The 144,179-nt window shown below is 42.5% G+C and overlaps 1 protein-coding gene across 2 annotated transcripts; it reads right to left on the bottom strand.

Moving 5' to 3' along the window:
- Nucleotides 1–48,127: 48,127 nt before the first annotated feature.
- Nucleotides 48,128–81,742, bottom strand: ZNF217 (zinc finger protein 217). 2 transcript variants are annotated; one of them, XM_033153571.1, is made up of 6 exons: nucleotides 81,638–81,742; nucleotides 60,955–62,721; nucleotides 57,485–57,610; nucleotides 55,023–56,564; nucleotides 52,024–52,150; nucleotides 48,128–50,814 (listed from the first exon to the last, which is right to left on the bottom strand). In XM_033153571.1, exons 2-5 carry the CDS (start codon nucleotides 62,354–62,356, stop codon nucleotides 52,041–52,043), a joined length of 3,180 nt encoding a protein of 1,059 aa, XP_033009462.1. In that variant the 5' UTR covers nucleotides 62,357–62,721; nucleotides 81,638–81,742; the 3' UTR covers nucleotides 48,128–50,814; nucleotides 52,024–52,040. The 2 variants fall into 2 exon arrangements, with proteins under 2 accessions (XP_033009462.1, XP_033009463.1); XM_033153572.1 differs by lacking the exon at nucleotides 81,638–81,742 and adding an exon at nucleotides 78,166–78,642.
- Between the last annotated feature and the right edge of the window lie 62,437 nt (nucleotides 81,743–144,179).

Here is a 144,179-nt window from a genome sequence, read left to right on the forward strand (position 1 = left end):
TCTATTATTGTTGTTATTTTATGCCCTGGAAAAGGAAAGTGTATTTGGGGTTTGCGTATACACACACACACACACACACACAACCTCCAGGAAACCGCATCTTTGTCTTTTGTCTTTCTCTTTGTGGTCCAGAGACAGTGTGCTGACTGACTCCTTCAGAAAAGAGATCAGTGAAATTGTCAGTTGATTACTTCTCCTTGATTAGCATTTATAAGAGCCCTGTGATACATTATTTGCATTCCTATTTAGCCGTGATTTTGTGGGGCAGCAATGATTAAACTTGTCACGGGGTCTGATTGACAGGGTCAGATCTTCACTTTCTACTCTTTTGAAATTAAAAACAAATGTGTCAGCTCTCTTCATGGGCAGTAGCACTGTGAAGCTTGCTCGCCTTGTCATCAGAGATAGGTCAGGAATGTTTTAATTTTAGGGATGGATTCTGCTTGTCAGTGTAGGATGTGACGGCGTGTAGTTCTGGAGATGAGATGTGAAGGGTGTAAAACAAAGAATGGGAAGAACAAAGACAAAGACACTCACATTATTAGACAGATTTAATTAGTCTGAATGGATATTATGCTAGATGAAGCAGCGAGCTGTGAAATTAACCCTTGATTACGGATCGGCGGATCATGCTCGTAAAGGGAATCAAAAACCTTTGTGAATAAAAGGGAAGGTGTGGTTCTTTCCTGACACCCTCTTCCCCCCGTCATCCTCACAACTTCTGTTTGGATCCAAAGGGAGGGGGAGCTTTGACGAATCAACCCTGGATGTTAGCATTTTGAAAGCCATGGATGTATTTCTCTCAACCCATTTTGCTCCACAGAACTGGAGAGGCTCAGACCGCAGATCTGAAACTCAGCACTGCAGAAATGAGCAGGGATCGCCTTAGCAGCTGCTATATATAGTTCAACTCCGTCCATTCCTACCTAAATCTATGCGCATTCGCAATGCATAGGGAACGGGCAGGTCAGATTTAAGTTTATGATGCAGGGAGCGACCCAAGGCTATTAACTTCCTAAGAGCTGTGCTATTGACTGCGGGTAGGATGTGGAGCAGATTTCATGAGCGGCCCTCATTTCAGTAGCCCGGGTGCTCCCTCTCCTTTAAACCAGAAGCAGCTTGTAGAAGATAAAATTTCAGAATGTAAGTGGAGAATTAAGATGGTATTAAGCAATAAAAGGTTATGGCTTGGAGAAGGTCAATAAATGTCCAAGAGAGCCTAAAGTAGAGGACATTATCAGAAGGGAAAGTATCACTATTAAGAGGTTAATAAATAAGTATTGGGCAAGGAAGCAGTATAGAACAAGCATGGCACAGAGGACATATTGCACCTTGAGCTCCTTGCAAATGAAAGAAGCATCCATGTATCATCATATCATTTCCTTGATTTTATTGCTTTATCTTTTTGTAAACCGCTTTGAAGGTGTGTGTGGGTTTTTTATATATATAATCAAGTGGCATAAAAGTTTTATAAAGTATCTAAATAAATATAACTTGTCGCTTCCACATTTCAATGCAAGGTTGCTGCTACCTTCTAACCTTGGCCTACTTGCTAATAATGGATAAGAGACAACAAACTGAAGCTCAATCCAGATAAGACTAGGCACTGTTAGTGAGCAGTTCCCTAGTCCAGATGGATAGGAGGCTGCCTGCTCTTGATGGGAATGAAAGGTTCTCTTAACCCCCCCCCCCAATGTGTTCTTGCCCTCAGCAAGGAGTGTGCACCAGATGCTCCTCTGAGTAAGTGGCACCAATCTGCTGGCAGAGCAGCACTTATCAGGCAGCCTCTGGCTCACTGGCGGATGAAGGCGGGAGTGGGGGGAGCGGTCCACCCTGGGTGCCATCCCGGGGGTGCCATCGCGGCCACTGCCCTGGGACACGCGCCACTTGCCGCGCACCCCCAGGATGCACGACGCGCCCATGCCCCTGCCTGTTTGTCGCTCCGGGTGCCGGAGCCTGTCGCTCTGCCACTGCTCTGGCTAGCTGCCAAATTAAAGCCTCACGATGCATTCCTAACATGTCTACTATGAAGACCTATTGAATTCATTGGGGCTTACTCGTGGGTAAGTGGAGATCAGCATAGCAGCCTTAGGCTCACAATTGTTTTAAGTGGGATTTTTTTGTACCATTATCTGCTACAAAAAACAGTATGCAATATACATTTACCCAATTGACCTACATTCTAAGAATGATTTAGGTTTATTTTAATGTGTGGACATGGTGAATTAGGTTCAGTTTGGCCTAATCCGAGGTAGACACATTTTCCCATTAAGATCCAAATTTAAGCAGGACAAATACACTAACCTGTTACTTTTGATGAGCAATTGTTCAATCCGAAGCCAAATAAGATGTGATGCTGCTCTGGCATGGGACTTGGAAAATCAGTCAGGATGGGGTCTCTTTGGGATGCTTAACTTTAGGAAAGCCACTTCTGCTTTCCAGTGCCTTCCAATGTTACTATCGGGAAAAGAGCTAGCAGTTTAAATTAAATCCCCGTTAAAAATAAAATAAAAAAACCATCATGGGATTTTTAGAAGGACTGATCTTTGGATGCAAAACCTAATATAGTATGAACAGACTTACTTGCTTTGAAATAAATGGGTTGGAGAGAATTATAATCCAACTGAACGACAAAATGGCCTTTAGTCTGGGTCATCATTCAGTTATTGGAATAGCTCGATAACAACAAATGTCAGTCTTGCTGAAGTTAATGGGACTGTAATGTCTTAAATCACAACAATTTACCTTTTGTGTGTGTGTGTGTGTGTGTGTGTGTGTGTAAACTTACGTCGTTGAAAAGATGTAGATGGAAAGAACCAAATGCACAAAAATAGGCTAGGAGATAATGGACAACTCAGTTACATTCTCAAGGATTTAATAGGACCGAATGTAGTCCTCATGGGCTGCATAGTAAGAAAATGCTAACCCTGAGATGTGGATGCAGAAAGCTGAAGGTTATAATGGGTATTCATCCTGACTATGAACTACTAATGATGTATTATTATATTATATTATATTATATTATATTATATTATATTATAACCCCTCCCTTGCTCCTGAAGGAGCTCAGGTTGAACAGCAGTACAATCTCTGTAGGTGAAAAACACCCTAGCACTGCTCTTCTGATCTTTTTTTAAGGCATGGCTTTCTCGTTACCACCATGTGAAGGAAGACACTTTGTTCTTCACATGAACAGCAAAGTAAAAACAAAAACAAAACAGTGGTTCTTATTGAGTGAGTGAATAAGGTGAAAATGGAGAAGAGCTGTAGCTCAGCAGTGGAGCAGGTGCTTTGCATGCAGGAAGATCCCAGGTTCAATCCCCGGCATCGCCAGGTAGGGCTGGGAATATCCCATATCTGAAACCCTGGAGAGCTGCCTCCGCTCAGCATAAACAGCGGGTGGCGGTGCGGTCTAAACCACTGAGCCTCTTGGGCTTGCCGATCGGAAGGTCAGCAGTTCAAATCTGCGCGATGGGATGAACTCCCATTGCTCTGTCCCAGCTCCTGCCAACCTAGCAGTACGAAAGCATACCAGCGTGAGTAGATAAATAAGCACTGCTACGGCGGGAAGGTAAATAGCGTTTCTGTGCGCTCTGGGATCCGTCACAGTGTCCCGTTGCGCCAGAAGCAGTTTAGTCATGCTGGCCACATGACCCGGAAAGCTGTCTGCAGACAGGCACTCAGGCTGAAGCAAGACAAGCGCCGCACTCCATAGTCGAGTTTGACTGGACTTAACCATCCAGGGGTCCTTTTAACTAAACAATACTGAGCTAGATGAACCAGTGAAGTGACTTGGTATAAGGCAAAACTAAGGTAGATAGGACCATGGTCTGATACCATATAAAATCTCACCCATGCTTATCTGGGAGTCCCACTGAACCCAACAGGATTCACTTAGGCATAGACCTGTGTAGGATTATACTGTAAATGCAGCATGTATGTCCTGGTGAGGAAATGGTAATGGTATGATGACTTCTAGTGCTGGGCTAATGCTGGTGGGGTAGGCACTAAATAGTGAGGAGGGCAGGGCAGTGACAGTCAAAGTTTTCCACTTGGGTGCAAAGGAAGGCAGCCAGTCTTCAGCTGAGCTCATGGAAAGCAGCAGCCAGAGAATTAGTATTCCATGGTTGGTGGAGCTTCTACGGTTCACTGCTCACAGCTCAGCTCACTGATTTTCCTATGAGGTCATGGTGGATAGGCCTTATCCAGGGCTAGGGGAGAAATTCGATTCAGTTCACTTTTAAAGGTGAACCTACTTTGCAAAACAATGCGTGAACTGAAACATTGTCATCCTCCAAAAAATTCACAATTCCCCAAATTTTGCATTTCAGTCCTCCAGCCAGGTAATGACACACCAAAAAAAATGCATATACTGAGGTAGAATGTACATAAAAATGCATATATAAGTGAAACTAACATGCAAAAAAATGCATATATTGGGGAAAATATAAAATGTGTATATTAGGAGAAATTTGTGCTGCGTGCTTGTGAATTTTCATGAGTACCTTTTTAAAAAAGAAGAAAAGAAATGCAGACTGATGTGAAAATGTGGAGAACTGAACTTAAGTTTGGGGAAAAGGGGAAACAGGGAGAAAGCAAAACTCATTGATTCACACATTCCTAGCCTGATCTGCTCCTACCAGCAATCCTAGGGCTGTAGCCCCCTCCTCTGGTCCAACCACTGTTCTGAAAATCTCCCCTGTGTTTTTTCGACCGGTTGCTATCAATTAAAGAGAAAAGAAAAGACACTCAAAATTACCAACAGGGAGAGAAAATTTCAGTTGCTTTTTCATGGGTGGAGTTTCTAAGATTCTTGGGCAGGGAGAAATCATTTGCTTTAAATGTGTGGTGTAGACACAGCCGCTATTGAACTTTTTAGGTGGCAGTTTACCCCTTTTCACTGCTGTGCTTTAATGATGGCAGCGTTCCTTAATAGCAACTTTAGTAGCTACTGTTGCTGCAAGGAGTAAGCAGTCACCATATGCAATAAGTTGCTGCTTTTGCTATAATTAGCAGTAAGTAGAGATTGGCAGCTCCAGAACTGACCCAGAATGGATTGTATTTCAGGCATGCTTACATCAATGTTGATGCTCACATGGTTTGAGAAACTGCTGTGATGTGGAGGGTGGGGGGATCATCCAATCCCTGGAGTGTCCATCTACATATGAAAGAAAAAAATGTATCTACTTCCTGTCCTGAATATTCAGGAAATTCAGTTCCATCATGCAGGGTATCTTCCATCCTCAGATCCAAGTCAGACTCATTGCTTATGCTCAGAGTACTCAATCCTTGTTTTGTTTTTAACTCCTCTATCCCATCTTCTTCCCCCCTCCCACCCCCCACCCCAAATGAAATTCGTTCCTATGGTAGCTTAGCATGTCAGCTTGTAAGTCTATAAAACAGTTTTCTACCAGCTGGAGGTCTAACATGCTACATGAATACATAACAGTGCCTAACCAAGAAGGTTTGTAATTCAGTAATTAGCTGTAATTAATGAACACAAAGTGAAGACTCATTTACAGTTTAAATTATCACATTAGCTCCTGTCACCCTCTATGTACACAAAACAGCAGGAATTCAATTATTTTTATTCTTCGGAGCTAATTTAAAATTTAAGGAATGCCATTACATGAAATAATAGGTAGGAAATGTAATAGAAATCACTGGGAACAGTTGGCCGACCATAGAATAGGAGAGTGTGTGTGTGTGTGTTGGCAGGGAGGGGGGGTGCTATCAGTGACGATTTGGAAATGTTTGCATGGTCTCTGTGGGTTTTTTTCTGTCTTGTTTTTCAAGCATCTGAAGGGTTAGCATCCCGCCTTTCTTTGGCGTATTTAAAATGAAAACGAGCTTGGGGGCTGCTGACTCTTTGTAGCAAGACTAGTCGTTAAGCGTAATTGTAGAAGCGGTTGATACAGATAATGCTGTTGATAGTAACAAGATGACAGCGGGGAAATGCTCCCGACATTATATTTAATGGGGCTGAGCCGGTGGTATCTGCACAGCCTCTCCTTGTACGATTCGCCAATCTCGACTAGCAAAACTTCAGTCTTAGCAGAGCTTAAGTGACTGCCGTTTTACAATCTGCCTCTACTTTCTGTACACACATCTGGAGTGTATTGGGGGGGGATGCGTTTCCCTTTTTATTTTATTACTATTATTATTTGCTTTTAAGCACAACAGTTTGCATATGCCCCTGTTGCATATGCTGCCTATGTGAAAACCCAGTTTAGCAAATTATAAATAAATCCAGACACACTCGGTACTAGTTCAGAAGCTCCTACACTCGTCAGAATTACCACCCTGTTTTCCTCCATCTTGATTTCAGAGCCAAACGCTGCCTTATTTATTTATTTGTCCGCTTGTTTCAGCCTGAGCAGGCGGCCTCACGGCCCAGTTTCTCGTGGGTGATCAGCTACTGAGTTGTGCATTTTCTGTAGATAGAGGGGCAGTGGTGACAAGGTGGAGGGAGGGGGGTAGAATGGGGACTCTGTTGGTGAAATGTTGCCGTAATTAATGAAACCTGCCAGTAATTGGGAAGGTGTAAGGCTCTGCAATATTGTAATGATATTCATCTGTTCCGTATGGCATGCTCTCTCCCGCGACCCGCCACGCTGCCAAACTCCCCTCTCAAACAATCCCTCATCATCTCTGGGATCTCGGATACTTAGCCATGCAAATCTTCCTGACAAGCCTCTATGTCTTTGTCTCCCTAACTGGACAGTATAGAGTTGTTTGTGGATATTGAAGGCATTTGGGCATCAGTTGGAGGTTTTTCAGAAATCATTAGCAAAGTTGCCTTCACAGCATTGTCAAATATTTATCCCCAGTTTCAACAGCGGCCCTCCCACCCTCTTGTGACAAAATCAGCAATAGATTGTCTGATCTGGAGCTGACCATGCGATCAATTCTCTGAACACAGGGGCATGTGTACACATGTATTATCAGAATTCTATTTTACCATCAATCTTACATAGAAATAACTTGAACAGGACTGTTCAAACGAGATTTGAAGCTGGGCTTCCACTTCAGAACTGAACGTTGGCTTCTCTTATGGGCTGAGGGAGGTCCAGCTGGCCAACCACACTGCCTGGCCTCGGTGGTGGGCCTCAGTGGACTCTGATGCCTAGTAGGTGAAGGCCAAAGGGCAACACCAAGTGAGATCAATGATGCGGACAGGAAACGCCACCTAAAAAGAATCATGGTGTCACAGCTACACCATGTGATTTCTGTTCCAGATTTGAATAAGATTTTATTGTAACTATCTTTCATAATATGCACTGCGGCAGGAAGATTTTGGGCATCACAGGGCAGCACAGAGTCTCAAAGGAAGATGTGCTCTCTCATACCCACTTTCCCAGCATGTTCACACTTCTGTCTTAGCAACGTCTACACTGGCTCGGTCATGTCCACAGAATGGAAGGTGGCAGGATCCCCAAGGATGTGCTCTATGGGGAGCTGGCTTCAGGCACCAGGTCCATTGGCATACCAAGTCTGTAATGCAAAGATATCTGCAACAGTGACATGAAGGCTGCTGACATCAACCCCGCCAACGTGGGAATCCTTTGCAGACATCCACACAGTGCCTGGAGAAAGACATTAAGGTAGTGCATCCATAGCAGTGACCAGAGGAGGAATGACCACTGGGAGGAGCACAGGGAGAAGAGACGCCATGGTGCATCTGCAGCAGCACAACTGGTTGCCTTCATCTGCCCCAGCTGCAACAAAACATGTCTCTCCCATATCGGCCTCTACCACCTGGAACCTTCCAACGGTTTCACTTAACCCCTAATGGCACGCTCCTTCATTGTCTCCCAAAGCAGACAGAGGCCAAAAACAAACTTTTGTAAGTTGCTTTGAGAGTCTCTTGGGGCTATGAAACAGGATATAAGTACACTCATCATAAATAATAATACTTGATCTTCTTCTACCTTAGTAGCTTCACCCCACCCCCACCCCGGATAATCATCTGCTGGGGAAGGAATGGAAATTGGGTAAATGTGCCATAATTTTATTTTTAAAATTCATATTGTACAGAATGTCTGTGTTTAAACAAAATCAAATATTTTCCAAAAATTGGTTTGCTGTAGGATTCTAAAATAGAATCCCTGTCCTCCTGAGGCACGGAATAAACTAATGTCATACCTGCACCGTACATTTAAAGCAGTGTTTACCACATTAAACAGTCATGGCTTCCCCCAAACAAGAGTTATACTTGGAAGAATGTGTGTTTTCCACCAACACAAAGAATTACATGCTATAGAAATAACATAGTATGTGCAGGTTTGCAATTCTTCACTTGGGTGTGTGGGGGGGCTTTTGTTTTATTTTTAATGTAACGCCGCTATGGCTGACATTTGAAACAGAAGACCGCTACCAGAAGAACTGCTGCTGCTTTTACATACGCAAAGGATATGTTCACATGAGCAGCTTAAAATGTAACAAACCCTCACCTTGTTGGGTTGCAGAGAGGGAGCGGGATGTTTTCACCCGACGCACATGTCCTTTTTGGTTTCCCCGCCCCTGCAACACACAAAACCCAGAACTCCTATTCATGAATATGTTATCTGTGCATGTGTGCTCATCTACCTGAAATGTTCACACCATTTCCCAAGTACAGTGTAAATGTGGCTTAAGTCTTCTAGCAAGATTGAAGCTGACTTGTGCGGAGGAAGGCATATCCAGCAGTGGCATTTGCCAGGAAATTACAGGCTTGATATGGACTGTGGCTAATGTCATGTGAACGTGGCTTCAAAAACTAGCAGTGGGAGTGCACCCAACGCAGAGTAAGCAGCAATGTGAACTCTCTCCCCCCCCAAAAAAAAAAAATCTTCCTGGGCTGTTTTCCACTGCCATCATGCCTGAGAAGAAGAAGATACACTCATTTCCAGTGAAGGCAAAAGCAGGTTAGGGAAGTGAGAGCAATTTTCAGTAGGAAAACAGAACAAGAAAGAAGCCTCTTTCCTCCTGTGCTGGTCTTCACTTCAAACTGTAGCTGCAATAGCAGCTGTGTGCATGTGAGTTTGAACAGAGAGATACAATAGATATCAGGGAGGAAATTATGGGTAAATACATAAAATATTGTTCTGCTGTGGGAGAGGTACTTAGCAGGCACTCTCCCCTTCAAGGCGAGTGAGAGGCAGACTTTTATAAATGAATGAATGAATGAATGTCAGCCTTATAACACTGACACAAAACACACACCAGTCTCCTCACCAACTTCATGATTACACAAAGTTGGTGTGTCTGTGTTACGTTCACCAATTTTGTTTCAGGGCTTTCTTTTTGCTTAATGAAAGGAGATCTCCTTGTTTCTCCTGTGGTTCAGCAGGCAAATGGAAGCCTATAACTGAAGACAACCACTTAACTTGCTTCAATCCCAGATGTGATTGCCTGATCAAGGGGTTAATCAAAGGCCTGAAGCAAATTGAAAAGAAGGAAAAGGAACTCCGGAATAATTAGGGACTCCTCCTGACTAGCCATGCTTTTATCTCAGAGTTGCTGCAGACGTGGTGATAAGCAGAGAAGGCATGGCGTAAGGAGTGCAGTTGACTAGAACTTCCTGGAACACACTTCTCCATCACAGTGAGATCTTTCACATCTACCCCAGCTGGGAAGAAGAAGAAGAAGAAGAAGAAGAAGAAGAAGAAGAAGAAGAAGAAGAAGAAGAAGAAGAAGAGGAGGAGGAGTTTGGATTTGATATCCCGCTTTTCACTACCCAAAGGAGTCTCAAAGCAGCTAACATTCTCCTTTCCCTTCCTCCCCCACAACAAACACTCTGTGAGGTGAGTGGGGCTGAGAGACTTCAAAGAAGTGTGACTAGCCCAAGGTCACCCAGCAGCTGCATGTGGAGGAGTGGAGACGCGAACCCGGTTCCCCAGATAACGAGTCTACCACTCTTAACCACTACACCACACTGGCTCTGGGAAACACATTAGTGACATGGGGAATGCCATGCACATCCCTCCACAGGTGACAGCTCTCTAGACTTGTCCACACCAAAGGGGGGGGACTGTTTTCAGACTGAGAGCCACTTTCTGGCCCACCTTCCTGTAGTCACATGTCAGTGGTGGGCAGGGCCAGAGACAAAAGCAGGTGGAGCAAAAATGTATTGCTTCCCCCCGCCTTTGTACAGCTTCTGCATGATTTCAGGGAGAAGATCTCTCCCCCACCCTACCTGGAGATGCCAGGGATTGAAGCAGGTGCTCTGCAAAGGCCCTTCTCAAAAGGCCAAAAGCGCCCCCCCTCCAATGTAATGTATAAGGCACAAAATCAGGTTCACATCCATGCTATGCATTTAAAGCACTCTAACTCTTATAGCGCTTCAATAGTCATGGCTTCCCTTAAAGAACTGTGCGAACTGTAGTTTGTTAAGGGTGCTGACAATTGAATTAAAACAACAACTAAAGGAATGAGAGCTGATTTTTTTAAAAGCATACAAACAAACACGAGATCAGGGTCACATCATCTACACCACACATTTAAAGCATTCTCTCTTTTTTAAACCTGACTATAAGAGTCATGACTATAATAGTCATGGCTTCCCCAATGGATCCTGGGAGCTATAGTCTCTTGGGAATTACAGCTCTGTCAACTATCCTCATGCTTAAGAAACTACAGTTCCCAGGATTCCCTGAGGGAAGTTTTAACTGCTAAAGTGGTATAAGAGTGCTTTAAATGTATTGATGTGTTGGAGGGGGCAGAGGTGGACTTAGGACAGCATGTCCTGTTATCCCACACAGGGCCTTCCCACCTCCTTCCCTGCCAGAGCCTTGCACCTCCTTCCCAAAGCTCAGTGCCTCGCTTAGCTGGTTTTGCCCCAGGGCTGAGCAGTGGGTGTGGGTGTCAAATTTAGGTATTGCACAGGGTGCCATATTACCAACATCCACTCCTGGAGAGGGATTGGGAAGAGAGGAGCCCCATTGCCTACAGAAAGCATCCCTGATTTGCTTGGCCAGGAAAGGTCACAGTGTGTGGTGGACTTCTCAGTGCCCCTTCTTGAAAGTAGCAGCAGAAGGCCTTTTGGTGGGGCCAGGTGTGTGCAGCTGTGTTTAATGCTATTAACAGCCTTCCAGTATCAGATCTCTCTCTCTCTCTCTCTCTCTCTCTCTCTCTCTCTCTCTCTCTCTCTCTCTCTCTTTCTGATGCCAGATACAAACTGCTGTGCAGAGTAATTTCCAAATGCTTACATCAATGCATAAATAAGACAAATAAATTTATTTACATTATTCATATTTTCTGTGCTTTCCTGCTCTTTTATTTATGCCTTAAACAACAGTTACAGTAAATATAACAATAAAAAAGAGTGCCTGCAGCGGGCCGGATGATGATCAAAAAGCTCTGATATAGAGCAATTCATGTTTCTTCTTTACAATCGCTAACGAATCTTAACTTGAGCCGTGTTGCGTTCCCATGTGAGTGATAAGCAATGATTTATTAGGAAGTGTCACGAAATCGGAATGCCGTACAGTGAGAAATGAGTGAGTGGGAAATGCGTTCCCAGTTTCCCAGTCTCATTACTCAAAGATGCAGAGTCCCTTTTCCTAGCCTAATTTCACAGAGATTTTCATAAAGGCCCTTGCTTTAGAACAGGAGGAGGGGAAAAATCAACAACCAAGGCTTGAAATGCCTGACCCTGACATAGCCTTGCTGTCTGTTGTCTGTGCCATTATTATGGGGTGCGGGGAGCCCTCGCGAGGGCAACCCATGCTACTTACATGAACAATGTGATATGTGATCCAGGATGTTACAGATCTCAGCTTAGAATAACTTATTTTAAAGTTATTTATGTATGCATTTAGAGCTGTATCTGACTTTATTGGTCCACTAGTGCTAACAGGTGGGTGGGTTTTAAATTGTGCAACAGAGGAATCCAATGCAACAGCTGCATTAGCAGGAACTCACTGCACAACAAATTGTACAATCTATTGTGCAACCAAGTTGCCAGCAGCTGGCTAAATGCTGGCGCAAAACCTGTTGCCTGCAGAACAGCGTTCTCTATGAGACTTTAGCTTAGTGCTACATTGAATACAATTCATAGCATATTTTATATCTTGTTTTCATCCATAATGGAACTCAAGAAGTCATTTCCAGGTGGGTCTCCCATTCAGGTACTGACCAGACTGAACCGTGCTTAGCATCAAGCATGTTGGTTTGTCTTCAGCGTGCACACAGTTGCAATGGAATATTGAGGGGACCTGGCCCCCTCCTGGAAAATTGGGGGGGCCTCGGCCCCTGCCCCCACTAGATGGCACCCCTGCTTAACATCATATGACATGAGATCTGAAGATAAGAGAAACTAGGAGGACCTTGTCAGATTCTTTGTCCATCTGACCCCAAACTTGTCTACCCTAACAGCAGCAATCCAGGGTCTTCACCAGAAATCATTGTCATCAGCTGTTCCCTGGTCCTTCTAACTGGCAATGCCAAGGAATGGGGCAATTTGCATGCCAAGGATGTGCTCTGTCGCTGAGTTATGGTCCCTCTAGGCCAGGCATAGGCAAACTCAGCCCTCCAGATGTTTTGGGACTACAACTCCCACCATCCCTAGCTAACAGGACCAGTGGTCAGGGATGATGGGAGTTGTAGCCCAAAAACATCCGGAGGGCCGAGTTTGCCTATGCCTGCTCTAGGCAATTTATAGAGGGCATATCTATCAGTGACTATTAGCCATGATAGCTGAAGTGCATATGAGTGTGTGTCAGGGGTGGTCACCAACTTGCATGGCTTTAAAGGTAGATCAGACAGATTTACAGAGGATAAGGCTATCAAAAACTGATAGCCATGATGGCTTTGTTCTTGTCTCCATGGTGAGAGGCATGGCAATTCTGAATGGGAATTCCTGAGAACCGCAAGAGAGGAGAATGCATTTGTGCTCGGGTCCTGCTTGTGAGTTTCCTACATGCATCTGGTTGGCCACTGTGAGAACTGGGTGATGGACTGGATGGGTCTTTGGCCTGATCCAGCAAGACTCTTCTTACGCTCTTCTGTTGTGTGTCTCCATATGGAGGGGCTGTATGGCATATATAAAGAGAGAAGGGGGCACAGAGAGAGAGAGAGAGAGAGAGAGAGAGAGAGAGAGAGAGAGAGAGAGAGAGAGAGAGAGAGATACTGCTGTTGTTTGTCTGATGTCCTGGTGTGGGGTTCCTATGCCTTTAAGAGTTGCACAGAAGTGCAAATGTTCGCAGGAGAGGCTCATCTCATCATCATGAGGGTTGAAATCAAAACCACTGAATTTTTGCCCACAGATAGCTCTTAAAAGGGAAGTACAGCTGCTTTGTTTTGAACCTGGCAAACTTGTCTATCCTCAAGCTAAAGTGGGGACAGCCCCATGGCAGGAAGCTGGCAGGAGGGCATCTTTTCCTTCCATTTTCCTGATGAACTTCCATGTGCTGTTTTAGCCTTGCAAAATGCAGAGTTTCCCATTGCCAATGCCATCTTCTCCTTCTCCGGAGAAAAGTTGGCATGATGTTTCATTTAAGAAACTTGTCAGTGATGAGCAAAGAAAATTTCACAGCATCGTGAAAGAAGATCTTTTTTTAAAGGCTTGGTGGAGACTTATTGATTTTATATACTCCTGACCATGGGCATAGCCAGGGTTTATGGTGGGAGCAGACTTCATGTTGGGGGGGGGGCAGAACCTCAGTTGGTTAAGTATTTTAATAATAATAATAATAATAATAATAATAATAATAATAATAATAATAATAATTTATACCCCGCCCATCTGGCTGGGTCTCCCCAGCCACTCTTTTTATTGATTTACTTGATTTTGGGGGGCAGCTGTCCTCCCTTTCCCTCCCCCCCAGCTAAGTCCATGTTCCCAACCTATTTCTAACCCCTTGTATAACCCGGTAAGAGAAAGCTTTTGACAGAGAGATCTGAACTTACATAGATTACATAGATTCAATTTATTTAAATATGATTTACCTTAAATATACATCCAGGGCTGTCTCGTCATACCCACGGTAAGCAATTGCATTTTGTGAAGGGTCATAAAATCATAGAATTGTAGAGCTAGATGTGTCACCTCCAAGCTGGAGCTTTGTCAAGTTGATGGTGACTTTGGCCCAGTGATTCATGGCTGCAGATGTTTGTTGGGTTCAGATCTGGAGAATGCCCCTCTCCACAGTTTACACAGAAAGCTCCCACTGCCAGCTCCCACTGATGAAACGCTGAGTTATGGTAGCCAATCGGTGACAATCTGGGTCACAGTGATGAAACCAATGTTTTCACATGTTGGTTAGAACTTGCAAGGGTTCCAGTTGGAGAATAGCCTCTACCCAAGGCGTCATGGAATTTGAAGAATCACAAACTCAGGACGAAAGGGAGAAATGAGATAAGACAGGGGTTGGCAACCTAAGGCCCATGGGCCACAAGCAGCCCATGGGGGTCGTTTAACCAGCCCATGGACTCCCGCCACCCCCTTGGGCAGCTCCCATGCGCCGCGCTAAACCGCCATGGAGCAGAGTAGGGACTGCCTTCTGCGATGCTGGCTGGCTTCCCATTGGCTGCAGGAAGCTCCTACAACCAATGGGAAGCTGCACACGCCTCCTCCACGCCAGAAGGAGCACCAGAAATAGTGTTTGCGCATGCAAGTGTGCACACTCTGGCCCACCACGGCGTCTGTGGGACCGTGAACCAGCCCAAGCCGCAAATACTTTGCCGACCCCTGAGCTAAGAGGAAGGCACGTTTGGCAAACCCTCACCATGATCAACTCCTACCCAGAAACCTGTCCCCACTGTGGAAGGATTTGTAGATCCAGAATCGGCCTCCACAGTCACTTACGGACACACCATTAAGACCATATTCATGGAAGACAATCATACTAGCTACAAGTGATCGCCAAAGAAGAAGAAGGAACAGCTGTATGTGTGTGATTAGATGTTATTAAACTCATTAATAAAAGGAAGATGGATTGTGTTGTGAACAACCTAGGAGAGCTGGATGCAAACCGTTGTGGCTTCCATATGCAAGCATATTTAGTCAGACTCTCATTCTCTGAATGAGAAACAAATAACACTGAACTGAAATGCAAAGCCGACACAGAAAGGATCCCCATCTTTTTCTATATTCCAGTCGCTACTTACTAGCTAATTTGCATGATATGTTGAGATGGTGGTTCTTAAGTGCACAGCTCATTACTTAATTGTTGCGACTGACAGGTACTGTGATCGCCTGATAAGGAAGTTCAACAAAAGAGCTGAGCTGCAGTCATCGTTTCACCTAACCAAGCTATAATGTGATGGCTGCAATTATTCCATGTTAAACAGCACCATGTGAACCAGCGCTTAGCATCCTCACTGGTGAAAGAGGGGCTAACTGCCCCATAGAAAATATTTTCAGGATCAATCAGCAGGTGGCTTGGAAATGGCATTCAGAGTGAGAGTGGGGTTCACATTCAACGCCAGCACAGGCCAGCTGCTGGCGGGCCCCTTTGTGCCAGCAAAGCTCACTAATGATGCTCACTGTATGGCCCCTTACACTGACCATCTGTGTGACCTTTTGCAGCTAGTGAGAGGAGTAGGGAGCAGAGCTAGCCTACCAAGTGGACGCACATCCCTCTTCACCTGTTGTTTCAAGATGGTTGAGCAGAAAGATGGCGGCATGGTCAAAAAGACCTGCTTCCCATTACACCAAATGCAGCTGCGGGAACCCAGGGAAGGGCCTCATCTGACCTGCAAAAGCAGCAGTGCCCCAACTGGGTGTTAATGCTCCTGGGAGGGTGCAGTGGGATTACCTAAGGCAGTGTGGAGAGGTAAGGGAGAGGCAGAGGGGCGCCGGAGGGGTAAATGACCACCAGGCTTTGAAAAGCTGATACCACTGGGTCCAGTTAATTCATTTTGTTGATGCAATTAAACTAAAATTGGATTTTGAATAAATGGTGCAATTGGATTGTTACTGCTTTGAATTTCATTGTGATGTTATCTTCCTCAGTGTGTCGAGCAAACCACTACTCTGAATAGTGGGGTTTTTTTATTGGGTAGGGGGCACTGGGGATGAGTTTATGGAACCAAACAGCATCTGAAAAGTTTGGGAACCATTGTTCTAAAGCATGGGCACATTCATATGGGAGTAAGCAGTCCTTGAGGTTCTTTGATATTAAACCATATGGGGCAGCCTTCTTCAACCTGGTGCCCTCTTGATGTTTTGGACTACAAGTCCCATCAGCCCCAGCTATGCTGACTGGTGCTGATGGGAGGTGAGGTACAAACCATCAAGAGGGCACCAGGTTTGCTGAAGCTGCTAAACAACCTTGTAGATACATGTCTATTTGCACTTTTGCTTTCTTATTGAATCCCTCTGGAACAGATGCACCTGAAAACACACCAGCTCAAAGAAATGCAATATATTTTTTTTAAAAGAAAGAAGCGGTTCTGACATTGTCATTTGCATTGTCATTTTGTTTTGTTTTTAATTATCTCTGATTGCAGGACCAATGCCTTAACCCCCCACCCCCCAGCTCTCCCGCCCTGACTGCCCACACCATCTCCGCACGTCGCACCGCGGCTGACATTGAACTTCCAACAACCCGGACTGAGAAGACTGCCAAAAGAATAAAAAAAAAACCTCCAGCTATTCTTCTTCATCCTCACTAACAATTTGGTAATGAAGTATTGATTTCCACTCCCCTGCTTATGGACGATATTAGATTTTCATTGATAAACTGCAGCAAAGCTGTCTGGTCTCCACTGTCCCCTTCTGCTGTCACTGAAACAAAGTACCACTGAAGTAGGATAATGACTGAAAACATTGATGTACTTATTTTGTCAATTTGTAACACTCGACAGGAAAGGGGGGGGGTTGGGAAGTATAATTCTTCATCGTTTAATGTCCAAGCGTGCTCCACAAGATGCAGTCACACTGGAAGGTTTGCTTTTCATGGTAATCTCTGTTTCCTATTTATAACCCCTTTGGGATAGTTTGTCTAAAGGAAATGTTTCAACTCCGTGCAGCTATTAGTGGTGCACCTGGGTTGCCCAATCCAGTCATGGCACTAGGGATCAATACATCACCATAAGCAGAAGAATTATTAAGTTAAAACAGATCCCGAGCCAAAAAAAAACTCGGAACAGCGTTAATCTTCCCAGCAAGTTGTTCCGATAGTTGTGGTTAACCCTGTTGTTGCCAAAGATTTGTTGAAAATGGATTGTTCCTCCAGCTCTTTTATTCACATTGTCTTTGCTTTCCTTTTTTAATTTAAGCATCGTCATATTTCTGTATTTCAAGGTGTATGCAATGAAACTTTCCCCCTCCAAACAAACAAAAACGAGAAAAGGTGTGTTTTTAACATGTGTATCAACGGCTCGAACCTTTCCCCAGCTTTTATCAATGCAAGAACAAACTGCTCCCTTGTTGTCAAGACTATTATGGATACTTAGTAATGCAAAGACCCCGAGAATCACTATCTCCTGTTACCTATTTTTAAAATTCCAGCTCATTTTCCAAAGGAGCTAAATTGCCTTGAAAAAGAGGCAGAAGGAAACATTCTGTTTAAAAATGGGTCTTTTTAACTTTTTTCCCCCCATTAAAACTTTTGAGGTCCCGATTTTAATTTGTGGAATATTCACGTTAATAATGAGATCTAATTAAGACATCCATTAAAAGCCCGTTAAAGTTAATTTAACGTAAAAATTCCAATAGAACTGTATTAGATTTTCTCCATTAAATTAACGTTATGGATTTTTAACGGATGTCTTAATTATATGTTATTATTAACAGGAATACTGTATTACACAGATTAAAATTGGGTTCTATGTCAACTCACGGATAGCTTCCAAGACGTTTTAATGGTGAGCGCTCCCCATCACCCAGTACATTGTTTGCAGGGGTTAAATACAGGCACAAGCTCCTTTTCTCCAGCTAAGCATTTTCTATACAAAGCCAGCCTTTAAGAGACAATCTGTCTGTGCATTTAAAGAATGGGTTTTCATATCCTTAAAGGAGAAATAAGACTGCATTGAGTCATAAATTGCTGCTCAAAATATAAAGAGGGGCATACGCTAGGCATAAAACTGAAAGTGTTTCGGGGGAGAAAGACAGAATTCTTAGAGGAATAAAAGCAGTACAAGCTAAAGCTAAAATAAAATGGAATCCTGAACAAACATAGGTTGGAATCTGTTTAGTGTTTCCTCCAGTTTCTGAGAACAGAAAAACCTGGCATCGGAATTGTCTGAGAAATTTTGACATGATCCCTAAACTCAACATGGAAGCAAGGAGGGGAGGGGGGAATAGAGGGGAAAAAATCCCCTTCTTATTTACCTCCTAGGGAAAGTGTTGCCCTTATGCCACATATAATAGCAAATTGCTTTTTTTATGGCATGCATAACCTAGATGGGAAAAAATATGGCGCTTGAGGGAAGGAGGGGAAAAGTAAATGAAGTTCCAGGAATGTCATTCTGAAGTAATGAGGCATGGACAGAAAATATACCCCTCACATCATCGGATTGAGATGGCAGTCGAAATAGCTTCATTGAAGTGTCAGCACTCATCCATCAATCAATCATCCACAAGGAAAAATAGCGACAGTACAACGGGGCAGCTTTTATGGGATTTACTCATGGGCATAGGGAATAGCAGCTCAAATGTAGTTCTGACATGAAAAGCAAGGTGCTGATATTATTTTTTATGATGGGAGGATCATAAAGTGAATTGAGAACAGTGAGGTCTGTCTTTGCTTAACCTATTCAACTGGAAACAAACGGAGCTCAACTGGAAACGAACAGAGCCTTCGGATGGGTTAAGATTGAAGCATGCAGGCACTGTGGCAGGCCACCGGCCATTGACAACGAAATTCTATTAAAGCCCAAATCGATGCATTAGTGCTGGGCTCCTCTGAAGCTGTTAAATTGCACCAAGCCCAGCCTGGGATTATTAAATGAAGTTACGTAATGGGTAGCTCTGCAATGCCGTGAGGCCTGGAGGGTGGTGGGGGTGCAGGCGGGCAGGGAGAGTGGGAATGAGAAGCAGCACATTTCAGTTTTGGGGAGAAGTGGCCCCCATTTCCAAAGCAAAAGGCCTCCCCCCTCGTCCTCTCGGCAGAAGCTGATTTTGGTGCCACAAAAAGGCTTTGCAAGGAGCTCCAGCCTGGCTTTGAACGGCACACCGAAACCAAGCCCGTTCTGTTTGTTGCTCAGTATTCCATGAGCAGCTTATCGTGCAGAACGAGGGTTCAATTCAGCGGGGAGATGTTATGAGCAAGCGCCACCGAAACTAATGGGATTTGCACAAGAGCACTTGTATGCAGCCCTGGAGCACAGCAGCTGGCTGGAAGAATGAGCTACAAATCAGGATTCCCTGGCTCAGGTCTTGCCTTTGCCATGAAATCACTAGGTGGCCCCCCAAGCTGGTCTCCCTTGGCCTCAGTCTCTGCATCAACAAAATGGGGATAATGAGGCTGACCTGCTCTACAGGTTTCTTGTAAGGATTACAGCAAGTTAATGTAAGCTATGTGCTTTCAACACGCTAAGGCACTAGATAAATGCCAAGTATTATTGTTATTATTGAATGATTGGAGCATTCTCATGTGCAGCCCCTGCTCACTTCCAAAATAACTTCCTGCAGGATTGCACCATAGATTTGCAAATAGTGGATGTGTTTTAAGAGTTGATAAATTACATTCTGCTTAACATCATCAGCCATTTTTGACAGCTCGGACACCAGCTTCTGTCATTTGCAGAGCAATCACCAATGCAGAAAACCACTGACCTTGCGAGAAGCTCCCATATTGCTTTGGTGGGCATGAAGCTGTCCAGGTTAAAAAGACTGAAATGAATCGGTGGAAACCAGATACAAAATTCTCTGAAATCTTGGGGGAACCTTTTTTAAACTTCCATGGGCTCAGGAATTAGGGGCCTCAGTTCTGCTTATGCTGGTAAACAATGGCCAGATACTTTCAGGTACAGTACAGTATTATGTACACATTTCACATTGTACTCCAAATTGACATTCTGGGATTATAGCTACTAGGTATAATTCTCTTTGTGTGGTGCCCCATTTGGCAGCTGGATAAAGCCAACTTTTATTTTTTAATTAACTCTATAAAGTTTTTAGTCCTGGTGGTTGCATAAAATGTTAAGCAGTGTCTTAATAGTTGCTTAGAAATTAATAGAACCCCATTTGTGCATTCCACTGTAATGACAGTGGGGAGGGAACAACTGCATACTGCTCCTTCAGGGACAAGACACCATGATTTAATGATCTTGGAACTGGGAAGACCCAAGGTCAAAACCCAGGTAACCAAAAAAATCTTACTGGGACACCTTGGGCCAATTGCAACCTACCTACCTCATAGGATTGTTGAGAGGATATGAAAAGAAGGAACCCTGCGTGCTGCCCTGAGCTTCCTGGAGGAAGGATGAGGTATCAAAAATGCAATGCAGTAATACATAATGCTATTATAAGAAGATTTATAATATAAGAAGGCTGTATAGGAAGAGAACATGTGATTCCTCCAAGTACCAGCATTATCTAGGTGGTTGTTGTTGTTGTTGTTGTTGTTACTACTGCTTAATGCCAAAATAGGTGTTTAAGCAGCTTGCAAGACTAAAAACCAAATATGCAAGCATCGAAATATAAAATCCACAATTAAAGTACACAATAAAACAGTGCCCTTAAAATGTGAACACCCACCTATAAAATACACAAAGCAAACCCCATTAAAACTTTAAAAAAATATTTACACCCAGAATTAAAATGTGCAGCTCAGGTGGAGAATCACCACACCCACTGCTATTCACAGTGGAATCAAAGCCTTCATGGGTGCCACTGCAAATAGCAGCCACTAGGAGGAATGATTCTGCATTGGGACCATGGCAGCAGCAAAGGGTTAAAGCCCCCTCTCCTTATGTTGTGGTTGTGACTCAGCTTGCCCTCCACCCCTTTCCACCAACTATTCATTACTTAGAAACAAATGATCCAAAGGCAAAACTAAGGCTTTAGTTTTCGAGGCTTGTCTGGAGTCAGGGTTTGAAAATAACTTTGAAATCTGATGGCGGAGGGGGGGGGGCGTCTCTTGTATATGGGTGGAGCCAAAGCATTTGCACAAGCAGACACCATGCCAGTTACACACACACACACACACACACACACACACACACTTCCAGACCATCATGATTTGGTGGCTTTGGTTGTTTTGAATGCATCCTCAGCGAGGACACAAAGGTAGAACAGTGGGAGTCCTTATATGCGCCTTAAAAGAAGAGAGAACTCATTGAAAAGCTGTCTACAAATTACAATATTGCACTATTAAACTCTGATAATTTTGCCTATGTTGCTCTCCTTTGGGAACATTTTAGGTAAACATTTGAAGTGTGTGTGTGTGTGTGTGTGTGTGTGTGTGTGTGTGTGTACACACACACACACACACACACACACACACACACACACACGGTACCACTGTGTGTGTCTGTCTGTGTGTTTGTGTGTGTCTCCCCATCCCCCTCTTGGTATATAAATCTGGATGAGCTGATAGTTCATCCATCATATAAATCAGGTAACACACACACACACACACACACACACACAAAATCATTGCCTCTTTTCTCTGTTGCCTGGCCTCAATATTATCACCCTGACTTTTATTCTTATTGGATACCATCAAAACATTAATTAAAAAACCAGTGATCAAACAGCTGAATATTTATGATTTGCATCCCTGCTTATTAACAAGTGGCATATTGATACACCGTATATCCAAGCTGTTTACTCTCCCACACTGCAATAAAGCAGAAGGAATTGTCACCATCACCTACAGCCTGGAAAGATTTACTTGGAAATGTGAGCTCCGTTTTTTTTTTTTCCTGGCAGTGCATAAAAGAAAAAGGTGGGAAATGGAAGATTTAAGTTGTGCCTTTCCCCCTTTACCACGTATCTTTTCTATAAGTAAGATGGACTTGACCAGTTTGCTGTGGACAGGTTCCTATTGGGCCAAGCGGCTCAGGGCTCCTCCAAACGGTGTTTGGATAAGAGTGCAAAAGTCCAATGAGCTACCTAACCAGTGCTTACTAGTCAGTGCAATCTCATGTGCACATCTGTATATGCTTGTTGCAAAAGAAAAACTCCAAGATAACTCGAGGCGAAGATGGGTATACAGGTGAAACTCGAAAAATTAGAATATCCTGGAAAGGTTCATATCTTTCAGTAATTCAACTTAAGAGGTGAAACTAATATATGAGATAGACTCGTGACATGCAAAGCGAGATGTGTCAAGCCTTTATTTGTTATAATTGTGATGATTATGGCGTACGGCTGATGAGAACCCCAAATTAACAATCTCAACTTTGGGGTTTTCATCAGCTGGACGCCATAATCATCACAATTATAACAAAGGCTTGACATATCTCGCTTTGTATGTCATGAGTCTATCTCATATATTAAACTCCAGTAGCTAATGAAGACAATTGCTTACATAAATGGACTTTTCCACGATATTCTAATTTTTTGAGTTTCACCTGTAACATCTGCAGAGCAGCATCATATATCTACAAACACTTCCACTGCAGCCACATCATAGCACAAGCTCCCGGAGTCTGGGGTAGGAGCACACCTGCCGGAGGGGTGAGCATGCACGCACCGGGGAGTGGGGGGGGTGCACCAGGGGGTACGTGCGCACTGGGGAGGCAGGGTATGGAGCGTGAAGGATCCCATCACTGGAGCCCAGCCCTCACCACTGACACCGTTGGGGCGGGCCCTACCCCGCACCAGAGCCAAGCAGGGCAGCACTGCACCACCTGGGGGGAACCCAGTCAGGCAATGTAGCACATGGCAGGTCTGAACCAGGCACCCCCATGCCGGTGTCCCCAGCGTGGCCCAGCTTGCGGTGCCCAGAACTGGACACAGTATTCCAAGTGGTGAATTTGGTCAGACCTTGACCTGGACACTATACTTCTGTCAATATAGCCTAGAACAGCATTAGCCTTTTGTTGTTGTTGTTGTTCTGCTGCATCACACTGATGACTCGTGTTAACCAGTCTTTGGTTTTTCCTGCACAAATAGTCAAAGAAAATGAGGTCATAATAAGTTATCTAGTTCTTTTGCAATTTTCCCTACTTTCGCATGTCATAAGGAAGGGCACTAATGTCCCATCCTATGACTCCTGGGTACCTATGCTCAAAGGAACATACAAATCTGCCTTATACACATACCCTCCAACATTTCTCCAATGAAAATAGGGACGTCCTATTCCATAATGATAATTTTACTATTTATACCCCACACATCTTACTGGGTTGCCCCAGCCAATCTTGGCAGCTTTCAACATATATAAAAACAATATAAAACATTAAACTTTTTTTTTAAAAAAAAAACCTCCCTATACAGGATTGCCTTCAGATGGCTCGAGGGTCAGATAACTCCATATCCTCCAACATTTCTCCAATGAAAATAGGGACATCCTAAGGAAAAAGCAGGACATTCCAGAATCAAATCAGAAACTGGGACAGCTTCTCTAAATCAAGGGTGTCTCTGGAAAATAGGGGCACTTGGAGGGTCTGTATACGGAGTCAAATCACTGGTCTTACTAGCTTAGTATTGTCTACACTGACTGGCAGAGGCTTTCCAGGGTTTCAGGCAACAAGTGTCCCCTTGCCCTACCTGCAGATGCCAGAGATTATACCTGGAGACTTCTAAACTCAAGGCAGATGCTCTACCACAGAGCTACAGCCCCCTCCCCAAAGGGGATCTAATCCAACCTTATGCCAATGCAAGAATCTGCTGTTATGGCATTCCTGACAGGTGGCCACTCGGCCACTGCTTAAAAACTGCCAATGAAAGACAGTACACCACCACCTGAGACAGTCTGTCCCACTATCAAACAGATTGTACCATCAAGATGTTCTTTTTCAATTTCCAAAATGCCCTGGTTCTTGTCATTTGAACCTCGTTCGTTCAGGTCCTACCCACTGGAGTGGGGAGCGAGTGGTGCTGTGGTCTAAACCACTGAGCCTCTTGGGCTTGCCGATCGGAAGGTCGGCAGTTTGAATCCCCACAATGCATTGAGCTCCCGTTGCTTGGCCCCAGCTCCTGCCAACCTAGCAGTTCAAAAGCACACCAGTGCAAGTAGATAAATAGGTACCGCTTCGCCGGGAAGGTAAACGGCGTTTCCATGTGCTCTGGCTTCCGTCACGGTGTCCCGTTGCGCCAGGAGCGGTTTAGTCATGCTGGCCACATGACCCAGAAAGCTGTTTACAAATGCCAGCTCCCTCAGCCTGAAAGCAAGATGAGCACCGCAACCCCATAGTCGCCTTTGACTGGACTTAACTGTCCATGGGTCCTTTACCCTTTTTTTACCTTACCCACTGGAGAAACAGAAAACAAACTTGCTCCAGGCCTTCAGATATTTGAAGATGGCTGTCCTCAGTGCTTTTTTTTCTGGGGGACGCAGGGGTATTCATACCCCTAAACATTTTGTGAATCTAAGTTTGGCCTCATTGAGGGGCAGTATTTCAATATGAGTAGGAAAATGAGAGTGCCCCTATACATTTTTTGAAGGGGGGGGACTGACTGTCCTTATTGTCTCTTCTGCCCCATGGTCAACTCCTCCAACCTTTCTGCGTTGGTCTTGGCCGTCCCTACCATTAGGCCAAGTGAGGAAACCTTCTCAGGCAGCAGACTCATCATTCCCCACCGACTACCCGGCCACCCTCAAGTTCCATTGTCGGTGTGGAAGTGACATTCAACTGCCAACCTAGTCAGCTATGGTATGTGGAGTAGGAGATGCCTCAGGCAGCAAAATGACTTCAGCTGGCCCCGACTTACTTTCCAGGTGCCCTTCACCATCTAAGTGCAAAATAGTACAGTATCCCTGTTTTCGTTGTAAAATATTCAAAGGTATGTAGGTATTCTTTGCCAACCTCTCATAATAGCTCCAAAGATATGCCTAAACTCAATTCATGTACACACACTCAAACACACACATAGACAGTCCATTGTTGTTTAAAATTGTTAAAATCCATATCTGGTGCTAGTTTTTTGCACTTACTACTACTGCAGAATTTACGAAGCCCTGCTTATGTGACAATGTATTCATTATTTTAAAAGCGTGTTCAAGATTAACACATCTTGTTTCCTTTGAAATCTGAAAGGATATTAAAAGACGTTCTGAAAATCAATAAGTTAACATATTAATGCCTCCCCAAAAGCATTTACAGGAGAACACTGTTAGTCAAAGATATTTCCAGCAATATAAATGAAGGAGAGCTATCTTTTTTCTTTATTACTTAACAATAAATAAAGCACCATATGTACTGGGATATAAATACTCTAAGCAAAATTAGACTTTTACAGCAAATGTTAATTTCACCTTCCCACACAACTGGATAAAAAAAAAATCCATCAACAAGAAAAATGTATATATAAGTAAAGTCATTTTAAAAACTGCTTTTAAACTTATTTCCCTTTAGAATAGATGAGTGAAAATACATGTGATTCCTTGATGTAAGGGTATTTGCATAGACTGACCCATGATGTCGACAATTTGCATTTTAGCATACTAATGAACCTTTTACCTTTCTTAATTCCAACTTCTGTTGCCATTAAATAATTTTTGTCTGACCCCTTCGTTTCCCAGACTTCTGAAAGTTTCAGTAGATGAAAAGACTGGAGGGGAAACCTTCAAAGCTGTAATTTTCTGACAACAAGAGAACGGATATTAATTTTAAAAAAATGATTGCCAACAAACATTATATTTAGATTTTTAAAAAAATCTTCCAATCGCCCAATCAAACAAGAAATTAATATTTGCAAAAAGGAGGTTGAAATCTAGTGAGCCATAGCTTATTTTTCAAGAGAGCTTGGCTCTGGAAGTATATGTGCCTCAAGGTGTAAGTTTCTATATTGCAAAACATTATTTGTTATTGTCTATTACAACATAGGAAAAATGTACACCATATGTTTAAAGCACATCCAACTCACATTTAAAGCACATGACTTCCCCCAAAGAATCCTGGGAAATGTAGTTTCTTCAGGGCACTGGAGATCAGAGCTCGGTGAGGCGTAAAATACATTTCCCAGGATTTTTTGGGGGGAGCCCATGTGCTTTAAATGTGAGTTGGATGGGTGTTAAATGCATGGTGCAAATCTGCCCAGCAACAACAACAATTTAAGGACTAGAATCGGGAGGACGAGAACTCAAGAACAGAGCACATATTTTGAGGGCAGAAAGCGCCAAGTTCAGGTGGTAGCATCTCCAGTTAAAGAATCAGGTGGCAGACAATAGGTAGGAGGACTCTTGCATGAGAGACCCTCTCAGGAATTGCTGTCTGTAGTGGTTAGAGCGGGGGTAGGCAAACAAAGGGCCGCGGGCCAGATCAGGCCCAATTGTCTTCAGGATCCGGCCCAAGGACTGTCTGTGGATCAGCGTGGGGATTCTGTTCATTCGGGCTGCGCCATTTCCCTCCCTCCCATGCCATTCCATTCCCTCCCTCACACACACACACACACTGCGGCAGCGCCTCCTCCCTCCCTCCCTCCCTCCTCCTGGCTTCTCCCTGCCCTGCATAGAGGAGGAAGGGGCTGGGCTGAGCTAGCTGAGCGCCATTTTAAGCAGCCCCTCTCTGGAGCCGGCCCTTTTGCACCGCTCATCTTCCCGCCGCTGCCACCGCCCTGGTGCTCCTGTGGGCCAGAGAGTAGAGTGGACGAGCTCGCTCTGCCTACCCACGAGAAGTAGAAGCAGCGGTGATAGTGGCGGCAGCCCCAGGGAAGGTAAGCGCAGAGGCTGGGGTTGGGGGTGGGTGGGTGGGTGGGAAGAAAGACTACTTGCCCCCCTCGCCTATTCTTCCTGCTCCCCCCCCCGGTGCCGCTTCTCCGGCCCGCCACAAGGTCTGAGGGATAGTGGACCAGCCCGCGGCTAAAAAAATTTTGCCGACCCCTGGGTTAGAGTGTCAGACTAGGAGCTGGGAGACCTGGGTTCAAATCCCCCACTGGGTGACCCTTGGGCCAGTCAATGCCTCAGAGCCTAATTAACCTCACAGGGTTGTTGTGAGGATTAAATGAGATGGGGGAGAACAGCGTAAACCACCTTGAACTCCTTGGAGGGAAAGGTGCAATATCAATGCAATAAAACAACAACAACAACAACAACAAGGTTGTAAAGCAGGATGGTGTACCTATGACTCATTAATTCTAGTTACTATCTCAAGGCTTTGGTGTCTGGAACTCACTGAGCACTCAGGACTGCTAAATCCAGCGTAGGCATTCTTATTGATGCTCCTTGTTGCACAGGAAAGTCTCATAGTCAAGCTGTTCGAGTTGCATTCTGCAATGCCCCAAAGAACAGGAGTGAAAACTCAACGTCGGCAGAAGAATAAAAATAATTTTGATTCAGTAGAACTATTTGGAGGTTATGCTTTACCTTTTGCAATTAAAAATATATATTTAAATTCCCGAGAAGATGGTGTCGTAAGGGCAGGACTATCTTTACAGCAGAATTTTGAAAATGAACAGTCAAATGCTTTGAAGCGTTTTTCTTTTTTTAAACGCAGTTGGTTTTAATCCTTTTTTCCTTGCATCCCAGAAAAAAAGAGAGAAACTAGCAAAGGCAAAAGTTGAATGACTTCTGGTTCAAGCCCACTAAAGCATTTGGGAGCTTTGCACTACTTTTTCCGGTTCTTTTAAGGCAGCCGTGGGGAACCCATGGGCTGACAGATGTTGCTAGACTACAACTTCTATCATCCCTAACCATTAGTGGTGCTGGCTGGGTCTGATGGGAGCTGGAGTCCAACAACATCTGGAGAGACACAGGTTCCCTACCCCTTCTGTAGCATTCAATGTCATTTGTGGCAGTCGAATAAATGTTTGCTGATACATTCTGCAGCCGATGGGCTGATGTGGGCAGGAGAGGAATATGTAGGGGTATTCTCACATTGCCTTCAATAACTGTACAGTCCTTGTACCTGTGTACACAATAGCTGAGCTCTCCATACGAACAGGTGTGCACTTTTTCTTTCACACAAACACGTGCAGAAACAGCTTGTGCCTGTGTTCAGCGTAACCTGTGAGCAGCATTCACCTTCAACCATTGAATGACAGTGACTGAGGCCTCTTCCAGATGACTTGCTCATTGAGCATTCAATCTAATTTGTTCATACTATGTTGCATCAAGCAATTTTGATATCCCATACTTTCCAGTGCATTTCTCCATCACTTTCCTTCCTGCAGAAAGCTCAATTTCTACCTTTTTTTGGGGGGTGGGGAGAATGGCTTGGTTGCACAAGAGCACTAAATCCACTTTAATTGCCCAAACTGAATTTGCTTGTATGGCACTGAACCCCACCTGAAAAACAGCAGGAAGCACCCTCTGTCAGCATCACACAGCCCATACTGTACAGCCCATACTGACAGTTGCCATCCCACCAGCAACTCTTTGCATATGTGGTACTTACCACCCCCTCTCTCCCCTGCCACTGCCCAGGATTTGCTGCTAAGGATTCCCCCCCCCCCCTGTTCCCACTGATCATCTCTCCACAGTGGGAAGTTATGATCTACAACATACCACCTCACTTGTACCACTAGATCTCCCTGTATCCTGTTGCTCATATGGAATTGCTACTTTTATTGACAGCAGAAGCCAGCATGATCAAGTCCATGTGTGGGGCTATGAACTGGGACAGCTGCGCCGAACACCATCACTCCATAATACATAACAGATGATGTATCTTATCTCGACATATTGGCTGTGTACACATTACCACTTACTCTGGCTGCAGCACGCTCCCACCCCGGGTGCGCGAAGCTGAGTACACATGGGCTCAGCCGCAATTCATCAGTATCCTGCAGCTTCTTGATAAATACTCAAGAATGTGCAGATCTGCATGTGCAGATGACAGCTTCAGTGAATTGGAGTTTGGCTCAGGGGAAACCATCAGGTAATGGGCATCATGTGAAGACATCCCTGCCCCCTTTCTGGTGTGAACAGCATCATTATTATTTTTTAAAGTGACTTTTCACATGCATGAGAGATGAACTTGCTGTGTTTCAAGCCACTATACGAATCTTCACAGTTCTCTGTGGTGCAGTCTGTTGATCAAACGATTGATACTCTTAAAAGTTATTCAATTTAAAATGACTGAGAAGTCACTCTGGACTCAGCTACAATAGTCAAAAAACAACGTTTTGAATGCATTATAAACATGCAACACCAGATGGCACCGGAGAGCAAAAAAAAAAATCTTTGCAATTTTCATAGCGTTTTTCTTTTCCTTTGTTATAACGATTTAATTTCTGACTTATTGATAGCATCCCCCCCCCCCGCCTCCCGTTTGTAGATCTACCCTCTATCTCCAGGGCAGTTGAGGCTTGGTGGAAGCTTTATGCTTTTCACACCAGGCTCCTCTCCTGTACTTTCTCTTAGCGAAATAAGCTTTTCAGCTGGTTTTACTAGAGAATAAGACATCTAAGTCATAGGCTCTGTTTGAGTTGGCATATGGACCAGGCTTGGAAAAACAGATTTAGTGCTGCTCCCTACATGCACTTTTTATTGAGTCCTTAATTAAAATGAGCCAGCAACAACAACATCAACAAAAATGCTTCTTGAAAATCCCAATAAAGATCCATCCCAAACAGGAAATATATGTTTCACTATTCAGGGATGGGAAGGTATGTGTGGAATCCTTTCAAAATATCTCCACCTACCAAGCTACCAGGAAGGCACAGATTCCTCTTGACAGAGATCTGAACTGATCTCTTGAAGAGCACTTCTGAAATTAGACCAAGGTCCTGCCCAACCATTTTATAACACTGTGACTTAATTAACGAAGGGTGGGGCTCAAATTTGAGAACGGAGTCAGCTGAGAAACTGCCATTTAGTTTGCCTCTGCTGTTGAAAGTCCTACGTGGAAGTATTTTCAGTAGCTCAATGATCCATATTATAGGCTGGGAGTGACTTACGAATTGACATGCTCCTATGTTATCTGCAAATACATTATACAATGTTAGAGGAAGAAGAAATGCTTTGAGTCACATGAGGGATACCCAACTGTTGGCCCATGTGCTGAATCCAAATTCCCAGAAAGATCCTTGTGGTTTTCTTCTGGAGACTCAGAAAATTTAAACGGAGCTGTGATTTTTTAAAAATATGCAAAAAATTTACTTGTACAGAACCGATTCTTCCCACTATACAGTGAACAAACACCACGTTTCTTTTGGGGTTTGTATCTAACACTATGGGGCAGGTGTAGCCAACAAAGTTATGGGTCTCCAACTCCCATCTTCCCTGACCGTTGACCATAATGGTTGGGGTTGCTGGGAGTTATAGCCCAACATTTGGAGGGCACTACATTGATTACCCTAGTCCTAGGTAAAGGTAAAGGGACCCCTGACCGTTAGGTCCAGTCACTAACGACTCTGGGGTTGCGGTGCTCATCTCACGTTAATGGCCGAGGGAGCTGGCGTACAGCTTCCGGGTCATGTGGCCAGCATGACTAAGCACCTTCTGACGAACCAGTGCAGCACATGGAAACGCTGTTTACCTTCCCACCAGAGTGTTACTTATTTCTCTACTTGCACTTTGACGTGCTTTCGAACTGCTAGGTTGGCAGGAGCAGGGACCGAACAATGGGAGCTCACCCCGTCGCGGGGATTCGAACCGTTGCCCTTCTGATCGGCAAGCCCTAGGCTCTGTGGTTTAGAACATGGTGCCACCCGCATCCCTGGTTTTAGCCAGGCCTAATTTCATGGTCTTTACCACAAGGAGCAACAACTGTATTATCATAGAGCTGTGAAGCGGGCCCATTGTGAAGCAAAATTCCCTTCCAGCACACAGTATCTGGAGGCCTCTGAGAACACAGAAGTTTGCCATCCTTACCCAGCAACAGTCAAAGCTTCTTAATCCCTTTTAGGGTTTAAAGTTTAGTGTTTGGATTTATACTTCAGTATAGACACAAATGGCGGCAACTTGAGTTCAGGCTTCTTAACCCTTGCATAACCTCTCGTACCATGTGGCCTTTTGTCAAGCACATGGGTATATCGCACATAATTATTTTAAGGTCTTTTATTTCCCTCCGCCCTCCTCTCGTTCTTCATTCTTGTCTCGAACATCTCACAGTATGAATCATAAAATAAAAACCCTTTCTTGTTTAAAACAAACAGAGCCTCACTGGAGAAAGCCCAGTAAAAACAGCCAGTCCTTTCCAGTGCGGCACAAAACGCCTGCGGTCTTGTCAGCCAGCATGTTCTCTGCTGCACCTTCAGGATGCTTTCGACGACTTCTTCGGGCAGTGCTGGTAGAAGAGCGAGTTCTCAAAAGAGCACTCCTCTTTGATCAGGTGGACAAGTCTGGGCCGCTCTCCCTCTATCCACCCACCCCCCACCTACACAGCTGTACAACTGACCCATCCAAGACTCCTTCCGCACCCCACCCCACCCCACCCCACTGAGAAATTACAGCAACTGTATCTGTAAGAATGTTTTGGTGCGTCTGCACTAGTTTTGTTACAAACCGCATGCTGTATAGATTATATTGCTTGTATAATTGGGGCAATGTGTTCAGGGTGGAACGGGTGGGGTGGAGGGTTTTGCGGGGAGGGGAGGGGGGGCAAAAGGACCAGGAACAAGGAAAAGCAAGCTGCTTTCCTGTGTGCACTGCAGCTTGGCTGGATGGGAAACTGAAGCCTTTGATGCATTTTTTATACTGTACATATTTGTATATAATTAACTATATTGCCATGTTAATGAACACAGATCCGCCCCCCCGCCCCCCCCCGCCCCGGTCGCCTTATATTTGCTTGTTTCCATTTCCTACAAAACACAAAGTGGGGTGGAGATAGGGGAGAGAACACCCCACCCTACCCTTCAACAAACCCAGGGCCATTATGCCTGCTCTTTCCGTTTTCTCACAGTTGTGTTGTTTTCTTCGCTCATCATCTCTTAATTCCGCTGTGAGGAATTGAAATGGAGCTTGTAGAGGAAGGATGGAGAAAACAAGTCTGTATATGCATGAAACCTGCCCGGTTCTGGGGACAGGAGGGGAAATAATGATTTAAAAAAATAGAAACGGCGTCCAAGTTTCGCTTTGAAGGCATGCTAAACCCCCCATGAGAAAACTCGTACTCATGTACAATTACCCTCTTTGTGTTTTATCTAATAGTGCCTGAATTTATTTTATTTTTTCCTTAAAAAAAGAAGGGGGGGAGGGAGTCTTCTCCGAAGAACAATTCGTAATTGTCAAAATTTGAAACATTAGCTTAATTTTGTTTTCATGACCTCACAGTCCTCCTTCTTATTTATTTTGTTGCTGTTCTAATGGGCCCCAAGGCCAGAGCTGACATTGTAGTACTGTTCCTCCACATTAAGGATGTTTTTAAAATTACGAAGATTATTGAGCCAACAGGCTGTTTTAATCAAAACCATGTTTCACTTGGTTTTGATGATTATGAATGGTCCTTACAGTTAAAATAAAAAAGGGTTGGGGGGGGGGGGAGAGAGAGAAAGGAAGAAAGAAAATGAAACCATAGGGCTCTCACATTTAGGAATACAGCACCACCTAGTGCTTGCAAATAAAATCATCTGGGATCTGAATCTTCCCAACATAAAATCCTTTTTTTCATTTTCAAAACAAGGATTTTTTTTAAAGAGTAGTGCCGTATTCAGCTATTGTAGGTGGCAAATCTCTATAAAACCTGCACTACAGTCAGCTGAATGGGATTCAACAATATTTTCTAATAAGCCAGCAACTTTTGGAGAGGGCAGGATCGCTTGCTTGGCAGATTCCTTACGGATTCCCCTTTTTTTCTTTCTTTTTCTTTTTTGCTTCAATTGGTTTTTACAAAACAAAATCATTCTCAGTGCTGATAAATCAGACCCAAATTTATCTAGGCTGCCTATTTGCAAGAGGATCCCTTTTCCCAATTAAAAAAAGAAAAACCCTGACTATTGACAGAAGTATTTCTGCATATGATTTCAGCAGACTGTTACATCGAGGGTATACTATGCAATAACTTTGCAGCCTCAATTAACTCGGAGGTGGATCACCGAAGTTCTGGAGCTGGATCACCGAAAACACACTGGGGTTCCCCTCCCCACCCACAAACACTGAAAATAAAATTGTTCAAGTTCTATACCGGCAGTAGCAATTAAAGTCCACGGCAACCTGCAGATCACACATCTTTAACCATTGCGTTCAGAAAGAGGAGCAGTAATTCTCATACTATGCATATAATCCTGAATGCCTCATTTCCATTAGAAAAGGTTTCTATACATATATTATTTACATTAAAAAAAGAAAGAAACATAGCAATTCTTTGCTCTGTGGCAGGGGGTAGAGAAAATAAAACCCACATCTCTTTCTCACCGCAGTTATTGGAAAGCAACCATTCCCATCTGAAATGTTATCATAATTTGCATCAGGAAACCCAACTGCAGACATTAAGGGCTTGGGTGTGTTCAATTATGATTTTGCTGGAGGCTGTCCCTCATTTTAATGCCTTCCTCATTGAACTACCTTTCTGAAATCTAGCTGATACGGTTTGCCATAGACATGCTTTGCAACATCATTTGCTTTGCAAATAGCTTCATTTCAGTCAAGGCAGGCTTCAGTTTTGGCCAATTGTAAAATGGAAATTTGAAGAGGGAATAATAATTATTTAAAAAAAAAACAGATGCACTTAAAAACATGAAAAGAATTATTTATATGATAAAAATATATTTAGATTTTCAAAGCACAAGAATGAACAGAAGTGCTCTTTTTATGCTTTCTGGAGATGTTAAAAGTCTTTATACATCAGGCTTAATAAATCTGTAATGACATTTGATGGATTGATTTGTCCCTATGTGTGCGTGTGTATTTTCCCCCCCTCCGCATTAGAGACCAGGGAGGGGAAGGGAGGAAGTTCATCTGACCTCAAGAGGAAATAAGCCCCACAGACAGTAGCTCTTTCTACAAGAGGCTTACATTATTCTTTTCCCTGCGGTTCCCGTATTTGTGCAGTAACACCAGACATTTCACAGGCCTCCTCAGATATCAGCCTTTTTTTTTTTCCAAGTGCAGGAGAGGGTGCGCCATCAAAAGAGCAGAGGAGTTATTTTGCACTTTGGAAAGCCTTCACAAAAACTGTCTCCAAGGCCAATATCCCACTCCGGCGAGCGTTTACAGGTAGATGACTGAGCTCACTCAACATCCAGAGCACAAATGGAGAAACATCAGAATTTGTTTCTCAAAATTAGTTCATGCACATTGGGGAAGGGTCATCACTCCGGGGGTACAGCCGCTGTTTTGGGTGCAGAAGGTCCCAGGTCACGAAGCATCTCAAACTATTGCATATTGTTGAAGGTTTTGTCCAGCACTGCACAGGAGACTGTTCCATGGTGATTTAAAGGAGGTCAAGTCTTTTGGTTTAGTTTGTTCGCAATATCCTTGGGGAATAAACAAAATTACTGTCAACTCCAGCATCTGCAATATGTTACATGGCACCTTGGACTGGAAAGAGAAGTTGCTGAATTGCAACTTATTACCAAACTTAAAACCATGGAGAGACCTGGTCTGAGCAAAGACATTGGATTCTTATCTCATCATACACGATAAAGCTATTTTTAGCCATCTCACCCCTTGCTTTTTCCTGTAAGACCAATTGCAGTCGTTAACAGTCGTCAACAGGTTTTCCACACCTATCAGCCAATCACCCATTCCCACCACCCTTCTGAGTAATACCCCTCCCCACTCTCTCACTATATATAAGGGTCTGGTGGCTTCTGTTTCAGTGTATCTGAAGAAGTGTGCATGCACACGAAAGCTCATACCAAGAACAAACTTAGTTGGTCTCTAAGGTGCTACTGGAAGGATTTTTTATTTTATTTTGTTATGGCAGCTTGGTGTTCATAAGATAAGATAAGATAAGATTTCTTTATTGTCATTACAGGTGGGTAGCCGTGTTGGTCTGCCATAGTCGAAACAAAATAGAAAATTCTTTCCAGTAGCACCTTAGAGACCAACTGTGTTTGTTCTTGGTATGAGCTTTCGTGTGCATGCACACTTCTTCAGATACATTGTACAATGTTGTACAAGTGCAACGAAATTGGATGCCATCCCATAAAAACAAAACAAAAAACAGCACAAAAAACGCATTGTCAGCCACACATGCACATACGTACACACCCATCACAATGCTCCAATGTCATATTATCTGGTTACAGCATTTAAGATGGTTATAGCTCTTGGGTAGAAACTATTCTTCAATCTATTTGTTCTTGAGCTAATTGGTCTATATCTCTTGCCCGAAAGTAGTGGTGCATATCCCAGATGAGATGGATCCTGTAAAATATTGTTTACATTTTTTAAGGCAACGGGAACCACATGTGAATGAACCACACACATGTTCACACACACACACACACACACACACACGTTTAACTACTAGAGACTCTGGGGGGAGGAAGCTGGGCTTTGCAGAATGTCAGCTCCTACAGCTCCAAAGGTATCATTGGAAGGTGGGCAGAATAGCAAAAAATATCCTTAGGTGGGGGGACACAAAAAATACTGCTACACTTTGCCCTTCTGATATTCCAGGGGTTATAGTGCTTACCCAGGTTTGGTTTCCTTTGGATGGAGACCACTGGACACTTGGAGAAGTTTGTAATATTTGAGTTTATTTACAGTTATACGGGTTGAGAGTAAGTAGAGAGGGACAGCTAAATTATACCAACAAATAGCTGAATCCATAACCCAACACCAGATCTCCAGAGATGCCTAGCATCCCAGAAATGCTGTTAAGCTCGAAGAGTCCCAAACTCATCCCTTCCCTCTCTCTGACACTCCCTAACTCAAATAGTAAAAGGTAAAGGGACCCCTGACCGTTAAGTCCAGTCACGGACGACTCTGGGGTTGCGGCACTCATCTCGCGTTACTGGCCAAGGGAGTCGGGTCATGTGGCCAGCATGACTAAGCCGCTTCTGGTGAACCAGAGCAGCACACGGAAACGCCGTTTACCTTCCCGCTGGAGCAGTACCTATTTATCTACTTGCACTTTGACGTGCTTTTGAACTGCTAGGTGGGCAGGAGCTGGGACCGAGCAACGGGAGCTCACCCCGTCGTGGGGATTCGAACCGCCGACCTTCTGATCAGCAAGCCCTAGGCTCTGTGGTTTAACCCACAGCACCACCCGCATCCCTTAACTCAAATAGTAGGAGGGGGGAGGCTTCCTTGGGGGACCTTCCAAGTATTTCCTAGCCTTTTAGAAAGCACCCACAGGACACTCTGCCAAGGATCTCCTTAGCAAAAATGTGCCTGGCTGCTTTGCCAATGACTATTAAGGAGCATTAGCTGTTAGCATGGCCCAATAACCATATCCTGCCTTCCCCTCTTCCAATCTATAAGAACTGCAATTTACCAGGATCATTTCCCAGAAAATCAGGACTAGACTGCCCATGTGCCATACGTTGCAGAGGTCAGTCCTCCGTTTGAAGGACTGTCTAGTCCAGATCCAGTTTATAGATAAAGAAGCATCAGGCACAAGAGCGCAGCAAAAAACCTGAACTTTTCTATCAAGTGAGTCCTGGGAGAGCAGACTAAGGAGGCACCCTTGTGCCTTGTTTATATTCTTCCTCACTGGGGTAAGATGGAATGTATTTCTATTTAAATTATAGAAATTATTTCTATAGGTATGTATAAACCGGCACATACAAATTTCATCCAAATGAAAAGTGTCCTCTTGTAGGGTGATTGCCAAACCTGTGTTTGACTAACATAAAAAGGGACCCATGAAATAGACAGAACCTTATCTGATTATTTCCCGATGGATTTTCACCATATTTCATTCTGCATGAACAATATTCACCAACAAGAGAAAGAAAATGAAAGAAAGCTGCGTTAAGAGGCATTAGCATTGCCGTTTGTGAACGTGGCCTGTGTTTGACTCACACTTTCCCCATCCCTTCCTGTCTTTACTTATAAAACCCTAAAAACAGAGTCAAGGTAACTTGCTGCTCTGCTACTCATTCTTTGTTTCTACATCTCTTTTTCCTTTCTCTCATTTAGATTCTCTGACCACTGCGGACTTGGGTTATTTATGATGCAATCTATGTAAGGCACTGGATTGCTGTCACACAAATTCAAGGATTGTAGGCCATAAACCAGCCATGATTGAGACATCAAGTACTCTCTTCTCCCCTGCTCTGCCCCAGACGGATGGCCCTGTTTAACACTTAGTTTCCCTAAGCACTCCCTCGTTTCCTTTAATGTTCTCTGCGAATTGGGTGATGCTTCACATCCTGAAGTTCTGAAGCAGAAGCCAATACTCTGAAAGGAATAATTTAGGTGTGAGTCTCTCCCCACCCCACCTCCCCTTCTCCTCACTGGAGCAGTAGCAGGGACAGAGGCTTCCAAAGCCCTCTCATCAATAAATAAGAATGATAATGCTAAATCATCAGGCACAACGGTTTGCTGTAGCCTGCAGGGCAGTCTTTGCCAACCCGGTGCCCTTCAGGTGTTTTGGACTACAACTCCCATCGGGTGCAACCAGAATGCCAATCAGGGGTGGATCTACTGTACTACGAAACTCATGAAGCTTAAGCTTCAGGGACCCTAATCCTGGGAGGCCTGAAAAGAGACTTTAGTCCACATTGCTTTCTTAAAAAGAAGGAAAAACAAAATAATAATAATAATAAATCCTTCCAGTAGCACCTTAGAGACCAACTAAGTTTGTTCTTGGTATGAGATTTCGTGTGCATGCACACTTCTTCAGATAAACTTAAAAAGAAGGGTTTAGTAGACCCAATTTGAGTCGCACAACTCAAATTGATCAATTTGGGTTGTACGGTATATATTTCAAAAATCCCAAAGTCTGAGAATCAGTACCGCTAATGTAACCCACCCCCCACACCTTTTTTTTAACAGAGGTCAAGACTCTAGAGCAGTGGTTTTCAACCAGTGTTCCGTGGTACCCTGGAGTGCCTTGAATGATTGTCAGGGGTGCCGCAGGCAACACTGGCCTCCATCTCTCTTTTCTTCCCTCCCTCCTCTGATGCCCTGTTGCATCTCTGCCTCCCAAAGGCTAGTGTGGCTGTTTGTTGCAGTCGCCCTGACTGCAAGCTCCCCAGGCGAATGGTGCCTCTGGGGGTGCTGGTTACCAGGAGTGGGGTGGCCTTGGAGTAAAAAAGCAAGTGGGTGAGGGAGCCCAGCCAGCCAGTGCTGCTGGGAATGGACACAGGCAAGTGGGAGGCCAGACAGGCAGGCAGGCAGGCAATGCACTGACATTTCTCATGCTTACTGTCTGCAATGCCTGCCTGGGAGTGCCTTTGCACCGTGTAGACCCAGCGACACCTGCTCCCGCCACTGCTGCCTCCCAACATGAGTAAGATGCTGGCCTCGTGTTCACCTTTGGCCAGTCTCCATCAAGGAGGCACCTCTATTGGGGGTGGGGGTGGGGGTGGCTCAGAGACCAGAGGCAGTGGCCGCAGATGCCCGGAGGACTCACAAGGAGACAGAACTGGGCTTCTGAGGCTATGAGCGAGTTTCCCCACAGGGGAGCCACCGGAATGATGTAGTTAGTCAAGAGAGACATGGACTCAGAAAGGTTGAAAACCTCTGCCCTAGAGGACCAATGAGTTGATGAAAAGTGCTTAAGTGGGTACCAAAAACGCAAACTCGCAAAAAATTGCGATCTGTCGTAGAAAAACTCAATTGAAGATGACAGTGGTTACCCAGATCTCATTGCTGGTTGTGAAGGGGCCCCCGTAACAGTTTGAGCTTCAGGGCCCTCAAAATGTCAGTCTACCACTGATGCCAATCCAGAACCCCCACTGGTGCACCTAAACAACACACCATCTCTCCCCTCCCTCCCTCTCCCAACAGGTGGCAGTGACTCTGCTGCTGGGAGGTCGGGTGCACAGCTCTGGCCCTCCCTGCCAGCTGCTACTGGTCCTACATGCATACCCCCTGCCCTTGTTTGTGTTTCTTGTGCACATGGAAGTGTGGGGCAGCCACACCTTCCGCTGGTACGCAGCCCCTAGAGTTTTTGCCAGGGGTGAATGTAGCCTTTGGTCCAATGTGGTGTAGTGGTTAAGAGCGGTAGACTCATAATCTGGTGAACCGGGTTCGTGTCTCCGCTCCTCCACATGCAGCTGCTGGGTGACTTGGGCTAGTCACACTTCTGTGAAGTCTCTCAGCCCCACTCACCTCACAGAGTGTTTGTTGTGGGGGAGGAAGGGAAAGGAGATTGTTAGCCACTTCGAGACTCCTTCAGGTAGTGATAATGCGGGATATCAAATCCATACTCCTCCTCCTCCTCCTCCTCTTCTTCTTCTTCTTCTTCTTCTTCTTCTTCTTCTTCTTCTTCTTCTTCTTCTTCTTCTTCTTCTTCTTTTTCTTCGTAAGGTGAGCACCAGTATCCCCACTGCCTCATTCTCTTCCTCCCAGTAAGTGGCAGCAAACTTCCTGTCAAGAAGTCAGTAGTAGCCCTTCCTTGCTACTATTGCTACTCCAGAGGAACAGAGGGTGGGAACCAATCGCAGAGGCTGGTTGGACAAAAGGCAAGGCAAGCTAACAACAGGTTGAGCTAGGGGAAGGCACAGCCCAGAAGTCATGACAGGAAGAGCTCAGTTGTTCCAAATGAATTACAGAGTGCCCTGCCGAGCAAACAAAGAGAAGCCTCTTTCACAGGGGGGAAGAAAACCTTTAAGAAATTGAAGTAGAGGTTCTGGCAGAGCACAAGCACACACACAACACCACATACAGGTTTTATCCTTTTATGCCATCAAGGAGATGAAATGCTTTTCGGAAGAGCTGTGTGATTAAGAGGAACAAAAGGGGAGAGACACTTTAAGCTCACTTTGCAACCCTGAAAACCCACTTCACATACTCTGAAATACTCAATTTATGATCCATTTTGAATCCCATTGGTAATTTACTGCCCTAAGTGCAGAGGATATTTTAATACAACCCAGTTTTCCCCGCTTTTTACTAGCTCCCTCCCCCTTGTTGCTCTCTGTTCTGTGGAGAAGGTGAACAAACAAATATTTCAAGAGAGAATCCAAGGCCGTGTTTTTAAGTGATACGGTCTTCTTCTGTCTCCCATCAGAAAAGGGAAGTTCCCCCTCTCCTCTTCTTTCCCATTAATACATTTCTCTCCTAGAGAGGCCCAGGCGCCGCTGGATTGAGAGTTCACGAGTTTAAAAATCCGATTAACCCAATTTGCAATATTGCCTAGGATTTTCTTTAGGTTCTTTCAGATTTTTGAGAAGGAAGAGTAGATAGCCCTAGGCTTTCTTTAGGTTTTGGGGGGCATTTGATGAGATATTATTTGCTGGGCCTCTCTGCCCAGGGTTGTTATCCCCACCTGTGGTGGATCCTTCTTTTTATGCGTGAAACAGAGGGCAAGATCACAAGTGATCTGTGACAGCTGCTAGGATCAGCAGTCTGCATGCTTTCCTGCCCACTCTCTCTGGGCAGCATGTCTACCCTAACAGCCATTTGCTGGTATGCAACTAAATATTTGCACTAACTCAATGCTTTTCCCGCCTCTCCATCCTGATTGTCTCCAAATCTGCTCCGGAGGGGGGAGGGGGGAACTCCCAGAACAATGTAGGGGTGCACAGAAGAAGGAGAGGAGAACAAGGATAAATATTTGGAGGAAAGGTGGGCTTGGAATTAAAGAGTGTATTTTGCCTCCAGACTACTCTTTCTGTTCCTGCTTATTTTTGCACATCTTTTTTTATTACTCATCTTTACAAAGAGAAATGCCAGTTCCTCAATATAGTAGAAGAAAAAAAGTAGATATGGGATATAAACAAGCTGCTGTGCAAGTAGAAGGAGGTCCATTTGCACAATAGGACTTTCCTCCCCCTTCTCTTTCCTCCACCCTGCACATCCGAAATCTGTTCCGGATGGGGTTTTTTTTTGGGGGGGGGGGAGTCCAGAACAGCTTTAGGGCATGTGTGGGAGGCCTGCAGAGGAGCACGTAAGTCCAGTTGTGAAAGTGAACAGCATTCCACTCATGCATACCCAGCTTAATGTGGAGTTTAATTCCACCCAACATAACAAAAGATTGAATTTTGAAACCCCCTGCTATTGCTGGCATTTCCTTTCACCTTAAGCTTTATTGATAAGCTCAAGCAATATATTTAAATTGTTCAGAAGTGGCATGCATTAATTAATTCTTCAAATCACCCTTCAAATCAATCGGTATAGATTATAGCCAAAATTAAACTCATCAGTACAGATTATCGCAATCTCCCCTGTACCTCTGAACTGCCTACGCTCCTTTCGCTGGTTAACCTACAAACCAGACCTCCAGCCAGTTTTAGCACTATGAGCTCCAAATGGATGAGCACTTGAAATAAAAGGGAAAGGGGAAATATCACTAAGTAGTGCTTGATGTGTGGGGAGAAAGCCCCTTCTGTGCTCTGCTTGCTGCTAGGCGGAGGTAACTTTGCAGTCGGTATCTAAGCACTCAGCAATATTTTCCCAGTTCTTTACTTTGTGTGCATTTCAGGTGCTAACATGAGCTCACACTGTCACCTTGTGGTTGCATGACTCACAGCACATTTGAAAACCAAAACATGCTGCTTTTGATTTTAAAAGGAATACTACTTAATCCACCTAAATCTCCATGGAACAAGTTAGCTGAACTGGAGAACATTTAGCTGGGATAGGTAATTAAATAAACCAGGCCCAAAACAGGTCCAGAATGGGTGACAGCTACAGATTTTATTAACCTGTTTGAAAGCATTTTTGTAACTCTCTCCCTAAGAGAGAGGAAGGAAATTGAACTCCTCGAACTTTTGCATACATCATGTGGGAAGTGGAAAATTTGGGGCATCAATAGATATCATTTTGGGTCTCTTGTTTCACCTGGTACATTTTACAGGAGTCTCTGGAGGAGACTCTTGAGAGTCCCATGGACTGCAAGATCAAACATATCCATTCTGAAGGAAATCAGCCCCGAGTGCTCACTGGAAGGACAGACCCTGAAGCTGAGGCTCCAATACTTTGGCCACCTCATGAGAAGAGAAGACTCCCTGGAAAAGGCCGACGTTGGGAAAGATGGAGGGCACAAGGAGAAGGGGACGACAGAGGATGAGATGGTTGGACAGTGTTCTCGAAGCTACTAACATGAGTCTGACCAAACTGCGGGAGGCAGTGGAGAGAGGTACAAGAGTGCCTGGTGTGCTCTGGTCCTTGGGGTCACGAAGAGTCGGACACGACAATACCATCTTAAAATAAGCATGGCTGTCAGTCACCTGGCAGATTATGAGACAAACACAGGGCTCCCAATCCCCATGTTTGTCTCATTTGCTTAACCAACTTTATATACTACTTACTATGAAAACCTCTGAGTGGTTTACAAAGAAATCTAAATATTCATTAAAAATACCAATAAGAATTTAAAAACAGGTTCAGCATAAAAACCTTAAATAAAGCCAGCAAACTTAAAACTATTATGCATAACATAATTAGATGCTTAATAATTGCATGCCTGAGTAGGCTCGCTGAAACAAACAAGATTTTAGCAGGCACAAAAAACCAATACAGCACAAGTGCTGTAATGGGGAGTTCCAAAATTTATGTACTTTCATGCACTTTCCCCTTAGTACATAGTTTTTTTAAGTGTTTTATTTATTTATATTTTTTGGATTTATATCCCACATTTTTCTTCAAGGTGGTCTCCCCCTTGTTTATTTTTTTTTTTATAAGAATTTATTGGCATTTTTCTATAACAACATATACCCACACCCACACCTACAATTAAACAAATGCAAAACACATAGAACAAATACAAACAGTGTCAAGTTTTCTTATTGCATCTTTCTAGAAAAAAAAAATTCTATTTCCATATCTTGACTGTTGACTTCCCCTGCCTTTTCACCTTCGAGTTTATATCCTAAATCTATTTTATAACCATTTCTCCTAAAAAAGAAAAAAGAAATTAAATTCAGTTGTATAATTACAGTCAATTATATCTTCAACATTTTACTAAAAATACATCTCTACATCTTGATCTCAATCCTCTTATTCCATAAACTTAATCCACTTAAATTTACTTTACTTATACTCCACCTCACTGATCTTCACAGCTCATTCGATCAAATCTATCTCTTCTATCCTTAAGATTGCTGCTAATAACATGATAACTAGAAATATCTCCTTTCATGTTCAAATAAAAAATATAACAGAAAATTGTTGACAGTATTCACCCTCCGATTTCAGTTTACCATATCAGGCCACCTTAAGTTTTACTTATTGCTTCACCCCACACCCCCTCTGTCCATTATTCTTCTCCTGGTGGTTTCAACACTAAACTTCCATGTAGCTTCCCTCTCCAAACGTCCACAGATCCAGGCACAGTCCAAACCTCTCCTTGCCACGAGTTCAGAGGTATCCATCTCATCATCTCTCAGCTTCTTCGGTTCTTTGTGACATTCCTTTTCTTCTTGTAAATACCTTAATTCTCTGTCCCTGGCCCCCGAGCTCACACCTCGGGGACTGGATATAAAAAATCTTGACGTCGCCTTGGGGCTGCCACCCCCAGAAAGCGAATTTCTTCTCCGAAGTAGCTCACTCATCAATCCTCTCAGCTCCTTGGCAAGGCATTCTTCCAAAGTGTCAAAAGTTTTGAAAGCCTCCTCTGTGGGCAATTGGTTCCATTTCAGACCCCCACACAAGACTTTGACTTTTCTACAAAGCAGTTCCACCTTCAAGGCAGTGAGTCTCTGTTCATCCGTTAGTCCAGAGTTCAATACCAGTTCAAGGACGAAGCCCAACATACTGGCAGAGGAGGAGGAAGTGGGTGTCATATTTCTACTCCCCTCTTTGTTCGTCGCCATTTTCCTGAGCTGGAGCGCAAATACCGCAACTTTAAATGGAGATATTTTCCTCTAATTAGCTTCCCGAAAGAAAAATTTGCCAGTCTCATGTGTCAATTTTAAATACATTATAGCCAGTTCTGTAGCAGTAATCACTCAGATTGGTTAGATTCTTGAGCTCGAAGGGAGGGAGGCAGGCTGCCCTTCTCCTTCCCCCCGGATCGTCCCAAAAGCACGATTTCACTCAAATTCTTTACTCACGACCACCGGGTTCCTTTAGCTCCATTCTTCACAGGTAGAACTTAGACGCTCACCGCGGGCTCTGTCGCCGCATTTGCATCCCGGTTGGGGCATGTCCCCGAAGCCCGGCTCCGGTTGTCCCTTCACCCCCACTCCCCCTTTACAGGGGGAGCGAGGGAAGGGTTCGGAGCCTCCGCGGGCGCTGCCGGGGAGCCCAGGGTGCGGGACGCTCTTCCCGCACCCCAACCGGAGCCCCGCTTTGCGGTAGCGGGGCTCCTGACCCCCGGGATGGACAGGGCGCTTCGGACCCGAAGCAGCCCTCGACCACCCGGCGATTGCGTCGCCGCCGGAAGTCCGGTCTCCCCCTTGTTTAATCCCATCAACCCTGTGAGGTAGGCTCGGCTGAAAGGCTGCGATTGGCCCCATGGTGAAGCTCATAGCTGAGAGGAGAATTTGAACCCTGGTCTCCCAGGTCCTAGTCTACTCTGCACAGGCTCTCGTGCTGCCACACTGAATGACTGTTTCCTTGCATGTGCGGAGGAATCATAATGCTAATATGCAGAGGGGCTGAGAGAGCCAACTGATGGGAAAAGAATGAGGCAGGGAGGGCGGGAGCTGTGGCTCATGGGTAGAGAAAGTGCTTTGCATCCAGGTTTGATATCTCCAGGCAAGGCTGGGAGGAGCTCCTGTAAACCACCTGTAAGAAATCTACAACGTATAGACCAGTGTTTCCCAATCTTGGGTATCCAGCTATTTTTGGACTACAAATCCCATCATCCCTGACCACTGATCCTGCTAGCTAGGGATTATGGGAGTTGTAGTCCCAAAACAGCTGGAGACCCAAGATTGGGAAACACTGGTATAGACTGAATTAGCCAGCAAAAATATTTTGATCAACACCACTCACTCACCTGCTATCAGCACACAGCTTAGAGTACACCGTTGTTCTTTTGCAGCAGAGCTCTAAATAGCAGTGCTATCTAAACTTTGGTGCAGAATGCAAGCCCCATTTTCAGCAGGGATGCAATCCACCTGCTATGTGACAACAGATGTTTGTACAGATGGCCAGCCCCATCCACCTGTTCCATTTGGACCACAGAGGGCTGGTCACTTTTTGACCCAGCCTACCAGCTGAAAGTGGTTACCCAGACCCTGGTGCAAACAATACTGAAGAACGTGTAGCAATGGGCTAACAGCTTCCTATGTCCCCAGGTGCTTGTCTCTTCCTTTACAGGTGTCCCCCCCCCCCGCTCTTTAACCCTTCCCTCTCCCATAGAACCTTGTAAGTAAAGCAGTTTACATCGTAAATATATGTACGGCACCTGAATCTGTAGTCAAGGCTCAACAGAACAGACAACCACACAACTGAGCAGGGGTGACAACGGGACTGGCTCTCTGCTTTGGGGGCAGCCACTCCCTGCTACCCTCAGCTTTTTTGTTTTTAAAGCTACCCTCCAGTGATGGGGAGCCAGTGGCTCACCAACCGTTCTTGGTCTCCCGATTCCCATCAGCTGCAGTCAGAAAGGCCAACATCTGGTGAGGAGTCACAGGTAGGTAGCCGTGTTGGTCTGCCATAGTCAAAACAAAATAAAAAATTAAATAAATCCTTACAGTAGCACCTTAGAGACCAACTAAGTTTGTTCTTGGTATGAGCTTTCGTGTGCATGCACACATCTTCAGATACACTGAAATAGAAGTCACCAGACCCTTATATATAGTGAAAGAGTGAGGAGGGGTATTACTCAGAAGGGTGGTGGGAATGGGAATGTTAGAAGATCATCTTCTAACATTGTGTATGCAATCAAATGCCAACAGTGCCCTTCAGCTCTCTATATTGGACAAACAGGCCAAACCCTACGCCAAAGGATAAATGGACATAAATCTGATATCAGGAATTACAAGACAGAGAAACCAGTAGAACACTTCAATCTCCCAGGACATTCTATACAAGATCTCAAAGTAGCTGTCTTAATACAAAGGAATTTCAGAAATAGACTGGAAAGAGAAGTGGCTGAATTGCAACTCATTACCAAACTCAAAACCAGAGAGAGACCAGGAGAGACCTGGTCTGAACAAAGACATTGGATTCTTATCTCATTATACATGACAAAGCTATCTTTAGCCATCTCACCCGTTAAGTCATCAACAGGTTTTCCACACCCATCAGCCAATCACCCATTCCCACCACCCTTCTGAGTAATATACCCCTCCTCACTCTCTCACTATATATGAGGGTCTGGTGACTTCTATTTCAGTGTATCTGAAGAAGTGTGCATGCACACGAAAGCTCATACCAAGAACAAACTTAGTTGGTCTCTAAGGTGCTACTGGAAGGATATTTTTTATTTTGTTTTGATCTGATGAGGAGCACAGGTCCCCCCATTCCTGAATTATTGTAAAGCTGTTGTGGCAAGAGAAAGTCAGGCAGCGAATGGGAGCACTGACCTGTGGTCTGATTTGGCATGAGCTACTTTCATTTGTTCGGTGTGAGCATTAATCAGGCAGTAGTCAATGCTCACAGTGCCAATACTTGCTTTAGAAGAAGCCGGTGCGTACACTTGTAATGTGTGTAAAACTGCTTGTATGAAACAGCTCTTGGATACAGTAGTCACATTAGTCCTCGGGGTTTCTTTTTGGCAGCGATCCAAACAGCTGCAAGGAGACCTTCTTCACCTGAGAAATATGCATAACCAACTCCAGCAGAAGCAAAAGCCTCTAGGAAGATTTTGCTTCCCAAATTGCTACCTAATTTTGCGAGGGTGCCTGTCAGATACAAAAAGTGATACTTTCATGTTTCTGTATGGAAGAGATGTATCCTGGGTTTTTCCAGTTACTTTAATGTACAAGTTTGTGCCCTTTTGCTGATCAGACATGCATGTTCCATTTGTGAAACACACTCAGAATAAACTGCAGTGGAAGCTTCAAACTGGCTTTGTTCGATACGGATTGGCTCATTGCAACCCCCGGTAAGTTTTTCAATCTTTTTTTCCAGCGGATTGTACTTTTTTTAAAATGTGCCATATATGTGTGTGTGTGTGTGTGCTTAATTTTTATTTTTAAGGCAGATTGGCTGCATGGCACACAGAAGAAGACACAAGAACCAAATCTGCATTGGAATCACTGATTATAAGATTAACAACATAGCAAAAGTGGGAGGAAATCAAACTCAGATCAATGTGCTCATTCTTTTGAGACTGCTCTTTTTGGAGACTGTTTCTTAGTACTGGTACTCGCCCGAAACCTTCGTTACATATCTTTAGGAGCCAGACAAAAAACATTATATCATTCTGTGGCCTTTTAAACTCCGTATGGGAAGTATTGTTTTTGTTTTTTTTATCTTGCACACTGCTCTGTGATCTTCGGATGAAGGTTGGTATAGAAATTTAGTAAATACTAATAGTAGTAGTACAACAAGATATTTTCTTATTACAAATGCATACACCTGCTTGACCTCTGCACCCATTTTCTAGCGGGTGGGGGGAGAATAAAAATGCAACTTGCGTGGTAATGCTATACCTGCCTTGAAGATTAATACTACATTGCGGATATTTTGTGTGTGTAGTAAAGATGAGTTTCTAAAATTGAAGTTCAAACGCCACAGTGATGTCAGCCATGACAGAAAGGGCTCTTTCCCCCTCTTGAGCAATGAAGTGAAACTTGGTATTTACTTGTATTAGTTCTAAAGTGAGACCTTTCCATTTACTTTCACTTAACTACTGAGGCTGCATATAGCAGACTTGCCCTTTCCTTTATTCAGATTCCAAGGAACTGATAATGAAGGAAGAGTACCTATTTCTTGAATCAAAGCAACCCCCCATAAAATCTTTTTATAGTAACACTGACCACCAGTACTGCAAGCTGACCCCAAAGAATGACTGATTCAAGCATATATTTTTTTAAAAGAAACCCTAGTAAACTTTTGAAAATAACCAAAATGGAGATCCCCCCCACTTGACATCAGTTTTACTACTTCACTTTCCTCTATAAATCCCTCTAAGACACTCCTCAGTAATTCTCTTGCTTTAGTCCTCTTGCAGCATGATAGTTCAGTGTTTGGAATTTTGCATGCAACCTGCGTTCAAACAAAAACCACACAACCACCCAGTAAAATTTTGTCTGTCTAGTGTTCAGAAAGTGAAACAAGGACAAGAGTATTTGCAAAAAAAAAAAACACCAAGTTGTATTTACATCCACATGTAATAACATATTCCACTAAACTGAAAACACATCATAAATTAAATGACTTGAATGGTGTCTACAGCCTGACAATTTAAGGGAGGTTCCACAATTTAAACAAATCAAGATGGTAGGAAATAAATACAACAAATTGATAATTTGTACCAGTATACTCATTGCTATTGCAAAACAAAAACAAAATAAAACACAGTAGTATCCCATAGTTAATACTGATGGGCAAAACCTACTTTGAGACCAGGGCTGCAATCTACAAAGCACTGCTGCTGCAGATACTCTATTTTGACAGGGCTTGCATGGCACTCCCGTGTGGAAGTGCTTGAGTGTACAGCTGGAATTGAGAGCATCTCTTGTGTTAACTTCACAATATATGAGCTGCTTTGTTTTGTGCTGCAAAAAGAGCACTGGAAAACCCAGACCATGGGGAAAGGGTACACCCACACCATGACTCCTGACCTCACCAGTGTCTCCCCTTCCGGAAACCAACACAGCAACTGCAGGACTTGTGGTATTATTTCTGCAGGGAAGGAGGAAGCTTGTGCTGGAGCAGCTCCCGTGACATAATAAAGGTAACACGAGAGAGATGTCCTGAGTCAAATTTGAAAAAAGTGTTCTTTGTTCTCTTCCAAACTGAAAAGAGACTGAGAGTTTTAGAAAAACTGCACCAAAACAAAGAGGAAGATTCTTTTTTTAAAAAAACATACAAACTATAGCTAAACATAGCCCTGGTCTTTTATATTTTAAGATTTATTACTTGAAAAAAAGGATACAGACAAGTTATTTTACATATCCTATAAGACTCATTGAAGGGTAAGGCAAAAATAGAATAACCATCTTCCACGCAAATTTATCTTCAAAAAATAGGCTATAAAAGTGCAAAACTAGGAAAACAAATCTAGATTTTATGTACATATGGCTCAGCTTATGAACAGGAAAACGGTAAATTGTGTACAATTTCCTGATACACAGCACTTCATTACATTGCCAGTTTTACAGAGACATCAAAATTACATATCCCTTAATACACAGGAAGTAAGAAATTAATTTAAAATGTCTCAAAGTTGCATATGGGGTTGTGGGGGAATCACCAAGAAAGTCTGTGCTCTGTTGTTTTACATCTGATAAGAAACACACAATCAACAGTGCAATTTTTTTTTTTTTTTGAAACCATTTGTTTCCTGGAAATGTTTGACATCCAAACCCAAAGAAAAGAACTGAGTTAGTCATTAAAGGCTTCACATGCTGTATCATCAATATGCACAGCACCATGGCTGGTAACAAGACAGCTCTTCCATTCATTATTGTCATGTGCAATGGAAAAAATATTGGGTTCACACACACAAAAATACCCCAACTATTCCTTGACAAGACTATCAAACCAACTTGGGGCTGCACTGTATGCACAGCACACAGATCCAAATGTAAAGGAGTGGGTCCCTAAGTAAAGCCACCACCATTCCTCTTTGCTTTGGTGAACATAGCCCTGGGCACACTGAAATGTGCAGGCCATTGCCTTCAACATGGGAATGCCCACAGTGGCCCAAATATGTAGATCTGTGGAGGATGGGGGTGAGGCGGGAGGAGGAGGCGAGACAGGCCTTCAGTTGAAAGTAATGGCAGTGCACATGGCATTATATTCTGGCCCAAAATGGACAGGAATGTTGGGGGTTGGGGAGTGGAATGGGACTTCATAGTACCATGTGGGAATCTTTTCCCATGCATACAGCCTACATGAATGGGTGGGTCATGTCCTTGCTTTGGCTGCTGGACAAACAAGGTGTACTATATTTGCAAATATAAAGTTTTGTATCTGGTACAACAAGTTGCATCAGGGTTCAACAGGAATGCTGTTTTCTGCTTCAGGCATATGTACAAAATATTTTTAAAGCTATGCATTTTTGCAATATGATGCATCTGTGGAGTAAAAACTGAGTATTTAGGAGGAAGAGGGGTAAACTGAATCTCTCTCATGCAAGCACAAGTCCCTCTTCAGTAATAGCTTGGAGGCCAGAAAGCATTTTATCTGAACTGCGACTGCATGCCAAGGATGATGAGACATGTTACTCTCTATTGATAGAAAATAAAGCACATGGTTTCTTTGAAAAGATTGTGGTACTTGTGTTAATATTCTTGCCTTATTCCAGCTGGTATTTAAACTCTGCATAAGATGAAAACAAAAGTATGTTGTTCATTTGGAAACTTTTTCAAAAATGTACATAGGTTAAAGCACAAAACAAAATTTGACAAACTACTACCCTTATACAAAAATAATCCCAGTATTTAAACCAGACACACTCAATGCACAGATTTACCTGAGGTGCAAGGGTTACACACAGCTTCTAAATTGGATCTCTTTTCAGCAGCACTCAAGTATGCAAAAATATACTTTATATTGAATATTTGGTCAATGATAATTCTGAGAAAAAAATATTATTCAAGATCAGGAACAGATGCATTTGCCAGTTCTTTGCAAGCTAGTCTTGAGAAGACAGTGTTTAGGTCCACAATGTACAAATGGGGTCAGACCTTCCATTACAGAACTGTAGTGTTTCTCTCTATACAACAGTACAATCACAGCTTAGTTTGATAGCTTTCATCATTCATTATTCTCAAGAGATGAACTGCAAGGGAAATCAAAATTTGCATCTTCATACCTGGAACACACAAACAAAAAGGGTTCTATGGCAATGACTCACAACAGATACAAAAAAGCAGCACAGTGGGGCTGGAAACTTCAGAAATAATACCACTTAAAATGTAATTACAAATGTAGGAAAACCTGTGTTGAACTTTAGGCTACAGATTATAAACTCTGGTGCCAGGACATGGGAAATAGCATCCTCCCCCCTGGCAAATTCTCCCCAATTACATAAAGGAATGCTTGATCAGTGACACATTGCCATTGTGTTACCCATTTCCCCCCACTCTTGCCTTACAAGAGTTATATCTTAGTTTTAGTGCACTACCAAGGACCTAAATGTACCAGTTAAATGGCCTTAACCACATATCCTCTTGTAAACAAGTCAAACTAGGGGGGTCAGACAAGGTAAATGAAGGACATAAACACTTAGAAAATGAAGTAAGAAAACATTTCCAGGAAGGTAAGGAGGGGAATCTTCAAGTGAATCATACACTATTTGAGATATGTCAACACACATACATTGTTGATACTTAAAGAAGTGTTAGGGTCAGCAATATAGGACAACCCTGACCGCTGGAATATCAAAGCTACTGAAAAACTCGCTAGATGAAAGCCATTCATTCAATAAGCCCAGTAAGAGTGCTTGGTAACTCAGACTCATATTTACATAACAGAGCAAATCCTCTCACACAGCACCCTTTTCTCCTTAAAATGTAGAAACCACACAGCTTAGGATTGCACCCTAGCTTCTCAGGCAGACAGGCAGCAGGACCACAGAACAGAGAATATTTAAACTGAATGGTCCTGGGTAGCCATCTCAATTACAAAAGATGAGCATAAGCAAATCAAAGCATTATTTTAGATACCATGAGAACAAGAATAAACCAGTGCCTTTCAATAAAGATTCTGTGCTTCACATAAAGAAGCAAAGCTCTTAAAACGCACCGAACCTAAACTACAACAGGATGGCACAACATATAATGAGCTGCACCTCACAAGCATGCTGGACAGTAACTCCTTTTTACTTGTATCTCATGGTATTTTTACATTTTGACCACTGATAAGCACATAATGCCCACTTTTTGTTCTGGGATAAGAGGGTCTGGAACAATCAATTCCCATGACTTTTTCTGTTCCTCCTGCCAATATGTGAATTGTGGGGAGGGGGAGGGATCCTTATTCCTGAGGTTATTATTTTTTTATATATAAAAAAGTTGTTTACCATTCATTGCAGCAGAATCATGTTCTCTTGTCATTCAGTCGATTATGTGTATTGCCAATAAGCCTCTCGTAACCTCTTTTCTGCAGCATGGTGCTAGACAAGTGTTGATACGACACTGGCCTTTTTCCTAATAATAAAAAAATTCAGCACATTAGGAGACATTACCCGTAAGGCCAGAAATAGCCACAAAACTAATTTCAAGAACTTAGTGAAATAACCATGGCATTCTTCCTCTGCCCTTGCTCAAATGCTTAACATGTCTATAAACACACTTTTTGCGACCACATTTTGATCGTTTTCATGAACTCAACTGGATCTACCTTGAATGCAAAATGCTGGAAGAATTACTTGATGATAATAATCTGCATACCTCAACAAAACACAATGGTCAGGACCCAATGAACCATGGAACTTTTTGCATAAGCTCAAGGGGGGGTGTATACAGTAGCTTTCCTCTCAAAACAGCACCAACTGCTTTTGAAACAAAAAGCAGTTTGTAGCATGACATGAATCCAATTGTTTTAAAGCTGGGTGGGAGGTGCAAAAAAAAAAAATGTTACAAGACTAGCACAGGTTCCTTGCACAAGCCAAATCAAGCTCCCATTTTATGTACCCAGATACCAGTTTGTTTCCACAAGACAACTGACTGCTAGTTTTATACCCAAATTTGGTGTGTGGGGGGGGGACGGACAGCGTGCGCTGGAATAACAATGATGTGAATGCAGCCTTATTGTAAAATAAGCGTGTTTGTAGAACTGTGGGTTCAAATCATCTAGCAAAAACCCTGGCCTGAGTCAGCAAAGCACTTTAGCTGCTGCTTGTCTCAATTCTTAGCATACATAATTTCCTGAAGTATTCAAAACAAACTCTGATTGTAATCTGATTTGAGACCACTCTGGTAAATAGGAATACAGTGGTACCTCGCAAGACGAATGCCTCGCTAGACGAAAAACTCGCTAGACGAAAGGCATTTGCTAATGAAAGGGTGACTCGCAAGACAAATTTTCCTATGGCCATAACTCGCAAAATGAAAACGTTTTGAGATTTCCCTCCCCTAAAACCGTGCTTCCTCCGACCATGCTTCGCAAGACGAAATTTCCGCTATATGACAACACTCACGGAACGAATTAATTTTGTCTTGCGAGGCACCGCTGTACAGAAGCTGCACAAAGAGGGATCTGAACACATGAAGAAAGCCTCATCACCATTACAGGCCATGAAAATGTAGGTGCAGACACTTCCCACATGCTTCCTCATGCTTTCTTACTTCACTGCAGCCAAGGGCAAGTAGCAATTATATCACTAATGTAATTCAGGAACTGCTCCTGTGACATACAGCCACAGTAAGTCCATACCATCCCAGAGATAAAGCTACATGAGCCACTACCATACTACTGCTTAACGTAGTGTATTAGTCACATGATTCAGGCAAGTGCTGAATCAGCACACGGCATGGCTGGAAAAATCCCAGGGGTCCTGTAGCTGTTGGTGGCATCCCCCTTCCCTTTTTAAATTTGGGTGGGGGGGGACCTGTGAAGGGTCCTGTGTTGGGGTGGGGGGAGAACCTGTGAAGGACCCAGCAGCTCCAGTGCCGCCATCTTCAATAAACCCAATGCCCTGCCCAAATGTGTAATCCCTTTGAATTTCAGTTTGCAGCTTGGAAGCATTCTGGGGAAATGAAATCTGCGGCTGCAGCCACCTGACTGAACCTAGTGCTTCCCTGTGCTGAGGAGATACCAGGTACCTGGGGCTCCACTACTTTCAGTACTGCATGGCCCCCAACTGCTGTCCGTTCCCACTTGTCCCTGTCGCTGCTCCCCTTGCACCTGGAAAACTATTGTTTCAGAAGGGGCAATAAGGCAGCATTTAAGTGAGAGTACTTTGTCCCAGGTACTCTCAAGCCTTGTGCTGAACCTGGATCTAATTCCAGGTTGCACATCTTGTGCTGATGCTTTTTTCTCTGAGTGGGCATATATACAGGCGGTGACCATTTTGTGTGGGGGTTCTATTCCTGGCCCCCAAGTGCACCTAAGCCTATCCTGTTCTGCCCTTGTTCTGGATTCAAACAACCCATGTGTCAACTGGACATGCGCAAAATGGTCACCACCTGAACCTAAAGACTTAGGCCAGCAGGTGTGGTCACCAGCTATACACATGAATTTGGCATGTCTGCAGCCTTCTCCAACCTGGCATAGGGCATAACTCTTCTTTCTAACTTTAAGAAGTTACTGACAAATTTTAGAAAAGGAGGCAGGGAGTCCCACACCTAGACTCCCCCAACCCACCCAGTGCTGTATAACAAAGGGCAGGAACTAGGGCTCTGTTCTCCCTCCCTTAATTTTTTTTATTAATTGTTCTTTTCTCCTGCCCCCGCCCTTCCTCACAAAAGAGCACCCAGGGTGGCTGACATAAAATGTACATGCACAACAGTTTCTGCAAAACAGAAACTATGCAGCTTGAAGGCAGCTGCTCTTAGCAACATGCTGTGTGAAAACATAGTGTGGTGCCAAATCCCTGTCTTCTGGTAATGTAAGCCCTCAGGGAAGTAAAGGAGGCAGTAAGTGATCACTCTCATTTCTTTAAAAAAGAAATTATTACTGACAATTGGTCAGAAAAAGAAAAACAGAGTGACCTATCTTACTATGTCTGGATGGGATTTTTTTTTGGTTCACAGTGGAAGCCATGCATTGGGGCAGAAGTCAAAATATCCCACAGAGAAATCCAAGTTTTTAACATAGTTGTGATTGGGCACCACTTTGTAGCAAGCAAGTAAATATATGTCTGCTATCCTATTTCCCCCCAGATACATTTAATAAGCCCAGGATTAATGAGACAACAGCAATCACATGCAAGTTCTTAAATACACACTGAGGATTAGATAAATGGCTGGTAAATTCTAGTTTTTGTAAGCAGTGCAGTCACTTAAAACAAGATAATTTGATTTCAGCAAGCAGAGAGCATTAGTTTGTTTTTAAGGTGCTGAAACACAGTGTGAATACCTTCTTTTGAAGAGCTGGGGACTTGGCTGCTACTTGATCCACAGGAACTGTAATATGGCCCAGGACCATATGTTTCGTATGGCTTCAGAATAGTCACTGGATTTATAGCATCTACTTCAGAGCTCATGAGCCCTTGTTTGGCTGGGAGGAAAGAGGCAGCAGGTTTGGTGTGTGAACATTCCTGAGGTAGCAGACCTGCATATCTGCCTGCAATATGTAATCTGCCAGCATCGTTCCCTCTCCGATACAGCGTAGAGTCAATCTGTTCTGGAGCCAAAATATTAGGCCTCGCTCTTTTAGAAGGCAGTCCATCAAATTCAAAGTTTATATTCCCTGCAGGTCTGTTACTGAGAAACTCTATTCCTCGATTGCTTGACCAAGCAGATTCGTTCAATGGAGTCTCAAGAGAGCCATTTATGTTGCTACTTGCTATGCCTAATTGAGAAGCCAAAACTCTTGCTTTAGGATCCAGCTTTTTCCCTCTATCCTGTACAGGAGTGCTACTAGGGCTGTTGTGGGTTTCATGCTGTGGTCTAGAGCTAGTAATGTGACCTCCAATCACTTGCAGTTTGCATGATTTCAAGTTACTTGGTGCCGAGCTGCTAGAGTTCAACCCTGAAAAAATGGGTGCTTTGCTCCGTAGAGTGGGACAATGTTTAGCCTTCTCCACATTCAGGGATTTTGACTGGGTAGGCAAGGAAGACTTGATTTTCCCAGGGTTAAGAGGCAGAGGGTGCACATCCTTTCCCAGAAGATAAGGTGGGCATCCAGTACGTCTGGCTCTAAGAGCTGCCCTATTTCTGGTGCTATTTTTATTAGCAGTGTTGGTATTATTGGGGGGCTTATGCATCAATCGCCGGTGCATTATTAGAACCTCTGGATATAGTGTTCGGTAAGTACAAAAGGAGCAGGTGCTTGTTGCTAAGGAGCACTGAGAAGCAGCAGTTACTGAAGCATCCAGAGAACAGCCAGTGGATAAATTTAAGGGCTTTTCTTGAGCTATTAGTCGGCATTTCGAGTTTTCTGAAATGTCGCTTAGAAGAGCCATATTTGTTTCACCTTTCACAGCACCAGAATAAAGCACGCTTTCTGGCAAAACAGAATTCCTTTTATCAGACCTATCAACGTGCTTGTTTTCCTGAAGCTCTATTTCAATTTTTTCCAACTTCAAGTTTTCAAGGCATGGAACTGATGCACCATCATTTGAGCCACCATAGTTTGTACCTTTATTTGTGTCCTGAGTGATATTGTTCAGTGCAGTCTGAAAAGAGGAAAGCATTTCTTTCTGCTGTTTTACAGGTGGGCCTCCTTTAGCATCTTTGGCATCTTCCAGGAGCCTTTTCAGATTTTTGGTTTCCGGAGCACAATCGCCAACTGGCAAAAAGCCCATCTCCTGAGAAGATAGCAAACCTTTACTGTCGATTTTCACATCTGCTGCAGCTTCTGTTTGCTTGTCCTTGTGGTGTCTCTCCAAGTGATATCGCAAAGATGTTTTCTGGGCTGCTGCATACTCACAAAATTCACATTTGTATGGTTTTTCACCTGAAAGAGTTGCAAACGAGAAGTCAGAGCTATTACTATTTCCCTCTGCTAAAAGAACACAAGAAGGGAATCTATGCTATCCTTCCCCATTTCCACTAAATATGCTGGGGGAATCAATATTTTGCCAAAATCTAACACTGGAGTTTCACTAAGTACTAAGATCTCTGATTTAGAGGAAGTTCCAGCTGCAAAAATATTAAAGATGACCATTTTGCTAAACAGAAGGAAAAAGTCAGGGTAAACAACAAAGCATATAGCCAAGGTGCTAATCCTCCCTATAGTTGCATAACTTTTCAAGAGGTCAACATCACTGGTTCACATGTGTGAGTCTCTTGGTTAGTCAGGATTGAGACACGTAGCAGTAAGCAACTGAAGCTGAACACTAAGGAGTGCCATCACATATTTCTGGAATAGCATAAGGCATGTCAAGGACCTTCACCACACTCCCCCACCCGCAAGCAAGTGGCAAAGCAACTTGAGAATTTCCACGTCCTTCTACAAGCTAAATCTTTGAGGTGGGCTCTGAGCCATCAATGTTGATGAAGATGCTTACATTCCTGGAGTCAAAATTGATGTGCAACAGCCTTTCCTCCCAACACACATATACCTTCTAGCACTGAACATACTCTGGAAAGAGACTAAAATCTTAAAAGGCAAGCAGCAGTGCTCTCTTATTTGGAAATCCCTGTTTCCAATATCCTTTCCAGTTGGCTCACAATTCTGGACATTTGGAGTTAATAGCATAGCTCTTAACCACCTCATCTGTCTAGAGGTCACAACTAGGGGCTACTGTATTTCCTCAGCATGCAATAAATTGATTCTGGGAAGTGTATCAAACACCAAAGCTGGAATTATCCTAATCATGAAATTTCCTTCAGTTCAGGCACCAACCATCATAAAGAGAGTTCAATTCGTTTTACCTGTGTGAGTTCTGAGATGAATATTGAGGTAATAGTTTGAGCGGAAATACTTCCCACAATAGCTGCATTCTCTAGAGGCGCCAAGGTTTTTAACTTTTGACCTTTCTATGCCATCTTCATTCTTATCTTTGGACAGAGGAAGGAAAAAAACAACAACACACAAACCATGTTATAAAAGTGAATACAGTGGTACGTCGGCTTTCGAACAGCTTAGTTCCTGAACAACTTGGAAATCGAACACTGCAAACCTGAAAGTCAGTGTTCCTGTTTGCGAATTTGCTTTGGAAGCCGAATGTGCTCCTGAGCTTCCATTTGTACTGTTGTACTGCTAATTTGCGCCCCGCCCCCATCATAACTAAAGCTTCATGCCTTCTGTTTTTACTGTTGTGCTGCTTATTTGCGTCCTCCCCCCATTGTTTAGGGAAGCTTTTAATGTTTGTTTGATTGATTATTGTATTTTAATGTTTTGTTGGAAGCCGCCCAGAGTGGCTGGGGAAGCCCAGCCAGATGGGCGGGAGATAAATAAATAAATAATAATAATAATTGTTGTTGTTGTTCCAGTTACAGGAATTTCAGAAATAGACTGGAAAGAGAAGTTGCTGAATTGCAACTAATTACCAAACTTAAAACCATGGAGAGACCTGGTCTGAACAAAGACATTGGATTCTTATCTCACTATACATGACAAAGCTATTTTTAGCCATCTCCCCCCTGCTTTTTCCTGTAAGACCAATTGCAGTCGTTAACAGTTGTCAACAGGTTTTCCACACCTATCAGCCTATCACCCATTTCCACCACCCTTCTGAATAATACCCCTCCCCACCCTCTCACTATATATAAGGGTCTGGTGACTTCTGTTTCAGTGTATCTGAAGAAGTGTGCATGCACACGAAAGCTCATACCAAGAACAAACTTAGTTGGTCTCTAAGGTGCTACTGGAAGGAATTTCTTTTTATGTTGTTGTTGTATGTTGTTGTTGTAACTGAAGCCTTCCGTTTCTGACTGCAGTATTCTGAGGTGATATTTGGTGCTTTTGTTTTTGTTATTTTTTGTGCTTTTGTTTGTGTGGCTTGTTCTTCCTTTTATGGGATTCTGACTTGTGACTTCATTTGTGTGACTTGTTTTTGTGACTGGAACCCAGTTCAGCAACTGATTGTGTGACTGTGGAAATGGATAAAAGTCCCCCATCCAAGAAATGACTATCATCAGTGCAGGCAAGAAAAAAAAAAATTCTTTAACATTTTTATCATCTACAATACTGTCTTATTTATTTATTTTATTAATTTATTTTATAGTACACTGATTATTGCTTTCATTTTATGAATCAATGGTATTTTTAGATATTAAAATTCATGTTAAATTGCTGTTTTAGGGGTTGTTTTTAAAAGTCCATTTTGCATTACTTTCTATGGGAAAACGTGCCTTGGTTTTGGAACGCTTTGGTTTTGGAATAGACTTCAGGAACGGATTAAGTTTGGGAACCAAGGTACCACTGTACTGGATCCAAGCATGTTCGGCATCTATAATGACAACAGCATGTGTTATTGTGGCTACCACCACTAGACACATATACGGCATGAGCCATGCATCTCCTACCCCTACTGCTCCTTTTCCTTTACTACCATGCAGTGTATTAACACACTATCAGCATCGACATCACTATCAATTGGCCTATGCACCGTATTCTAACAAAACTGAGTTAATTTTGAGTTTGTAAACCCCATGAGAACACTGGTTCTTTTCCTTGAGGTTTCAAGCAATTTCCACCAGGCGAGGTTTCTGACTGGGCACCTGAGAATGGAGAACCATACCAACAAGGGGTTGGGGGCTGATGTTTTGAGTTGTTTTTAGTTTTAGCTTTGGACACAGCTTTAACTCACGTCTATAGGTGGCCCAACTATTCTTCTTAATCCCCAAATGATGTAATCCTATGTTGTGTTGGGGCCCTTTTAAAGGGGGAAAACCAGCAGTAGTCACCAGAATGGAGATTAAATATGTTAGTTTGGGAGTTTTGTTGGCCATTTAAAACACACACACACACACACACACACACTTTGGCTGGGTTATTGAGCATGCAACCATGAAACTAGAAATAATGTTAAGTGGCATGGTGTATGTGGGAATAATGAGTTTATTAGACTTGCATTGCTAGTTCAACAATAGATGTACTGGAAAAACAAAATGTAAAGTTAAGACTTCCAAGAGGAACAAACCCAAGTGCACTGCACAAGTTCTACTGAATCTGTGGAGTACAATTATTATTATTGAATGTACAGTATTAAAACGAACCCTATGGGAAGTATTTTAGTTCAACAGTAAACAGAATTTTGTTTAAATATTGTAATGCTAGTGTGGGACATCTTCATAGTTCATTTGCTTGTATAAGTCTTTTGTAGTATTGGAACAGAAGAATTTCTCTTTTTTAAAAAATGAATTGTTTTGAGTATAAAAGAAAGTTCACCCTGACAAGTGCATGGTTTTCTGTAATACATTTAAAGGAGGGAAATCTTTTGTTATCTGTTCATCACAGCAGGCTCCAGTTCTTCATTTGATAGTCATATAAACAATTTCCCCCCTCTCCCTCCCTCCAGCTCCTACATGCAACTCCCAAGACATAACACTAGAGGGCAGCAAGCACAGTATTATAATCAACAAAGGGCGTTTCAGGTTCTTTCTAATGCCATTGCTTAGAGGTGTAATTTCAGTTATGGCTGCAGAATGGTGGTGCACACAGAAAACATGGGACAGTTTCTGAAGAAGTGTGCATGCACACGAAAGCTCATACCAGGAACAAACTCAGTTGGTCTCTAAGGTGCTACTAGAAAGAATTTTCGATTTTGTTTTGACTATGGCAGACCAACACGGCTACCCACCTGTAAATGGGACAGGAAATGCACCTAGTCATTTCATAAAGTAAGAATCATTTTTATCTTCTCAAAATTTTCATATTTTAAAAATTAATGCACTAGCAACTATGCACTAATGACACAACAACCTAAATGATCATGAACATATGTGTGTGCGAACGCGCACACACACACGCAAACTTGTCCCTATAGTGCTTGAAGCTCAGTACCAGTTGGCAAAGAATTGAGAAACAACGAAGTTTCTCCAGGTTTCATGGCAAAGAAACAAAAGTCATTCAGCCATCAACAGAATGGCAAGTGCTCAATTATACTATCCTGAACTACAGGCCTGAATATTGCTAGAAATGGCAAGATGCAGTCATGTGTACATGGAACATGCTGTACAAAGGATTACACAAGCATCCTTCCCTTAAGTGCACTTACAAGAAAGGAATTATGCCATGACTTTTAAGCAGCAAAATGCTGAGTACCTGCACCTAGGAAGAAGGGTGTTAATATAGCATTGCTAGCAAAAATCTGTCAGTAATCAATGTGGTTTAGATAATGTATACGTGAACAAAACAAGTGAGCTAAAAAGGAATCAAACTTCTTAGTAGCTCTTACCTAAGGTCTCTATTAGTCCATCCTCTGATCCATCTTCAGAGCCTCCTTCCCCTCGCTCTCCTACTCCATTCTCATCCACAGTCCCGACATCTGTAAGGCATGCTCTTGGCTGCTTTCCTTCAACAGAGCTGGCTTCTAAGTCATTCTTTCGGTCTCTTTTATGTACTCTTGAGTGAAGGACAAGCTGGTGGTAAGTTCGAAAGGCTTTGCCACACTCTGAACAATGTGTGGGCTTGTCTTTGTTCTGGGACAATTTTGAATCCATCTCCATAGAAGGCACTTCACGGCCAGGATATTTGAATTTGTCTTGTGGTATATTACCAATCGCTGTGAAACTTCCACTTTTGCTTGCCTTGATCTTCCCCGTGCTTTCAATTTGGCTTGCTTTGTTTGCATTCCAAATTTCCCCAAGCTCTTCTTTATCAGAAGAGGAGTCATCATTGTCTGTACTTCCTTCATGCCCTGGCTCTTTCACTTGCCCATGGCCAGTTGCAATTTTCCCTTTGGTAGCCAGTTGCCATGCCTGATATGTACTGAACGGATCTAACTCTGCTATCCATTTCACAGGCTTTACTTGCTTTTTATCGCTAGGAGGCATACGTGGTTTTAAGTTTAAAAACTGCAAAAACTCTTCCCTGGGCGATCCATTTCCTTTGTCACCTGGGTCAGCTTGTGAGCCATCATCACTGGCTACTGAATCTTTGGTATGTACTTTACTGTGCTCAATTAAACTTTCCTTATTCTGAAATAGAAAGCCACAAACCATGCAGATTTTGTAAGGCGATGTAATACTTTCAGTTACTTGGTCCTGTACAACCTCATTTATGGTTATAGGACTCTCTGATCCTTGAGGTGTCTTGCTTCTAGAACCAGGCTTACCAGTATGTGTTCTCATGTGATTTTTGAGGAACCATGGCTCCTTAAATCTCCTCCCACAAACACTGCACCAGTAAGTGAAAGAGTCCTTGTGCTTTCTCATGTGGGTCTCAACATCATATGCCTCCTCAAATGTTTGTCCACAAACCACGCAACTGAAATCTTGGCTATCCTTTTCATTGGCATCTGAGGGTGGCAAGTCTGTTTTCACTTGTCCTTTATCAAGATGGCTAAGGTATTCTGCTTCTACACGCAGAACTGCTGGTTCACAGAGTGTTGGCCTGTGCTGCATTAAGACATGCTTACCAAGATCTTCTGGGTGCTTGAAAGTCTGATCACAAAACATGCAATCCAAAGGCATGCATCCTTCCCCTTGCATTAAGAACTTGTCTTGCAAGTTCTTGTACGAGATTGTGTTGGCCCCTTTTATTGGCATAGTGGCATCATTGTTCTCCATACGTGAACCAACAGTACTTGCTATGCCATCTGGTCCATCCATATATGCTAAAAGAGGTTGAGTAGGCATATTCCTTTGAAGATGTTAACATGGATTCTAGGCGTTTTTTGTTTTGGAGATTAAGGCCACTTCAGTGGCTTTCCACCTATTTACTCGCAAATGTCCAAGCCCAGAGGACCATCAAGAGAAGTTTGTTGAATGTTTTTGCTCATCGGTAGGGGTAGAGATCCTCACGCAATACAAACTATTTATAAAAGTGCCCCATCAGTTCTCCAATGAAGGTATTGGACTGTTTATACTCTCCATGAAGCCTTTTCAGTTCATTTAAACTTCAAAGAAACTAGCCTGCATATATCTCCCCATGTAAAAAATCCAGGTCTTCTTAATCCCAAAGAAATATGGAAATGGTTTAGCAGCACCAAAAAATTCACCACCTATGGAGAAAAGATTTAACACACAAACATTAACTAAGGAAACATGGATATAATAAAATACTTTTGTTTAAAAACAAGAGATTAAACTAGTATATTCTATATGATTTATTCATGTTTTATATTGCTACCAGTATTCAGATTAAGTAATAAACTACTCCCTTAAGTCACCATAGATAACCAAGAATGTCAGGGAGGAAAATGTATGGAATTCCATAAAAGAAATTACAGCTTAGAGGAAAATATGTGTATTACTAGGCTTCTATGCTGGAGAAAGTGAAGGTCATTTCTCTCCACCCAGCATAGAAATGCAGCAGGGCTTATGGAAAAGGGACAGAGTGAAGCATTTCTCCTTGTCCAGTCTACTGCATTTATGAGCTGGCAAAAAAGGAGGCAAAGCCCTTTTGTCTGCGACTAGCACAGAAATCAAGCAGGAGGGCAGAGGAGCAGGAAACACTTAATGCCTCCTCAGCCTGATTTTTATTCACAAGAGTTTGACCACCTATCTATCCTACCAAGCTCCTTTTGCAGAGTTCAAAGTGGGCAGGTATTTCTTTTGTCTTATTTTTTGGCATGCTAGTAATTTTTTATTGCTAATATTTAAGGCTGTCTTATAAAAAGTGACTTCTCCCTTTTAAAATTATTGCAAAACACACACATTTAGTCCAAACAACATTATTCTTGCTAGATGTCTATGAATACTCATTTAAAAACAACTGCAACTACAGCTAACAGTTTGTCCAGGCACGTCTAAAAAACAATTCTGTGTATTCCACAATTAAGTAAGTATAACACAGCTATTGAATTCAGATTTCAATACATAGTTATCTTTAAAATGATGCAACTGTCAAAGGAAGTTACTAATTTCTGCGAGGAACCTGCCCTAGGGAGTTACTGTTAACACTCACATCATGCTTTTATATTCATAGGGAGGAAGCTGCTTCAGTGAAAGAAATCTAGTAAGGATTGTTACTAAAGTTCTTTCGCCTCCAAAATCCTAAGTCTACATTTTCATTCTGGCTGAAAAAGTCAGGTGAAGCAGAATTCCATTCCGCTGTATTACACCCAAACAATCTGGCTTGTTTTATACGAGCCCTCACCTTGCAAAAATGGTTGAACTTTTAATATTAATTTAAAGTGTGAGTAAAGCTCTTATTCTGACTATATGCAACATCTGCTGTGGATAGTGCCCATCTGGCAGCCATTTTGAAGCTACACTGTCTGCTGCTACTTCAACAGGCAGCCAACTCAGCAAATGGAGTTCCTACCCTTTGGATTACTTAACAGCACCATCAGTAGCAGACCTACCAGATAAGAGACTAAGACTATGTTAGCCCTAAAATAAAACTCTTCCAAGCAGCTGCATTTTGGTGATCCATTGTAAGCAATAACATGTTTAAATCTCAAGTGAGAAGCAAGTAGAATAAAAAAAAAAAATTATTCTAATTTCATTGGTCCAGTAGACCTGGTAATCCAGCTTTTAAGGCACACTTATTTCTGATTTAAGAAAAGAAAAGAAAAGCTCAACAAGTTGTAAGGGCTGCATTTTGGCAGAAATAAAATGGGATTTCAAAGTACCGGTACTTCGGCTTAACTCTTGTCTAAATAACCCTATGAGATGGGTCACTATTATTATCGCCATTTAATAATGTATTTAAATATTTATAAACTCTACTTTTGTATAAAAAAGGGGGGCAGGCGGTGTATACCACACAAAGGTTACAACTATAAAAGCAAACAAAATGGTGAGAGTGGAGCGGCAGAGGTTGGAAAGAGTAGGTAGGTAGCCTTGTTGGCGTTATCTGAAGAAGTGTGCATGCACACGAAAGCTCATACCAAGAACAAACTTAGTTGGTCTCTAAGGTGCTACTGGAAGGATTTTTTTTATTTTGTTTTGTTTTGTCTTCCTGGTGTCCACCTAATGATTTCATAATGACTGAACAGAAGACTACCAACTTGTCTCCAAGTCACAGTCACCACAATACACCAGCATATGCCGTTTAACAGGGACCAATTTTATCCCTATTTACTAGTATTTATACACGGTTCAGCTTTCTACTCCTCTCCAAGATGGGGGGAGGAGAGTTTTGTGTTACTTTAAAAAGCACCGGCACCCCCTAATAGACAGGGGTTGAACTAGATGACCCCCATGGTCCCTTCCGATTCTATGTTTCATATTCTTTGTAAACCATTTAAAGATGTTATTTACAGTTAAGCAGTATACTGTACTTTGTTAAATAAAGTGAAATGCTGACACAGGACTGGTGTAGACACCACAGTGTGCAACCACACTACACAATGCATTCCCTCCAAGCGTACCAAGTTTGTCTTCACTCACAATCCAAAACATTACAGTAGTAAGAAATGCTACATTTATATCACACATTTCCTCCAAGGAGCTCAAGGTACTTGGTTCTTCCACCCTCACTTCATCCTCACGACAACCCTGTTAAGGATATGAGAATTTGACCCAAGTCAAGAGTGAGTTTCATGACTTGACCGGGGATCTGAACCCATGACTCCCAAGTCCTAGTCGGACATTTATAAGCACACCACCACATGGCTTCTCCTGATTAAACCAAGAGATGCCAGTTGTTAATAGCATTATGTCTACCAAGCCCCTTGAAGAACACAGGTTCCCCATCCTTCCATTACATGCTTGATGTCTATTCTAGATGTAATGTCTCTTCACTTTCAGTTCCATGGATCCCAGTGCAGCTAGAATTTATTTGTCAGTACTGTATTAAAAAATGGTAGACACTGGAACAATTTCCAAATCTAAAATGACCATGCCAAACATGCAGGCACACCACAAATTCCTTGTGGTTTGAAATCTAAATGTTCTAAGATAAAAGGAATTAGGGTGGGAGAGAAAGAATATAAATTACGCGCCTTCGCAGACGATTTGATGCTATCCCTACAAGAACCGGAAAGCAGTGTCCCCAAAGCTTTGGAATTAATTGAACAATTTGGACATGTAGCTGGCTTCAAACTAAATAAACAGAAAACCAAGGTTTTAAGCAAAAATATGAGTGCAGAACAGATACAAAGACTACAAAATGGCACAGGCCTCAATTTTGTTAAATCGGTAAAATATCTAGGAATCAATCTCACAGCAAAAAATGTGAACCTGTACAAAGACAATTATGAAAAACTGTGGATAGAGATAAAGAAAGATCTGGAGATATGGACAAGATTGAAACTCTCGTTAATGGGAAGAATAGCAGCGATCAAAATGAATGTCCTACCAAGGATGCTGTTTTTATTCCAAGCCATACCAATTCTGGATAAAATGGACTGTTTTAAGATATGGCAAAAGGACTTATCGAAGTTTATTTGGCAGGGCAAAAAGCCGAGAATCAAGTTTAAGATTTTGACAGACTCCAAAGAAAGAGGAGGCTTTGCCCTGCCGGATTTAAGACTCTACTTTGAAGCAGCGGCCTTTTGCTGGCTGAAAGACTGGTTTAAATTAGAGAATGTAGATGTCTTGGACTTGGAAGGACACGATAATATGTTTGGCTGGCATGCATACCTTTGGTATGACAAAGTTAAAATCCACAGAACTTTCAAAAGTCATATAATTAGAAAATCTCTGTATCAGGTCTGGATCAGGTATAAGGATTTATTGGAGAGAAAGACTCCTAGATGGATATCTCCAGTGGAGGCCAAGGCCTATAAGAGACCAAACATGTCTGCAAGTTGGCTACGATATATGGACATATTGCAGCAGGAAGGGGACTCGTTTAAGTTGAAAAGTTACGATCAAGTTAAAAGTCAAGTCCCTGACTGGCTGCAATATCACCAGGTACATGAAACATTCAAATTAGACAAAAAAATTGGTTTTCAAGTGGAAAAATCAAAACTGGAAACAGAACTGATCGAATCGAACTCTAAAAACCTTTCCAAAATGTACAATTTGTTGCTAGAGTGGCATACGAAAGATGAATTGGTTAAATCAACAATGATAGACTGGGCAAAAGATGTGGGTCATAATATTATGATGGATGACTGGGAGAGATTGTGGCAGAAAGGTATCAATTTTACTGCATGTAATAGCTTAAGAGAAAATGTAATGAAAATGATATACAGATGGTATCTGACACCAGTTAAGTTAGCTAGAATGAATTCCAAAATGTCGGATGTGTGTTGGAAATGTAAATCCTCGAAAGGTACCTTTTATCATATGTGGTGGTCGTGTTCAGGGGTGAAGGCCTTCTGGGATAAGATTTATAATGAGCTCAAGAAGGTAATGAAAATTACCTTTTGCAAGAAACCAGAGGCATTCCTTTTGAGCATGACCAATGAAGAGATACCCAGTCAGGATAGAGTTTTCTTTATGTATGCCACGACAGCGGCTAGAATCCTATTGGCAAGAATTTGGAAGGGTGAAGAGATACCGACAATTGAAGAATGGCAGATGAAGCTGATGGAGTATATGGAGCTCGCAGACCTGACCGCCAGAATCCGAGACCAGAGGGAGGAGAAGGTGTCGCAAGACTGGAAGAAATTTAAGGACTATTTACTTAAATATGCTAAATTGAACGTTTGAATATTTGAGCAGAAATATATAGAAGAACCGGCTTTAGAAGTTTAAGGTTAGTTACAATGGTGTAAAAGAAATTTTTGATGTGATAGACATATTTGTACAAGAAAGTATTAAGATATAGAATATAAGTTAAGAAATATAATGATGTAGATAAATCTAAAGAACATTAGGATATTGAGTATAAGTTAATGGGAAAAGAAAGGAAGCTACCCAAAGACTATATATGGTTTTGAAGACAGAGGAGGGACCAGGGGAAGTCCCCCTAAGAAGTAGAAATAAGTAGAGAAACAAAGATAAGATGGTAAGGTTTGTATAAGTTTTCTCTTTTTGGTATGTTTATGTTGTGTTTTTTATTGTTGAATGTTTATTATGTTTTTTCTCTTTTATGTTTATGAATGTTTAATGTTGTCTTTGTGTTGTTTCATGATAAAACAATAAAAAAATTTATATAAAAAAAATGAAATCTAAATGTTCTAGATACTACAGAAGCAACACCCAAGGCACCTGGAGTTTCACAACTCGTTTCAGTGTCTTCTGAACCTGCAACTCATAAATCCTTGATCAGATTTTCCACATGGGGTATTGGATGTAACTCTAGGGTTCAGAAGCTCCATTCTTGCAGTCAAAGAAGTAAGCATGAAAAACCAAAGCCCTTTAAAACCAAATTGCCACTTCCAAAATTGGCACGTGTACACACACTACATTTAGTATAGGTAAAGATAGAGGACCCCTGGATGGTTAAGTCCAGTCAAAGGTGATTATGGGGTTGCGGCGCTCATCTCGCTTTCAGGCTGAGGGAGCCGGTGTTTGTCCATAGACAGCTTTCCTGGTCATGTGGCCAGCATGACTAAACCGCTTCTGGTGCAAACCGCTTCATTTTAACACCGAGCAGATAACAAGTCATAAAGAGGGAAGATATGACGAATGAAATGATCAGACAGCGACCCCAGATCATCTCCCACACTTTCCAGACAGGAAGCTTTTAGGAGCAGGAACTGAGCTTTTTATGCGGAAATGACACCCAAGCATACCACGGACTGTACTGAAAATTGACCATAGAAAATAAACCAACATGAGAATTTCTTGTAGCTTCAAGATCCAGTGTTCACTTTAAGCATAGTAAACAGGCTTTGGAGAATGATAGAAACCAATGGGAGATGTCAGTCTATATTTGGAAACAGAACAGTCTACAATGCAGACTGTATACCAGATGAGGAACAAGACTGTACCTTTTTTTAAAAAATGTGTGTGTCCAAAAAACCACAATTAGGACAAATTTGGATCATCTTCTTTCCTCATTTTGTTGAACATTCACCCATGAAAAGCTACAGAACTTTCTTTCTCTAAAGGCAACAGTGCCAAAACCACCATCACCATGCAGATAGGTTAAATTGTTCCTTTTTAAAAAACCAGAGAATTTGAGTTAACATATTTAAAACTACAGTATACCGTGTGACTACTTTCAAGTTAGGAAAGAGTTTGCCTATCACTGGGAATCAAGGCCCACTGAACCCTTCAGCAACTGTGCTAAGCATCAAGGGTGTGGAGTCAAGATCCCCAAGTTCTCTGAAGGTAGAAGTTCACATCATGATGGGAAGTGGCAGAAGCAGCAAGAGAGATCAGCACCGCTTCTTCCTCTCTATAACCTAAATTCCAGTACTGCAGGAGCCTCCAACCCCCACACAAAGGCCTTTGGCACGTAGAGGGGAGGGGAAGGGTCTTTCCTTTCACTTTACACCATGCTTTGGAGAACAATAGAAACTAATGCGTTCTAGGAAATACACAAGAGAGGGTGGGTGAGCAGATGGAAAGGAATCCTTGTGCTATAAATCCTGGGGGTATGATGAGTTGCCCATGCAGACATGACATCTGGATTTCTGGACCCACTTAACCTACCTACAGTATGTGAGCTTTTTCTACATTACAGGGTCAGTCATGGGAATGCCTTGGGATCATAGCCCAAACTGAAAAGTTCCCATGCCCAACTCACTGTATGATGCCCATAAATGTGTGTTGTTGTTTTTAAAGGTGCTATTCAACTAGCTAGAATGGATATAGTTTTGAAAAAAAAAGTTTCACTACCCCATTTTCATCATACAGTATTCCTGTGTGCACACAAGGCACAGGATCATGCCTATTCCTGTCAATTAAACTCCTGTGTAATACACATTTGTGCTCATATATAAAATGTAGTATGTATGACATGCAACTTTTTTTAAAAAGCAGTTTGAACTGCTCCTTTTTCCTCACAGGGAACCAATAATCCCTAGTGGTTTTCAGACATGTATCTACGGCAATCCTGTCCAACAGTTAATTCTTGTTTTGTATCATTTCCCTTGACTTCATAACTAACAGAAACACTTTCATATATTGAATTTATGTCTGTCCTGTGATAACTGCACATTAAATCCATCATGTATTTAAAAAGCTACCAGCAAATCCTAGTAATGAAAAATATCAATATTTTCTTAATAACTTCATCCAACAAGGATAATGGCTGTTTTTTTGTTTTGGTTTTTTGTTACTTAAGTGCAACAAACATTGGCAGATGTGTGCTATATTTTCTCTCTGTACACCAGTCAACTGACTTTTCTTTGTGAACAATATAATTGTGTTTACAGGCATTACCTTAGAAACCATTCATGTCAGTAGGCCCTTAAATCTTAAGCTAGATGCAAAACTACATTGCTCATATTTCTCCGATAGCTGAACAGACCTCTGTGTGCTTCTTTTTGTTGAATAACATGAGCCTGAAAGTCCTCCTTGTAATCTCATGTCTACCATTTGTAGGGCAGGGGGAAGGACAGAAAGATCAAAAATACCTTACGAATTTTCAATTCTACTTGACAGTATTCAAATCTATTTTCTTCTTCTCTGGTTGTTAAAAAATATACATATAATATATGAAGATATATCTTTTATTAACATAATAGTCCAACTGCTAGAAGGCTTTAAATATAGGGTATTTTGTGAAAACAGAAGTGAATCCAGACTGTGGTACCTTCATAAAACATAACCAATGTATGTTATTGCAGACCACTCTTGTCTGAGAGAGTTCTACAGACCAGACTGCATTTTTATATTGTAGCTTAATTTTGACCTGGCATTGCAGCACTTCCAATTTTCCTGTTTAAGTGTTAAGGGACCATGACACCATAATGCATCTTGCAATAATAAGCTTTAATGAAACAGCAGTTTTACATTTTACTGTTGCTTCAGTTTCATGAGGAAATATGCTTTACCTCTCTATACTCTCTTCACACGACAATCTTTAAGCCAAACACTCTGTTTCAGCCTTCCAGATCAAGGCCATTTACTGCAACATCCTGTTCTTACAAAGGCCAACCAGATGGCAATGGGAAACCCGCAAGCAGAATCTGAATTCTCCCACTTGTGAATCCTAGCAACAGGTGTTCAGTTGCATACTACCTGCAACAGTGGAGGAAGAACAATGGCATTCTTGTAGGGCTTCATTTTTTCATAAAAAAGGAACAAGGAAGTTGCCTCCTGACTATTTTCCTTCCCTGTTGGCTCCTGAATGAACAGCAAGCAAAGCAGCTGGCTTCAGAAAGCAAAATAGCTGGAACACAGTCCTTTGTGCTTCTCAGCAAGAAAAGATGAGGCTACTTTGGAGTGAGTAGGCAGCAGCCAACACTCCAAGTTCTGGGTGGCTTCTGTACAGGTGTTGACTCACTGAGATGCCATGTGTGAACAGAGCAGGTATCTATATGAATTCAGGTGTTTAATTAGAAGTTCAACTGTGTAGATGAAGAATGTCAGTTGGGAAAACTCATCACATTAGTCTAACACTCAACTCTGCTGTTATTAAGGCTCTGTCCTTATTAAACAAACTCCAAGACCAATTAAGAGGCATTTGTAAAAAGGTAGCCAAATTGCAAGGCACAGCACAACAACTTCACACAGCTCATTCAAAATTCTTGGTGTTCCACACAAAAATGGGACAACAAATGCAAACTGATAATCTATTTTGCACTCTGCATTGGATGAGCACAGACAATCATCTATTCAAATTCCTGTTTAAATTTGAGATGCTACAATTTTTAAATACCTAATTACCGGTAGTAATCAGATTGAGTTTCTTCTAACATAAGAGAAACTAAGAATCTTCAAATCATCATATAATTTTGTAATATATATTTCTGGGTAATGGTATCAGAGAACATTTGAAAAACCACCTGAAGTAGAAGTTTATAAACCAACTGAAAGTTTTCCTTCCATTTTATCAACCTAGTATTTTGTAAAATAACATACCTAGATTGTAGCTAGGATCCATGATTCAGAGATCTTTAAATACACACACACATAAAAGGGAGAAACATTTAAATTGGACTTTGTGTATTACAGCCTACACTTTATTTATGGAATATATGCTGCCCAATTTTGGAACTATTTAACTCCTGTGTATGCATAGGAAACAAAGTATACTTGATTCAAAAGATTAAAATCAGTAGGACACAAAGCATAACTATTTTGTAAGAAAAAGAACTTCCTACATATTGTTTCAGCTGCAGAAGAGATCAAAATAAAATAATCTAGAAGTTTGGGCATTTGACCCCAACTCCAATGTAAATGTTTCCAACAGCTGCATAGTTTTAGCATCAAAATTATTTTAAAATGTACTGATCTTACAAGTAAGCTAGAATAGTAATGTATCACCACAGGCACAAATTTTACAGCCGTGAGCAGCTACAGCCAATTGAAAGTCACATATTTTATATCAATTGTTCACTGTCTTCATTAGAAAAAGCTACGTTCCTTTTCTTTACTAAGCATGTCCATAAAAGAGTGAATGCTGGTACTTAAGGGCATTTTCAGGTTTTGCCACAAGAACATTTTACGTGTTAATAGGTTGTCAATGTGCATCCTCCATACACAAGTTCCATAAGGGTATCAGAACTGGAGAGGGCCTTTTTTTGCTGTTAACATATGGAGGGCACAATCATATAGTCCATGGGAAGGTGTCTTAAGGTTTGTAGGATTTTGAGAATCTCTCCCCAGGCAGTTAACCCTCCCAGTAGCCACAGAAAGGAGCACTGCTGTTGCTCCCTCTACTACACACACTATTTGGCTAAATGCAAACACTTTAAATGAATTATTTCTACAAGTATTACCACCACTTGAGCCAATTCAATCTACACAGTATCCGAGTTGTCTCAGTCTGGCACATTCATGCTTTTTAGCGTAGTGGTCAGGATTCAAAGAAGCCAGTCAGTTTGCTTCACATGCCCAAGGGGTTTTGGGATGGATGTTTCTAGAATGGCAGCCTCTGGGCTGCTTGGCAAACTACTTTTAATGCTGATGCAGAATTACAGAAAATAATTTGAGATATATCTCAAGGGCCTGTTATTTGAGAGGGAGGGAACCAAAATCCCACTAGGACTAGCCCAATTGAAAGAGGTTGCAATCCAAAGAATCACCAACACATCTCACTAAAACCAGCAAAAATGCAGTAGCTTCCAGTTAACAATGGGAAAATATTCGTGGCATGTAATGTGCCTAAGAATTGCCAGACATCTCTTAAAAAAATTATCTTATCCCCATATCCTTTATTAATCACTTTCTATGTTCTCATCTGAAGTTTGAGACAGAAGAGCACTATCACACTGGAGTATCTTTGGGATGGAGAGTTTACCTGTGTCCAGCTTTGAACAGGACACTAAACACATTCTAATTAGTACTGGAAGTTCAAGCACATACAGAGTAGGGACCAATTAGTTATGTCAGCCCAACCCAGGGCAGAAACAAAACAGCTGAAACACCCCTTCTGTCTTTTTGTATCTGCCTTTTGTTGGGTGTATGCATTAGCATATTTGAGAGAATCGAAGCCTAGGCTAAAGAGTTCTATAATTTGGAAAAGATACCTTATGTGTGAAAACATTAAGACCTACCATTACAATACTTTAGCTTTGAAAGGGGTGCTTTTTAAAAGTACCTTAGCTTAAGAAAAAACAATATCCATTGAAGTGGTGAGGAATGTTTAGTACAGTATTTGGTAATCCTAGATATGTAAATGCTACAGGGTTGGCAGAGGCAGGGTGGAATGCAGGCTGGCTCCCATTTGAAGAGGTGCTACCCCTTACTAGCATGCACCCTAGTAAATGCCCAATGCTCTTTACAGTTTCCATATGTTAGGGTTTCTCATTCTTATATAGGAGCAGGCAGCATTTAATCATTTCTATGTCCTCAAAAAAGTTCTCAGACTCTCTGAATAAATCTATTTTCTTAAAATACTGCTTATAAAAGGTTAATCTAACTCAAACACCTCACTTTATAAAGCAATTTTATTTTAATAAGATCAAGCTTTAGCCTACCAAAAATAATTCTATAATCAAATACCTCCATGGCGACAATGTGCAGCTATCCTATGTCTCAGAAGTGTTGGATTAAGTACTAAAAATTATTTGTATCAATTTATTGCAGGGTATCAACTTTTATATGATTCAGCCCAGTATTTAAGGCTCTCAACAGTGAAAAGGGTTTTAAAGAAACCCCAAACTGGAAAACAGTATCTAATTTCTTTCTGATGCTGTGTGTAATATTGCAGCAAGAAATCCTACTACTGCCATTACTATTTAAGGCCTGCCATGTATAACAGTGTTGCCTGGTGTGCCGTGGGAAATTACTTTATATATAGTCAATATAGGCACAGAGTTAATTTTTTAAACATTTTCTAATGGTGGTGTGCCTCGTGATTTTTTTCATGAAACAAGTGTGCCTTTGCCCAAAAAAGATTGAAAAACACTGATGTATAAAATACCAGATTTTGATACTGCTACCAGACCTATATCACTTAAGGTAGAAAAGCTGCAAGAATTTATGTTTGGCTTCTTCTGTGTTTTGCCAAACCAGTTTATAACATATTCAAATAAATTGCATGGCACAAACGTTTTATACATGGAGAAAATATTCAACCATTTGATTCCCCCACCTGCAGTCTGAAGAGATACACTCCAGCAGAACATTCATCATGTGGGCCTCTAGCTGATAAGAGTGTGTCTTTGAGTGTGCCACTTGAAGTGGCAAACATTCGCACATTATATGACACCTAGGAATTTCTACCATTTTGTGCTGACTGCAGAATGCAGCAAGCACAGAAATATTGTAGCTATAAAATCAAGAAACACCGAACTCTTCCTTCTGAATATATATACTCTCAAGTTTCCTCTATCTCACCCTAGTAAGCAGTCTTACTTGTTCATGGCCGACATATAACCAAAATTAACCACTTCTATAGAAATCACGACTTAATATATGTCAGGGAACTGTTCCAGATGCAGTGCAAGGTGGTGGAAGGGCTCTCCAGATGTTACAGAGAGCCCCAGTCACACCTTGCCAGCAGCTCCTCCTCTGGTAGTGAGAGGAGCAGCGAGACATCCAGCGAGGAGGGGGAGAGTTCACAGGGGAAAGGGAGTAGAGGCTCTGGGAATGCAACAGAGTCCCAGCACTCCCACAGTCCTGAGGGCGATACAGGGGGAACGCAATTTCCATCGCCCCACAGACGTCATGGGGTGAAAAGAAAGGATGGAAGGCAGGGTTTTCGTATTCCGAAACTCTTTTGTTGGGGTGAGAACAGGAAGGGGGCATTCCCGGATACTGACACCACTTGATGCAGACAGGAACTTTTTAGCTCTTCACTGTACATAGTTTGCACAATAAAGTCTTTAAAGGAAACAGCGGAGTCCTGGCTGCTTACTCATGAGCAACTAACTGAGAGCCTTACAATATAAAACAATTTCTATGATTAACCACAGCTCTGAAAGATTATTGCTATTCTGATTAGCTGCAACTCTTCAAACAAAAACTAAACCTATTGCCAAGGTTTTACTAAAAAGAAAAAGAAAAGAAGGTACATGGAAGTAACTCCCAGGTTTTTATAATTCACTACGCTAAGCAGCACTGCAGTACAACTAATTTTTAGCAATACATACAGCTGGTTTCTTCTTTGTAAAGACTACTACAACCAATCCAACAATACACGGGACATACATAATGGAGCTTGGTAAGAAGGCAATGGTTGGCATTTGTGTTTTTTGACTAAACAACCAACATTTGTTAAAATAGTCACCAACGCTGACTTACCCAGCATATGTTGTAACCAACTTATCAAGCAGCATGATTTCAAGTTATATAGTTATAATCACTCAGTCTTAATAAGAACAAAAATTATATTTAGTTAAACAACCAAGAATATTATGACTTCACGGCATCTGTGCAGCTCAGGAGCCCAATAATCCTTAAAAGTATAGGCCAAAGATTTCCCAGTGGGTAACATCATTTACTCCATTCAAATGCATTTGAGGATCATATGAAAATATGTTGCAACAAGTTTGGTTTAATTCCAAGTACCTTTTCTACAGTTTAATTGTGACATCTACAAGCAAAATGTATTCACCAGTAAGGAAAAATCACATGCTAATTTGCTTTCAGATTAGATGTTTACATAATAAAACTGTATCAGAGAACTAAATGATGTCTTCTCTGATATCTAGTATTGGGGAGGAAACACAAGTCACTGTCCCTGCCCTAGATTTAGTGGTGCTGTGGGTTAAACCACTGTGCCGCTTGGGCTTGCCGATCGAAAGGTCAGCACTTCGAATCCCCGTGACAGGGTGAGCTCCCGTTGCTCGGTCCCAGCTCCTGCCCAACCTAGCAGTTCAAAAGCACGTCAAAGTGCAAGTAGATAAATAGGTACCGCTCCGGCGGGAAGGTAAATGGCATCATTTCCGTGCGCTGCTCAGGCTTCACCAGAAGCAGCTTAGTCATGCTGGCCACATGACCCATAAAAACTGTCTGCGGAAGCAGAAAAACGCCAGCTCCCTAGGCCTGTAAAGAGAGATGAGCGCCGCAAACCCAGAGTCGTTCGTGACTGGACTGAATTGTCAGGGGTCCCTTTACCTTGGCCTACTCTGGAGATCTCTGTTTCTTTTTAGGAAGACAATCCTACACTTAATGTTTAGAAGTTTCTACCCCTCAGGATTTACTGGACACCAAACCAATGTGTCTGAAGCAAAACCAGAAGAACAGTGCAATCCTATGCATGCGTACTCCACTGTATTAAATGGAATTCACAGCTATGTAAGTGTGCATAGCACTGCAACCTAAATACATATCAGATGCAAGATCTATGCCAGGGGTAGGCAACCTAAGGCCCGGGGGCCGGATGCGGCCCAATTGCTTTCTCAATCCGGCCCAATTGCTTTCTCAATCCGGCCCGTGGGTGGTCCGGGAATCAGCGTGTTTTTACATGAGTAGAATGTGTGCTTTTATTTAATATGCATCTCTGGGTTATTTGCAGGGCACAGGAATTCATTCATTTTTTCCCTTCAAAATATAGTCCGGCCCACCACATGGTCTGAGGGACAGTGGACCGGCCCATGGCTGGAAAAGGTTGCTGACCCCTGATCTATGCTTTCTAAACCTTGACTGTTATTTTCAATATTTAAAGTTGACAATATGAGGTCCTTTTGATCAACCCAACTAACTAAGAGACACATCTGGCAAAAAGGGATTTGTCATATTATCCAAAGTGCCAGAAATTGTTCCCCCAAAAGTGGAATGCCCTCATGAGCCAATTTATGTGCTAACCCCCCCCCCACTTTTCTAACATACAGAAACAGGCAACACAACATGTTATTTACTAATCTCATTCAAGGATGCTAATTAAAGCTTCTGATATAGTTGATGTGAACAGTTCAGGAGGTTGAAAAAAGGAGAAAATTCCTACTTGTGGAATTCCTCCAATTCTTGGACAGAGCCAATGATTCCTTGCTTAGAGCAAAACGTTATTTAACTTTATTATGAACCAATTTAAAAAAGGTTAAACCAAGAAGTCAGCTAACTGCTGATAAACTACAAAACATACTTTTAAAGAACAACCACATGTGGCCCCAGATTGGGAACAAGAATATAAATGCTACCAGCTCACTAACTTTGGGCTAGTAAACTTCAATTTACAATTGTTAATCCACATTTACACACACAAACTGCACAGATTACTCACCCAATTTCTAAGGTCCAAAAACTTGATTACAAAAGACATTATACAAACATGTTTCCTCCAATTCAAATACTGTAAGTGGTTACAAATCTCCAATGATAGGATCCAACCTTCTTATACTTTTCTGTATTATTCATCTGCTAATTTTTATTTGCTAGAACCTTACACAGATTTGAGTGTCATTAAAAATGCTCAAAAAGTGTTCATAATGAATGAATATCTTTTATGCCAAAGGCGTAGCAAATGTAATTATGTGAAGGGGGGCAATTGTATTGGACTCCTGATGTTCTAATCAAGAGAATGAGAATAAAGGAGGGCTTGTAAGCTTAGTAATGGCAGCCCTGCTGTGGCAGAAATTTTGCTGATTTTCTACATTTAAATACTAGGTTGAACTGGGAAGGATGACATGAGATAAATAAGTAAATGACAGTCCAATAGCCTTACTTATTTAATCATCTGAATCTCTGTGGAAGCAAGTAAACTCAAAGGTCAAGCTTCTCTTTCAAATTTGCCTAAAGATAGGAAAGCTTAGTCATTTTAACTATAGGTAAAGAGCAGAGAGAAGTCCTTCAATCGCAAATAGAATGTGGTTTTTTTTGTGTGTGGTATGAACAACATTTTGCCATACCTGGCATAGAAGCAGTGAAATTTTCTATTTTAGATATTTTTAAAACTAGGCCATATTTATCACTACAGTGCTTCCCTGGCCTATAAAAGCCTAATTACAAAGTCTCGGTTTTACACAGCTGCTACCATACTGAAAGTCAAATGAGATCTGTAATTTCATTTTCAACCATTTTTCCAAGCAAACAGGCAATAATTTGCACCTTGATGCTGAACATACTGCTTGGAATTATACCACACTAATAGCAGTAGGACTTACTTTCAAGCAACACGATTAGGATCAGGGACGTGCTTTTCACTTTGATCTTGTACATATAGGAGGCAAATAAAATCTTCAACCATGCTATTTCATTGATGCAAAGTATAGCAACAGTCTTAAGTAATGCAGCTAAGTGTTTGAGAGCCAGAGAGTTTTTCAAAGAAGCCCTAAATGAAACAAACAAATGTGAAAGAATAGTGCAGAGTACCTTTTTTCCACTCATATCGCCACCCCCTTGCCTTGCCAGTCTCCACCAAAACAAAGGAGATATTCCAAGCTATCCAATAGCTCTCCATCTGGAATCTAATGCAATTTCTGTTGAAGGAGTCAGTAGCAATCCTCTTAAAACCCCTATAAATATAGCCTCCCTTTGCTATGGCACTTTTTAAGAACCACAAATTTATAAATAACACTGCTTAATTAAAACAAATCCAGGAAATGGCTTCCCATCTACTCTAAAATGGGTTACCATTATAAGACATGCTGTGGTTTGGAACAACAACACCAACCAGAAAACCCCAATGTCTATAGGTCATGAGAAAGTTATTTATGTTGAACCTTTATAGAAAAGCTACCCATACAGTACTTTGAAATATGTATGCTGTATATGTAACTTGGGAGGAAGTTTTCAGTACTGGTCTTTATTTCCTCTAAGGAAGAGCTATTCAGTGGACAATATAAATTCTCCCCCCCCCCTTTAAAGGGGACATTCAATGTTGCAATTTTGCCTCACATAGAATTTCCATAGAGACACGTACCAAAAATAAGACTTGTTTCTCAGCAAGAATCGTCAGCTGCCATTAAAGCCACACCTTAAAAAGTTCTTACCACACAGCAGCCAAGCAAGTACAAACTAGTGGTGGCTCTTTTCAGAGCCAAAAAATAAGTTGAGCTAAAAGTTGGGATGATTTGGTATTTTAACATCAGATCTTAAACAGGCTGCGGTAAAGGCAGAAATATAAGCCATCTTTTTTTTTTCTTAAGGGTCTAGTAAATGCATGGTTTGTGTGTGCTTCTTTTTTTTTTTACACACAAGTGTAGTCTAACAACCTTTCACAGGAATATAAATATTTAACATTTAAACCTGACAACACAGCACTAAAAGATAAAATGCCTTCCTGCTAAGAGCAATAGTGCCTCAGAACTGGAAGGCAGCTGTTGTTCCCCTGCCTTCTCTTTTGTTGCACCTAATCTCATGTCAAGTCATTCAACCAGCTCCAAAGCGATGAAGACATAATTGAATCAAACTTATAAATTTTTATTTTATATTTTAAAAAAACCACTATTATCAAATAGCTATATGTACATGCTAAGTTTTTCCAAACAGGCTAACACGCTTCTCTCTCTCCAAACACCAAAAAACAAAAATTCAATGCATGCACACACAACCACAGTGAAACTGAAATCAACAACAAACTTTGCAGAAGGGAATATAACTTGGTATGTTAGATCAATAGTCCACTCAAATATTTTCTCAGCTACAGCTGTTTGTTATGCATGATGATTATCTGAATAAAGCCTCAACAGTAGCATCACTTCAAGAAAACCAAGGGAATTCTCCTCTCTCTTTCCCCCACCCCCAGATTTATTAACCATGCAACATATACATTTTAGTACTGTAATCTCTCAAGTGGGAGTTCTTAATAAAAAGAAGTAACTGATGTCCCATCACAAGCTGGCATGCCTATTGCACATCTTAAATACTGACTCATCAATTCACATAAAACTAGTGGGGGGGGGGGAAAGAAGAGAGGATCAAACTCCACCTACTTTCCCTCCCCCACCTCCAAAGAAAGCAGTTTAACCTACTTATGTGAGCCAATCCTTTCATGATGATCCAGAAAACAACTAATCATGAAGTCATAACATTTTTTTTAAAAAAGGTATCTCAAGTCCCAAATCTACAGAAGACCCCCTGAAGTGTAACAAAACATGGCGAGAGAAAACATTTGCAAGCCATTGTTATAAGAGCACTGTGCTCAGATACCTTTGCAGACACAAAAACCAGCCCCTAGCTGCCAACAGAAGTGGTCAGCAAGTCAATGCCTGCTATTCAGTGTGTAGTTAGGCGTTTTATTTCTCTGCCTTCCTGATCATATCAGGCAAGCTTTTCAAGGCCTAATACATTGCGAAGAATGATATGACTCTTCTCCCCCCCCCCAACATATTTGTAAGTGTGTTACAGTATTTCCTTCTGTTCCCTTCACATGCAGAAACTTCCCTTTTCACATTCTTCTGTAAAAGATTTCACTTCATCTACATGATTAAGTTCCTATTTTTGCTTTTCGCTATATGCTAGATTCTTTCTTCTACTCGCCCCCCGCCCCCCCTTTCCACCCATCAGAAGCGATGTGTATATTTTAGCTTTCAAGGTCATTTTAGGAAGGACAAAAAAATAACCACAAGGAACCTTTTCGTTTTGTTTTCCTTTGCAAACACTCCATCTGAACCACAATGACGAAGTTATTCGAACACCCAAAAGCCCTTCAAGCTAGAAACCCAAGACAGAAATTTTGCTGGCCACCACTTCAGAAACTCTTTTTAACACTTCGATTCTGATACTCACAAGGCGATTCACACACATTATAATGGGGGAGGGGAGGGGAGGGGAGGGGTGGGCACACGGGACTGCGTGTCGAATGACTGCTTTTGGCGAATAGGTTTTTGTTTATTTCAACTGCAGAAACCCTAACACACCCAAAGTGAAGCCGATTAGCCAATAATTAATGTCTCCCCATATATAGGTAAGGTATCGGTATACGGAAGTCAGTTCACATCACCAAACACACTTTAATGAATTTGTATTCTCCTCCTCTCGTAGCAAAGTCTATTGTTGTTGAAGAGCCACAGCTCTTCCTTTTCCACTCCCCCTTTTTAAAATAAAAAAATAAAAAATGTGTATATACACACACACACAATTTGAGGTGGGGGAGAAATAACTCTGCAACGCCCCGGGGCAGATTAGATTCCGCAGAAGCAGCATTCAAAATGAAACTGACAAAAACGGATCAATAAACTTTTCATTAGCAAATCTGAAGCCCCCCCCCTCCACCCGCGCACCCCCTCCTTGAACCATGAGCAAAACACATTGCAAACCTTTCCTCCAGGAACATCCCTGACTCACAAAGAAGATCCTTCCTCTTCCCCCCACCTCCTCCTCCTCCTCAAGATCGACATATCGAGTATTGAAAACAAATACCTTATGTCTCTAATGGAAGTTTCAAGCCTCTACTTGGATGGCAGAGAAAGAAGGAAGGGAGAGAGAGGCTGCAAGCCAGAAGAGACAAGGCAGAAATCACACACAGCAAGAAGTTTAGAGGAAGCGAGGCTAATCTTCCCCTTCCTCATCTATTTATCTTCCTCCCTTTTGGTGGGTGGGAGGGGTGGAAAGAAAGAGGAAGAAATACAGTATAGCATAACGACGAGACCTTTAAAATGGGGTGGTTTTTGAGGGGGGGGAGGTTTCTTTTACCTGCTGCTGATCTTCTTCTGCCTAGTGGTGGCTGTTGGTGGTGGTAGGAAGGAGATAAAAACTGACACAACAGGAGTTGCTGCGTTTGAATGAGAAAGAAGAGAGGGAGGAGGGATTCTTGTGGGAGGAGGAAGGAGGGCTATTGGGAGTTAGCTTTTTCTTTTTTTTTGGCTGGTTGCGTGAGCTACCGCCACACACACACACACACACACACACCTGATCCTTTTGGCTTTTCTCTTCCTGATACCATTTGGGGAAAAGGAGGATTTGGAAGAAAGGTTAAGGGAGGGCATTTCCCAACAAAAGTCATTGGAGCAGGAGAGATGCTGCAATGAGGGCACTGCTGAAAACCACCAGTCTTGAAAAGGGATGGGTAGGAGAAGAGTTAGGTGCATGCAAGCACACACCTGTCCATTTTTACTGGGGAAGGGGCGATTCCTCCCCAATTCAACCGAGGATATGAATTTATGTGCCACCTTTTATGTCCCAGGATTTAGTAAGGGTGCTTGCAAAAGGACATTTCATTTGCTTACGTTATATTAAACATGTATACACTGCCTTAGTTCCAAAAGGAATGAAAGAGGAACATGAAAACACAAACAATCACACACTAAAATACTGATTAAAGAGTACTGTACATACACATGATCCTCCCGTTGCCATAGTTTTCTCCATAATTCCCTACAAAATTTCAGGACAGGATTATGACCCCTCCCATATAAAATGCTTTTTAAAGTGTCTACATGCCCTCCCCATTTATTTTAAATTGTAAACATCATCACCATCATCATTTTATTTGTATGCCACCTTTCCATAGTTAAAACAATGCTCAGGGCAGCTTACATGACAAGATTTACATAGTTACCAACATAACAAAAGTCATAAGCAATAAATAAAACACATCAAAAAGTACACAACCAAATGGAAAACACATAAATCACAAAATCTTAAACTAAGAATATTCCTTGAATCAAGGAATATTATTATTGTTATTAAAATTAGTAAGCCACTTTTTTATGTAAATATGCTTACGACAGAACTAAAATGAGAGCTGATGCATCATTACCATAACAATCAAATACTAAGCCATTTCAAAACTTATCTAGGATGCTGTTAAGCACCATACTCACTGCCACGTCACAAGGCTTTGCAGAGATCCACTGAGGCACTGTGTAGCGAACAGTCCTTGGCACAACTACTAAGTTTTTTTTATTAAAAAACCCCACAGAACACAATGGGATTTGTGGGTGCATGCGCCCAAAGGTTGCAGCCTAAACCCCTAATCCCATAACTCAAAACTCAACACCTCCTTCCAGAGATGCCCTGTTCCTCATCAAACACACTTGAGCAACAACAAAATAGTGGGATTGTAACATATATTGAGGCACCAGGCAAAAAAGTTTCTGTATAACCAGGGCCTTTGGTTGAAAGAAATATTCTAAAGTCTTTTAAAGGTGTTTGTGGGAGGTAGGGGTGTGTGTGTTGGTTCGTTACACATTTTGTGTTCTCCTTTTGTATTTTGAGGTTGCGACCCGCCCTGTGATCTTTGGATGAAGGGGCGGAATACAAATTTAATAAATGATGGTGATGATAACAATTTCCCAACGCAAAGTGCCAGCTCTGAAGGCAGTACAGTAATTGTTATTCTAATCCCTCTGGGTGGAAGCGATGGACGGGGGGGGGGGGGGTCCTTAAAGCGCAGTCCTATCCCCGTCTACTCAGATGTAAACTCCGTTGAGTTCAGTGGCATTTACTCCAGGGGTAGTGGTTAGTTACAAAAGCGCGGCCTAACGTTTAGTGGTTTGCCCATGGGCACATCCTCTGGAGAAGGGAAGCTAGTCACTTTCGAGAGGAAAAATGACCCTCGAGCTATAATCCCATTTCCCCCGGCTCTCTCTCTCTCCCCCCCCCCCGCCATAGTCGCGCACACAAAATCCCACAGGGAAAGGGGCTATTTCAGTGGCCTTGCAGGTTCCCTGCACAGTGACTCGCCCTAGCTGAGGAGCTGGCTTGTCGCCATGGCGGCCCACTCGGCTAGAGCCGGCCTCGTCGTCTCCCCCGCAGCGGGCAGGACGCTTCGGCCTCCCCGCAGCCTTCGCCTCGGGGCCCCCTCCGCTCTTCCCTTGCCCTCGTGGCGCCTCAGCCCCAACAGCTCGGAGGAGGGAAACGAGAGATGAGGCCGCCGCGGCCTGAGGAGATGATCAAGGCAGGCGCACGCGCCAAGGAAGGCGGTTGGGCCTGGGGGCGGGAAGGAGAAGAAGGGGTTGTTGATAATATGGGGCTCTTTCATCTAGGGCGGAGAGGGGGGCAATTTAAGAAAGTTTCCAGAGAGAGAGTGACCCCCCCTCCTCCTTAGTCTGTGACAGCAGAGGACAACGAAGGGGCCTTGGGTGGGTGGGGGGGGGCACCTTAAAAGATTCAGCAAAATTTACCGTGGCGTCGGCTTCGGCGCGCTGCAGGTCGCTTCGTCAGGCGTTCCTGCTAAGGGGGATACAGGGAGTCTCTCAGGCAAGACTCGTCGTGGAGATTTTTTTTTTAAAAAAAGCGTTATAGCGAACCCCGAAACAAATAAAAATGCTGTTTATCTTCCTCCCCGCCCCCATAAATTTGAGGAGGGATTTGGAGAGAAAATGTGTGGGTTCATTTTGGGGGGCGGGCCAAAGATTTAAGACATGGAATGAAGAACAGGGAAGCGAGGAAGTTATATGAGGCCAAGAAAAAAATGCTTTCGGTTTAGCTTTGGGAGCCAGATACATTTGTTTTATATTTATTTACTGGTCAGTGTTGTCACACCCACCAACCCACCCCTGAATCTGGCACATTGAGTCGTGCATGGGGCCGCACCCTCACAGGCTCACAGCCTTGTGACATAAGTTAGGCCTGCTGTGGGGAACTGTTGCCCCCTAGATGTTCGGGGGGGGCAACTGTTCCCTATTCATCTGCGAGGCCAAAAACTAGTGTCTTATTGGTCATTTATCCAGGACATTCGGGTGGATCTCCCCAGCGTTACCTGCAACCCTCTGGCTCTCTGATATATTATTTAATAGTTATAAAACTCTCTTTAAGCATTTGAAATACCTTGCATTATCTTGGTAAGGTAGGCTAGCATTATTATTTCCAAATGGCAGATGAGGTCCTCAGGTTGAGTAATAGAGGTTTGTCTAATAGCATGGCTTCATTTTCCCTAGCTGCAATATAACATGTCTCTCCCATGTTGGTCTCTACAGCTTCTGCAGCGCTGTAATTTGCCAGCGGTTTGACTTTACCCCCAATGGCGCACTCTTCCATTGTCTCTTGAGACAGACGGATGGAAACCATGACTGAGGTGAGATTTGAACTCTGGACTGCCACATAAAATGCAGCAAAACAAAATGCTATCACTGTATGGGGTGGGGGTGGGGTCTCTCAATGCAGCAGAGAACCCAGCATGGTGCTGTTTAAAATTGGTGCATGTGAATCAAAAAAGGCACTGCTAGTACTTCTTTAAATGTGTCCCCATTTATTCAGTGCATTTTAAGTGTTGCAATAATTGATTTAAAAACAATTTCATTATTATTTGGGGCTTTTAAAAATCAGCACATTCCCATTGGGGTTTTTTGCATTTTCAATACATACTGTAAATATTTATTAAAAATCATGGATGATCATTTGGCGCTGTTTAATTTAACTCTACTCACTTTTGGCATGTGACTCCCCCAGAGGGGGTTGCAATGAAGCCTTGTGGGCCAGAAGGTTAGCAACCACTGGTGTAACAAATATGGTAGTTTGGGAGGAAAGTGTGCATATATATCTAGAGGGGGCGGGGAAAGCATCTAACTACAGTGTAGATCCATTGAATCAATGGACTTAAGTTAGTTATGTTCATCCATTTCAGTGGGTTTGAACTAGCACTGGTTAACCAAAATGAATGCCAGAAAGTAAAGGAGCAAAGAGCCATGGTGAAGTTAATGGTGCAAGGGCATGCTAGAAAGTGAGACAGCAGCTGGATTAGTAAGCATCAAAGAAGGGATAAAAAAGTTTGTGAGATATATCTATATCTATATATAGATGCATAAATAAGTTTTTACTGAAGGATTTTCATAGACAGCAAGGGTATTATGTCGTTTGTGCATAATAGAAGGACTTGCTCTATTGTGGGGACCTGATGGGGTGTTAAAGGCTTTAAACAAGGCAGTGGAAGACCAGCAAGAATCAAGGGACTGAGGAACATGTAGGAGAAATAATGGTCACAACTGTGGTGAAGAGAATGGAGTTCTGTGATTTACTCCTTTCTCTGACAATTTGGTCAGATAGAGCAGTACATTTCTAGAGCAGACCATGCATTGGGCCTGAGCTGTTGTACCTCATCAATCAAAACAATAGCATTCAAGGTTGCTTTGGAATAGTGGCTAAGGTTATTAACAAAAGTTGAGTTGTTTCTTTATCAGTGAAAGTACACTTTGAGCAAACTCTTTTTCTCTCTGTGTATGTAAATCTCTTCTTTAAATAGTGAAGAGGACACTACTTCGTTTCTTCTATCTGACTTCGTTTGGCATACCGGTAGTTTAGGTTAACATGTACCCAACAACTGCAGCATTCTGTAAATTTGAAATAATAGGTATTGTTGTTTTGATCTGTCCTCCAAGGCTACTGGAGCAACAATAAACAGCAGCTGTGCAGTTTTGGAAGACTGTTTTATGGTAATATTGAATCCAACACTGTTACTGTCTTTACCTATTGGAATCTTGAAAGTGTGGCAGTCAGGCTGCATTTATTTAGAATAGATAAACACTTTCCCACACATATCAATGTAAGGATGAAACAAAAAGAGCAAAGACAGATATTTTCCGGATGACTGCCTAGTTTTAGGTCTTTAAATGCATGTCTACCCATTCAGTAAGGTGAGGCTGCACTTTAAAAGGACAAGCTGGTATTTGTGCTGTACTCTTCCCGTTTTTCCAGCAGCCCATCCCCATACATTTTTCCCAGCCAGGCTCACTTCTGGCATTAGAAGCCACAAGGCCAGAGCTCAGATAGGCAGATAGAAGCTCTTTTGATGCACACCAAAATATATCTGTGCTTTCCAGCTGTATTCTAGTAAGAGCTGTTTGACAATGGCATGGACTTTCTCGGGAGGTTGTGTACTCCCCTTCATTGGAGTTTTTTAAGCAGAGGACAGATGGTCATCTGTCAGGGGTTCTTTAGTTGTGATTCCTGCATTGCAGGGGGTTGGACTAGATGATCCTTGGTATCCATTCCAACTCTACAGTTCTATGATGACGATGATACAGTGGTGCCTTGCAAGATGAAATTAATTCGTTCTACGAGTGTTGTCGTATAGCGGAAATTTCGTCTTGTGAAGCACGGTCAGAGGAAGCGCGGTTTTTACGGGGGGGAAATCGCAAAACGTTTTTGTTTTGCGAGTCACGGCCATAGGAAAATTCGTCTTGCGAGTCACCCTTTCGTTAGCAAATGCCTTTCGTCTAGCGAGTTTTTTGTCTAGCGAGGCATTCGTCTTGCGAGGTACCACTGTATAGATGCTATGCTGCCTCAAGACTGCTGCGGTAGGCAGTATAGAAATATTTTAATAAAAAATAAACAAATAAGGCACTTTGCTCCCAGTTCCACATAGAGAAGCCTGCCAGACTGGCAACTGAACTTGTAATTCAACACTAGCAACAGGACAGTATTGTCCACTGAATCTGAGGGAAGCAGGTTAGCTTAGTGGGTACAGGGATGGATGTGTACATCTTACTCTGCTTAATGGTAGTTCTGACTTGGAAGCCACCTGGAGAAAAGTTCCTGTCCAGGATGACTGCAGAGAGAAGGGTTGAAAGATTGGTAGCATCCCTTTGGCATTTCCCCTCCAAACCAACTTCAATTCAAATTAGAAATAAAGAATGACCTGGCTATGTTTTAAGCCAGTAATGTGTACACAGCCTATGTGCCCTGCATATTAAAGCACATTATCCTCATAGGCGTCCTCTGTGCAACCAGGTCACTGGCACTGGCTGAGTGTGCATGTTTTGTCCGCACTGGAATGTCGTCTCCAAGTGCCTCATGATAGGCTTCCCCCATAGAAATGAATGTCATCCATTAATTTCTAATGGATAACGAGCACACTCAGAGTCAACGTGAGGTTTTGCTATTGTACTGTGATGTAACAGAATTCAGTAGGAACCATTGAGATCTGAGCCAACTCTCTGAGCAGAACTCCACCCTGTCACCTGCACATCCCTGGCCCAGGTTATGTTTCTTAGCAGTGTTACCAGGTACATAACAATTCCTGTTCATATATAAGACTGTTTGATTGATTGATGCCCTGCTCTTCAGCCAAAGGGGCACCTAGAGTCTATTGCAAGACAGTCCCTGTCCTCAGCCTTGCATTTCAGATGACACAACAAAAAAGGAAAAGGGGATGTGGAGGGAAGAGGGAGGAGGAAGAAAACAATCTCAGACACCCATTCTCAGAATTTTAGTTGTTATAAGGACTAGCTGAAACTTCTTGTTGAGGAATAGCTACAGGCAGATGGTCTCTTAGCACAGTTATTCAGGGCTTCTTAGTGAAAAAAGCAGCACAGAAGGAATTACCTCTTGTGTACAGGAAGACTCAGGCAAGATCATTGCATGGGAGAATGTGCTGGAGACTGTTATTTTTTCCCAGTTTGCTACTGAAATTGCCCCAAGCAGGGACAAAGGAGACTTCTGATCTTGTGTTCTTTCTCCCCTAACCACCCACAATATTTACATTCCTCTCTTTAGCAGAGGAAAAAGTTCACAAAAAAATGAATTTAAATTTAGCATAAAAAACCTAAAAAGAATACCGGTACATAAAAACCAGAATTCGGCTTATGTAAGACAGCAGCAAACGCTTAACGGGCTATGCTCTCCAAATATCCAATGGAATTTTTTTTTAATGCATTTGCCTGTGTTTGAAAAACAGCAAAAGAAAAAGAGAAGTGGACCTACTGTGGAAGGGTCACCACTGAGAAAGCCCTACAGTGGAGAGCAGAATGTAGATCAAAATCTACTGCTAGATTTCTGGGATCTTTGCAGTAGATCAGCAAGGGATTTGCAGCAGATCTAGCAGTACTGCTAGGGAAGTGATGAATGAAAAGTTAAAGTCCCCACCCCCACCCACAGAGAGATATAAAAGAACATAGAAGGAGGAGAGTCTTTAAACTATTTAGGTGCAGGGAGCAGCTTGTGGTCACAAAGAGGAGGGGAATAGAAGGAAACCAAAGTTGGTGAGTGAGTGTATATGAGGTTCTAGCTATCAGAAAACAAGAATCTGTAGGCTTTGGGACAAATATCTAATACAGGGTATCAGTAATCTGGCAACACTGGAGTGTGACAGTATCTTGGGTGATAAAGAATGCGAGAAAGAGAGAATGCTGGGAACTGCAATTATGTAGACAGATAAGAGTGCTCCCCTAAATTTGGGAGGACTGCCTTGGACTACCAACAGCACTAAACCATACAGTATGAGAAGCTGCACAGGGCACAGGCAGGGGCTGTGAGTGAGGCACAACCATGTATCCTCAGCCAGGAACAAAAGGAGCCTGTGTGACTCAGTAAAAAAGGGAACCATTTTATATCCTTAGCTTTGAGATCAACACAGCGCTCATCCTTGTAACCACTATGCAATGTTTTTCATAGTATCCCTGCCCTGTTCCTGCAAATACAGTTTATCATTCCATTAGCAATTTATAACTAGTGGCAACTAAGCATTGTATAGCCTTTGCCTGCTTGCTTTTGGAGGTTATAATGTGAGTTAAGGAGAAACTCAGAAGCTTCAGAGTTATCCTTTGTCAAGTTGTAGCTTGGGCACGCTACAGATTGCACCATGGAAACCTTGTTTATGCTTGTGTATCTTTACATGGACTCAAAACTCAGAAGACACACATAATTTTGATCACTTGGGTAGCGTGGTGTAAATGAATGCTGCTGTTAGTAGTGCTGTACTATGCAAATGGAATGTTTTGTGGACTGGGGATTAAACCTGACATACCTGTTCTTGGAAAACTGTGTTCAGCTTTGAATCACCATTCAGAGTGGTCAGTAGGAAGTGTCATGCAAACCCCACATAATTTTACTATCTCATTTATATTATATACTTTCCCCTTTGAAGTTTTAGCTCATGGATTCATGAGATCCTTAGCTTTCATGCAGCTTAAAGACTCGTGGTTGTTGCATTCCTGACTGAGGAAACAAATTTGGAAATACTCTTTAAAATCTGTATGTTTCATCATGTATTTTAGGAAGGGATGATGTTTTCCCTGGTTCTTTAATGTTGGATAGTGACAGTCCTGGGCTGAGGGTGCATTCATTAATTTTGCTGGTTGGGTATTTTGGTAGAAAACAGAAGCTAGTTTTACAAGTTCTTACAAAATAACATGTAGCTCTATTAATATAGATGAAACACATTATGGTGACCGGCGTATTTTTGTATGCCATCCCAATCTCTGAGCAGTGTGCGATTCCAAGGGTTCCAGGCGCATTCCTAGGGGTTGTGTTTCCTTTTGGGAATGAGGTACAGAGAAGACTGTGGTGTCCTTATGATGGTTTATTTACACATATATACAATCTGAGCCTGTGATGGGGGGGGGGGGGCTCATAGTATTAAAACACCGAAAGGATATTTTTTCTCCCATAGCCACAGTCTTGGATTCAAGCAGAAATCCGCCATGACCTGCTCTCTGCATTTCCAGCCTGCAGTTTTCTCCTCTAGATCTCATCACACATACTCTGGCTTTTGACCTTCTCACTATATTTATTGCTAAATAAATATATATAATTCAACCAGTTTTTCAACAGGTATTGAAGTGTAAGTTGCTTTATGCAAATGAGCAGGACCCCAGCTATCTAAGGGACACAAGTTACATATGGCAAGCCACCACATATCTTTAAGGCATTTCTAGGATGAAGAGTCCCCTCTGCTCATGCTTTGCTGTTTAATAAAATATGCAATTTACATATTCAAAAGTTAGGGGATTTTGTTAATACACTTAAAATATATCACAGATATCACATTGATGCAATAATTAATCCTATTTGGTGGTATTCAACTAAGTTTTACCCAGAGCAGACCCAATAAAGTTAAGTTAGGTTCATTAATTTCAATAGGTCTACTCTTGAGTAAAACTTAGTTGAATACCACCTACTGTATTATGTTTTGCTGATTGGTTCCATTAGTCATGGAGATGTACAGGGCTTCATCGTTCTGCTCATTTTAATACATGGGAGGCATCAATATGTACAAATATGCTGGTTCTCTTCTTTTGCTTTACTTTTGTATCCACCTTTTAACAGTTGTTGCAGCAACTTATTTCTTCAGTATAAATAAAAATTATGCACAGAAGGGACAGAGAGGGCAAACTTTGTGCTGTTATTTGTCATATCAGCCTACCACTTCCAACTTGAAACAACAAGCCAGGAGAGTAGAACAGTACTGTAGCTTAAGGGCTGGGAGAAACTTCTTATCTGTCCTGCTTACTAATAGGTATTTTAAATTACTACTTGCCCTTTTCAGATTATACATAAGTACAATAAGTGCATATGTGAATTTCAGTTTATAGTTTGAAAGATCAAAGGAAAGTTAATGACATATTAGTATATTTATATAGAATGTAATGACATTCCAAAGTGTTTCACAGGGATTAATGAAATCATGTTCATGGGGGGGAAAGGTTTTCCAGTATTGTTTAAATACTAGTAATGCATGTCCAAGTTTTATACCTTTCTTATTGCCTATGTAATCACAGGTGGTTGCCCATTGTCATGATTTTTTTTAAAAAAAAAACAAGTATAATTAAAAAATTGTATTAAAGTGTTAACTTACACATTACATAGCGTAGCAAAATTAGGTGGGGGGGATACAATTTTTTAACAAATAAGTAACTTGCCTAAGAGTCCTCTAAAACTGGGATAAAAGTGAATGTGATAAAACTGTAAAAGGAATATGCTTAAGTATTAATACTGATTTGGAATTGGTATTGCTCCTTACTTTGCAAATCCTAAGTGAGGCTGCTGAGCACTTCCAAAGTTTTGCCAGCTTCCGCTGACCAGAACTTCCAACCACCCATTTTCCCCGAGCCACTAGTTTCAGGGAGGGGGGTATTTATACCATTTCCAGGATGATGAGGATGGTAGGGGGTGGGCCCTGATACTGGGGACTTGGCAGAGAATGTCGGGATTGAAGGCCACTTCTGTCCCACCTCCCATAAGCAACACCGTCTTAAGCATATCCGGCGCCGTGGTGCAAAGCTCCCTCTGGCGCCCCACTCCCCCGTTTCCCATACTGTTTTAGGGAGCACGACGCTGCTGGAGGAGGCGGGCAGCGGCTGGAAGGCGGCTCCTCTGGCGGGGAAGAGGCAGAGGGTGGATGTGGTGCCTCCCGGCTCAGCTGGCTGCTTCGTGCTGCGGTGGCCACAGCAGACGGAGGCTCCGGGCGTGGCGCTGCTTCAACGCGGCATGGCGGAAGCGGGTGAGGGCAGCGAGCTGATGCTGGGAGGCACTGCATCCAGCCTCTGCCTCTTCCCCGGCGCCCTCCAGAACTTGGTGCCCCACACCACTAGCCTCTATGGGAATAATAATAATAATAATAATAATATATTATTTGTACCCTGCCCATCTGGCTGGGTCTCCCCAGATTAAAATACATTAAACTATAAGAAGCCCCTGCCCATAAGGCCACATTACAAAGCCTAATGCCAGCTACCGCTGGTACTAAAGCCCAGGGAGCTTCTCTCTGCTAGTTGTGGGGCACTTGTGCAAAATCCTAATTGCCTCTAGCCAGCATATCTGGGGGTTAGGATTGTACTGATAGGAACACTAAATGTCACAGTGTGCCTGTGTGTGTGCTCTTTATATATTAAATATATGACCATTATTGTAAAAACACTCTATTCCAAAAGTTCCATAGAACATATTGTTCAGAACTCTGCAGCTGCACCAGGAAGTGTGTGTGTGTGTGTGTGTGTGTGTGTGTGTGTGTGTAGAAAGAGAGACTCTGCCCCAGATAGAGATGTTAATTAATCTCACATGCCTATTAGTATGACCAAAAGATGGGAGGATAAACAGGATTCTGCTTGGAGAAGTCTACTGTATTATCTTCATTTGCAGTTCTCAGGAAGACTGGGGGATTCTTCGCTTGCTTCTGAGCTGTTTCAATGTTAACTCAGTGGCAAGCGGAATAAGGAAATGCAAGCACACAGGTTGGTTGAGTCCTGCAGATTTCTTTCTTTCTGCCTCTTTTAGGATATACACAGTAGTATGTTTACAGGAAGTGATTGCTATGCAGACAGTTTGCCATTCTTGATGTGGTAGCAGTTTTGACTAATAGACTCACATGATTACATTTACAAAACTGTAGACAAGAGCTCTGATGAGAAGGCTCCAAGTCACTGCATTCTTGAACCATCAGCTAATCACATGATTAAATGCTTTCCCTCTGTATTATGCTCTTCTTTCGTGGTGATCAGTAAACACACATAGGACTTTCAAAACTCTCCCTACCGCTGGAATGTGATCCACAATTTCATGAATGCTGTGCCAAATTCTGACCTACAATTACTCAATAGTTATCTTCCCTTGCACACAAAAAAGTCTTCAATTTTTCTGTCTCACTTTCAGAATGCTTTAGGATTTCAGTAGATGATGTGTTTTGATTTTACCTTAGCATTGCAAAGTGGCACAGGATTGTGGGTTGTGCTTTTTTCATTCCAGGGAATGGTTCTCCAAGACTTAGCAGCATACCAGGCTGCCCATGCTTGCAGATGTGAAAAAGTCCCATGGGAGCAGCTACCTCCCTCTGCCTCCCTCTGCACATTCACTTTACTTTAAACGTGTTAATTAATTGTATTGCTTTTAAATATTTTTATGTTGTTGTACACAGCTCTTAATGTTTTGGGAAAGAGCAGTATATGAATACTTGTATAAATAAATAAAACAACCCACTCTTCATTGCTCACACAATCCCAGAGCAGGGGGCACCATCTTTGCCAAATGTTTTAGTCTCTTTAATCCTGTTTTTACTCCCTTTTTGAACTCCAGGGTGAGTAATATATTTATCTAACAATATTTATTTACTGTTTAATTGTAATAAAATCTCAAATATGTTTGCCCCCCATTAAAGAAATAAAACAATAAAATTATCAGTAAAACAGGCCGTTAAAAACAAATATTTAAAACACCACCCCCCCCCCAGCTCAGTAAACTAAAACCAGATTAAAACACACGATAGCTTCTACATGTCTGCACAGGGTTGCCTAAGTAAAAATGTTTTTAGCAGGTGCTAAAAAGAATACAGTGAAGGCGCGACCTGATATCAATAAGCGGGGAGTTCCAAAGTGTGAGTGCTGCGACACTAAAAGTTTGATTTCTGGGAAGGGTGCAGAATGTAAACCTCTGGTGAGATAATGTGTAGGATGAAAGAAAGATCATATCCACACTGTCCATTTAAAGCAACCTTATTACAAAACCTCTCAGCTACCTCAAAGATAAACACATAAAAGCAATATTCCTCCCCAACCATAATTTTCTCTCCCATTTGATAATTTTCAAATGCAATTTTTTAATTAATTGCTGGGAATTGGTCCCCCAACCATCCCCACAGAATTTTTTTTCACCCCAGCACTATTCTCATAGATTTATCACTATTGTTTAGTTTATTATAAATAAAAAGGAAGTGCAACAGAGATCTTCTATTTCACGACCACCCTGAAAGGTAGATTGAGTGAGATTTTTTTATTATTCTTATTATTACCATTATTATTACCATTATTATGTCCTTCACCCTAGGGTTCCAGAGCAGGTCACAAGACTTTGAATCACAACATTAAAAACAGTTTAAAACAAATTACAATCACAAGATCTCAAGAATAGGGTAGGTCCTAAAAATATACATCTCGAGAATCAAAGACCAGGATAAAGAGGTGCATTTTCAGAATTTGCTGTGGAGAAAGAATTTCACAGCTTAGGCTCTGCTACCCCAGAGTCTCGTGGGGAAGCGGGTGGCGCTGTGGTCCAAACCACAGAGCCTAGAGCTTGCCGATTGGAAGGTCGGCAGTTCGAATCCCCGCAACAAGGTGAGCTCCCATTGCTCGGTCCCTGCTCCTGACCACCTAGCAGTTCAAAAGCATGTCAAGTGCAAGTAGATAAATAGGTACTGCTCCGGCGGGAAGGTAAATGGCGTTTCCATGCACTGCTCTGGTTCACCAGAAGCGGCTTAGTCATGCTGGCCACATGACCCAGAAGCTGTCTGCGGACAAACGCTGGCTCCCTCAGCCTATAGAGCAAGATGAGCACGCAACCCCAGAGTTGTCTGCGACTGGACCGAACGGTCAGGATACCTTTACCTTTACCTTTACCCTAGAGTCTAAGGGCAGTGGAACTATCAAGAAGGCCCCCCTCTGGTGAGTGAATTTCATGGCAGCACAGGATTTGAACCTGGATCCCAAAGTAATCACAAACATGCTAACCATTACACCAACTTGTTCACTTCTCTTTGGATCCGCCTGTAACGTATAGCAGAATTCTTGTTCTCCTCCCCTCTGTAGCTTCCTTGAATCATCTGTGTCTTTTACAAAATGTGTGAACTGTGGAAGAAAGTCCATGCTTTGTTTTTAAAGGGCTGTACACTTTACAAACGTAGTTATCAAATTTTGGCAGCAGTGGTACAGTCTAATGTACTCTAGGTTTAATGATTGTCACGTGCTTTCTTCTCGCAGCTGATAAGGGAATCATTCCAGTTATTTCTTGTTTGCTCATTACAGCAGAGCCAAAGGCAAAGGTGCTGATAAATTTACTTCTAGTACTTCCTCTGCCAGTGCATTGGCTTTAAAAAGGAGACTAAAAAACTGCTTTGCTCCTGCAAGAGATTCCAAACTTTGAGGATTACCAGGGCTCAGCAAGTGTGTGCTTCATTCCATTTCTGCTTTGTATAATTGGTATTTAAAACAAAAAAACCAACAAATCCAAGCCAGAAAATCTAATTTAGAGAGCAATCCTGACCCACATGGATGTTAATGGCTGGCGTGGGGGTTAGTATGAAGCACTGCTGATGGAGGACTGTGCTGCTGCAGAGGCAGGACCTTCACCAGAGTAGATGGAAAGCTACTAATTTAGCCAGAATTGGTTCCCAAAATGGGGTGTTTAAGGGACAGAATTAGGCTGGCCAGACCCCTCCGCCTGGAAGCGGGACAGCAAAAATCCCCAAGACTTGCCCTCCCCTCAAAAGAAGCCCTGTCACCATGACCAGCAGGAGCCAACACTGTTTTCAATACATCATTAACTCTTCACTCTGATCACCCCACGGCGCTGTTAGGATAGTTCTAAGAATAAAGCAGTTCAAAGTAAGTATCAGTATTCACTTGGATAGTCCTAAAATTATTGTGCATGCTGATATTTTTGCCTCTGCAAGTTTGCTGAAAACCTTTTCCTGACTAAAATATGTATCTTTCTAATAATACACCAGTTTGGTCATTTAAAGCAACACAGGAACAGTTCTACCCTATGTTTATATGCCTTTTCTTTCCTTGAACTAGGACAAGGGTTCCCAAATTGTGGTCTGTGGACCACCAGTGGTCTTCAAGCTATATTCAGGTGGGCTGTGGCATGTCTGCATTAAGCAATAATATTGATTTTTAATTGTATTTTAATTGTTTATTTTATTTCTTATGTAAGAACGTAAGAAGAGCCTGCTGGATCAGGCCAATGGCATGTGTAGTCCAGCATCCTGTTCTCACAATGGCATGTGGGAAACCTGCAAGCAGGACATAGAATTCTCATACAATATAAGAAATAAAATAAGCAGTAAAATACATTGAAAAATCATGCAGCATCTACCATAGCACATTGCAATTTATATAACAGGCAGAAAAATCACGTGTGGTTGGGGGGTGGAGTTTGGCAACCACTGATCTAAGACAAAATGTACAACACATCCATCAATTATATGCAAATTCTTTCTACCAGATGCACCTTTAATGCAGCCCATACTTGAACGAACACTTCCCAAAGAATTATGCAAAAGGTCTGCAGATATATTTTACAGAGAAGTTCCTTAACCTTTTAGGGACGTGGGTGGCGCTGTGGTCTAAACCACTGAGCCTAGGGCTTGCCTAATGGAAGGTCGGTGGTTCGAATCCCCGCAGTGGGGTGAGCTCCCGTTGCTCGGTCCCAGCTCCTGCCAACCTAGCAGTTCGAAAACACGTCAAAGTGCAAGTAGATACGGTAAATAGGTACCGCTCTGGCAGGAAGGAAAACTGCTTTTCTGTGCGCTGCTCTGGTTTCACCAGAAGCGGCTTGGTCATGCTGGCCACATGACCTAGAAAAAACTGTCTGCAGACAAATGTCAGCTCCCTCGGCCAGTAAAGTGAGATGAGCGCCACAACCCCAGAGTCGTTCGCGACCGGACTTAACTGTCAGGGGTCTTTACCTTTCCCCCCATTAACCTTTTAAGATCTGGGCTTATAGCCCTTTTGTGCAACACTACCATATGCTTGTTGAAGATGGAGCATGTCTATATTTATACTAGGCAATGATGTATTTTAACAGAGTATCCTCAGTGGTTCTGTACTGTTCAATGGCATTCAATGCCATTGGCCAGTGTTTATTGTCTCTACAAACTGAAACAAGGGATAAAATAATTCTCTCTTCTCCATTACTTGTCCATTGTTTTCAGATGAAGCAATGCATAGGCTCATGTTCACCCAGAAAATATTTCACATTTTAAAAGAAAGCTAAACAAAGTTTTGAACGCTGACTGCTTCACACAAAAATCCAAAACCTGTTCTGCTCCTATGGAGGTTAATGACAGCTTGAGTATTAGCTTTGGAGCATTAAAATATAAAGGTGAAGACAGGCTGGTAAATGAAGAAATGTTATTGCATAAGAAGAAGCAATTCTGGTTGAAACAATCCATTCTCTTATTCTCAAACATCTGTTAGTGGGATTAGTTGATAATTTTAGCCAATAAAATCCTTGCCCCTATTGATATTTTATAGGAGGAATGAGATTCTTAGGACACCCATTCAGTTTTCTCCACCTCACCCTAAAAGAACCACCTCATTCAGAGCCTAGTAAGAACAGATTTAATTCCGAATTTGTAAACTCCTAGGCTAAGAACTTATTTGTTTCTTTTGAAATATAGAACTGTTTAACACTGCTGAAGCCAATTAGCCAAAAAAGGAAAGTAACTTTTCTAAATGACTTTTCCTGTTTAGTTTCAGAAAAAAATATAAGTTGGTAGCTGCAATGAAATGTTGCAGTATGGGTGTCACCTTGTTCAGGGTTCAGTCATATCCTTTTTTAAGATAACCCATTCCATCCCCCCTCATCTCTTAGTGGCTTCATAGTCACTTATTGCACAATTTTGAGGTCCCTCCCAAATCACCAGTATATACTTACATAATTTTAATTTATTTGTTTATTTAAGGCAAAGATAGCAAAGACAAGTAGAACCTGCAAAATGCTGAAGGCAGAATAGGTGTGGAAGGATCTGTCAGTTTTGGTTCTCTCAGTTTTTCATCTTTCCAATCTTAAATTCAATTTTCCACATTTCTGTAACAATCTATAAATAAATTCTCATGAAAATTATTGAGCATTTTAATATGAATGTCTCCTAATGGACACATTTTTGTATGCAGTTTTGACAAATGCGCATATTTTTGTAAACAACCTCTACTAATATAACACATTTTTGTATTTTCTTTTCACTAATATATTCATTTTTAGGCATGCTTTCCCCTAATATGTGTATTTTTGTTAACATCATTTGGTTGGAGAAAGCTGCATTGAAAAAATAGGGATTTTGAGGGATGACTGTGTTTCAGTTCACATTTTGTTTTGAAAAGTTGAAATATGATAAATTAAGCTTTAAATGTGAACTGAATTGAATTCCTCATTCCCTCTACTGGAGTTTCAGCCAACTAGCCATGCTGTCATACCTCATGGGGTGCCCCAGTGCAGGTCCTGGAGATGGAGGCTAATTGGGAAAGGTGAGCTAAGAAGGGCAAGCCCCCCCCCCCCCCAGTCTATGCAAGAATTTGCAGCTAGATTCTGCTGGGTTGAAACTTGCAAGCTGCATGCACAGTCTTAATTGTTATTATTTAATTAAAGGGACTTCCACCCACCTGGAAAGTTAAGCCCTCCACTTGCCACCTGGAGAGGGCCAGGGAAACCTGGAAACTTCAGGTGACACCTGTAGATATGGGAGCACTAAAACCTCCCATGCTGTCTCCTTTTCTAAGCACTACACATTTATGGGAGAGAGAAATAGAGGAGGAGGAGAAATCTCAGGCACTTAACGTAAATAATAAAACACATTCTTGAATGAATTGGCAATTGACTGAAGACAGAACTTAACTCACAGCCCAGTTTAGTTGAAGTAACAGGATTTAAACTATTTGGCACCTCTGTACTAAACACATATACTTGGAAGTATAATCCTCATTGAGGATTCAGTGGCATTTATTGCCAAAGAAGTGTGATGAGAATTTAATCTGATTTGGGCTGTGATCCAAGTACTTCTGACCTACTGTGGTTGCCTAGATTTTTAAAGAACAAGGGAAGGGTGAGGAAGCCTTGATACACATTGTGCACATGTAGAGTTCAGGTACATATTGTAGTGTCACTCAGTAGGGCGTTGTCCAGTGGTTGAGAAACTGTTTGTGCTACACAACATATTAGAGGGTGGGGAATGTAAAACCTAAAAACAATGCATTGCCTAGTGCTATTTTAAGCATTCTGTGATTCTGGACTGTAGCTAAAATTTATATGGTATGCCAGTTCACTTCTGCAGGCGCAGAATGAACACCTCCCACTTAACTGTCCAGAGGATTCGACATTCTTGCTATCCATAGTTTCAGGGTAAAAAAGATTGGTAGCAGCATCAGCTTTTATCTCTTTTGAAACTACTATCATACCTTTCTTTTATTCCTCTCTTAGTTAATTGCAGTTGCTGTTTTTGTCCTGTGAAAAGTACTGCAAACATATTTTAAAATCAAGGATCTCTTTTTAACCTTTTGGAATACAGTATGGCAAAAATGTGCTGTTTGCAAGATTGTGCACATAACAAAAGAAAAAGAGGTCTATTGAAAATGGCCTATTAGCATGAGAGACTTGATAAAGGCAGGCTTGGTTACTGGATTCCATGAACTTCCAGGGTTTGTTCTCGAGAAGAAAGATAGATTCATAGAATCTTAGAGTTGGAAGGGACTCCAAGGGTCATCTAGTCCAACCCCCTGCAATGCAGGAATCTCAGTTAAAGAATCCATGACAGATGGCCATCCAACCTCTGTTTAAAAATCTCCAAGGAAGGAGAGTTCACCACCTCTCATGGGAGTCTGTACCACTGCTGAACAGTTCTTACTGTCAGGAAGTTTTTCTTAATGTTTAGTTGGAATCTCCTTTCTTGCAACTTGAAGCTATTGGTTCAAGTCCTACCCTCCAGAGCAGGAGAAAACAAGCATGCTCCCTCCTCCATGTGACAGCCCTTAATATATTTGAAGATGGCTATCATATCTCCTCTCAGTCTCCTCTTTTCCAGGCTAAACATACCCAGCTCATTGAAGCGCATCTCATAAGGCTTAGTTTCCAGACCCTTGATCAGGGGTCAGCAAGGCTTACCTTGCCTGGGCTGGTTCACTGCCGCAGAGCCCCCTCCATGGGCCGGATAGTGGGCGTGCGTGAAATTTCCAGTGTCTGTTTCTGTGCAGACACAGTTTCTAGCATCTGTGTCTGCGCAGACGTGATGTCCAGCATCTGTGCAGACACATTTTTTGGCGTTTGTGCATGCGCAGATGCGATTTCCAGCACCGCGGAAGCAAGTCCCTGCGCCGCGCTGCACCGGTTTAGCGCAGCGTGCTGGGACTCACTGAGCAGACATCTCGGTTCGGGGGTGGCTCGTGGGCTGGTAAAACGACCCCCCTGTGGGCCGCTTGTGGCCCATGGGCCTTAGGTTGTCAGCCCCTGCCCTTGATCATCTTTGTTGCCCTTGTCTGCACATGTTCTTGTCAACATCCTTCTTAAATTGTGGTGCCCAGAATTGGACACAGTATTCCAAGTGTGTTCTGAGTAAGGCAGAATAGAGTGGTACTATTACTTCCCTTCATCTGGACACTATACTTCTGTTGATGCAGCCTAGAATAGCATAAGCATTTTTTGCTGCTGCATCACACTGTTGCCTCATATTAAGCTTGTTGTCCACCAAGACCCCTAGATCCTTTTCACATGTACTGCTAGTAAGCCAGGTGTCCCCCATCCTATATTTGTGCATCTGGTTCTTCCTGCCTAAGTGCAGAACCTTACATTTGTCCCTATTGAAATTCATTTTGTTAGCTTGTGCCCAGTTCTCCTTTGTGATTTCCCCTTTCTTCCATTTCTTATACATGCCCTTCTTAACTCTCAGCTCATCTGTGAGCTCCTTATGCAGCCACATTGGTTTCTTAGAACCTCCCATTTTTCTTTCTTGTTGGTATAGATAGAGGCAACTTACTTAATTTTTTTGTTTTGTGTATTTTAAATAAAATCTTACTTCAGTGACTGGCTCGTTGACTTTCTACATGCTTACAGAACTGCAGGTTAATAACTGCAATAAAATTGTGGAGAGTTTGGCCCTTATGACTCTTCACTCACCCTTTCTTCCCTGGCAGGAAGGGGCACCATTTGGTGGTTTACCCCAGGTGCCAAAATGCCTTAGGCTAGCTCTGGGTGCTGGAAGCCTCAGGCTTTGAGAGTGCTGCTGCACGCAGGTCCTGCTTGCATGCTTCCCAGAGGCATCTAATGTGAGAACGGTAGTAGATGGGCCACTGGCCTGATCCAACAGGCTCTTCTTAGGTCCTTCTGCACCATAGCCTAAGGTGTTTACTGTATTTCTCCAGCATGATATCAGCCTCTGACCCTGCCCCCCCCAGTAGTATGCGGTATTTGGAAGGTTATCCATGGGGGAAGTTCAGCCCTTTTACTCTGAAAAAGGTTTCCCATCCCCGTTTTGTCTGCTATGCTGTTTTATCTCCCGTATTATTATTATTATTATTATTATTATTATTATTATTATTATGCTAATTTTGTGGATTATGCTGACCAGGTAGAAATGTGGGATATGAACACTTCAAGAAATATATAGCTAACTAACTAAAGTCATTTTGCTTGGCTTGATTGACTTCAAGAAAGGGGGGTAGTGTACCTTTACAGGACAAAAAATCTCTTTCTCTGAAGGTTTTACAGCATGGTATCATGAATGGCTGCCATTAGGAACTCTGTCTCCCTTAGGTGGGGTTAGGCAGCAGTTGCTGGGAAATCTCCCAAATCATAGCCTCCTGGAAATTCTTTGAGTGTCACCCCCATGAAGCTTCCCACCGGCCATGCAAACAACTGCCATCTTCCAGCTGACCTTTGGCTCTTTTGGGGGGGGGGATGAGAGTTCATCAGCTGTCCACGAGACGGAAATCAGGCAAAGGATTTTTATAGGAAGTTGCACCCATTGACTGCACCAGTTTCTGAAAACATCCTTTCCCATCCTTTGAGGGTTTTTATTTATAATCAGGCAGCATACACTTAACAAAAATAAATCCATACCATACATTTAAAGCACAATGATCCCACTTTAAGCAGTCATGGTAAAGAATTCTGGGGAGTGCTGAGAGTTGTTAGGAGACTCTTATTCCCTTTGCAGAGGTACAATTTCCAGAGTTCCCTGGGAAGAGGGACTGGTTATTAAACTACTCTGGGAACTGTACTTCTTTGAGGGGGGATAGGGTTTTCCTAGCAATGTTCAGCACCCTTAAACTAGTTCTCAAAATTCTTTGGGGGAAGTCATGACTGTTTAACGTAGTATCATAGTGCTTTAAATGTGTGGGGTGAATGTGGCCTCTGTCTACTGCTGCTGATACTGCATCTCTTTCACAATCTGGTTGTAATAAAAGGCTTGTAATGTGCAGTTTCCCTGCTCATTTGCAGAGAGTGCAGCAGTTGCCTCCGGGTGAGCACAGGAGTGTCAAAGCTACTCAGGCATCTGCTAGTCTCACTGCTACTGCTACTGGGCCTTTGAGGCTACAAAAATAGAGGAGCCAACCTATGAGTACAGCTAGCTAAATACTGCCTTGCATTCAACACAGTGGAGTGGACTGGGTTCATGGAGAGAGTATAAGAATCTGAGGGCATTTCCAGACAAATTGTTTACTGAGCATTTGTTTCAGGTAGATTAGATGACACTGGCTATTGCAAAAACACTACCTTTCCCCATCATTTCCCTTATTGCAAAAAGTCTATGGGGGGGGAGCAGATTTTATGGGGAATAGTTTGTACAACTTTAATTTGCTGGTGTGTAATTGAATCCCATAGTGATGGCCTGAAAGCACCTTTTGATTTGTTGTGGAGCTTTGTGTGTTGCCATTCCCGTTCCCCTTTTTACCCCTCCCTTTTGTTGTTGATTAGTTGTGTCCGACTCTTCGTGACCCCATGGACCAGAGCACGCCAGGCACTCCTGTCTTCCACTGCCTCCCGGAGTTTTGTCAAATTCATGTTGGTCACTTCTATAACACTGTCCAACTATCTCGTCCTCTGTCACCCCTTTGCTTATTGGCCCTTTAAGAACTTCCAGAAGCAAAATCAACAAAGAGTCTTGCAGCATCTTTATGTCCACAGTTATGCCATAATAAAATATGTTAGGATGCTTCTGGCTGGGTGTTTATTTTGGGATAAGTGCAAGTCATGCAAACATTTTTTGGGGGAGGGGGTTGCTTTTGCAGAGCCCTCCCCTTAATCTGGTTTTATTCTTTCCAGGAAAATCTGATAAGTAAAAATATGCAAGTAAAGGTAAAGGGACCCCTGACCATTAGGTCCAGTCGTGTCCGAATCTGGGGTTGCGGTGCTCATCTCGCGTTAATGGCCAAGTGAGCCGGCGTACAGCTTCCGGGTCATGTGGCCAGCATGACAAAGCCGCTTCTGGTGAACCAGAGCAGTGCACGGAAACACCATTTACCTTTCCGCCAGAGCGGTACCTATTTATCTACTTGCACTTTGAAGTGCTTTCGAACTGCCAGGTGGGCAGGAGCTGGGACCAAGCAATGGGAGCTCACCCCTTTGCGGGCATTCAAACCGCCTACCTTCTGATCAGCAAGCCCTAGGCTCTGTGGTTTAACCCACAATGCCACCCTTGTCCTATGCAAACCTGTTGCTAATGGCCCATTTGCAATATCTCAAGGACCCCATTTGCAAATTAACTCCCCCACTCTGGAATGCAGCCTTTATTGTTAAGGTGCTACAAGATTCTGTATTGATTTTGCCCCTTTAAGGAATAGGAAAAGCAGGGGAGTTTATTTCTTATCAGTTAAGAGAAATATGGTACATTTGCATTACAACTTGTTGATCAGAGAAGATTTGTTGCAAGGATACCACAACCAATCTGTTGTTCAAAAGAACAAAAAACCTGGCTGCTTTTGGATCTCCCAAGATCAGCTTCCAGCCTTGAGAAAAGGCATCCTTAGCAGATGCAGCTAAATTTTATCTAGTACTATAAACAATGTGAATTTGAAAATGCTTCCTGTTGCAAGCTTCCGGTATTTTTTATAGACCTTGTAGCAGAGCATATTTTTCCCACAAACCTTTATCACCACCCTACGGTGCTACAAAGGGGTCACTTGTGAAAAAGCACTTGGGAACTGAGAATGGCTCTGCAAGAAGGCAGAATCGTCAGCTCTCATACTACATTATTAGTTTGGAGGCAAAGTATTTCCTTTATGCTAAGAATATCTCAGGGTTGGGAATTTAGTGTCTTGTGGTTGAAAAGCTGAACTTGAGCACTGGGCTAAAGTGGTGTAATCTTATTTCTCCTTCTTCAATCGTTTTTCTTTTTACAGGACCTTTCAAAATGTTATTTGGGTTTGGGGAGTTGAAGAGTTGCCAGCCTGCTTTCTGTAAAATTGTAGTGTCTATCCAGGAATACACAGACCCTGCTCTGCCAGTGCTAATCATCACCTGGAACTGAGAAGCTAATTCAGGAACACCTCCCCCCACCCCCGCCCCCACCCTCGACCTTCTGCATGCATAGCGGATGCTCTTGAGACTAAGCTACCACCCTTTCCCTAAAATAGCTATTGTTGATTTAGTAGTATTAATGTCAGCATATTCACTGCAGGATGTGTGGGTGTGGGTGTGTCTTTTGCCCATGAGGCTGCAAAAGGAAGCCAGTAGCAGCAATGGGTAAATACCGGTACCTTTATTAGGATCCACTGACATGTTCCCTGGAATTCTTAGGGTTGTTACACCTGCATGCATGCAAGAAGCAAAAGAGTGAGGGTGGGTGAAGAGTGGGGAAGTGAAACCACGAAACCCGCCAAAGGTGCTGAAGAAACATATTCTTTATACGCCCTCACATTTCTTAATGAGGCCTAATATGTTTCAAGAATAAGTCAGAAGCACCAGTCACTTCTTCTCCTGAATATGAAGTTTCTGTATAACCTTTAGTACAGCAGGCACCTCAGACTTAATTAGATTAGATCACAATCAGATTAGATCATGCTAGGTGCAAAACAAGTTTCGGGTTGCGGTTGGAAAGACTTTAGAAACCAGTTTCCATGTGTGGATCACCCTTGGTGCTTCATGGCAAAGGACCCTGGCCCTGATTCAGACAAATCGTGGGCTCCCATTTGGATACTTAGTTCCTAGCTCACAAATTTGTGCACAGACTTTTGATTAGGATTATGTATGAGAAAACACTATTCTGCACTCCAGCTGTTCCTCTTTCTCCAGGGACAAACTTGATTTTCTGTTCTGAGTCCCTTGTAGATCCACCAGTCTTGTTTTGCTGCACTCATTTTTTATGTGCCTAGAGTTTGACTGTGCTTTTTGTGAAAATGTTTCCAGAGTGTGCTCATGTGCTCTAGAAAGCACTGGATTTTCCTATCATCTTACCTATAACTTCCCATCCAGATGTTCCCGCAGGAAGTTGCACTGAGTGGCATTGATTTTATAATAAACACAACAAGATCCAGTGTGACACTGCATATTCTATTAAGCTTTCTTTAAGTTTTAAAAAAAGGAAATTGTTATGGTCAGTTTACTAACTGGCTTCAGAATCAAGGGGAGGAAAGGTTTACTGCTGAGAAAATGAGAGCACAAACCTTTACTGCCATCCTACTGTCACTTGTGAAAGAGCTATTTGAAAGTGACCGTGGTCCTGCAAAAGGGCAGAATTGTCAGCTTTCATCCTGTGTTATGAGTCTTCCTTTGCAGCTGCGGATTGCAGTTACAATCACCTGGCATCTTGCTCTGTCAGGTGATTGACAGATGGGCAGTGTTGTGCACCTGTCAAAACAGCCAACAGAGCATTGGCCACTTCTGGATCTGGCCCTCTGACCAGATCCGATTACCTGTCCCTGATCTAGAGAAAAGGACTGGGAAACAAGACTACAAGCGTGTGTAAACACCAGCTTCTGTCTTTTGACCACTTTATGACTTTATGCCACGAGTATTGCTGCAAGTGACTCCCCCCCCCCCCCCCCGGATTATAAAGCTAGTGTGAAAATAAGAGTCTGGGGAATTGCGTGACTTGCTGCAAGCTTCAGAAGCAAATGATTCACCATGAAAGTATAACTGAAACTGCTATAACAGCTGAGAGCAACTCCCACATAAAGGAACTTAGCAGCTGAGATTTTCCTGCTCACAATCAAGGCACTTAACAGGGAGAATGAATTTTGCAAAAGGAAGGAACTCTGCATGCAGAGTTTAATCTGTGTTAGGGATTTTGCATATCATATTAACTGGTGTATAGATATATGATTTGCATGTCTACCACTGAAGTGTTCTGCATCCTACAGTAATGTTTTCTTTCAAAGTATCTGAGATTTAGAGATAGCAGGGGTGGAAACCAAGCAGGCTTTTTCAAGCTAACAAAAGAATAATCCTGATGGTAAAGGGAGTCAAATGCCAGGACTGTCTACCTGAGAGCCTCAAAAGGATCAGTCTTTGTAATCCACAACACAGGATGCAACAACTGAGGAACAGAAAAGAACCCTAAAGTGAAAACCTGGGCCCCATGATTCCTACAACTAAGCCTAGTCACACACTCCAGAGACTTTGGCTGATGGGGTTCCATCTTGTACCCATATGTTTGACATTATCATGAAGCCCTTGGGAGAATCCATCTGCTGATTGGAATGATAGGTTTTTATTGGTGTTCTTTTGGCTTTATTTTCATGGGTTTTAGTGCTCTGTTTCTTATTTAAAGTTATTAAGTCTTAGTGTTTTTTAGTCACCTTGAACATTTTGCAAAGACATTTTCATCTGGTCTTAGGAAGGCAGTGGGATCCCTGAGAATTATGAAGAAACAGATGGCAGAAAGTAAACTATTGACTGGTAACCTGCCCAATTTAAGCTTGCTTACATGCCATACAGCTATAGCACATTTGCCCCCTCCCCAAAGAATCCTGGGAACTGTAGTTTGTTAAGGGTGCTGGGAATTATAGCTCTGTGAGTGGTAAATTATAGTTCCCAGGATTCGTTATTGGTGGGATGTGCTTTAAATGTATGGTGTATACATAGCCAGGGAGTGCCAAGGTTGATGGAGCATCACTTCATCTGCCCTAATGAACCAGCACCCATAGGCTTTTAGTGTTCTTCATTGAAATGAACGAACTAAGGCAACAGGGCATATGTCCCGTTTTAAGAGAGTCTACTTGCACCATATGGAAGTTACCAGTTGTCACAGCTTTTCTAAATGGATGTTGTGTTGCCAAATGACTGTCAACCAATTTGCCAAGTCTTTTAAACTGTAAAGAAGATTTTTTTAAAGAAGATTTTGCTTTTGTTCAAAACAGATTTTTTAAATTTAAGAAGTGAGATCCAACGCAGTTGTAATAACCTCTTCTCCTTTAATCTTGTTTGAAAATATTTACAAATAGAAGATTCTGTCTTGTGACATTCATCATTTCTGCTCAGCGGAAAAAAATTGCTCATCTCACAGCAGGATGCCAAATGAACAGTTTTACAGAACTGCATATTCCTTCCATAGAATTTAGGGGAGAATATGAAGGATCTCCAGGTGATTGCTCACCCAGACACTGAGCAGACCCAGTCCTAATCTACAGCAAGGAAGTTCCTTCAGATCATATCCTGAGGCCATAAACGTGTATGTGCGATGACACAACTCACAGATATTAAGAATGGCTGTGGAGCTTTAAAACAGTCACATGTCTATGCATTGAAAAAATCCTGTTGATCAGATAGACTGCTCCTGCTCAAAGGGAATTGTATGTGGGGTTTTGTTGTTTTTTTAAAAAAATCCTGCTGCCATTAGATCAGCAGCTGGCTATACTTCTAATCTCCCCTCTCTTCTTCCAGCAGCAGCTGCAGAATCCAGTGTCTGAAGGTGTTTTGTACTACCGGTATGTTGGATGACACGTCTCTGGCCTGCTGCCCTCACTTAGCCTCTAAGATATCAGCTCTGTGTGCCTTTTAACTTGAAAACATGCCTAATTATTCCATACCAAAAGCCACACATTTGTTACATTTTTCTTTCTTAAAAACAGAAGAGCACAACTGTTTATATATTACAGGAGTCTGGGTGTTCATTTTGTGCCCTTGTCCAGGTTGCACCTGGCACAGGTGCTCTGCCTAATAGTTCTCCCTAGTTACCTTCATCTCAGGTGTGCAGCCCAGCATTTAGCTGCAGCACCTGCCTGTTTCTCTTGCGGAGACTGGCTGTTCTCTGAATTCACCTGATCCCCTAGATTACAGCCATATGGATGATGCCTTGAGAAAGGGGGGACACAATGGGGGGGGGAGGTGTGTTGGTGTGTGTGTAGTGGGGAGGATCACAGCTTAAGCACCTACGTGTGAGAGAGTGACATAAAATATGGGGAGCCTAACGAAAACCTTAAGGAAACTAGAAACCCGTCATGCCGAGCCAGATACAGGGACTTTGGTAAATGGCTTTTCTGTAACCTATTAAGGAACTAAGGAAGTTAGAATAGGAGGGGAAGGGAGGAAGAAACCCCCCCTTCAGATATTAAAGATTGCTTAAGGCCTTCCGGAAGTGCTGTGAAAATTCACACACAGGCTGGATTTCTCCAGGATGCAGGTCTAAGCTCATTTCCTAGCTGGTTTCACATCTCATAGGTTGAAAACAGCGGTTTTCGTTCCTCCTTGTAGCATCAGGCAGGGACGCTTTCAAGTCCACAGATCTCTTGCTCCAGTAGGCTCCAATTCCTATTTGTTTATTTCATCCACTTCATCTCCTGCTAGTGCTGACTGCAGGGGCCCCTTCCAGACTGGTGGGGTTGTTGTTGTTTTTTTTGGCAGGTGTATTCTGCAACACATCATTGACACAATAATAGTGCATTAGTGGTGGATTTATACCAGTCCACACATCCTTCCACTTTATTTGTTTAGTTTATTTTTATTTTTTGCATTAACACCCCACCTTTTTTCTCTAAGGCATTCAAGGTGGCATACATGATTCTCCCCATCCTCATTTAATTCCCACAACAACTCTGTGAGGTGGGTAGGGCTGAGAGCGATTTACGGACCCTATGACACCCAGTGAGCTTCATGTCCAAGTCATGGCCTCTAGTCCAACATTCTAACCACTGTGCCACACTGGAATTGTTCTGTAATCTTCCACAGTGTAAACCACTTTGGGATTTGATGATTAAGCAGCATATAAATCCTCTTAAATAAAAATATAGATGCATGTTTGCCTTGTGGAGGGACGCACTTGTACTATAACGTGATGAAAGCAGGACACACACACACGGACGGACGGATGGAACATTTGTGGCATAAAATACTCAGCAGGTTGTTACAGGATGTGCACTGATTGGAAACAAAGCAGTATGTCCATTTTGCAGTTGCTTATACCATCATAAGCAGAAATCATCAAACATGTGCAATAAAAGGGGTGTCTGGAGGTGTCCCAGGTAATTAAAGTACAATAGTAAATCTGACCGCTAAAAAATATAAATGTAGAGAAGAGATTTTTCCAGCCAAGCAGAGAAAAATTGGTGCATAAGTAAGATGTTATATACCCAGCCCAAGTCTATAAAGATAATTTATAATTTCTTTGCTGGTATTATTTTTAAAAAAAAATTGGTCTTGCAACCATTCTCCTTTCCCTTCCCTTTAATGCCTCTTCCATAGATCCATTTCTTTTATGGTTTTCATTTTTAAACCTTTTAACTGAATTGTTGCATTTGATGAATATCAGGGGCTCTGGAAACATGAAAGTAATGCAGTAGACTCTCAACTTGTGCAGGTGTTGCATTCCAGAAATAAGCACATAAAGCCTAAATAGGTGCATAGTCAAAACACATTGGGTGCAATGGTGCGCGAGATTACCAAAGTCTCCCCACCCCACCCCCCCGGACTTCTGCCTCTTATTTAATTTTTTTGCCAAGCGCATAAAGCTGAATGCATACAAGTTAAATGTGTAAATTTTGGCTCTACTGTATATAACTAAACAATTCACTGGGAATGCTGGCGGGGAAAGGAGCTTGCAACACTTTTGCCACTTGGAGCAAAAAAGCAATTTTGGGAAGTGGAGTGGTTTTTCTTGGGACCATAGCATGCCATAGGGTAAAAGAATTAGCCCTCCCCTTCTCACCCACTACAGTTCAAATCTCTCCTTCCCCCAGCATGGATACTTATTTTAACAAAAGAAAGCAAAACAAACCCAGATATGTTAGATGCGACCAGGCATTGTGTAGTTTGGAGCTAAATTCATAGTGCAGGAACTTCCGGCGGCTGGCGCCATTATGGACGGTCCTGGGTTGCTTCGGCTGCGAAGCACCCAGTTCATTCCGGGGGTTAGGAGCCCTGCAGCCGCATAGCGGGGCTTCGGTGGGGGCACGGGAAGAGCGTCCCGTGCCCTGGGCTCCCCGGCTGTGCCCGTTGCGCTCCGAACCCTTCCCCCGCTCCCCCTGTAAAGGGGGAGTGGGGGTGAAGGGACCACGGAGCCGGGCTTTAGGGGAAATGCCCCAACCGGGATGTTTACATGCGGCGGCAAAGTCCGTGATGAGCGTCTCTGTTCTACCTGTCATTAAGGAGTTGCTAAGAAACCAGAAGCTGTGAGTAATTAACTGACTCTTTGTATTCCGGGAAAGCTCTGGGATTAAGAAGAAGAAAGGCAGCCCGCCTCTCTCCCTTCGGGTGGTGAAAGAAATTAACTCTTTAAGTGACTGCTGTTACAACAATCAATAGAAAGTATTTGGAATTTGAGAACTGAGTCTGTTGAGATCTCCTTTTGGGGGTTAACTGAGGAAAAAATATCTCCATTTGAAGTTTTGGTCTTTATACTCCGGGATCGGAAGAAATGGCGGCGATTTGGACTTGCGTAGGAAAAAATTGAGACAAAGGAAGGAAAAGACAGGAAACGCAACTTGATACCCACCTCCCCCCCGAAGATGTTGGGCTTCGCGCTTACGTTGGCATTGAAGGATTGGGAGGAGGAGGAAAAACTCACTGTCTTTCAACTGGAACTGCTTGATCGAAAATTAAGAGCCTTGAGTGCGATTATAAATGGAAAGAATATGTTTTCCACAGAGGAGGCTTTTCGAAAGTTTTATTCAATGGAAACAGACTTCTGCAAAGAGTTGGAAGATGTGTGGGAACGATGGTTGGAGATGGCTGAGCAAATCCGAATGGAACAGGGACCGATTTCAGGGGGTGGCAGTAACCCTGGAACGGAAAGATTTTTAATATCCAGACTCCGAGGTGGCAGCTCGGGGTCGAGGGACATAGAATTAAGATTTCTACAAGAAGAAGAAGCATGGCACAAAGGCACGGAGAAACTCAGAATGGAGAGGACGAACATCTTGGAGCTCGATGCAGGGTTTGTGGTGGTTGCAACCTGGATCTGTGGATATTTAGAAGAATATAATTGGAGATTTGGTTCTGGTGAAGGACAGGAGAAGATAATGGACAGAAGGGGAGTGGGTTGAATTAATTAATGTATAATATAGATGGTCTGCCATGGTATCCGAAATCGGAGTGTGAAGTTTGTTAATTATAAGTCTATGTTAAATAAGTAAGGAGATATTGAGCTTAAGTTAAAAGCAGCATGATAAATGATAGAAGAAATAAGTTTAGCTGTAAGAATATTTGGTTAAGTTTTAGGTTATAATGCAAAGAATAAGACAAAGGTGTTTTTTCTTTTTTAAGTAAAGTTAAATTTTCATAGAGAAAAGTTGTTAAGGAAATAGTGTATTGTTTTAAAACCGAAGGTGTACAGGCGGGGGAAGTCAAACGTCAAGATTTGGAACTAGGAATTTTTTTTTTAATAAGGTATACAGATAAGAAGAAGAATCCTGACATTATGTGTATTTGTATTTGTTTTGATATTTGTAGGTGTGGGTTGGGTTTGTGTTATTTTGTGAAAATGTCAATAAATTCTGATAAAAAAAAAAAAAATTCATAGTGCAGGTCTCTTAAGTAGCCCATGTTGGTAAGGTCACTTAAATAACACAGACAGAGTACAGGAGGAGGGGGTGGTATTTTCTGTTTTGTCTCTAGTGGCGCTGCCTCAGTCTGCTAGCTGGGGCTGATGGGAGTTGTAGTCTAAGATCTGCAGGGGACCAAATCAGAGAAAACTGGTCTAAGTAACTGCAGTCAAGTACCGATAAATTCTTGGTCCTGGCAGGACTGTGTAAGGAGTAGGATTTGAGCCAAGCCAATGGATCATATTAATACTAGAATTAAGGCCTAATTCTGCTTCTACTCAAATATCTAGCAGGCATTTCCTCTGTGTATGTGTGTATATATATGATTTTCCTCCTAACACTCAATTAGCCTTTCCGTTGTGCCTGTTTCCAAATGTGCTGACACCATACTGTTGTTTCTAAATCTATGAGCCAGCTGCTTGGGCATGGAGGGGGTTCTTTTCATTATTAAAAACACATTAACTGCAGAATGGCCAGTCTTTTGAGAACCTTCACACACAAAAATGTTTGGATATTTGTCGCAAGGCAGCAATAGTGTGGAGGTATTTTCACTTTGGTCTTCATAAAAATAAGTGCTCCTGATGATTCCAAATCTAGCAGAGGGGAAACTGCTTGTAGGTGTGTGCTTGCTGCTGTTGTTTTTTTCTGGGCATATTTTTTGCCAAGAGCATTTTTATAACTACCAAGTCAATAAGAAAGGGATTTTATAAAGGACATCATATGGGGTGGAGGGAATACATTCTGTTAAGGTAAGCAAGAGTATAAAGCAGGATATCAAATAATTTCCTGTTTTAAGAACTTAAGCGGATGGGTTGTACCTCAGTTGCAGATCAATGACTTTGTGTGTAGAAGGTCCCAGATTCAGTCTCTAGGATTTCCAGGTAGAGCTGGGAATGTCTCCTGTCTGAAAACCTGGAGAGTCTCTGCCAATCACTGGCCATATTGGTTCAGGCTGGTAGGAGCTGGGAGTCCAACCACATCTGAAAAGCACCATGTTGTCTAACCCTGGAGAAGACAATTCCAAGGTAGATGGGTTAATGGTTTGACTCTGGTTGCATACACATAAATTTAAAGTGCATTCAAAGTACACACACCCTAACCTATCATGGGAACTGTAGTTTACCCCTCAGAGAACTGCAGTTCCTAGCACCCTTAACAAACTACATTTTCCAGAATTATTTAGGGTTTTGAATGTGCTTTAAATGTATGGTGCATACCAGGGATGCCAGCAGGATTTCCTGGGTCTGGTTCACTGTATATGGATTGGCCCCCTGCACCTCCGCCAATGTATTAGCGAAGCCAGTTCCAGGTTTAAGGGGGCTCTTGGGCACGCGGTAGCATAGAATCATAGGATGTAGAGTTGGAAGGGACCCAAGGGTCATCTAGTCCAACCTCTTCCAATGCAGGAATCAGTAGGACTCTTGGCTCCTTCCTTCTCAAATCACACCCCTCCAAGACATTTTGCCATCTAAGGAAGAGCAGCAAATTTCAACTTGACATGAGTCAACAGTGTGATGCAGCAGCTAAAAAAGCCAATGCAATTCTGGGCTGCATCAATAGGAGTATAGCATCTAGATCAAGGGGAGGAATAGTACCACTGTATTCCGCTCTGGTCAGACCTCACCTGGAATACTGTGCCCAGTTCTGGGCACCACAGTTCAAGAAGGATACTGACAAGCTGGAACGTGTCCAGAGGAGGGCAACCAAAATGGTCCAAGGCCTGGAAACGATGCCTTATGAGGAACGGCTTAGGGAGCTGGGTATGTTTAGCCTGGAGAAGAGAAGGTTAAGGGGTGACATGATAGCCATGTTCAAATATATAAACGGATGTTATATAGAGGAGGGAGAAAGGTTGTTTTCTGCTGCTCCGGAGAAGCGGACACGGGGCAGTGGATTCAAACTACAAGAAAGAAGATTCCACCTAAACATTAGGGAGAACTTCCTAACAGTAAGAGCTGTTCGACAGTGGAATTTGCTGCCAAGGAGTGTGGTGGAGTCTCCTTCTTTGGAGGTCTTTAAGCGGAGGCTTGACAGCCATCTGTCAGGAATGCTTTGATGGTGTTTCCTGCTTGGCAGGGGGTTGGACTGGATGGCCCTTGTGGTCTCTTCCAACTCTATGATTCTATGATTCTAGGTGCAAAATACTACAGGCACCTGAGGAAGAAAGTCCCACAAGCACCTCTCCCTTTCTTTATCAGTAAAAATACAATAGAAACAATCATTTGCTACCTTTTCATGACACCCAAAATCATCTGCCTGAGGCAGATGCCTCACTTTGCCTAATGGTAGAGCTGCCTTTGCTTGATCAACTCTCAGGGTTTCAGTTGTCGGTGGACTTTATGCAACTAGTTTCCAAATAAGCCACCCACCTCTCCACCCCCACACCTGTCTTCAGCTTTAGACATCTCACTGATACTTTAAACCCTGAAACTTCTTGGATTCATAACAGCTTTGATATGACAGTATCTCTGCACAGTGGCATCAGCATGACAGGATGGTTAGTCATCCCGTATCCAGAGATCACCATTGGTCTATTGTTCTGCGTTTCTCTGAGCCACATCCCATTACCTCCCTCTGCCTTGCATTTGCTAAAATACAGTACTGTCTCATTAGAATGCATTACTGTTTGCTGGACTGACAAAATGTGATGAGTCACCATTCCAGAAGCAGCAGCAGCAGCGAGCAAGCGCAAACAACACACTTGGCTCCATTCCTAGTTTTGAAAATGAAAGCAGGTTTTGCGGCCAAAAGCAAAGGGTCAGCTTCTCCGGAACTCAGTTTCTGCTAGGGGCCGAAATGATGCAGCAGTTTGTGGACAAAGGGGGAAGTAATGAGTGGAAGAAATAAAAGAGACCCAAAGCCAAAGATTTGTTTTTGTTATAATTTGGCTAAACTAATTAAAAAATAATAATTTAAAAACCCAGAGATTTGGCACGTAGGTTTGTTCGATTGAAAAGGTCAGATTCAGGCCCCATCTCCCTTTGATCTTGAGTTTGCAACCATGAATCATGAATCTCCAGCTCTTTGCTTGCCTCATCCGCTCCCGCTGTCAACAACACAGTCCTCCTTTATATGGGGATTGCGAAACAAAAACGAACTGACTGTTCTTTCCAGAAGCTGCAGAGTTTGACACACATTCTGTTGTTGGCAGTTTCCTCCTGAATGGCTAAATGTTTGAGAAATGTTTTTGTTTATAATGGGAAGCCAAATAAACAAGCTGTGTCTAGGAGTTCTTGTGACACAAGCCCCCCCCCCTTTTAATTGTTAGCTTCAACTCAAACTTGATCCAGTCTGTTGTAACGGCTAGAGTGCGGGACTAAGGTTGGGGAGGTCCTGAGTTCAAATTCTGGCCCTGCCATGAAGCTTCCTGGGTGACCATGAGCCAGTCACTCTCTGAACCTAACCTACCTTACAGGGTGGTTGTGACAGTAATGGACCAGACCCTGTGTGTTGTGTTCAGCTCCTTGGAGGACCAGTGGGATATATAATGTAAGAAATAATCTTACCACGTACACTTTCCTTACCACCCCAAATTTCAAATTAAGATGTGTATACGTATGTGTGTTCATTAATCTTGCTTTAAAAATACTAACATTTTCAGTATTTCAAAGTTGAAGCTAGCAAAGCTCAGTTCTTAGGATAAGTGATACTTTGGCAGCCAAAGAGATTAAGGTGGAGATGATCCAGTGTGAAATACAATTTTTTGCTCACTATCCAGTTCATAGTAAGAAATAGGCATTGTCCCTCTTAAACATATGATGTAGTCATCTTAGGATAGATGTGCCTGTATTAAATTGCATATTTAAATTGCTATAATGCTCACAACTTTCCTGCAAGGGACTTACAATTCCATAGAACATAAGAATTTTCAACACAGTTTTCTTAATGCATTTTATAACAAAGATTGCCATGATTCCTGGCAACTGAACTGATGACTTAACACTGCTTCATGTTGATGCTGTGTGCTTCCTGTTGCTTTGCATAACTCAGTCAAATACTCTAGCAGGCAATCTGTCTTGTTCTGTTGCAGATTACATCTTAAAAACCAGTTCTAGGAGGTGTGGCAAGCTGTCATCAAGGAGTCATTTGTCAAAAGCTCAGCTGTGATGGACTTAATCTAAACACATGCTAAGGCTTATAAACCACGGTCACATGGACGTGCCCATAGCCAACACTTTCCCCAGTGTGCCTCTGCCCCTTATGTGGGAGGATCAGGAACATTACACAGAATGAGTAATAGTTAACACTGATGTTATGGTATCAGGATACAAGGGATGTCACAACACCCAGACATTAGAAGTACAACATGCTTCAAGTTTATACTTCAAGCATGATGTTCTGTACTTTAAAGTGAGGACAACACCATATTCCTGTAGACTACTGGGTGACTACAGGTGATCATTAGCCAATTTAAAATGCTGTGTGTATAATCCATTCATACAAACCCATGAAGCTGTGATTGGATTACTGAGCCTAATCTAGCCCATCTTCTCTGATAGCTGCATCCTAAGATTTCAGGCAACATTCCCAGCCCTGCTACCTAAAGGTGTGTGTGTGTGTGTGTGTTTGTTTGTTTAAAATTAGAATCATAGAACCATAGAATTGTAGAGTTGGAAGAGACACAAAAGTCATCTAGTCCAGCCCCCTGTAATACAGGAATCTCAGCTAAAGCATCCATGAAATTGAAGATGTGGAGAACTGAATTTGGGCCTTTCTTCATGCAGATCTTATGTTCTATCATGTAGATAGATGTGGCCCCTCACCTACAGGTGAAACTTGAAAAATTAGAATATCGTGGAAAGGTTCGTTTCTTTTCAGTAATTCAACTTAAAAGGTGAAACTAATACCTGTATATGAGATAGACTCATGACATGCAAAACGAGATATGTCAAGCCTTTATTTGTTATAATTGTGATGATTATGGCGTACAGCTGATGAGAACCCCAAATTAACAATTTCAACTCTGGGGTTTTCATCAGCTGGACACCATAATCATCACAATTATAACAAGCAAAGACTTGACATATCTCGCTTTGCATGTCATAAGTCTATCTCATATATTAAACTCCAGTAGCTAATGAAAACAATTGCTTACATAAATGGACTTTTCCATGATATTCCAATTTTTCGAGTTTCACCTGTATTTTGCTGCCAGAAGGAGAGGGAAATCTTAAGCACTTTTGCACTGGACTGGGAATCCAGAGAAGCTCATCACCACTTGGCAGGGTACTGGAGACCCTCCTTTTGCCAAGTGGACGTGGCTAGACACTGTGGATAAATGGCTCCTAGTCTTTATTAAACATGGAAATGGCTGTATATACACTATACATTTAAAGCACCCACCCACCCCAAGAATGCTGGAAACTGTAGTTTACTCCTCACAGAGCCATAGTTTCCAGAATCATTAACAAACCATAGTTCCCAGGATTCTTGGGGGGAGGGTGCGATTTAAATGAATGGTGTGTACACAGCCATTAAGGAAATGTTGGATAGCTGCACTGAATCAACACCATATGGGGTATCAAAACTTTATGCATCCAAGACTCTGGGCTGTTTTTTGAGGATGTACTGCAAGAAATGAAGCATGTATGCGGAAATCCTAGTTTGCAAACATGAATATCAAGTAGATCAGAGGTGGGGGATTTTAGGCCCAGCTCACATGTGGTTCCTACACCGTTCAGTCTGGTCCTCCAGAATCTTCCCGGGCCACACACTCTCATTGGCCATGCTTTGTGCCTTTCCCTGGTGTTTATGCCTGGCTGGAATGTGTCCTTGAGCTCCGATAACGTCTCTTGCTTCCCTGGATGGAGAGTAAAGAAGGGTGTGTGTACAAGCTAGCCCAGTGTACAAAGGTGAAATTTACACTTGTTGCTCCACTCGCTTTTGCCTGTGACCTCACCCTTTTTCTCTGGTGGTGGTAATTCTACTACATTTAGAAAGTGGTACCATTTCAGGGAGCTTGAGTGAACCACTGCTCAAAATAAAATAAAATAAAAACATTTTCATTACATTTTTGTTTCTATTCCAGATTTGGTTGATTTACAGAGTTTTGGTTGCTCAATTTCTTCTGGGAGAAGAACAGATTCACAGAAATTGGAAACATGCTGTCCCAATTTCTCATCACAGACATCCTTTTCGTGTTGCATTCATGATGATCATGATGCTATCAGGGTGGTCACATGCAATCCCACTTTCAATACTGCTTTTGCCAGCAAGGGTCACACTACTCAGGGGTGAAGGAAGGCTCTCTGGCACCTGGAGTGGGGTGTCAAGGGGCAGGGCGAACTGCCCACAGGGGTGGGGAAAGCTGCCCAGCGCTGCATGTGTGCCGCCGCTACATATGGCGCACGCGGGGTGCCAATGCCGATAGTGCCGCTTGAGCGCTGTACGGACGGCAGTGGGATCCTCTGCTCGCGGCTGCAGCAACGGCGGCGCGGTCCTCCACTCGTGCCTGCAGCGGCGGCAGGATCCTCCGCTTGCACTGGCAGCGGAGGGATCCTCCACTTGCAACGGTGGCGGCACGGTCCTCCGCTCGCAGCGGCGGCGGGATCCTCCACTCGTGGCTTTGGCGGCGCAATGACGGTGGTGGGGCAATCCCCCCGCGGGGTGCCTTCTTGTCACCCTCCTCAGAGATGGCACCCGGGGTGGACCGCCCCCCCGCCCCCTTCATCCACCACTGACACTATTTCATCTCCAATCAGTGTGCATCCTGTAACTTCCTACCAAAATCTTGTTTGTTTTTTATACTACAAACGTTCTGGTTTGGTTTTGTCCTGCTTTTGTTCTGCTAAGCTGGACAGCAATAATGTGGTAGCACTGGGGAAGCAAGATTCTGTTGCAGAAAACAGCTGCAATAAAACACCAGGAACAGAATGTTGAGAACTGACCTGTCTTTTTGCACCAGAAGTGCAGAGGTGTGGAATGCAGCAGTGGGCACACAAAATGTAATTACTGGAGCATTTGGACTTGCATTTCAGAGGGGGGGGGATCCTTACGACTCTGAGCATATGACTGAAAGCACATGGCAATGGCTCTGCAAATCTAGGTATGAGGAAAGGCTCAGTATAAGATTATCAGTGGCTGGGAGCAGATGGTTTAGCGTGCTCAATCCTTGCACAGTCAGCAAATCCATAGGAAATTAAGCTTATTTGTGTGTAGAATTTGGATACCATTTTTTTTAAAGCACACAGTATGCATAGTTTTGGCTCTGGTGTTCTTCTGCACATGCATGAAAAGGCAAGAAAGGGGTTAATAAGATATTGTTGTGTTCTGCCATTGGTGATTTACTGCTTTGCATCTCATTTCAGACTCTGAGGCTAACTTGACATAACAAGTTGTGGAGGAGCTGAGAAAGAGTGGAGCTGCTGTGCATGATGTAGAAGAGCACGGCAATAGGATGTGACGAGGAGGAAAGCTCAGTTGTTCTTCAAATAGCTTCTTGCTTTTGAAACACATCGTTGAAATGCAGCCAGGGGGACAGCCTATGCACATTCTTCAAACATGCCCCATCACAGACGAATCTTCAACTGTTGACAATCTTGGGGGGGGGGGCATGGTGGGATACAGCAGGAGTGTGGCAAGTGAACATTGTCCCCCTCCCCTCCTTTATGTGATTATCATCATCCCTTGTTTCTTAATTGGTCAACAACACATAATGTGAACTATCTTATCATGATAGATATCATGGCCAATCCCAACTTCAAGTCAACATTGGATCCTGCAGTCACCACGTGGTTATTATGTTTTTCTCCTACCTGTACTAAGGAGCTCAAGGTAACAGTTCTCTGAGATAGGTTAGGCAGAGACACAGAGAGAGATTAACTCAAAGTCACCCCATGACCTTTTATGGCTCTCTCTCTATTTTTTATATGCCATGTGTGAGATGACCAGCTGTCATAAGGATTTGTTTTAGATGCTTAGATGCCACAGGAAATAACTAAAGTTTGATCCAGCCAAAATTAATTGCACAGCATGCCAAAATCCTACTGTTTTCCATGTGTGAGAGGCAAAGCTTTCCAGAAGCGGTAGGAAGTGGGACTACTGAAGGTGGACAAACCACCAAATCCATAAGAAGAGCCCTGCTGGGTCAGACCAGTGGCCCATCCACTGCAGCGTCCTGTTCTCACAATGCCTATGGGGAACCTGTCAGCAGGACCCACTGATGAACGAAGCCGCTTAGCTACCCGGAGCAGCAAACCCCGGGGCGGGGTGTCATTCTGTAGTGGCATGCACAGCGTCGCTACGTAGCGTGCATGTGTTGTATGGAGCGGCGCATGTGTACTATGGAGTGGCAGCACGGCAAACCCCGTGAGCAAGCTGCAGAGCGATGCTGCCTCGCTCCACGGCTTGCTCACGGGGTTTGCTGCGGCATCGCTATGGAGCGATGCGCATGTGCGGTGTAGCTCCGTAGTGGCGCATGTGTGCTACAGAGTGGGCGGAGGTCAGGGGCGGGCCAGGGAGGCGCATCAGCGGCTGACGCCCCTCCCTGGCCCGGCCCTGCCCTCGCCTCTGCCCCAGCTGGAAAAAGGAAAGCACACGCCAAACAGGTTTGCAAGCAAGCCGTCGGCGTGTGCTTTTTACCAGGTGGCGGGGCTTGGCTTAGGCATCGCACCGGGGGGTGCCAAGTGTCACCCCCCCCCCAAAGTGGCACCCAAGGTGACCCGCCCCCAATGCACCCATCTTGCTCTGCCCCTAGCAGGACCGGAGCTCAACAGCACTCTCCCCTCCTGTGGTTTCCAGCAACCAGTTTCCAGAAGCACACCACTACTATCAATGGAGGTAGACCATAGCCATCAGTGGCCAAAGCCCTGTTAGCCTCATGCCAGCATATAAGGTACGTGGGAAAATGTTTTTGCTTTCTTGCTCTTGCTCTTTCATTGGTTTTTATTATTTCCCCTTCTGTTGATCACAGTGGGAAGGGAAAGTACATATATGTGGCTGGGGAGACCCAGGCAGATGGGCGGGGTAGAAATAATAAATTATTATTATTAAATTATGTACTCCTCCTATCTGTTGTGTGTGTGTGTGTGTGTGTGTGTGTTTGTTAGGGGAATATCTTTGGATTTAGTAGATCTTTGGATCCAGTAGATGGAGGTTTCCACAGCTGCAAATCTTCTTTTCCATCCTTCTTGTTTGCATCCACCTGTCTTGAGAGACAGTGGAGTGTGCCTCCTGGGGTAAAGTCAAACTGCTGTATTATCAGCACCTAAGTGATCTCCATTGGGGGCAAGTATGGAGTGTTTATGGAGGTCCTGGGCTGCCCAGACAACATGACCCCACTCTCGGCCTCACTGATGTGATCCAAAGGAAAGCAGAGCAATACACTTGGCACCAGCTTGGCTGTAGGAGTTGCTGGAAGGAGGCATACAAGCAGTGTTAGAAACTGAGATATGAAAGCTAGGAGCTAAATGGCACCTAAACCTAGGTTATGGGCGCAACAACGAAATGTCTTGACGTGCTTTTTTATAACAAGAATAAAAAGCTGAAAATGAATGAAGTGCAACTAAAATATTAAGTTCATTTTTCACATGGTCTAGTCCTTCCCCTGCCCACCCCCCTAATATTCTTAAGAAGGTCTCCTCTCTAGTCTTCCGAGAGTAGCTGGACGTGGGGAGGTAGAAAAAGCTCCTCCTTTTCTTCCACTCTGCACTCTGAAATCTTAGGTGGAGCACTGCTCTTAGAACTCAGAAACTGCTTGCACTAATGTTTCCTGTCGCAAAATGCAACTAGAACAATGGAAGTTTCAAACACTGCATATAAGTTGCCATCCAACCATCTTGCAAACTTCACTCTGGGTTTTCTCCTCAGCCTTTTATTCTCCCAAAGATATCCTGCAAGGCAGTGGAGGTTGACCATCAGTTTCCTTTCTCCCAGATGGGCTGCCTTCCCAGGTTGACAAGCCCCATCTGCCCCCCCTCCCTCTACAGCATGTGCAGAAACTGCCTTCTTGACTGTTGGACCCACTATTGGTCGCATCTGCTCAATCTGCTGGATCCTGCCTTCACAGGCAGGCGATGTCCCTAACTCACTGAAGGTTTGAGACCCATCAGCTACCCTTCTCCATCCAGAGAGAAGGGAATTGGCTCTGTTCTATGGGCCTGGGACGCCCTCCCAAGGACCACCTTAAACGTAGGGGAAAGGTCATAGATCAATATTAAGGCATCTGCTTTGCATGCAAAAGGTCCTGGGCTCGATCCCTGGCATCTCCAGGTAGGACTGGGAGAGACTCTGCCTGAGCCCTGGAGAGCTGCTGCCAATCAGTGTAGACCAGTGATAGCCAAACTTGGCCCTCCAGATGTTTTGGGACTACAATTCTCATCATCCTTGACCACTGGTTCTGTTAGCTAGGGATGATGGAAGTTGTAGTCCCAAAACAGCTGGAGGGCCAAGTTTGGCCGTCGCTGGTGTAGACAGTAGTGAGCCAGATGGACCAATGGTCTGACTCTGTATAAGGCAGCTGTCTATGTTCATATTCTGAACTCTTCCCCTATTAATATCAACAAGAGTTAGATGTGTTTAAACTTTGGCTGGATTGTGTCCCTCCTGTTTTCTTGCCACAAACTTTTCCTGTTACTGTTTAATAAACGTGCATCCATTACTCCACCCTCCATGGTGCTGCTTTCAATTTACTTTTGCTAAAAGCTTAGACAGTGCATAATTGTAATAAAACTAAGCTGAACGGAAGGCATTTTATTGTGACATTTCATGCCAAGAGGAACTGTTTTAGATTAAAATATTTATGGATCTGGGAAATTTGGGCTGCGTTTCACTTTGTATCACCATATTTGTATGAATTTATTGAGGATGTAACCCGGCTGCTACTGATGCAGGGAAGGGTAAATGGAGGTCTTCAGCGGAGTCAAAGCATTTCAGGATGTTGTATGTTTGGGCTGCTGTCCTTCAGATTGTTTTTCACCTATACGGTCTGTTAGAAGCGATGGAACTGCTGCATGGGTAACAGCATGTAGGATTGTTGCCTTTGTTTAGACTGGCAGAAAGGGTATCCAGTGCAACAGAATGCCATGTGTAACTAATAAGGCTGATGAGTTTTGAGATAAGTAGATACATATCCATAAAGCAGCTGAGTTTCGGAATGAAACTTTAAATTTTGAGTTTCATGTTTAAAATGTTGCATTTGATTAGTGAACCTGGAAAAGCTATCAAACCAGGCCTGTGGCCAAGTATCTTATGGTCAAGGACCTCAGCCTATGGCCACAATCCAGCTGCAGTTAGATTACATTGTGTTTACTGCTGCATAGAGGGTTGCAAATTTAATTGGTCTGATTTGTTTAATGGTATGATTGATTGACCTATGACGGTTGGGAAGTGATTGTCTATCATGGAAGGTTGAATTTTCTACTTCTTATTTTATTTTCATTTGTGACACTTCACTTGCTAACTGTGTTCATTATGAATTTCCCTTTTATTTTTGTTGCTGGTTTTTATGTCTAGTGTTTATTTTGGTATCAAAGAGGATGCCCTGTTTAGTGGTTAATTGTGTTGTAGAATGTAGAATTTTTCTGGTGTTTATTTTAAAATTAGTTGTTTAAGATGCATTACCCTATATTGTAAGCTGCTTAAGAGTTTTGTTTAAATATAAGCAGTATATAAATTATCCTGGTAAATAATAAATCAATTGGAACTTTTTTTTTTTTGAGAGGAAGGTTTTTTAAAGAAGTTGGTCCTAATTTCTACTGGTTGCAAGTGGTCGTTTTGCTTATGTTGCAGACTGTGTGAAGTATTGTTTTGGAATAACACAAAATTTGAATTTGACTTTGCTTGTTGGGATTCTCGAAACCATTTGCCTGCATTCTTGCAGTTAACAATACAGAATGCTAAAAACCCATATATATATGTTCAGGAATTTCATTTTGTAACTTAGTTCTTGGTTACTTTTTTTTACCCACCCCCAAAGGCTAGAAGAGACTTTAAAAACAATTAAACCAGAAACAGTTAGAATCAGAAAATGTAAAATGGATACACACATCTGTCTTACCATCAGCATACAAATTGATTCATGCAAATTGATTGACTCATGCAAATTGAACTGACTCATGCAAAATTGAGTGTTGGAGGGTGGGAGCCTTTCATAGAAGCATAGGAATACTGAGTCAGACCACTGGTCCATTTAGTTAAGTATTGTCTACACTGACTGGCAGTAGTGCTTTGGCATCTGAGCAAGAACACAGAGTTCTTGCTCAGCCCTACCCTGGGACCTTGTACATGCAATACAGATGCTCTACCACTGAGCTATGGTTTTCCCCCTCAAAGGGGGAAAGAGCTGGTAATCTTCAGAAATACAAATTGTATCTCACTCCCTTAAAGAAGATTTAAGTATACACACATGCATAATTTTCATATGTTCTTAACAATGCAATCTTGTACCTCTCTACTCAAAAGTAAATGTATTGACTTCAAGGGGGTTTCTGGGTAAAGAATTCCACTTACCTGGGAGTAAGTTCCATTGAATTCAATGGGATTTCTGAGTAGACATGGTTAGGACTGCACCCTCATACAGACCATGTTCACCAGCACGTGCCAGAGAGAAATGAGTATATGCAGAAAATATGTCTTGCAAAACATCGGACTGATTACACATGGTGATGTATTTTCAGAGGGCTTAGGTAAGTGATCCAAACAACAAAACAAAAACCCACAATTGAGCAACCCATTTCCTCTTCAAACTGGATAATCTTATTTCCAGTCATCAAAGTATCTTTTTATTGCCAAGTTTAAAAAGTGAAAACAAAATCGAAAATTCTTTCTAGTAGCACCTTAGAGACCAACTGAGTTTGTTCCAAGTATGAGCTTTCGTGTGCATGCACACTTCTTCAGATACCGTATCTGAAGAAGTGTGCATGCACACGAAAGCTCATACTTGGAACAAACTCAGTTGGTCTCTAAGGTGCTACTAGAAAGAATTTTCGATTTTGTTTTGACTATGGCAGACCAACACGGCTACCCACCTGTAACTTTAAAAAGTGATACAGGCTATGTGACGAGCACATGCTTTTGCCATGTTAACACATGCCTAGAAACCTACATCGGTGGCTGTTTGCCCAAGTCATGGCAGAACAAACATAGTGCTAGTGCTGGTCTTCATTGTCATTGTTATTAAGCAATTGGAAAGCGAAAAGTCTTGCCTTATAGCCAGCAATCATAGCATCTGATCTACCTACTTCTACCCAACCTAGCTTTAAAAGATGCTTGGCTTCTGAGCAATTGCCTGTCCCTTCATGCAGCCGTTCCAGATGCCTACGAGAAAGCAAGAGTATGTATTTGTTATAATTATAGCCCACTCTTCTCCCAAGCAGTTCAGAGTGGTTTACAAATGGTTGCATAAGAAGAGCACCGTTGGATCAGACTAAAGGTCAATATGAACTAATGATAAAAGCCTGTTTCCCACAGTGGCCTAGGAGATGCTTCTAGAAAAGGCCACAAGGAGAGCTTCGCAGCAACAGCCTTCTCTTGCTGCAGCTCCCCAGAAACTCTTTTGAAGTACAGACCCTCCCCATTCAGCTTGAGCATACCGGCTTTCCTTTTACAAAATAAACTCAAAGCATCTTACAGTAAAAATAAACACATTAAATGCAATAAAACCATTCAAGATTACTAAGGTCAGTTTCACACATCTTTCAATCACTAACTACCTGCTTACCGGTAATTTTAGGTATGGCTGACAGCAGGATCTCTAGTCCTTCATAAGCAAGACTGCGAGGGAAGAGGTGGAGAACATTGCTGCTGGCAGAAGAAAAAGAAAATGTAAGCCAAAGGGTGACTAGTTCAGGTGGCAAAATGTATTGTGCTGCTCTGGGTGACAGAATCATACAGTTGGAAGGGACCCTGAGGATCATCTAGTTCAACCCCCAGCAATGCACGAATATGCAGCTGTTCCATATGAGCATCGAACCTGCAACCTTGGTATTATCAGCACCATGCTCTAACCAACTGATCTATATATATATAGCTAGATGATATAATTATTATTATAATTATTATTTATTAGTCATACCTCATGTTACGTACGCTGCGGGATGCGTACATTTGGGATATGCACCACGACGACCTGGAAATAACAGAATGGGTTACTTTTGGGTACGCCACGTCGCACATGCACAGAAGCGTGCAGTGATGTCATGTGCATGCGCAGAAGCGTCGAATCGCGTCGCGCACATGCGCAGACGCAGCACTTCATGATACAGATGTCGCAGGTTACGAATGGGGCTCCGGAACTGATCCCGTTCGTAACCAGAGGTACTACTGCATATTATTATTATTATTATTATTATTATTATTATTATTTTATTATTATTATTAACCTCACCCATCTGGCTGGGCTTCTCCAGCCACTCTGGGTGGCTTACAGCATATCTAAAAACATAATAAAAGCATCAAGTGTTAAAAACATCCCGATACAGGGCTGCCTTCAGACGTCTTCTAAAAGTTGTATAATTCTTTATCTCCTTGGCATCTGAAGGGAGGGCATTCCACAGGGAGGGCGCCACTACTGAGAAGGCACTCTGCCTGTAACTTTGCTTCTTGCAGTGAGGAAACCAGCAGAAGACCCTTGGAGGAGACAGACAGTTCCAAACACACCCAAAGCAGCACAGAAGAATGGTAAAACAGTAATAGTGTGTGTGTGTGTGAGAGAGAGAGAGAGAGAGAGAGAGAGAGAGAGCGCAGCAGCAACAACAACAACAACGACACACCCAGCAAAAGCATATGTATTCATAAAGAGTTTTAGCCAACTTTTGTAAGACTGGGGGCCAAGTGGTTAAAATCTAATCATGAATTGTCTGAGGGAGCCTACACTGTATACCAGGGGCCAGCAAACTATGGCCCGGGGGCCAGATGCAGCCCACCGGGCTCATAAATCCGGCCTGCGGACCCTGCCGCCCGCTCAGTCAGCCCCTGCGCTAAACCGGTGCGGCGTCTGACTTCTGCAATGCTGGCACGGCTTTGGACACCTCTGTGCGATGTCCCTTCCTTCCCGCTCAGGCGGCCGCGTATGGCCAAGAGCCAAGCTGGAGGAAGCGGCAGCGGGGAGGCTGCCTCCACTGCCCAGGCCAGTGACATGGGCTCTGCGCCCCGTGGACCCCTGGCCAAGGCAGAGGATGACGACGCTGCTGAAGACGAGGCGGCAGCGGTGTGAGTGGCAGCGGTGGGTGTATCCTTTCAGGAGAGGGGGGTCTGGCCCCCCCGAAGGTCTGAGGGACAGTGGACCGGCCCCCTCCTGAAAAGGTTTGCTGACCCCTGCTGTATACTCACCAAGCGCACCTGAAGTAGGTGCAGGATGTGGAGCATCCAGAAGATTTCCTGTAAGCAAGTAAAAAGAAGAGGGATGCAGAACCTCCCACCCCATCTATCTTTGACATATTCCTTCAGGTGTTTTCCTTCTCATCTGAACTCAACTGTCAGAAGTCGATGAATTTCTAGTTTGGAGATGAAAGACTATAGGGAAGTGATACGTGGTCAGAGGAGAGTTTCATTCCTTTTGCTGATACAACGCACAGATATGCAGCAAAAATTCCTTCTAATTCTGAAATTCAGGGGTGAGTGTAGATGGTTAGGTATCCAGAACCAGATAGCTCACAGACAAGGAATGGAACGAAGGTGAAATGGAATGAAGTGTCTCCTGGTGGAGGGCATGGCTGGCTGAATGAGACACCCAATTGGAGCAGTCCATGCTGCAACATTTTGTTGCAGGTCCGACTTGTCAGGTCAAATTGTAATACCTTCCGTTTTAGCGCTAAAAATATCATCCATCATGATTAAGGACGAATAAGGCATACACCCTGTTTTGCACTCTTTGAAAGAAAAGGCATGCTCACAGAAAGCTTCAAAAGAAAGTTCCAAAATTTTAGTATTTGCACATAACTTGCAAATAAAACTACCGGTACATGGTAATGTTGCTGGGGATTTAGATGGCTTTTTTGGTGTCCGCACCCCACCTCCAGCATGCAATATTTTATTGATTTCCTCTTTTTTTGTACTTTTGGTATTCCAGGTCAGTTTGTTCTGTGCTACTGACTGACTGTCAGGCTGCCTAACACCCTCCCAAACAGGTTTGGCCACTTCTCCAGTTTGCTGCTTACTTCCGACCTTTGCTCTGCTTCCAGGGCTTGAGTTCTCTGAATCTGAACATTTCTTTCCTCTTCCAGTGTTGTAATGTCGCTGTCTTTCCAAAAGGACCAGAAGTTGAGTCATACATTGTACTGTACAAGAATAACTTCTTCTTTCCTTTGGAGGTGGGGGGAATGAAGCCTTATCCAAGAAAGATAAAGTAGCTCCTGTTGTTTTGCAAAATAAGCAAGACATTCCTCAGTTGTCCTAAAGAGAGTTCAGCCAAATGCTTAGCCAACTGGGGTTAGCTCAATGTTTTCTTGCTGCTTTGCTGAGAGTGGGGACAACTCTGTATGACTTAGGCCTAGTTTTGAGGGCCTTGGCGAGGCAGGAATAGCCAGGATTGTTCTTCACACGTGTGAAGTTCATGTATGACACACCTGGGCATCTAATTTCTATATCAAAAAGAGTGAGAATCAGGAGATTGGTGGCATTGGGGTAGATTTCATGTTATTATAACAAAATAAAAACAAAATGCTTTCATAAGCTTTTGTAGGATATTTATAGATTTACAAATATTTTCTATTATTCACATCCTTCTGTCTTGGGAGACAATGGAGGAGCACACCTTTGGGGGATGAAATTTATTATTTATTGGTATTCATCATACTAATACTGTGTAGTAGTATTTATAGGGTCTTATATAGTGGAGAAACCACAGAGCCTAGGGCTTGCCGATCAGAAGGTCGGCGGTTCGAATTCCCGCGACAGGGTGAGCTCCCATTGCTCGGTCCCAGCTCCTGCCCACCTAGCAGTTCAAAAACATGTCGAAGTGCAAGTAAATAGGTACCGCTCCAGTGGGAAGGTAAATGCCGTTTCTGTGCACTGCTCTGGTTCACCAGAAGCGGCTTAGTCATGCTGGCCACATGACCCCGAAGCTGTACACCGGCTCCCTCGGCCAGTAACACGAGATGAGCGCCGCAACCCCAGAGTCGGACACAACTGGAACTGGTTAGGGGTCCCTTTACCTTTTATATAGTGGAGAATATATAGGGTTCTATCTAATCCTATACAGAGTAAACACATTGAAATTAATGAACCTTAGCCATGTCTACAGTTGGTCTGTTCTGTGGAGGACTAGCAGTGGGTCCAACATTATGCATTTACATGTTTTTTTAGAGAGGGTTTCCAGTATGGTGGTGGATGATATTAACGATACATAGTCATCTATATTTATATAATTTCAGATATATTTCAGGCATATCTAAAAATCCAATGGAATGCATCACTGTATATTTAAATAGCAGCTGGAGGAGAAGTGGGTAGAACAGCTGTGATTGGAGGGGAAGGACCATATCTCAGAGGTGGAGCATCTTCTTTGGATGCAGAAGGTCCCAGGTTCCATCATCGGCACTTCCAGGAAGGACTGGAAGAATGTCCTGCCTACCCTGGAAACCTGCTGCTAGTCAGTGTGGACAGTACTGAGCTAGATGAGCCAGTAGTCTGACTTGGTATAAGGTCGCTTCTTATGCCCTATCTGCTGTCCTTGGAACCCCCTGGGAAACTTACCAGACCTTGTAGCCCGGAGCGGAGGATTGAGGGAGAAGCTAAGGCAGGGGTCAGCAAACTTTTTCAACAGGGGGCTGGTCCACTGCCCCTCAGACCTTGTGGGAGACTGTATTTTGAATTTTTTTAAAAAAACAAACGAATTCCTATGCCCCACAAATAATCCAGAGATGTATTTTAAATAAAAGCACACATTCTACTCATGTAAAAACACCAGGCAGGCCCCATAAAAAACCCAGGGATGCATTTGAAATAAAAGCACACATTCTACTCACGTAAAACACAATGAATCTCGGACCGTCCGCGGGCCGGATTGAGAAGGCAATTGGGCTGGATCTGGCCCCTGGGCCTTAGTTTGCCTACCTGTGGGCTAAGGTGATGCCAGCAGTTTTCAGGAACCCTCCTCTTTTGGGGATAGTCTGTAAGTTTGTAAGAACCAGGGTCAATGGGCAGAGTCTTGGGTGAGAGCCAGGAGGCTAAGATGGGACAGTGAAAGAAAGAGAAGGAACTGATATTGGTTTATATTTATCAGTAATTGGTTTTCATTCAGCATTTGTGCATGTAACTGTATTTTTGTAACATTTGTTAAGCCATCTGTTGTTGCTTTAGTTTTCTGTACAATGCTTATATTTTACATAGTAAGAAAAGGTCTAAATAACTTAATAATATGGAAATTATAAAAATATAGCATGGGGGGGGGATTCCTGGGTGATGACTACCATAGGTCCTCCACACCATCTTATTTTGCTGAAAGACTTTCTGAATAAGATCAGAACAACTGCATCCAATACTAATACTTCTACCAGTAATTATCTACTATTACAACCACCAATATTACTTCAACCGCTGTGATCCAGCATCTGCTGAGTTCCAGGAAACGCCAGGCAAGATATTTTAACAAATTGTGCTGAAATGCAAATCACGGCAGGTTTATGATTCAGGTTGTGTTTTCTTTAGTAGGGTGTTGCTGAGTTGAAATAGAGAAAAATAAGTGCAGACCAGCAGCTGTTAAATATCAAAACCTATACGTTTTAGAGGCCAAATAACCCACAAAGTTCAACCTTAAACAGCTTGTTATTATGTGGCTGATTATTCATCGGCTCGACAAATCATTTATTGATCTCCCTCCCCCACCCTGTTCTTTTACTCCTCTGATGTTATCAAGTTCTAAAGAATAATTACTGGCATAATCGTTACCCGAGTTGTTATGAGGATTGTAAGGCCTTTGAGTTAATGCATGGCATATGTCCGTGGCATTCAGCTAATTCACATATCTGTCTGCACTATTAATAGAGAAGGTTACATGCCGATTATCTAGGGTTCAGTCGGCCTGCTTAGGGTACAATAGCTGCAGTGTTCACGTACTTGATGAGCAACATTCCACACAGACATTATAAGCAGCTGGTCTACATAAGATCCGAGTTTTAATACTTAGGCATTGATCTCCCAACCTGGGCTGTGATCTTGATTGGATCACCTCCATCTCCTGCACCGCCCAAGTCTATAAATAATGACTCACAGGTAGCATTACCAAATTCAGTGGGATTTACTGGAACTAGGAACTGCATATATTTTAAAGTGTGGAACAATGGTGCGATCTTCCCCACCCACCCTGCCCACCAAGGTAATCCATCATCTTTAAATGATGTTTAATAACCCCCCACCCCACCCTTGAATGAATAAATAATAAAATGTTTGTTGCATCCTGGTTTTCCCCTGCTTGTTGAAAGCAGAAACTATTAAGGTTTGTTTAAAATCCAGGAGAAGATTATATACCAGGGAATAAGTATAGAAAGCTCTTGCTGTGTTCCTTCAGCACACTTCATGTAGTAAACAAATTATAGGCAGGACTGTGGATTGTGACTGCTGAAAATGAGGGATGCATCTGTTCCCATGGAGATATTCCTTCTCTGACTCAATCAGTGATCATCACACAATATAGGCTGTCACTGCATTTCTCTAGGCAAAGCGCACACACACATTGTTCTGATTTGTATATTTTTGGTAACATTTACAAAGTTCAGACAAATTCCAGAAATACAGCAAAAAATAGAGAGAGAGGGTCAGCTGCTCAGGTTTGCTACACCCCTAACAAAACAGCTTTACCTATTCTCTGGAAAATAGAACCACAACTTTGCAGCTTTCTGTGTAACTGGTTTGCTCAGCAGAACTGGTACAACGGTGGAAAAACGGCAAGTCTTGAGAAATATCTGCCAAGAGTTTGGAGCATGAGGCATCAGTCATTATCTGTTTATTATGCCCTTCCTCAAAGGAAATCAGAGCAGTTTAGTCTCACAATAACCCTTCAATAAGCAGAGAGAGAGATAGAGAGAGTGTGTTTTGTCCAAGGCAAAGAGAGAGTGATTTAATTAATGAAGGTCTATGAATATGTGCTATGCCAGAACAGGGATAGACATAATTTTGCATCATAAGAACCACATTTGCTTCTGGAAAATCTTTTGAGGGCCATATGTTGAGTAAGGGCAGGGAGATAGACCCAAAACGTGAAGCATCTAAGCTGACTGTTGATTTAATCATCCACATTGGAGATCATTTGCTTCTGGCTTTTTGCATCTTGTCATTTAAGAACTTCTGTGAAGTAACAAACTGTTCACCTTGACCTCTGGTATTAGGATAGTTTTATTATTTTCTCCTATGTTGCTCAATGGTAGAGCATCTGTTTTGGAGGCACTCAGAGTGGCTGGGTAATAATAAATAAATAAATAAATAAATAAATAAATAAATAAATAAATAATTTAATAATAATAATAATCATCATCATCATCATCATCATCATCATTATTGTGGTCCTGCATTGAATCCCCAGCATTTCCAGGTAAGGTTGGGAATGTTCCCTTCCTGAAAACCTGGAGAGTGTCTGCCAGTCAGTGTAGACAACATTAGCCAATACTGGATGGACCAGTGGTCTGTCTTGGTATAAGAAAGCTTCCTCTGTTCCCAGGTTCTCTTCCAATTCAGCCTCATTTCAATCTAAAGCATAGACTCTGCTGGGGGATCAAATAGGCATTTTATTCATTTAAAATGGCAGGTAGAGCAATATCACTGTTTGGGAGGGAACAGGCTCAGCACTTTGAATAAAAGATATGGCAGGAAGAAGCTGAAAAGGACACTGACAAGTATGGGTTGCGTGATTAAGTAACTACCTTCACTTAATGAAGTCACTCTAGTATAACCAGCAGCAGAGGAAAGCTGTAAAGTAAATAAAGCTAAACTCTCCAGGCTTGAAGCTGAAACCCGCCTGGCCTGTTTTACAACTTCTCACTAAATTGCATTTACATCCCTTCATGGGGGAGGCCGTTTCACTTCTCTGAACTGTTGGGCTAGAACAAAGAAATCTGATCTCTCCGAATCTTCCTGGAGCCAGCCCAGCAGAAGGAATAACCTTTGAAAGGACTAAGGAGAGACTACAGGGAAGAACAAGGCAGCATATAAAACTGGGCAGATGAGATGGTTCAATAACTAGATCCCGGCCTCGGTACATTGTGTGTCATTTAAAAAGAGCAAACCAGAAGTATCCCCGTGTGACTTTTTAAAGAATGGATGATGCCTGAGTTTGTTTCCTCTCCCCATTCATTTTCTACTTTTGTTTCATGTCTTTTAGATCAGGATCTACTGGTACGTTTTGAAATAAATAGGTAACGGCTTCTGACTCCCAAATGTTGAATATAAACTACTCTCTCACACACACACATCCTGAAAACTAGTGGTGTGGGTGCGGATGGGAAAGATAAACCAGGAGGAGCTGTTCATGTAGAAGGACTAGGGAGTTTTGTTCTGGTACTGATTGCAAATTCCTGGACTGGGCATGTGTACAAAGGCCCCCGGCCCCCTCATTCTTAGACACTGGGCGTGTGGGGGTTGTGTGCTTAGATTGTGTCATGTGAATGATTGTGGTGATACTACATGTGACACCTTTTTGTTAGGTGATGTTTATTTTTTTCAAGATTGCATTTTGATGCTGTGTTATCATGGTGTGTTTTTGATGTTTTGTCCATGATTTTCTTGTGGCATCGTTTATTTTACTGATGTAGCATTACTTTACTTTTGCACATTGTTTTGAGGTACTATTGCTTAAATTACATTACTTGAAATGTGGAAATAATAATTAACAGTAGTATAGTTTATTATTGACTGGAGATGTGAATCACTTAGAGATTTCTGTTGAAATATAAAGTGGAACAACAACAACACCCACCCAGCTGAGCCACTATTTGCACCTGGAACTGTCAGTGGACCTCAGGACCCTAGTAGAAGAAATAATGAAGTAGATCCCACAAGTGTGAAAGCTCCCCCCCCCCTTTTCAGACAGTAACCCTGAGGTGTAGGGACTGTTTTGTTTTTACTAATCACACGTTAGTCATTCTGTGAGCCTTTTGTGGTTAACCTTTAGGGTCAAAAGGCTTTAAATAATAATGATAATAAATAGGACTTCTCAATCTGTCAATTTTGCTATGAAACATTGCAGGGAAAAGCTTATAATTTCACACTTATCAGCTGGGTCTCTCTTCTCCATTGGAGGAAAATGGATCTAATTAGCCTCCCCCCCCCCAAAAAAAACCACCCCACTTCAGTTTCCATATTGTAGAGGTGACCCATGAAAGGAGAAGCATATAATCTCATATCGTTTCTATCGGCTTCCCCCACCCTTTCCCTGAGAGAAAGCGTTCTACCAAAAAAAAAAAAAAAGAAAGAAAAAGAAGATATGGGAGAGAGAGGAGATGAGATGAGAGAAAATGGCCTCCTCCAGTTCAAAAATGATCAGTGATGCTGATGCCAAGGCCTCTGTACAGCATCCCACACCAGCTTATTAAAAGGGAAGACTTCATGAGTAATTCTCTTGTCAACCATGTCTTTCATTCCCAGCCTAAATGCTCATAATCGGATAGTGACTTCATCAGCTTGAGGTGTGGTATACGGCTTCCATATGTTTCTTGCTCAGAAGACAACCCTTTAGGGATGCATTTGAGGAAAGGGGAACATTTGAGGGAAGGCAAGAACTGATATTCTATCTTGTACGGTGGAAATATTGATTAAATTGGAATAGCAAAACACTGAATATTTGTAATTCAGGAGACTTGGGAAGAGGGAGGCGTTATATTGGTCTGAATCCAGAGTTCCCTGGGAAGCGGGATTGGCAGTTAGACCCCTCTGAGAATTGTGGCTTTGTGAGGTCTCCTAACAACTCTCAGCATCCTTAACCAACAACAGCTCCCAGGATTATTTGGGGAAATCCATGACAGTTTAAAATGGTATCAACGTGCTTTAAATGTGTGCAGATTCTGAAGTTCAGGTGCTCACCATGACAAATCCAATTGCCACTCCTGTTCTAAGACTATCCAAAATGATTTTTTGACCAGTGCTAACATAACAGTTTCAGCACCCATACCAGGTTTTCTCCTCGCTTTGCTTAAGGGTGCTGGGAATTGTAGCTCTGTGAGGGGTAAGCTACAGTTCCCAGGGTTATTTAGGGAGCTTGTGTGCTTTAACTGTATGATATGAATACAAAGTCCAAAATGTCCCGGCTGAGTGGGGATTTGAACTGGGGTTTTCACCACCTTTGACAAGCACTCTGATTACTACACTATGTTGTATCACTGCCTCTGTTGTATAATAATAATAATAATAACAATAACAATAACAATAACAATAACAATAATAATAATAATAATAATATTCATTATTTGTACCCCACCCATCTGGCTGGATTTCCCCAGCCTACTCTGGGCGGCTGCCAACAAAAATCAGATACAAAAATATCACACGTTAAAAACTTCCCTGAAAAGGGCTGCCTTCAGGTATTTTCTGAATGTCAGGTAGTTGTTTATCTCCTTGACCTGTGATGGGAGGGCGTTCCACAGGGCGGGCGCCACTACCGAGAAGGCCCTCTGCCTGGTTCCCTGTAGCTTTGCTTCTCGCAGTGAGGGAACCGCCAGAAGGCCCTCGGCACTGGATCTCAGTGTCCGGGCTGAACGATGGGGGTGGAGACGCTCCTTCAGGTATACAGGACCGAGGCCGTTTAGGGCTTTAAAGGTCAGCACCAACACTTTGAATTGTGCTCAGAAACGTACTGGGAGCCAATGTAGATCTCTCAGGACCGGTGTTATGTGGTCCCGGCGGCCACTCCCAGTCACCAGTCTAGCTGTCGCATTCTGGATTAATTGCAGTTTCCGGGTCACCTTCAAAGGTAGCCCCACATAGAGCGCATTGCAGTAGTCCAAGCGGGAGATAACCAGAGCATGCACCACTCTGGTGAGACAGTCCGCGGGCAGGTAGGGTCTCAGCCTGCGTACCAGATGGAGCTGGTAGACAGCTGCCCTGGACACAGAATTAACCTGCACCTCCATGGACAGCTGTGAGTCCAAAATGACTCCCAGGCTGCGCACCTGGTCCTTCAGGGGCACAGTTACCCCATTCAGGACCAGGGAATCCTCCACACCTGCCCTCCTCCTGTCCCCCAAAAACAGTACTTCTGTCTTGTCAGGATTCAACCTCAATCTGTTAGCCGCCATCCATCCTCCAACCGCCAGTATGACACTGGCAATATTTATTAGCTTGACCCCTTATATAAAACATTGTAAGTGCGCAGTGTAAAAGAAGATGTGAAAAGGGGGAGGGGAGGTTGGCTCTTAAAAAATGTTTTTTAAGGTTGACGCTTAAAAAATTATCATTTAATTAGTCCTGCTCCTTGTGTCTTTAGCAGCAGCCAGACACAAATAAATAAGTGGGCACAGGAAGCATTTTGTGGGTACTTTTCTCCTGGAAGTGGATGTAGTAGGGAAATGCTACACAAAACCAGTTTCTGTGTGCTAGATTGCTGTTAACAGCACAGGAGCAGGGTCAGTAAAAAAAAGGTGGCAAATCTAGCTATTAATCAAAAGTTTAAAAGCAATAGCATGATTTGTCGAATAGAGGAAGGGCAATGCAACTTGAAAGTGAATTTGAAACTGGATTGCTTTTCACCGATTTAAAAAGTGAAACGGGATCAGATATCATGCACATGATCACAAGCCAAACATTAACTAGAAGGGGTGAGGACATAGCGGGTGTGATAGGGAGAGTAAAAAAAAAACCAAATCTTAAAAAATAAAATAAAAATAAAAGGGCCAATGCATTGCCTTGTGGACCATGTGCATTCAAGCTGAGAGATAAAATCTGTGAAGTAGCACACAGACCCAGAAATACTTTAGTGGCTGAAGTTTCTTTAGCAATTCTATGACATCCGTGTGCCATCAAAGGAGGAAGTGGGAAAGAGAAGAAAGACATTAGTCAACATTAAGAAAGAAACTACACAAAAAAATCACCCTGAACTTCAGTACAGGAAAAGGAACAGAGCAGAACAGAACAAGAAAGCCAGGCATCTATTCCCTAGGGTGAATGTACTGATATCACAGTTGGAAATTTTCATAAAAGACAGCAAGTCTAGGTGGTATAGTGATTAAACTAGGCACAAGTAAACATGCTGAGGGATGTACTGTTGATCTTTCTTTTTAATGCTTGTACTAGTCACTATTGGCAAGTTGGGTTAAAAGTAAAATAACACTAAGGCCCATGCAAAATGTTTTGGGTTATAGCCAATGCTAGTCCTTCTGAGAGTAGAAATTACTGAACCTAAGTTAGTAATGTCCATTATCTCTGAGTGGGACTAGTATTGGTGGCAACCTTTTCATTTCCAAACTAGCTACCGGTATATTTGGCACAGTACTTTCTTTGGCCTCTGCTAGGTTAAAAGAAAGCATGCAAATCAGTTTCATGGGAGAAGAAGGCGCTAATACATATACTGTACACATAAATACATATACAGTACAGTACACAGAGGCCATAGGGTTCCTTGTGCCCGTAACCTGGTTAGATTACTGTAAGGCACTGTGGTGGGGCTGCCCTTGAAGATTATTCAGAAGTTGCAGCTGGTGCAGAACGGTGCTGCCAGACTCTTGACTGGCTTAGCCTACTACATAATAACTGTTTTTAAGGAGAGAAGAAGAAGGAAGAAGAAGATGAAGAAGAAGAGGAGGAGGAGTAGTTTGGATTTGATATCCCGCTTTTCACTACCCGAAGGAATCTCAAAGCGGCTAACATTCTCCTTTCCCTTCCTCCCCCACAACAAACACTCTGTGAGGTGAGTGGGGCTGAGAGACTTCAGAGAAGTGTGACTAGCCCAAGGTCACCCAGCAGCTGCATGTGGAGGAGCGGAGACACGAACCCAGTTCCCCAGATTTCGAGTATACCACTCTTAACCACTACACCACACTGGCTCTCAGTTTCTCAGGTTCTGCTTCAGGGGTTTCCTTAAGCATCTGGTTGGCCACTGTGAGAACAGGAAGCTGGACCTGGTGCTCCTTTGACCCGATCCAGCAAGATTCTTCTTACATTCTTAATCTTAACACAATGTTCTTTGGTGTTAGTAATAGTGTGTAAGGCCCTAAGTAGCTTAGGACCAAGGTATATGAAGAAACGTCTCTCCCTGTATTATCATGCCTGGGCTTTAAGTTCTTCTCTGGTTCCATCCCTGGACAATGTACATTGTTCAGCTACACAGGCGAAGTCCTTTCCAGTGGTGGTAGTCTGGCTTTGGAGTGCCCTTCATCCACAATCAAAACTGGTGCTGACTCTGGTAAGTTTAAGGCACTGACTTCGTCCAAGAGGTCTTTTGTAGGGAGGACTCATGAGGAGGTGAGGTTAGGGTTGATTTATTATTTTGGGATGTAAAAGCTTTTTAAAATGTTAACATTACTATTTAGTGGTTACTGTTGTTTGCATCACTTTGGGATTGTTTGTGAGAAAGGGTGGGATATGAATTCAGCAAACAAATGCATACATGGCTGGGATTAATGTGCAGGATCCTTCACACCCAAATTGTCACCAGTGATTTTGAACTGCAATGGCAATCAGTAGAACTGACAATTTTGTTCATTGTTCACTTTCTTTTCTTTTTTTTAAAAGATATTTTATTATTTTTGCATTGAACAACAATAACACAATACATACACAAATAAACAATAAACAATAAGAAAGAAAAACATAATAAACACTTTAAACAAAAACGACAAAGAATAAAAGAAAACTTACCTACATAAACATGAACAATAAACTATCCTTATTCAATTCTAGTTTCTATCTTCTTCAAAAGGGGGACTTCCCCCGCTCCCTCAACTGCGTTCAATATCGATATACTTTAGTAACTTTGTATCTTTTTTCTTAACATTAACCATTCTTCTTAATAGTCTTTGGGACATAAATTATTCAAATATAATTCATTACTTAAACAACCTATCCTAAAACATTCTTAAACATTGAAATCATTCATAACAATACTTCTTGTATACAATTTTATCTAACATCAACTAGCTAAAGCCAATTCACCAAGCTAATTCTGCTCAAATATCCAATTTTACACGATTTTTTAAATAGTCCTTAAATTTCTTCCAATCCTGTTGCACCTTCTCCTCCCTCTGGTCTCGGAGTCTCGCGGTCAGTTCTGCGAGTTCCATATAGTCCATTAGCTTCATCTGCCATTCTTCCACTGTCGGGATCTCTTCGCCTTTCCAGTTTCTTGCAAGTAAGATTCTAGCAGCTGTTGTGGCATACATAAAAAACACTCTATCCTGACTGGGTATCTCATGATTGGTCATGCTCAAAAGACAGGCCTCTGGTTTCTTACTAAAGGTAATTTTCATTACCTTCTTGAGTTCATTGTAAATCATCTCCCAGAAAGCCTTAACCTTTGGGTATGTCCACCACATATGATAAAAGGTACCTTCCACAGATTTACATTTCCAACACATATTGCTTGTGACATGATATATCTTAGCTATCTTAACTGGTGTCAAATACCATCTATATATCATTTTCATAATGTTTTCTCTTAATACATTACAAGCAGTGAATTTGATACCTTCCTTCCACAACCTCTCCCAGTCATCCATCATAATATTATGTCCCACATATTTTGCCCAATCTATCATTACAGATTTAACCAGTTCATCTTTCGTATGCCACTCTAGCAACAAATTGTACATCCTGGAAAGGTTTTTAGAGTTCGGTTCAATTAGCTCTGTTTCCAGCTTTGATTTTTCTATTTGAAAACCAATCTTTTTGTCTAATCTAAAAATTTCATAAATTTGACGATACTGTAGCCAGTCGGTGACTTTTTCTATTTGATCATAACTTTTCAGCTTAAACGTCTCACCTTCTTGCTGCAATATATCTACATATCTTGGCCATTTTGCAGGCATATTAGGTCTTTTATAGGCCTTAGCCTCTACAGGTGAGATCCATCTAGGGGTCTTTCTCTCCAATAAATCTTTGTATCTAATCCAAACCTGAAAAAGGGCCTTTCTGACTACCGTATTTTTCGCGCCATTGGACGCACCGGACCATAGGGCGCACCTCATTTTTAGAGGAGGAAACAAGGAAAAAAATATTTTTCTGGTTTTCCTCCTCTAAAAGCCCTGGGTGTTTTTTTTTGTGTTTTTTTAAGAATCAGCTAAAAGTTTTGCAGCTGTTTTTGCAAAGGGAAAAGCCCTGGTTTTTTTGTTTTTTTTAGGATCAGCTAAAGGTTTTTCAGCTTTTTTTGCAAAGGGGGAAAAGCAAAGCTCCTTTTGCAAAGGGGGAAAAGCAAAGAGGAAAAGCCCCATTTTTATGGGGTTTAACTCACATTTCTGAAAAAATCTTAAGGAAAGGGAGCCATTTCTACTGTTTGCAGATAATCTAATCAGCCAGTCACATGTCCTGGGGAAACAAACAACCTCCCTCTGCAGCACATTCAACAAAGGAGGGCGTGGCTGAAAGGGAGCAGGGACTCTTATCTCTCTCCCGATCTCTTGCTGATCAGCTGCTGAGCGGTCCTTTCAACACTCCCCTTTCTCTTTGAAAAAAAAAAAAAGCACAATCTGCTTTTGGCCCCTGGGCAATTCAGCTCCAGGGACCACCATTCGCTCCATAAGACGCACAGGTATTTCCCCTTACTTTTCAGGAGGGAAAAAGTGTGTCTTATGGAGCAAAAAATACGGCATATGATTCTTAAAACCTTTATGGGCCTTTACCTTATCATACCAAAGATATGCATGCCAACCAAACACATTGTCAAATCCTTCCAAGTCCAACACATCAGTATTGTCTAATTTAAACCAATCCTTCAACCAGCAAAAGGCAGCTGCCTCAAAATAAATCCGTAAATCTGGCAGGGCGAAGCCTCCTCTTTCCTTAGAATCCGTTAGTATCTTAAATTTAATTCTAGGCTTCTTCCCCTGCCAGATAAACTTCGTTAAATCCTTTTGCCATGTCTTAAAACAGTCTAATTTGTCCAAAATCGGGATCACTTGGAATAAAAATAGCATCCTTGGTAATACATTCATTTTAACAGCAGCTATTCTGCCCATCTGTGAGAGTTTCAATCTTGTCCATGTTTCTAAATCTCTTTTTATCTCGGCCCATATTTTTTCGAAATTGTCCTTGAACAGGTTTAGATTTTTTGCAGTCAGATTAACTCCTAGATATTTTACTTTTTTAACGAAGCTTAGGCCTGTATAGTCCTGTAACTTCTGTATCTGCACAGGGTTCATATTTTTAGTCACTTTCAAGTCAGGTTGCTCTCCCTGTTTTAAATTGACAGATCCCTCTTGAACACCTAATGCTTTAAAACTTTTAATTACCGTACTTCTAGGGCTAGCGCGTGTTGTTGTTTTTAGCTGTCTGTGCTCCTGTGCCATTAATCATAATGAATGCAGTAGATACTCCAGATTCCTCTATTTACCATGGACTCTCCTGGTTTTATGTCATGATACACTTTCCCTATATTCCTGATACTGTGCCATGAGACACACTGTCCCAGTGTGTTGTTCAGACATGCAGCACGATGCTGAAGCCAAATATTACCATGGCAAGAGATTTAACTATGAAATGTCAGTGCAGGGAGGGCAGGGCCATAGTCAATGTGATGAATGCTCAATAAAGAGATCATGAGTAAGGTTCCCCCCTTCACCCCCCCTTGACATCTTGACCCAGAAGTGTAACAGATTCTGCATGATGTGTGAAAAGGCTAGACATGGAAGCTAGCAAGCAATACTGAAGAAGTAAGTCACTCCTGTGTGGGATAGCTCAGTTGGTAGAATATGAGGCTCTTACTTTCAGGGTCATGGGTTCAAGCCCCACGTCGAGCAAAAGATTTCTGCATTGCAGAGGGTTGGGCTAGATGATCCTTGGGGTCCCTTCCAACTCTAAAATTCTGTGATTCTATGTGGCAATGTAAGTGGGATGATGTACAGGTTGGCTTTCAGGAACGTATAGAACAATACCTGGCGGAGCTCAGATTTATAAACTATTTTTGGCAGTGTGTTGTTGGAATAGAATTCTTCTCAGGTATTTCAAGGTCAGTGTGCCTTTCTCTCCCCACCTCTCATTGATGTATAGGGCACACCTTTCTTCCCTTGCTCTTCCCATGTCTCTCTCACACATGCACACCATCTTACTTGCTCTTACATTTATAGTGAGATCTAGGACCAGTGCTTTTGGGGGGGGGTACACAGGGGTACGCATACCCCTAAACATTTTGTGAATCTTTGTACTTTTGTCCATTTGCTGTATTTATTTTTTCCCGATTTGAACTATAAAATGGTGATTTTCTTGAGTCAAAATGAGAGTACCTCTAAACATTTTTAAAGAAAAAAGCAGTGTCTAGGACACTTCCAGATGCCCAGTTTGTTGAGTGAACACTCTGAACACTCAGAGTGAACAGTCTGATTTGTTTACAGGAGTGTTATCTTTCTAGTGTATCTTCCCATCACTTTCCTTATCTCAAAAAGTCTGTGTCCTTTTGGGGGGAAGCGGTCTTGTTGCACAAGACCTCCTGATCAACTGCAGCTGGAATTTAATTGAATCCTACATGGAAATGGTGACAGTTTTTAAGCACCCCCAGTGCCTAGAAAGACTACCTTGTTTAAGGAGACCCAACGAAAAGAAAGCCAAGGGAAGAAGGGTGGGATGCTTAATGTTCTTTAAGCTGGATTTCCTCTGAGTGCTTCTCCCCAGAAGTGAAACCGCATTTTTTGGCATGTGCATTCCAGGATGTCACATTTCAAAAGGGCCCCTTGTGTGGCATCTGTGTGTGTGTGTGCATCACTCAAGTGCGGCTTTTGTCACTGCCAAGCTTGGGCATTGTTGCACAGCAGTATGCAAATCCTGCTTAAAAATAGCTTTCAGGAAGAACTGATCAGTATTTCAGGCTTTGTCTAAGCTGCATTAAGATTTCCATATGATGAGGATTGTAAAAATAATTACACACACACACACACACACTTTAAAAATGCACCCCCTTTTCTCTTTTCATAGCAATCCCTGGAGAGTATTCCCTCTAGTGGGTTGTCAGGCTTATATAATGGCATCCCATGTGTGGGGGCGGAGGGCGGGGGCTCCTTCTCCAAACCTCTCCTGCAATGACAGTATATTGCTAAGGAAGTCCCTCATTAGCTCTTTGATCATATTTATAGAGAAACATGATATGATAGCCTTTTTCTTTTGGGTTGAGAGGTGATCTTTTTCTCCTACAATGCAAGAAGCTGATTTGCTGAGGAGCAAATACAAATATTTTTCCTCGCTCTACTGCTGAAGTTTGCTCTAAGTAACATATTAGTTCAAAGAAAAGACGACCAAGTAGAGATGTATGCAAAATCTCATGTTTGTATTTTTAAATATAACTTAGTGGGGTTGTTGTTGTTGTTGGGGTTGTTGTTGTAAAATCATGAATTAGCAACAAAAAAGCAAGTTATAGATAATGACATTAAATCATAAAATGCTTATATAACAATTACATGTTATTGTATATACAGAAAGCATGGCCACCACTAGACTTGAACCTATGTGTTCATTGTAGCTATTATTTATCTGCTGGGGAAGTGGAGACAAAAGATAAGCAAAGATGAAAAAGGAGAGAAGGCTAAACCCCTTGTTTGAGATTTACAGCAATTTGAATTGCAGTAGTTGTGCTATTTTTGTTTTACACGCTTTTCAAATGGTAGTTGGGAAAACGATAAAACAACAACAGCACCGTGGTGGACATTTATTCTTGCTGACATCCTTTGGAAGGAAAAGCAAAACCCAGATGCATTGCGGGGCGTGTTTCTTCTTCCACATTTATTTCAAAATAATTGAAATACGTTTTTATATTTACAGTTATTTATTTTTTGTTTTATTTCGATAAAAAAAAAATCAACAAATGTGCAAGTAATGCTCAAACTGCTTCCATAAGGATCAAGCATTGGATTTTGTGATACATTCCCTCCCTATGTATGGAGCTGGCTCTCTGACATCCTCTTTCCAAAAAACAAAACAAATAGAAACCCAGCCATTTCCGCATGACATTCTGCTCTCACACACACACACCACATATAAAACCTTTAAATAAAATTCTTGTTTGTTTGTAACATGAAACAGGGTGAGATCTGAAGTTAGTCATGTCCAGAGTTTGGCCCATTGAAATCAAA

The sequence above is a fragment of the Lacerta agilis genome, chromosome 6 (genome assembly GCF_009819535.1).
Source record: "Lacerta agilis isolate rLacAgi1 chromosome 6, rLacAgi1.pri, whole genome shotgun sequence".
In the NCBI taxonomy this organism is placed as follows: domain Eukaryota; kingdom Metazoa; phylum Chordata; class Lepidosauria; order Squamata; family Lacertidae; genus Lacerta; species Lacerta agilis.

Excerpts from the sequence above, each read along its gene's own strand:
- ZNF217 (XM_033153571.1), bottom strand. The coding sequence starts at position 62,356 with ATGCCTACTCAACCTCTTTTAGCATATATGGATGGACCAGATGGCATA. Across the intron at positions 57,611-60,954 it reads TGGACTAATAGAGACCTTAG|ATAAGAATGAAGATGGCATA; the intron begins GTAAGAGCTACT and ends CTCTGTCCAAAG. Across the intron at positions 56,565-57,484 it reads TCATCTCAGAACTCACACAG|GTGAAAAACCATACAAATGT; the intron begins GTAAAACGAATT and ends CAACTCTTTCAG.